Here is a 121,896-nt window from a genome sequence, read left to right on the forward strand (position 1 = left end):
TGGCTGTGCTCAAGGGACCATATGGGATGCTGGGAATTGAACCCGGTGCCGGCCGCGTGCAAGACAAACACTGTACCCTCTGTGCAATCACCCCAGCCCCCCCCTTTTTAGGATAAAACAAACTTTTAAAGTTTTGTAGGCCTACTCATATTTTCCCTTATTTTTTAAATTCTGCTCTCCTCACTCTTACTAAATTGTGTATGTGTATTATTTATTTACTTCATGTCAATTTTGAAATATATTAGAATAGAATTATTCTTACTATTAATTATCTAGTTCCACATAGCATATTCGATATACCAAAAATAGTAACAACAAGTCTCACAATGGAGACGTTACTGGTGTCCGCTCAAGCAAATCGATGAACAACAGGCGGACAGTGCAGACAGTGCATTAATTTTATCTACCAATGGACAATGATACAATTTGGGAAAAATCTTATCAAGTTATTATTGATTTACAATTTTGTCGAACTTCCAGGAGTTTAGCTTTATTCAGCTATATCTGTGTAGGTCTCACCAATTACCCAATAAATAAAAGTAAGACTCTTTCTCATATGTGTGATATAAAGAAACATAATAAGGGAAAAACAGATGTCAAAAGTTATCAGAGAAAATTTTGTCTATAGAACTTACATGGGAAGAAGGGTTGCTTAGAGGGGCCCTTGGCAAACTGGTGGAGGAAAATGAACCCTCTGGGGATGGGTGTGGCGTTGGAATAATGTATGCATAAATAGTATAGTTAACAGTATTGCAAATCCTAGTACCTCAATAAAGATGGCAAAATTAAATTTAAAAAGTAAAATAAAATGATCAACGCGAAATATAAAATTTGTAGTAAATTGTTTTTATTAGTGAAACACCATGAGGTACAAGTTGTAGACTTACATACTTTCGTGCTTGGGTTTCAGTTATACAATGATCAAGTACCCATCCCTCCACCAGTGCCCATTCACCACCAATGATCCCAGTAGCCCTCCCACCCCCCCACCCCATCCCCCCACCCCGCCCCGCCTCTGTGTCAGGGAATTCATTTTCCTCTCTCTTTGCTTTAGGGTGTTGTGGTTTGCAATAGAGGTATTGAGTGGCCATCGTGTTTAGTCTATAGTCTACTTGCAGCAAGCATCTCACATCCTGAGCGAATCTTCCAAACATCCTTTACTTGGTGTCACCGTCTCTATCTGAGCTGCTTTTCCCCCCACCCCCCCAGCATGTGCTGCTGGCTTCCAACCCGTGCAACAGACATCCTGGGATTTATCTCAACTATTCTTGGGTGTTCGTCTTCCATTCTGTTACTTTATATTCCCCAGATAAGTGCAGTCTTTTTATGTCTGTCCCTCTCTTTCTGGCTCATTTCACTTAGCATGGTATTTTCCATGTAGAACCACTTGTATCAGGGTCACGGTCCTCCCGTTGTTCATCGATTTGCTCGAACAGGCCCAGTAACATTGTGAGACTTGTTACTGTATTTGGCATATCGGATACATCACGGGGAGCTTGCCAGGCTTTGCCGTGGGGGCTAGATACTCTCGTAGCTTGCGGGGCTCTCTGAGAGGGGCGGAAGAATCGAACTCCAGTCAGCCACGTTAGCTGCGTGTAAGGCAAACGCCCTACCCACTGTGCTATCGCTCCAGCCCAGAACCACTTGTATGTAAATTTTATGAATTCATCTTTTCTAACAGCTGCATAATATTCCATGGTGTAGATGTACCAAATTTTCTTTAACCAGTCATCTGTTTTCGGGCACTCGGGTTTTTTCCAAATTTTGGCTATTTGTGAACAGTGCAGCAATGAACATAGAAGTGTAGATGTCATTTAGACTATACTTTTTTTGTCTCTCTGGGATATATTCCCAGGAGTGGTAGTGCTGGGTCAAATGGGAGCTCAATTTTTAATTTTTTGAGAATCGTCCATTCTGTTTTCCAAAAGGGCTGAGCCAGTTGACATTCCCACAAGCAATAAAATAGAAAAAAATACAAACATCAAATTTTAAATGTTTATATTATTTAAAGAATTATATGACAAAGACACTCTGGACATTTTAATTGTTCCTGTTGTCAGAGTTTGGTTTGATTTTTTTTGGTGTGTGGTATTATAGATAGAACCCAGGAAATCACACATGCATCAAAAGTGTTCAACCGATGAGCTATATATCTTACCTTCACAAACATTTTTATAGGACCAAATTTCAAGGACTTTTTGACATAAATAAAATGATTCAGTAGATATATTTGGATAGGACAAAATGAGTTCTAAGCATGTGCTATTGTACATGTCCTATTCTCATAATTTATAGTTTTGGAGACTAATGTAATCAATATCTGTCTCTTACATGTTAAAAGTATACCTTCCTAACCAGAATATATTGCCATTGTCTAATAGGGTTCCTGACAGTCAAATATGTATTGGAATTATAAACAAATAAGTATTTATTCACACAAGCTGCAAAAAATAATATCTCATCTTAACCTTGCAGTTTTTTTAATCCACGTGCATTGAAGAGACTCACACATACCTTTACCCCAAGTGAATCCCAAAGAAGATGAATTAGTGTGCTATAAATCTTGGGATCCTAGTACTTGCAATAGCGATTAGGCAAGAAAAATATATTAGGGTCATCCAGGTAGGAAAGGAAGAAATCAAGCTCTCACTATTCGCAGATGATATGATACTATACTTAGAGAATCCTAAAATCTCTACCAAGAAACTCCTAGAAACAATAGGCTTGTATAGTAAAGTGGCAGGCTATAAAATCAATACCCAAAAGTCCATGGCTTTCCTATATGCAAATAGTGAAAGAGAAGAAAGTGACATGAAGAAAACAATCCCATTCACAATTGTGTCCCTGAAAATCAAGTACCTAGGAATCAACTTAACTAAGGAAGTAAAGGACCTGTACAAAGAAAACTTAAAAACGCTACTTGAGGAAATAAAAGAGGACACGAGGAAATGGAAAAATATCCCCTGTTCATGGATCGGGAGAATTAACATTGTCAAAATGGCAATACTTCCCAAAGCACTGTATAAATTCAATGCAATCCCTATTAGGATACCCACGACATTCTTCAAAGAAGTGGAGCAAACACTCCTGAAATTTATATGGAGCAATAAGCCCCCACGAATAGCTAAAGCAATTCTTGGGAAAAAGAAAATGGTACAAATCAACCTCCCAAACTTCAAACTCTGCTACAAGGCAGTAATAATTAAAACAGCATGGTACTGGAACAAAGGCAGAGCTGTAGACCAATGGAACAGGGTTGAATATACTGACATCTCCTCCCAAGCATACGAGCATCTAATCTTCGATAAGGGGGCAAGAAAAGTGAAGTGGAGCAGGGAAAGCCTCTTTAACAAATTATGCTGGCAAAACTGGACGGCTACATACAAAAAAATGGGCTCAGATCTCTGCCTAACTCCATGTACAAAAGTAAGATCTAAGTGGATTAAAGACCTCAACATCAGACTGGAATCTATAAAGTACATTGAGGAAAAAGTTGGCAAAACCCTGCATGACATAGAAGCTAATGGTGTCTTCAAAGATGTCACACCACTGGCCAAGCAAGTGAAAACAGAGATAGACAAATGGGACTATCTTAAACTAAGAAGCTTCTGCACCTCAAAAGAAACAGTAACCAAAATACAAAGACAGTCTTCAGAATGGGAATGGATATTCACCAACTACACATCTGATAAGGGGTTAATTTCAAGGATATACAAAGCACTGGTTCAACTCCACAAAAAGAAAACATTCAACCCCATCAAAAAATGGGGAGATGAAATGAATAGAAACTTTCACAAAGAAGAAATCTGAATGGCTAAAAGGCACATGAGAAAATGTTCCACATCATTAATCATCAGGTAGATGCAGATCAAAACCACAATGAGATATCACTTCACACCACAGAGACTGGCCCATATCCACAAGAACAAAAGCAACCTGTGCTGGCACGGATGTGGCGAGGAAGGGACCCTACTTCACTGTTGGTGGGAATGCCGACTTGTTCAGCCCTTTTGGAAAACAATATGGATGATTCTCAAAAAATTAGAAATTGAGCTCCCATTTGATCCAGCAATACCACTCCTGGGAATATATCCCAGAGAGACAAAAAACAGTATAGTCGAAGTGACATCTGCAATTGCCTGTTTTTTTTTTGTTTTTTTTTTGTTTTTTGTTTTTTGTTTTTTTTTTTGCAGCACTCTTTACAATAGCCAGAATCTGGAAAAAACCTGAGTGCCCGAGAACAGATGACTGGTTAAAGAAACTTTGGTACATTTACACAATGGAGTACTATGTAGCTGTTAGAAAAGACGAAGTCATGAAATTTACATACAAGTGGTACTACATGGAAAGTATCATGTTAAGCGAAATGACTCAGAAAGAAAGGGATAGACATAGAAAGATTTCACTCATCTGGGGAATATAAAGTAACAAAATAGGAATCTAACACCCAAGAATGGCCGAGATTAGTACCAGGAATTTTACTCCATGACTTGGAGGCCAGCCACACATACTAGGGGAAAAGGGAGCTCAGATAAAGAGGGGAACACCAAATAAAGGTGTTGGGAGAATCCTCCCAGGATGGGAGAAGCATGCTGAAAGTAAACTATAGACCAAACACGATTGCCACTCAATGTTTCTTTTGCAAACCACAACACCCAAAAGGAGATAGAGAACAGAGGGGAATGCCCTGCCACAGAGACAGGGTGGGATGGGGGGATGGAGGGTGGGAGGGATACTGGGATCCGTGGTGGTGGGAAGTGGGCACTGGTGGAGGGATGGGTATTTGATCATTGTATAATTGAAACCCAAGCACAAAAATGTGTAAGTCTGCAACTGTACCTCATGATGTCTCACTATTAAAAATTTTTAATTTAAAAAAAAAGAAAAAATCTTGGGATCCTAGGAATAACAGAGGAATCTCTGTAGACTATATTCCACTCATCCTAACTTGCAGGATCCGTACTGATGGCATGAACACACTAATAGCAGATTAACTGTCAAGTCTCAGATTTAGAACCCCAGAAGAGAGGTAACAGCTGTTCTACACACAAATTAGACCCTCTAGAACATTTAAGGTAGCAGCTGGCCTACTCTATCCTTCCCTGCCCCACTGACAAAGCAACTGCTAATACCAGCACACACACACACACACACACACACACACACACACACACGAAAGCTAGCCGAAATTAAAATTAAGTGAAATTATAGCACCAGCTATTGGAAAACTAAAAGATAAGCAGCACAGCTCAGTTGCTGATCCACATTTTTTAAGCCAGGGAAACTTAAAGGAATAAAATGAGCATATAAGACATCACAACATAAGGACTTGATGCACTATTACAGGACAAGAGAATTACTTTAAAAATCCCTCAACGATGTGGAATATTACCTTTCCAATCATATAGTTCAAAAAATTTATCGTGAACAAATTCAAAGAGGGGCTGGAGCAATAGTTCAGTGAGTAGGACACTTACCCTGCACACAGTCAATCTTGGCTGGATCATACAGTTCCCTGAGCACCATCAGGAGTAATTCCTGAGTGTAAAGCCAGGAATAACCACTGAGTGTCTTTCTCTAGGTGTGGTCCCCAAAACAAAAACAAACAAGAATACCTCAAAGAGATATGAGAAAAAACAGAAAAGCAAATAAATGGGTTTAGGAAAAAATGAGCAAAAAGTAGCAATTTAAGACTTAAATAAGAAGCTAACATAGGGCCAGAGATATAGTACAGGCATAGTGGATACTGGGTCAATCTCCAGCATCACATATGGTCTCCACAGCATGCCAGGAGTGATCCCTGACTACAGATCCAGGAATAAGCCCTGTGCACAGCCAGATGTGCCTTCCACCCACTCCCTCCCCAAAAAGGATGAAATTTGGAATACCAAAACGTTAACAAGATCAGGAGCACTATGAAAATCTGGGAGCCGATGATACAGCAGTTGCCTTGCATGCAGCTAGCCCATGTTCACTCCCCAACATCCCATATGGTCCACAGAGCACTGCCAGGAATAATTCCTGAGTGAGGAGACAGGAGTAACCCCTGAACATCGCCTAGTGTGACAAAAAAAATCCAGAAAATAAAAGAAATCTGTGGAAACAGTTTGCATTCAGACCCTGTTCGGCTCCCATATAATGCAAACTTCTGACTAGGTGTGTACAAGTGAAAGCTTCCAATGCCCTTGCTTCAAAGACATTTTACCCCCTTTCCCAGACTCACATTACCACCACAACTATAGTCAACCAACTTCATAACTTCATACACCATCTGGGAAAAAAAGGGACTCAGCCTCCCCTAATAACTATTTCTTTTAAATCGTGAGACCCACCCCCATGCCCTTGTTTGTGCATATAATCCTACTGAGTCCTACTCCCTTCCATAGATCCTCATCCAGAAGCTGCACTCTTGAACCCAGAGTAGATATCAGCAGGTTGAACCTATTTCTTTGCCTGCAGATCTATAGCAGATCAGAGAGCTCCTCACCCATCTGCCTGGTCCAACCTATCTCAGGCTGAAGAAGCAATCAGTACTCATACCCCAAAAGCTTTTCTCCAGAACCATCACTACCACCCACGAAACACAAAGCAATGTCAATATCCAAGGAAATTAGCTCCTAAGGCACAAACAAGGAAGCAGAAGTCCTGGATTGTCATAAAGCAGATCAAAAACTTTGATACCATTTGAGGAGAACTCAGAGCAACGGTCTTAATGATGGTAGTGGAAATGAAGGAATCTCTATAAGAGAAATTCAACTAAATCAAAGTAAAACTCATACAAAGTATTAAAGAATACATTAAAATTGAATTGAAAGAGATAAAATAGAGTAGCAAGTCACGGCAACAGAATTCAGAATGCAGAAGACAAGGTCAGTAATCTTGAAGACAAAACACAAGCAAGCTTCACAAATGAAGAGGAACTATAAAAGAAACTTTAAAATGTAAGAAATTGCAAAAATGTTTAGTAGATAACAGCAAGAGGAACAATCCTCAATTCAAAGGATAATTATAAGTAGTAAGAAAGACAAGTGGAGGGGACAGAGAGATAGTACAACAGGTAGGAGTCTTGCCTTGCATGCAGCCAGTCATGGTTTGACCCCGGCACCCCATATGCCATCCACCAAGTCTTCCAAGAGTAATTCCTGAGTGTAGAGCTAAAAATTATCCCTAAGCACAACCAAAATATAAGCCTTGACTCCACAAAACAACAAAAGACTAGTGGAAGAGATAATAGCTGAGAACATCCCTAATCATTGGAAAGAGATTTCACAGATACAAGAGACCTAATGTGTACCCAAAAATACCCAAATGGAACACCAAGACACATTGTAATCAAAAGACAATAACCAAAGAGAGATAGAGAGAGAAATTACTTAAAACAATGAGAGAAGTAAAATCTGAAATCACCGTATCACTGTATCACTGTCATCCCATTGTTCATTAATTTACTCGAGCAGGCTCCAGTAATGTCTCCATGCGTCCCAGCCCTGAGATTTTAGTAGCCTCTTCTACCTTATCTTTCCCAACACTGCTGTATTGGAGCTCTTTCAGGGTCAGGGGAATGAGACCCATTATTGTTACTGTTTTTGGCATATAGAATACGCCACAGGTAGCTTGCCAGGCTCTGCTGTGCAGGCAGGATACTCTCAGTAGCTTGCTGGGCTCTCCTAGAGGCATGTATGTATGTATGTGTATATATTTCCCTCTATGATTTGTATAATAATAACAAATGAAGTTGCAGGCCAGGTAAAGTAGAACAATAGGTAAGACACTGCTGTGTAGGTGCTGACCCAGTTTAGTTCACAGCATCTCATGGATCCCTGAGCACAGCCAGGAGTGATCCTTCAGCACAGAGCCAGGAGGAATGTGGGCTGTGGCTCTGAATCAAAACCCAAAGTAAAACAAAAACAAACACAGTCTAGCGAAGGGTAGTTAGTATAAGAAGTAAATTCATTTGGCAATGGAAGGAACTATTTAGAGGAATCTGAGCGATAGTACAGCATGTGGGGTGCTTTGCCATGCTCATGACTAACCTGGGTAGATCCCCTGCATCCCAGGAGGAAGCCTGATAATTGTCAACTTTGGCCAAATAACAAATACAGAAAAAAGAAACGAACATCTGAAACAGTTCTCAGCACTGCTGTCAAAGATCCTAGCTCATAATCACGGCTCCTGGGGAATACACAGCCCAGCCCTACAACGTGTGCAAATGGAGATTTGTCCAGGAACAATCAACCCCATGAGCTCTCACCAACAGCCCGCAGGTGCTGGTAGGTCTCCAGCATTACATCCCAGTAGAGCTTTCTCTGAGTGGCATCCAGGCATGTCCACTCCTCTGGGGAGAAGAAGCTCACGGCCATGTCAGAGAAGGTAACTGTGTCCTGAGACAACACATAGTAGGGGCGGGAGTCAAGGCCCATCTCCACCCCATTCCCAGGCTGTGAGGATGGGACCCTTCAGGATCCTAACAGACTGGTCTCCTGGGTAGAAGAGGAAGTGGCGGCCCTCATGGTAGGGCGACTCTGAACGCCGATTTTGTGGCAGGACTCCAGTGGCCTCCCGTGTTCTCCCACGCCTCCTCATCTCCAAACTGTGAGCAGCTGGGCCGCGCCAGCTTGGAGGACACTTTCGCACCTGTTTTTCACTTGTTTCCTGATATCCATGCAGTTCCTGAGGTGAGGTGGAGGCTTTTGAGGGATGAGGAGTTTGGGAATTTCTGCTCTCTCACATCAAATTCAAAGCCTCCCACACTTCTCATCTCACCCTGATCAGGCTGCCCAGGCTATTGGGGGCTTTCTGGGGTGAAACCTGCAGTGATCCCCTAGCTAGAAGGAGGAGATTTAAGGTCAGGGAGGAGAGATGTGTGTTCAGAAAAAGAATTTCTGCTTCACCTGTCAATTTTCAGAGCATTCCCCTTTGTCGATTTCTCCAGGACCAGAGGCTCCCCTTTCTGTTCTGGTGTTTCCATGGAGCCTCCTGCTGATCCTCAGTAATTACAGAAGCTGAAGACGATGATGATGATGATGATGTGCCATCTGACACACTGTCCCCAGGTGGGAGGAGAGTGATATGGTGACATGATGCAGTGACAGGCATGCACAGGCTTCCAGGGCCTTCTGTATCTTGAAGGAGCCCTGTGATGTAGTTCCTGGCCTGAGTACCCAACTCTGCTATCTGAGGCCACTTTGTCCTTGTTTGTTTGTTTTGTTGTATTTGAGTTTAGCCATACCCAGTAGTACTCAATGAGTTCTCCCAACTCAGTACTCAAGGATCACTCCTGCAGGTCTCAGGAACCCTATCAGGTGCCATGTATTCAAGATTGACTTCAGTTTCTTTTGTTTTGTGAAGGGATGAGAGGGTCACACCTAGTGATTCTGGCTTCTGCACTTGACATTGCAGCTGGCAGTGCTTGGGGACCAGATGGGACAGTGGGGATTGACAGCCCTACCCTATGTTCCTGGACCCGCTGTACTGTAACTACATCTGCTGTTTTGTTTTCTATTGTATTTGTTGTTATCCCACAGTGGAGGTGCTCAGGGCTTCCTCTTGGGTCTGTGCTCTGGATTCACCTCTGTTGGGCATTGGGGCCCCAGAGCTTCATGGCCCCTTATGTGCCCTGGCAGCTACAGTGACTTTGGGCACCAGGATATGTATTTTCCCTATTTTTCCTTCCCGTTCTGGAGTGTCACATGCTCAATCACACAGTGTCATGCTGCTCTGTGTGCAGCTTCAGGCATTCGCTGGTCTCAGGGAGACCAAGCAGAGGATCTCCAGGACCACCAGAGATGTTGGAGATCAGGACATTTTTACAGGGGGCCAGAGAGCTAGTACAGCGGGTAGGACATTTGCCTCAAACCCGGCCAGTCCAGAGTCAATCACCTTCATCTCATATGGTTCCCCTAGCACTGCCAATTGTTAATTCCGGAGTGCAGAACCAGGAGTAACACTTGATCTTCATCAGGGGATAATCAAAGAAGCCAACCAAAAATATACTTTTCCTGGTTTGACAGGGATTGGGGCAGCCCTGGGATGTGATTTCTGAGTCCTATAGGTACATATGTTCTCACACAGCTTTGAGTCACTGTCTGCTCATCGAGTGTCCCCTTCTAATTCCCATAACCATGGGGGGGCAGGGCTGTTGGGTGTGTGTTTCTTCTTTGAGCCAAACTCAACTTTGCCTTTTGGGTCCGATTGCTTGTGCTGAGTTGTTACTCTGCAGTACTCACTGGACCAGTAGTTTGTGATTTGCCTTGGGCTGGTGGTATGAAGACTGGCACCTCCAGAAACCTTCCTGTATAGCATCCTCACATTTTTCCAGATTGGACTACCTTAAAGTGATGTCTGGAGTTATTTCTCCATGTCAGCCAGGAGCGCACATGGAGAGAAAGAAATCAAATCAAATCAAATCCCCCTGGTTCCTTCCGAAAGAGAGGCCCTGAAAAAAATCTGAAATATGAAAAAAAATCAAGCTCACAACATATATCTCATATGAAACTATACAACTAAAAATACCATGGAAAAGAGTTTTCAAAGTACTGCAGGAGAAAAATCTTCAACCTAGGTTCTATACCCTACAAATTCAGATTTGAGGGAGGAATAAGAACATTCTCAGATAAACAAGACCTTGGATCCTTCACTACATCTAATCCAGACCCGCATGAATACTGGAATATTTCTACAAAAAAACAAACATCTAAGGTAAAAATAATCAAAATTTTTATAGAAAAAAATGATGGGTAAACCATTGGTATTAATAAGTTATCTGAATGTCAATGGTCTAAATTTATCCATCCAAAGAAATAAAATGGCCGGGAAGATCAATAAACAAAATTCATCTACATGAAGCTATAAAGAAAGCACACTGTGGAAGAAATGCAGGCTCAGAGTGAAAGGATGGAAAACAATCATTCAAGCCAATGGTATTCAGAAAACTCACAAACATGGTCATACTTAAAGCAGACAAAATATTATTCACTCTAAAGAAGTTTACTAGAGGTAGATATAAGCATTATTAATTTATTAAGGGAACAGTAAATCAGTAAATACTTTTAACATACATATGCCAAATTAAAGAGAAGCAAAGTTTATAAAGCTTCTATTCATGAACTAAAGGGACACAATAGAACTGGGAGAATTCAACATCCTACTTTCACTTTTAGATCAACAGACAGAGTATCAGATGTAAAGATACAAGAGATCTAAATGAGAAATTTGAAGAACTGGGATTAATTTACATATACAGGACCTTCATCTGCAAAAAGCTGAATATACATTCTTCTCTACTGTACATGAAATATTTTCTAGGATAGATCACATACGAGGGCATAACTTAAACATACATAAGTTTACACACATAGAAATCATACCAAGCATCCTCTCAGACAACAATGCATGCGATGAAGATAGAAATTAGCCATTTAAATAAGATGGCAAAAAAGTCCAACACCTGGAAGCTTAGGAAAATGCTGCTCATATCGTTGGGAAAAAAAGAAGATGGGAGGCATCACTTTCCCTGACTTCAAACTGTCCTAAAACGTGTTAGTAATTATAACAGCATAGTATTGGAATAAAGACAGAACCCTCAGATCAGTGGAATACAGTTGAATATCCTGAAACACATCCTCAGGCATATGATCAGTTAATCTTTGAAAAAGAAGCAAAATTATGAGGTAGAGCAAGGAAAAACTCCTCAGCAAGTGGTGTTGGGAAAACTGGTCAGCTACGTGCAAAAATTAACTCAGACTTCTTTCTAACACCATGTACAAAAGTCAAATAAAATTGGATTAAATACCTCAATATCAGACCTGAATCCATGAGATCACTTGATCTTTTGATTACTTGACATCCCATTACTCATCGATTTTCATGAGCAGGCACCAATAACGTCTCCATTCGCATGCTAGTGTAGCCCAATAACGTCCCTGTCGCATGCTAGTGTAGCCCAATGGCATCTACTCGCTCCAGGAGCACAAAGAGCCTCAAACCGATCATTCAGGGTCTTTAAGAAGAGGTCTGACCATCTCGTAAGTGGGCGGCCATGCAATCTTTTGACATTCCATGGAATCCAGTCGGTAACAGCTCTAGTCCAGCGGTCATCCCCAAATCGCATTACGTGTCCAACCCATCTCATTTTTGACACCTTGACAAACAAGACAGCATCCCTGATTCTCGATCATCGAAGGAAGTCAGAACTCCGGATTCTTTCTCTCACTTGAGTGAAGCATGATACTCCAAGCATAGCTCTTTCAATTCCTCTTTGGAAGACCTGAAGAGAGTTCTTATTCTGTTTTTGTAGAGTCCAGGTTTCTGAGGCATATGTTAATGCAGGAAGAACAGTGAAACCAAAGAGTTGTGCCCCGGAGCTGGAGGTTCTTCATCCTCTTAAGTTCTTTGACGCTCTTGAAGGTATTCTAAGTTGCTCTCTTCCTCCTGCGCAACTCAGGTGCCAGGTCGTTCGTCATGTTGAGTTCTCGACCTAAGTATACATAATTGTTGCATTCGGAGATATTCATTCTGTTGAGAGCAAATGGAATGTCAGGAACAAGTCCGTTTCTCATAGACATTGTCTTCGTGAGATTCAATTGCAGTCCGACCTTTCCACACTAACGGTCAAAGTCAGTCAGCATTTGTGCCACTTGGTTAATGTTTGGTGTTATTAGAACAATATCATCAGCCAAGTGGAGGTGGTGTAGTTGCCAACCATCTATCTTCACTCCCATTCCTTCCAATTCTAGTCATTGCATGATGCTCTCGAAGGTGGCACTGAAGAGTTTCAGTGAAATGGTATCACCCTGCCGAACCTCTCTCGATGTCGATGATTACTTCCTTGTATAATGGTGAGATCCTGGTAGTGAATCCGTAATACAGCTCACGGAGGATCCTGATGTATTGAGTTTGAACACCCTGTTTGGCTAGGGCCTCGATGACTGCTTCAGTCTCAACAGAATCAAATGCCTTCTTTAAATCAATGAGCATTAGACAGAGTGGCATCTTGAACTCCCAAGAAACCTCAATGACAGAGAAATACATAGGAATACACAGAGGAAACATAGGGAGAACTCCCCAGGACACTAAAGACATCTTCAAGGATGAGGCATCAATAACCAAGAAAGTGGAAGCAAAGATAAACAAATGGGACTACATTGAATTAAGAAGCATATGTACCTGAAAGGAAATAATGAGGATACACAGACAGCCCAGAGAATGAGAAAAATTATTTATTCAACACCCATATGGTAAGGGATTAATATAAAATATATATGGCACTGGTAGAATTTTACAGGAAAATAACATCCAAGCTCACCAAAAATTTGGGTGATGAGATGAACAGAAACTTGCTCAATGAAGAAATTCAAATGGCCAAAAGGCAAATGAAAAATTGTTCTACATCACTAATCATCAGGGAGATGCAAATCAAAACAAAAATGAGATATCTTCTCATGTTGTGAGTTCAGGGGATTAAGGTACAACACTACCTTGTACCTTAATGTTAAGGAATACTTAGTGTTAAAGAATAGTAGAGTCAAATACCTAAACCACAAAGTCAATAACACTTAAATCATGAGATTCAAACTTTGGCAACCTAACTTAGAAAAGTGACTGTCAAGAGGGTAGGCTGGAGGGGAGGTAGATATGAGATGGGACCTGGAAACATTGATGATGGGAGGTTGGCACTGGCAGTGGGATCAGTGCTGCAATATTGTATAACTAAAATCGAACTATGAATAACTTGGTAAATCACAGTGCCTTAATAAAAATTTTTAAGAAAGAAATTATGATGGGACCAGAGAGATAGTACAGCCAGCAGGGCTCTTTAAATGCACAAGGCTGACCAGAGTTCAATCAAGTTTAGACCACTTCATCACTTGATCACTTGACTTCTCGTTAATCCTCGATTTGCTCGAGCTGGTGCCAGTAACGTCTCCATTTGTCCCTGTTGCATGCTAGTGTAGCCCAATGGTATCTGTTTGTTCTAGGAACACGAAGAGCCTCAAACCGATTGTTCATGATCTTGATGAAGAAGTCTGACCATCTGGTAGGTGGGCAGCCACGTGGTATTTTGATGTCCCGTGGAATCCAGTCGGTAATGGCTCTAGTCCAGCGGTCATCTCTAAATCTCATTACGTGTCCAGCCCATCTGATTTTTGACACCTTGGCAAATGAGACAGCGTCCCTGATTCTTGATCGTCGACGGAGGTCGAAACTCCGGATTCTTTCTCTCATTTTAGTGAAACGTGATACTGCAAGCAAAGCTCTTTCAATTCCTCTTTGGGAGACCCGAATAGCATTCTCATTCTGTTTGCTTAGGGCCCAGGTCTCTGAGGCGTATGTTAATGCAGGAGAAACAGTGGAATCAAAGAGATGTGCTCGGAGCCAGAGGTTCTTCGTCCTCTTAGCTATTTCTTCGACGCTCTTGAAGGTGTTCCAAGCTACTCTCTTCCTCCTGCGCAACTCAGGTGCCAGGTCATTTGTCATGTTGACTTCTCCACCTAGATACACATAACTGTTGCATTCAGAGATGGTTGTTCCGTTGAGAGTGAATAGAACGTCAGGAAAGAGGCTGTTTCTCATAAACATTGTCTTTGTAAGATTCAGCTCTAGTCTGACCTTTCCACACTCACGGTCGAAATTGGTTAGCATTTGTGCCACTTGGCTGATGTTTAGTGTTATTAGAATGATGTCATCAGCAAAGCGGAGGTGGTGTAGTTGCTGACAATCTATCTTCACTCCCATTCCTTCCCATTCTAGTCGTCACATGATGTTCTCGAGGGTGGCACTGAAGAGTTTCGGTGAAATGGTATCACCCTGCCGAACCCCTCTCTTGACATCAATGATTACTTCTTTGTAGAACGGTGAGATCCTGGTCGTGAATTCGTAATACAGCTCACAGAGGATCCTGATGTATTGAGTTTGAATGCCCTGATTGGCTAGGGCTTCAATGACTGCTTCCAGTTTAGACTAGGTACCCTTAATTCTCTCCCAAGCCCTGTCAGGAGTGATCCCTGAGCACAGAACCAGAAGGAAGGCTTGAGGACTACTGGATGTGGCCCCAACCCCCCCCAAAAAAAGATAGCATAAAATCTATGAGATACATTCAATGATTTGAATACTACTCTGCTTTAAGGAAAGATGAAATTATACAATTTGCTGCTATATGGATGGGTCATGAGACTATAGTGATGTATGTTGTTAGTACAGGAGAGACAGACAAAACAATCTCTCTCATTTGTGGGATATATAGAAACATCATAGGGAAATAACAAATGCCCAAAAGCAACAGAAACTGAAAACTGGACATCAGTAGAAAGCTTATCACAGTGAGTGAGAGGTATGGGGTGGGGGAACACTGGGACAATGATAGACAAAAGTAGACACTCTAGTGGAGGGTGTGAATCTGGAATGTTTTATATATGAAACACTACCAATAACAGTTTTGTAAACTACGGTGCCTAAATTAAAGTTATAAAAATAAAATATCGGGGCCGGAGCGATAGTACAGCGGGTAGGGCATTTGCCTTGCACACAGCCAACCCTGATTCAATCCCCAGCATCCCATATGGTTCCCCAAGCACCGCCAGGAGTAACTCCTGAGTGCAGAGCCAGAAGTAGCCCCTGAGCATAGCTGGGTGTGACCCAAAAATCAAAAGAATAAATTTTAATAAATAAATAAAAATAAAATCTTTCTACTATCTAATTCCCCGAAGTTTTAAAAATTGTACAAACACCAGTGGCATGATCTCATCTTTAGGCTTTGCAAATATTCTGAAACATACTTTTTGTGTGTTAAGAGATTCAAAATCATATAAAAAGCACCTTGACATTTTCCTCTAATTTTCTTACTAATGATCCTCAGTTCTCTTTTACTCGTGTCTACTTGACCCTCTCCAGTCTAATGGGCAAGGTTTAGATGGCGAGAAGACAAATTCAAAACAGGAATGAGAAATTTTATCTTTGCTGCCTAGCAACCTTAAAGCATTTTTTTATTTTCTACTCTGTGATAATAGCAAAATTCCTTTTTCCAAGTGCTGATATTATTTCTAAATCCCACTTAATTAAATTATAACATATTGGGGTCACGACGTGGCATGGTGGTAGAGCATGCTCCTCACATGTCTGAGACCCTGGGTTTTCTAACCAATACTGTAAAAAAATTAAAACATAGAGATGTCTAAATGTTTTTAAAATAGTATTTAAAAACATATTCTATTTTCCACAACTTGCACATTTTGAGGTCACTTTGATCTGTTTCTCTTTTATTTTGTTTAACTTTGTTTGGGGGCCCCACCTGGCTAAGTGGCTAGGGGTCACTCCTGGAGGTGCTCAAGGAATCATGCTATTATGGGGATCAAATCCAGGCTTCCTGCATGCAAATGATGTTCCCTGTCCCTTCTTGATATGTCTCTTGATGTCAGTAAAACTGAAAAGAGAGTCTTTTCTAGCACATTTGGTGTCAGGCCTTTCTGATATGAGTTTGACTGTTCCCTATATTTTGTATTCGTCCTAGGTCATATGCCTTTGTTTCTACCTTCTGGACTTGTCATTAAAGAACTTTATATAGTTTCATAATTTTTAGAGACATCCCTTATATGTTTTCATTAAAATACTTCACAAAGAGAGAGATAGTATAGCCACTAACACGAATTTGATCGCATATGGTCCCTGGAGCACCTTTGGAAGAGATTCCTGAGTGCAAAGCCAACAGTAACTCCTGAGCATTACTAGATGTGACCCTAAAACAAAATTTTACAATTATATGGTTAGATTTTGGTTTTTATGAGCCTTTCAGTACTTTGACTGATGAGTAAATAGAAGATGCTAGAAAACTAACAATTAGTGCACACTTAATAAGTACGAAGCACTTTACATGTACCTGCTCATGTAATTTTTCAAACCCCAGAAATATGCAGTGTTACTCTATTCTTGGGCTGGAGCGATAGCACAGTGGTAGGGTGTTTGCCTTGCACACAGCCAACATGGCCGACCCAAGTTCGATTCCTCTGCCCCTCTTGGAGAGCCCGGCAAGCTACCGAGAGTATCTCGCCCACACGGCAAAGTCTGGCAAGCTCCCCCGTGACGTATTCGATATGCCAAACACAGTAACAAGAAGTCTCGCGATGGAGACGTTACTGGGCCCACTCGAGCAAATCGATGAACAATGGGGTGACCGTGACCGTGATTCTATTCTTGCTTGTTTTGGTCTTCTTCCCTTTCCCTCCCTTGACATTCCTACAGGAAACTGAAGCTCATAAAGCTTAAGTAACTTAGATAAAGACATATAGAAAATAAATGGCAAAGTCATAATTTCAAACTGATCTTTTGGACCTCTGCATATCTCAATATCATAGCAGAATATCACGTTCCATTCCCAAGGGCTCCTTTGTTTCCTATCTTCATAACATTGTTTTCCTTCTCCTTTCAATTTCCTATTATAAGTTCATTATTCCATGTGTTGATACATACCTGTTAGGTGATATTATCTATAGATAAAATCTCCAGTTCACATCATAATATTAGGTTGAACCATATAAAGCTTCCAGTTTTAGAGGTCAAAATTGTGGAATATTGGCAATTTCATATGGTTTTTACAAAATGTATATGTTTGCTGTTAATGGATGCAAAAGCAGATTCAATCATAGTATTATTTATTTTTAATTTTAATTTTTAATTTTATTTTTATAAAGTAGTTCACAATAGCTCATTACAGGTAATATTCAAATACCAATCCCACCACCAAGCGTCTTCCCACCACAGTAAGAGGTAAGTGTGTGAGGGTTGTTGTATCTCATTCTGGAGCCATTTAAGCCCAAATATAAGAGAATACAAGCAAGTATGTAAGAAACCAAACAAATGTGTGATATTTTTGATAAGTGAGGTAGAGTACAAGAGGTCACGCAGCTGCATTTGTGGCTGTGCACTCCATGAAATTCTGTGGTGCTCTTTCTAGGAGCTTTAGTTTCTAGTCTCAGGGTCTTGGCCGTTGATGAGATTATATGGTGCCGGGGGCAGTTTGTGGGTGTGACTGACATGCTACTGGAAAACTTGGGAACTGGAAGGAGGAGGCCCAGTCCCGATCTGAGTTGGCTTGGAGATCTCAGTCACAGGTTTCCATGTACATGGGTTTTCCTGCTGCTCTGCTCTTGAGTGAGGTTCATCCTGTCTTGGGTGAGGCTCGTCCCCTCTTGGGTGAGGTCGTCTGAGCATGTGAAAGATGGCCTTGAGTATGGCGTTGGTTAGGTTCTGGAGGATTTCAGCTGCTGAGGTGCCCCGGTGAAGACAGCCTTCAGCCAGTTTTCTTATGATTCTTTTCTTAGATCTATTCTTCTGTAACTGAGTGAGCACCGCTTCCATTGATGTTATTGTTTCCATATCTGATATAATCCATAGTAAATGATTTTATAATATTGTCAGGGCATTTTTCTCTTTCCCCTCCATTTTCAATGTAAAATTCTCTTTATCAGATCAGCAAGCCTCTGAGTAAACACATTTTTCCCCATTATCACACAGAACTCAGTTCCTGGCCAAGAGCCCAGCAACAGAGTATTTTAAACTATATATCAAAACAAGTACTATTCTAACATTCCATCTTTATGGACAATCATTTCTTTTTACATATATTATTTTCTATTCCTAGGTACCAAGTATTTTCAAAAACCAGAAAATATTACCTGAACTCCAAAGTTCTTGAATTTTTCTGTCCATAACTTTATAGTCCTTTGAGCTGATCTCTCTGTTTCTGCTAATGGGTGTCACTCATTTCCTACTGGAGGTAAAGCTGTTAGATCGAAAGGTGAATGGGGCCATAGTGACAGTACAGAAGGTAGGGTATTTGCCTTGAAGACATCCAAACTAGGTTCAATCCTCTGTCCTCTATGTGTTTCCCCGAGTTCACCAGGAAGATTTGTTTAATAGCTTTTCTACAGCTCTCTGTTAAACCACAATTAAAATTCATGTTCAAAGAAAATATTCCTATTATGTCTGCCTACTTAGCTACTTCCTCCTCCATATTGTCAATCAGAATGCCATCAGCTATTTCACTCATTTAGTCATCTATTCGTTAATTTATTCACTCTTTAACTTGTTCACTTATTCATTCACATATTTATTCATTCATCTGTTCATTGGCCCATCAAGCCAATGGACAGGATATTTTAGTCCAAAATCATGCCCGCAATTAATTGATAGAGGAAGAAATTAGGCATACATTTATCATTTAAACTAAATATTATAATATTTAACACTGAACATGAAAGTTATAAAAATGAGTAAAGTACTGAGATTTATAAGGGAGGGATTGGGAAATGCTTTGTGGTGAAGGATAAACTGTATTTTAAAGATTTAAAGAATTTTAGGGGGTATGGTGCCGCCAGCAGGCCAATCTGTACCTGTGACGCGAGTGCATCAGGAGCATGATGGCATCTTCAGACTTCCAGATATCCCAAAATTGCTGTTGTGCCTTTAGCGAGACCTCAAAATCTTGGGAAAACGTTCACCAAGAAAGTAAATGGCCAAAATTTAGGTATGTGGGAGACACACCCACAAACCACCTCTGGCTCAGCTATATAATTGGAGGCATGGATTCTTTGGTTCCTGATCAAACTGCTTAATGTCCAAGATCCCAGAGACTCAGAAACAAATCTTTGAATTGAGCGGCTTTTGGCAGAAATGTGTCCAGTCCCTGAAGTAGGTTACTGGTGCCGAGCCACCACAGGTGGGCATGGGTTCCGTGCCTTGGCCTGTTCCCCCTGGCAGCCCAGTGGCTGCCATCCTCCAGAGGCCACTGGACAGTAAAGTTTGGGCTCGCAGTGACAAGACACGTGGGACCTCACGGGATGGAGGTGGAGCCGGCCTTTTCCTCTACAACCCAACGAGACCCTGAGTTGCAGCCCACAAACAACTTCTCTGGCTCCTGATCAACTGCTTAATGGCCATGATCCCAGGGACTCAGAAACAAATCTCGAAACCCAGCGGCTTTTGACAAATGCGTCCAGACTGCACAGTAGGTTACTGTCGCCGGGCCACACCAGGGGGAAAAGGGTACTGTCCCTCCACCTGCTCCCCCTTGACGGCTTGGTGGCCGCCATCCTCCAGAGGCCATTGGACAGTCAGGTTTGAGCCCTCAGTGACGAGACACGTGGAGCCTCACAGGATGGGGGTGGAGCAAGCCCTTTCCTCCCCACCCCAACTCTGGCTCCTTATCAAGCCGCTTAATGGCCATCATCCAAGAGACTCAGAAACAAATCTCAGAACCCAGCAGCTTTGAAAGAAATGCGTCTGGTCCCTGCAGTAGGTTACTGGCGCTGGACCACCCCAGGTGGGAATAGGTTTCATGCCTTGGCCTTTTCCCTTTGGCGGCCCTGTGGTTGCCATCCTCCAGAGGCCACTGGACAGCCAGGTTTGGGCCTGCATTGGTGAGACATGTGGGGCCTCATGGGATGGGGTGGAGCTGTCCCTTTCCTCCCTGCTCCAATGAGATTCCGAGTTGCCGCTCACGAACGGCCTTTCTGGCTCCTGATCAAGTGGCTTAATGGCCATGATCCCAGAGACTCAAGAACAAATCTCAGAACCCAGCAGGTTTTGGCAGAAATCCTTCCAGATTTATTTGTTAAAAGTTCGAATTTTCAAAATTACACAGTCACTACTGCAGCCACGCGACATCATATGTTATTCATAACCAGCAATAGAAAAAATTGTCTACTGTTGCTTTTTGGCAGATCTGATTGTTGGGGTAAAAACCCAAATAATAATGGTGGGTCTGGTGTCGAAATATTGAATGTAGTCAAAGTAGAGAGAGTGTAATGTGGAAATCATCTGCCCCACAGGTATGTGGAGGGTGTGGGATGGAGTTTACTGGGGATTTTGGTGGTGGAGAATGGGTACTGGTGAAGGTACGGGTGTTTCATTGTATAACTGAGACTTAAACCTGAAAGCTTTGTAACTGATCTCATGGTGATTCAATAAATAAAATTATAAAAAAATGAAAAAATTTAAGGTGGAGTTCATGCCCAATTCAATCAGCCTAATCAGTGACTGAATAAATAGCAGTACTCCTACATTAAAAAACTAAGTAAGTATTGAAAGAATTTATACAAGATATAAGAGTATTCGAGAGAGAATATTTACTTACTCTCCAACGTCCTGATGGATCTATCACATCATCCAGAAGGGCAATGGAAAAGGTTATCCACGGCTTCTACTCAGATCTCTTTGATAGCCATGTCCACCTGCGCAAATACCAAATTCTGCAGGATGGATATGTCGTTCCCAGTATTCTCCCTTCCGAAATCTGACATGCCGTTTCGTTGGCAAAGAAGCATACCAACGAAAGCACCTGGTTCAGACAAGGTCAGACCAGAACACTTGAAGAATCTGCCACCAATACTCGTAAATAGACTGGCTCAGCTTTTCACACACTACCTGTCTGAATGCAAGGTTCTGTCACATTGGAAAATCAGCAGTACCATCCTGTTGTACAAGAAGGGAGACATCCACAACACTGGCAACTATCGCCCAATCTGCCTGTTGTCCATCATCTATAAGTTATTCACTTGAGTCATCCTGAATAGGATTGGAAGAAAACTAGATGAAGGGCAACCATGCAAGCAAGCCAGGTTCCGAAAAGGATAGACGTTATTCACATGGTGACCAAGCTCTTTGAGGTTTCATGAGAGTTCAAGATGCTGCTCTGTCCAACATTCATTGATTTAAAGGCCTTCGATTCTGATGAGACTGAAGTGGGCATTGAAGCCCTAGCCAAACAGGGTGTTCAAAATCAGGGTCTCATTGGGTTGGGGAGGAAAAGGCCTGCTCCACCCCCATCCCATGCGGCCCCGTGTGTCTCGTCACTGTGAGCCCAAACCTGACTGTCCAGTGGCCTCTGGAGGATGGTGGCCACAAGACCGCCAGGGGGAACAGGCCAAGGCACGAAACCTATTCCCACCTGGGGTGGCCCAGCCTTGGTAACCTACTGCAGGGACTGGACACATTTCTGCCAAAAGCCACTGGGTTCCGAGATTTGTTTCTGATTTGATTTTATACAACATCAGGATCCTCGGTGAGCTGTAATATGGATTCACCACCAGGATCTCACCATTCTACGAGGAAGTGATCATCAACTTGAAGAGAGGAGTTCAGCAGGGCAATACCATTTCACCAAAACTCTTCAGTGCCACCCTCAAGAACATCACGTGACAACTGGATTGGGAGTGAAGATAGACGGTCGGCCACTACACCACCTCCGCTTCACTGATGACATCATTGTAATAACACCAAATATCAGCCAAGTGGCACAAATCATGGCCAACTTCAACCGTGAGTGTGGAAAGGTCGGACTGCATCTAAATCTCATGAAGACAATGTTCATGAGAAACGAACTAGTTCCTGACATTCCATTTGCCCTCAACAGAACAAACATCTCCGAGTGCAGCAGTTATTATGTGTACCTAGGTCAAAAACTCAACATGACAAATGACCTGGCACCTGAACTGCATAGGAGGAAGAGAGCAGCTTGGAAGGCCTTCAAGAGCGTTGAAGAACTTGTTAAGAGAACGAAAAACTTCCTCCTCCAGGCAATCTTTTCGACTCCACCATTCTTCCTGCACTAACATACACCTCAGAGACATGGGCCCTACAAAAACAGGATGAGAAGGTTATTTGGGTATCCCAAAGAGGAATCGAAAGAGCTGTGCTTGGAATATCACATTTCACTCAAGTGAGAGAAGGAATCCGGATTTCTGACCTCCGTCAACAATCAAGAATCAGGGATGCTGACTCATTTGCCAGGTGTCAAAAATCAGATAGGCTGAACACGTAATGCGATTTGGAGGCGACTACTGGACTACAGCTGTTATTAACTGGATTCCACGGGACGTCAAAAGAATGTATGGCTTCCCCCACCCCTACAAGATGGTCAGACTTCTTTGTCAGAACCCTGAGCAAATGATTTGAGGCTCTTCGTGTTCCTGGAGAGAGCGGACACCATTGGGCTACACTAGCATGCGACAGGGATGAATGGAGACGTTACTGAAGACTGCTAGAGCAAATAGATGATCAACGGGATGACCAATGATACAAGTGCTACAAGTGATAAGAGTATTACTGGTAAAGAAAACAGAATGGCAAAGTCATGTAGTCTTCCTGTATGAGGAGCAGTGACATTCTATTATTTGCAGCATAGAATGCTAAAAGGTGTAAGATGGAAAACCTTAGGAAGGTAGGCTGGAATCAAATCAGATTATGTAGGACCTCCAATACATGACTAAGAATTTTATATTTTATTCTGTAAGTCATTAAAGGGTTTTGAGCTAGGGGGTCAAAGATGGACTTCAGGAATATTAATTTGAGCAATAGTGGACAAACTGACATGGAAAAGGGGGAGTCTAGAGGAAGAAGGACTAGATAACTATTATAATTTCCCTTATCTGCCCTTTTAAAACTATACATAAAGAGTACACACAGCAATTCTCACCCAGTAGATCAAACTTGACCATTCATTGTTCACTGCTCTGGTTTTGCAGAGCTGTGCTCAAGCCCCAGTGGTATTCAAGGATCACTGGGGCTATACTCAGAGATACTGTGGGTAGATAATTACAGGGGATTGAATTTCAGGTCTCACACATGCTATACATAGGCTTTATTACACAAGTTGTATGCATTGTCCCTACTTCACACATTTATCAAGGTTCCATAATTTGTATTAGTAAAAGTTTCAGTTTACAATTATATATATATTCTTTGTACAGTTGTTTAATGCATTTCTGTATAGTAAGCTCTATAAGGACTGTTTCGTTCACCATTGTATCCCAAGGTGTTTTCTTATTGAAAATTGAAAACCATGAATAAATTGGGTTGAAAGCATACAAACAGCAAAGGTTAGTGTGAGGAATATTATAGAAAAATAATCAAAGATGTTCTAAAAGTTTCAAGTATGGGTGGAGAGAATGACATTTTAAGTGTCAAACATTGCAGAGAATTTGATGAAGGAGGTCAACAAAGGTTTAAATACTGTGACTTGAAGCATAGTGACATTTCAGAACATAATTTCTATGGAGTGCTAAAGGCAAAAGTGAGTCTGCTAGGCCAGAAGGATAGTACAGTGAGTAGGGCACTTGCCTTACATGCAGCCTCCCTGGGTTCAATCCCTGGCACCATATATGTTCCCCTGAGCCCTGCCAGGAGTGTTCCCTGAACACAGAGATAGGAGTAAGCTCTGAGAACTGCTGGGTATGGACCTAAATCAAAATAAAGCAAAACAAATGTAAGTCTGCTGATATCAAGATAGAATATCATGAAAATAGATGAGGTATATTAGCACCCTGGGAAAATTGCCTGGGTTCAAATTCTTATTTCCCACTTATTAGCCTTTAAAACCTTAGGTAGGTTACTTAACCTCTCTGCATCCCATTTCTTCATGTATAAATTATGTTGAATAATTGGGCCATACTGATCAGAGAAATTCTACATGGGTTAAAGAGCTTGCCTTGCACAGCTGAATCAGTTTGATCTCCATCACCACATTTGGTCCCTCAAGCATCATCAGTGATGATACCTAAAGTCAGCAGGTGATCCCTTCTTACAGAATCCATGAACATCATTAGGTGTAACCCCAAAACAAAACAAAATGTAAAACAAATGAGAGGAGGAGCCTGAAACAATGGTAGAGAGAAGCAGATGCTCTGGTTGAGTGTGTGGTGTCTACAGTAAACCCTATTATTAATAGCATTGTAAACCATAGTGCTTCGAATTATTATAAATTACTATGCATATAAATATATATATAAATTTGTGCCAGAGAGATAGAGCAGAGGCAGATAGTAAGCCACTGGCTTGCATGCAGCCAACCCTGGTTCAATCCTTGGCAATGCATATGGTGCTCTGAGCAACACCAGGAGTAACCTCTAAGTACCACTGAGTATTGCCCAACCCCTCCCTGAAAAAACAAAACAAAGCAAAAACCAGTCTGTGATAAAAGTCATAGATTGTTTTGTAGGAAGAAAATATATGCAAAGCTCTTGAGTGATACCAGCCAGATTCCTATGTGTTTCTGAATGTTTGTTTTTGTTTTGTTTAGTTTTGGGGACACAACTAGCTGTGCTCAGGGATAACTCCTGGCTCTGTGCTTATGAATCACTCTGAGTTTCTTTTTTTATTCTTCTCTCCCTCCTTCTGCCTAGGAAAACCTCAACCATTATTCCCTTGCATCATTTTAAGTAACTTGAATTCAACTACTGCTGCTGATGCCACCATCGCCACCACCTCTTCGTCCTCCTCCTCCTAATCTTCCTCCTCCTACTACTCCATCCCTCTCCTTCTTGTTGTTATTTAATTATGACACCGTAATTTGGCAAGTTTTCCATAATACAATTGTTTCAGGCATTAAATCCCACCACCAGTGTGATCTTCCCTCCACCAATGTCCCAAGGTTCCCATGCACCCTCACCCGAGCCTGCTCTCTTGCAGGCACAAACAAATTTACATCACCTTGTTTGGTACAACACAAAGGCAATGCAGTTATCAAAAATTAACCAGTAAAGGTCAATTTGTAATAATGGTTCTACCTCTAAATGATGTTACTAAAGTCATTTTCTGAGGATTTACTGAGCTGATTGGTTAGCAGACCCTTCTATAACAAAGTTTTCTACTTGTTTTGGGGGACATACCATTTGTACTTAGGGGACCATGAAGTGTGAGGGATAGAAAACAGTCTCCTGCATGCAGAATATGTGCTCTAGCCCTTTGGTCCTATCTCCCTGGGTCAAGTTTTTTTAATTTTTTGAGGAGGGTCATTGGTGGGTCACACCCAGCGGTGTTCAAAACTTATTCATGACTCTGCTCAAAGACCACTCCTGAAAGTGCTCAGAGTACCATATGGAGCTAACCTGGGTCAGCAATGTGCAAAGCAAGTGCCCTGCTCACCGTGCTATTTCTCTGACCCCAGTTTCCTATTTTTTAAGTTGACATGAAATCCTACCGCTCTGTAGAATAACAATTGGTTTGCCCTTCCTCCCTGGCTGCTGGAAGCTTGTATTTATTGATTGCCCCCAACCTGTCAATTACCTTTGTCTCCTGATCAGACTCTGACTTGCAAATACTGTCTTTCTCTTCTCCTTACTGTCCTTTGCATGGTTAGTTATTTCAGAGCAATTGCTTTTTGTATGGATTCAGGAAGACAGTTAAAAAGACAAGCCTGTGGCTTGGGAGTTGATTGACTCCAGATTATATACCTCCTGGACATCTGCTCTCTCAACTTAAGCTTCAGTTGCCCTTACTTCCTAGATCCCCAAAGCAGGGTCCCAACAAGGAACTGGATGGACCCAGGGCAAGCGGTAAGCTGTGAGCTCCCCTGGCATCAAAATGGGCCTGGCCAAACTGCCCTAATGCTTAACTATAGTTAAGAGCTTGGTCATGGACAAATTCTGTTATGATACAAAAATAATAACTAGATTTTGACCCTGCTGGGGTTAGGAATGATTGATTGGGCCTGAGCACTGTAGTCTGAGCCTGTGGTAAGATGTCCCCAGGAGAGTCACCCTACAAGCCTAAAAGTGTCTATTACTGTGTCCATACAGAATGGTAAATATTAGGAAAACTTACTGTATCACTGTCATCCCATTGTTCATCGATTTACTCGAGCAGGTGCCAGTAATGTCATCATTCATATCAGCCCTGAGATTTTAGCAGCCTCTCCTTACTCGTCTTTCCCAACACTGCCATATTTGAGGCTCTTTCAGAGTCAGGGGAATGAGACCCTTTATTGTTACTGTTTTTTGGCATATTGAACATGCCACGGGTAGCTTGTAAGGCTCTGCCATGCAGGCAGGATACTCTGGTAGCTTGCCAGGCTCTCCAAGATATATATATGGGCTGGATCGATAGCACAGCAGGTAGGGCGTTTGTCTTGCAAGCAGCCAACATGGCCGACCCGAGTTCGATTCCTCCACCCCTCTATGAGAGCCCGGCAAGCTACCGAGAGTATCTCGCCTGCACGGCAAAGCCTGGCAAGCTCCCCGTGACGTATTCGATATGCCAAACACAGTAACAAGTGTCACAATGGAGACGTCACTGGGCCCGCTCAAGCAAATCGATGAACAATGGGAGGACAGTGACAGTGACAGATATATTTATATTTATTATAAATTTATTTTATAATAAGTTATTATTATAAAATAATAATAAATTGGGCTGGAGTGATAGCACAGCAGTAGGGCGTTTGCCTTGCATGCAGCCAACATGGCCGACCCGAGTTCGATTCCTCTGCCCCTCTCGGAGAGCCCGGCAAGCTACCGAGAGTATCTTGCCCACACGGCAAAGCCTGGCAAGCTCCCCGTGACGTATTCAATATGCCAAACACAGTAACAAGAAGTCTCACGATGGAGACGTTACTAGGGCCGCTCGAGCAAATTGATGAACAATGGGAGGACCGTGACCGTGAATAATAAATTATTATTATTGCTGGGCTCTCCAAGAGATATATATATTTATATATATTTATTATATATATTTATATTTATTATAAATTTATTTTACAATATTTATTATAAATATACATATTTCTCTATAGTTTGTTGCCTACTGCCTTAATCCCATCAAATATGGTGTGGTAACTATGGAAAATGTTTCCAGAAATATGTTCACTCATATGTGAGGCTTGGCCTGAGCGTGTGGAAAGCAGCCTGGAGTTGCAGGTCTAAAGAGAGGAAAAACACACCTAAACCCTGTTTTTCTCTCATGGGATGCAGGTGGTCGAGAAGTCTGGAAAAACGTTTTTGATCATGCTTCCCGTGAGGAGGAGTGATTGGGGAGGCATGGTGAGAAGATAAAAAAGCGGCTCTGGGCAGAGGTTGGATTGGACTGGGGGGGGGGGGGGGTTTGACGATTGGAGAGGATTGGTGGTTGGAGGTTGTTGGATTGTTGGATGGATTGATTGATGGGTTGATTGAAGGAGAGACAGCAGAGAGAGATAGAGGAGACAGATACAGCGGAAAGAATTGTGGGGTTAGAGAGAGATAGACACAGAGAAAGAGATCGGGGAGAGATGAGAGATTGAATAGATGGCAACTAATCAGCAACCAGCTTGGCCCTCGTTCTTTGTTCTTTCTTCGTCTGTCCAAGGCAACAGCCTTCTCGGGTGGAGAACCGGTTTGAGAGCATAAAACGCAGGCGGGTGAGAGGGCCGCCTGGAGAGCCCACAAACATCCTTTCACGTGTAATCCATGCGCTCATGAGGGGCTTACACAGCCCTGCAGTGTGGGGAATTTCACAGCTCCTCATGAGCGTGGAATTTGTTTTTACAACCCTCTGCCCTAGTACATTTCCCATACTATTCCACACATCTCCTATGAATCCTTTGTTCTCCAACAGTAGGTACCTATCATCTGTGTGCAGTATTTGGTTGTGTATAAATCTAATGTGCTTGTGGACAAGTTCTTAGGACATGTATTTAAGCCATCTCTGTAGTCTGCATCACTGTGCATATGCTCTTTTAGAACTGAAATTAAAACAAAAGGCTGGCGCAGTATTTTCTTGCATAATTCAGCATCATGTGTGTTCTATATAATGCTGTTATCATCACCAACAGGAGAGGTACTAGAGATACATCATTGTGTCTTCCTCGTGTTTAAATGAAGATAGTGATATTAAGAAAGGGAATGTTCAAGAATGGGAGATTAACTCCCAGGGGTGGTAGAGATAAGGACCAGGAAGTCTGCTCCACGGCTTGAAAACAGGCCTCACATGCTGGGGGAAAAGGCAGCTCAGAGAGAGAAGGGAACGCCAAGTAAATGATGTTGGGAGGACCCATTTGGGTTGAAAGATGCATGCTGAAAGTAGACTATAGACCGAACATGATGGCCACTCAATACCTCTATTGCAAACTACAACACCCAAAAGGAGAGAGAACAAGAGGGAATTCCCTGCCACAGAGGTGGGGTGGGGGATAGGTTGGGGGTAATGGGAAGGATATTGGGAACATTAATGGAGGAGAATGGGCACTGGTGGAGGGATGGGTAAACGATTATTGTATGACTTAAATATGAAACTTTGTAAGTTTGTAACTACCTCACGGTGATTCACTACTGAAAAAATACTTAAAAAATTTCCAGATGCTTTAAAAAATAAAGGGAATTTTCATTCAGTGATTATTTTTTGAGTATCTAGAATGTGTTAACTGACATAACAGATATAAAGATAAACCAGATGCTATCTCAGCCATCTATTAAGTTTATTTCTAGTTGGAAAAGCACATTATGGATGAATAGCTCACATGAAAGGAAGAGCAGAGTAAGTTCAGTATAAATTCCTTAGCACGGTGTGAAGAAAGAAAGAGGAAAGTGCTTATCACTAATATCATCATAGAAAATCACATTTGATCTTAAACTTGAGGTGTTCCATCAAAATGGGAATTGGAAACAATCCAGACTTGCTCACATAAAATAGACAATTAGTCTTGACTGGTTTGTAGAAAATCATCAGAGGACAATTATGGAAAGGTGGATTTGGGACAGTTGAGGCTATTGAATGCTTTCTTCCCCCACATCCTATGCATCTTTTTTCCTCTGCCAATATTTTCTCATCATTCTTATAGGTCTTAACCTGTACATGACCTTCCCCATGCTTTCCCTGGATTGTTTTTCTAAGCATATACCCTCACTTCATTATTCACTATCAATATACCCCTTTTCCTTCCTAGAATTTAGTGTTATATTAATTTATAGTTATTTAAATGTTACCTTTGTGCCAGGAGACTAAGAAATTTCCTCCAGAACAAGGTTTGTCTTTGATTTGCTGTTTTTTCAACATGAAACACAATGTCTATGTACTTTTGTGAGGATAGGGGCATGATAACAAAAACAAAGAACTCAGTTAAACAGATAATGTGAAGAACCAACTTTGGTTAGGAGTTTGCTGTGCTAACTAAGGGAGAGAAATAAGATTGTATCCTTAGATCATTAGAGAAATGTTGGGACTTAAAAAGTCAAAGAGGAGCCAGTGAATGAGTGAGTTAAGGAAAAGTCAAAGTAGTCTGGAAAAATGAAATCGATGATGATAACAAGAACATGGCATTTTCATCTTCTTCTGGTATTAAAGCTGAGTATGCAGTGTCTGAATGTCATGCTTTGGAGCTTGTAGCCATTATTGAGAACTTTAAAGTACTCAGTAAGCAAGAATTAAATGAACAAAGTAAGCAAAGCAGGAAAACTATTTAGTCCTTATTGAGAAGACAGCAGAGTGAAGAGTAAGAAAATGAGATAAGCAAGCAGATGGAGATTTTAAAAAAAGAGTCAGAATCTGCACTTGTTTGTTCATTGCAGCACTCTTTACAATAGCCAGAATCTGGAAAAAACCTGAGTGCCCTAGAACAGATGACTGGTTAAAGAAACTTTGGTACATCTACACAATGGAGTACTATGTAGCTGTTAGAAAAGACGAAGTCATGAAATTTACATACAAGTGGTACTACATGGAAAGTATCATGCTAAGCGCGAAATGAGTCAGAAAGAGAGGGATAGACATAGAAAGATTGCATTCATCTGGGGAACATAAAGTAACAAAATAGGAGACTAACACCCAAGAGTGGCCGAGATTATTATCAGGAGGTTTGCTCCATGGCTTTGAGGCCAGCCACACATGATAGGGGAAAAGGCAGCTCAGATAGAGAAGGGAGCACCAAATAAAGGGTGTTGCGAGGATCCTCCCAGGATGGGAGAAGCATGCTGAAAGTGGACTATAGACCGAACATGACTGCCACTCAATACCTCTTTTGCAAACCACAACACCCAAAAGGAGAGAGAGAACAAAAGGGAATGCCCTGCCACAGAGGCAGGGTGGGATGGGGAGATGGGGGGGTGGAAGGAATACTGGGACCCGTGGTGGTGGAAAATGGGCACTGGTGGAGGGATGGGTATTCGATCATTGTATAATTGAAATCCAAGCACCAAAATTTGTAAGTCTACAACTGTACCTCATGGTGTTTCACTAATAAAAATTTAAAAATAAATAAAATAAATAAGAGTCAGAGTCCAAAATACAGAGAGAACCCACTGAATGGGAAAATATATTTACCCAATACCCATCAGATAAGGAGTGCATATCCAGGATATACAAGACATTAGTAGAAATGTACAAGAAAAATAACCTCCAGCCGCATCAAAAAATGGGGAGAAGAAAATGAATAGAAACTTCCTCGAAAAAGAAATAGAAATAGCTAAAAGGCACATGAAATAATGCTATTCATCACTAATCATCAGGGCTATGCAAATCAAAACAACAATGAGATATCATCTCACACCACAGAGACTGGAACACATCAAAAAGAACAAGAGCAATCAGTGCTGGTGTAGATGTGGGGAGAAAGGGACTCTCTTTCATTGTTGGTGGGAATGCAGACTGATCCAGCCTTTCTGGAAAACAATATGGCATTCCTCAAAAAACTAGAAATTGAGCTTCCATATGATAACAATAGCAATTCTGGGAATATATCCCAGAGATTCAAAAAAGCATAGTAGAAATGACATCTGTATGTGTGTGTTCAGTGCAGCACTGTTCACAATAGCCAAAATCTGGAAACAACCTAAGAACCTAAGTGCCCCAGAACAGATGACTGGTTAAAGAAAATTGATACATCTACAAAATGGGATACTATGCAGCTGTTAGAAAGATGAAGTCATGAAATTTGCTTGTAAGTGGATGGATATGTAGAGTATCATGCTAAGTGAAATGAGTCAGAAAGAGAGGGATCGACATAGAATGACTACACTCATTTGTGGAATATAAAATAACATAATATGAGACTAATCCCCAAGAACAGTAGAAAAAAGGGCGAGAAAGATTGCTCCATAATTGGAAGCCTGCCGCATGAGTTTAGGGAGAAGGCAGCTGGGATAGAAAAGGGATCACTAAGTCAATGATGGTTGGAGGAATCACTCGGGAAGGGAGAGGTGTGCTCAAAGTAGATAAAGGACTAAACATGATGGCCTTTCAGTATCTGTATTGCAAACCATAATGCCCAAAAGCAGAGAGAAAGTAAGAAAGAAATTGTTTGTCATAGAGGAAGGGGGTGAGGTCGGATGGGGGTGGCAGGAGGGATACTGGGGACATTGGTGGTGGAAAATGTACACTGGTGGAGGCATGGATATTCAATCATTGTATGATTGAAACTCAATCATGAAAGCTTTGTAACTGTATCTCACAGTGATTCAATTTTAAAAAAGAGATATAAGGGATCAAAATCCTGCAGGAAGTTTTAGGTTCTCTGTATTTAACACTCTCCAGGAAACAAACCACATTTATATTCACCACAGATTTGGGCCAATCAAATCTCTTTCCTCTGAGACTTGGCTGAAGACTAACCTATCTCTTTCATGGAGCACCTACTAAGTGACATATTTGGTGCTAGTAACTGGGAATATAAAGAGAAATCAGACATCATCTTTGCTCTCAAAGAGCCAAAGAAAGATACAATTAAAGAGGTAAAGCACCATAAAAATGTTCTAAATGTGGCAATAATAGGCAGCGTGAAGGGGTGCTTCAGAGCACAACTACTATAGCAAAACAGCCATCCTGGGTTTGATTCATGGCTATAATTTCGACACTATGTGACCTCCTTGTACCTTGGTTTCCTTGTCTGTAATTTAAGAATAAGAGCATTCACCTGAAAAGAAAAAAATAACAAACGGAACTACATCAAATTAAAAAGCTTTTGTACAACAAAAATCAAGCTATAGTAAAAAGACACCCTACTGAATTGGGAAAATTTGTGCACACTACAGCAGATAAAGGGCTAGTATCCAAAATCTGTAAAGTACACACTAAGCTCAATAACAAAAATCCAATGACTCCATTCAAAATTGGGGAGAGGAGTTAAATACAGTCCCAAAGAAGACATACGAATAGGCATGTGAAAAGGTGCTCATCATACATACAAGTGGTTCTACATGCAAGTATCATGCTAAGTGAAATGAGCCAGAAAGAGAGGGACAGACATAGAAAGACTGCACTCATCTGGGGAATATAAAGTAAAAGAATGGGAGACGAACACACAAGAATAATTGAGATAAGTACTAGGAGATCTGCTCCATGGCTTGGAAGCCAGCAGCACATGCTGGGGGAAAAGGCAGCTCAGATAGAGAAGGGAACACCAAGTAAAGGATGTTTGGAGGATTCGCTCGGGATGTGAGATGTGTGCTGAAAGTAGACTATAGGCCAAACACGATGGCCACTCAATACCTCTATTGCAAACCACAACACCCTAAAGGAAAGAGAGAGTAAAAGGAATGCCCTGCCACAGAGGCGGGGTGGGGAGATGGGGTGGGGGTTGGGAGGGCTACTGGGATCATTGGTGGTGGAGAATGGGCACTAGTGGAGGATGGGCACTTGATCATTGTATAACTGAAACCCAAGCGCGAAAGTTTGTAAGTCTACAACTTGTACCTCATGGTGTTCCATTAATAAAAAAGGTGTTCATCATTATTTATCACTTGATCACTTGATCACTTGATTTATTCATCGATTTACTCTAGTGGGTGCCAGTAATATCTCCATTCATCCCTGTTGCGTGCTAGCATAGCCCAATGGCATCTGTTCGTTCTAGGAACCACCATCTCCGAATGCAACAGTTATATATACCTACGTCGAGAAATCAACATGATGAATGACCTGGCACCTGAGTTACGCAGGAGGAAGAGAGCGGCTTGGAATGCCTTCAAGAGCGTTGAAGAAATAACTAAGAGGACAAAGAACTTCCAGCTTCTAGCACATCTCTTCGATTCCACTGTTCTTCCTGCATTAACATATGCCTCAGAGACCTGGGCCCTATGAAAACAGGATGAGAACGCTATTCGGGTCTCTCAAAGAGGAATTGAAAGAGCTATGCTTGGAATATCACGCTTCACTCAAATGAGAGATAGAATCCAGAGTTCTGATCTCCGTCAAAGCTCAAGAATGAGGGATGCTGTCTCATTTGCCAAGGCATCAAAAATCAGATGGACTGGACACGTAATGAGGTTTACAGACAACCGCTGGACTAGAGCCATTACTGACTGGATTCCACGGGACATCAAAAGATCGCATGGATGTCCACCTACAAGATGGTCAGACTTCTTCGTCAAGACCCTGAATGATCATTATTTATAATTAAGGAAATTTAAATCAAAATAACATTAATATTTCATCTCATACCAGTGAAAATGGCATATATCAAAATGTCTGGAAATACAATGATAGTTGGAAATGATCAATCTGGACAAGAACTCAGTGCTGAAAGTAAGTTAAGAGATACACATGAGAACCTTTAAGTTCCTGTATGCCAAACCACAACACCCAAAAGGAAATAGAGGGAGTGTGTGGGCACCTGCAAGTGAAGAAAAGTGTCTGTCTCAAACCCTCTCCATGACATAGAAGCTAAAGGCATCTTTAAAGATGAAACACCACTGACCAAGCAAGTGAAAGCAAAGAAAAACAAATGAGACTACATTAAGCTAAGAAGTTTCTGTACCTCAAAAGAAACAGTGACTAAGATACAGAGACAGGCCACCAAATGGGAAAAATATTTACCCAATACTCATCAGATAAGGAGCACTGGTAGAACTTTATAAGAAAAAACCTCCAACTGCATCAAAAAATGGGAAGAAGTAATGAACAGAAACTTTCTCAAAGAAAAAATTACAAATTGCAAAAACTCACACTAAAATGTTCTACATCACTAATCATCAGTGAGATACAAATCAAAACAAATATGTGATATCACCTTACACCACAGAGACTAGCACACATCAAAAAGAATAAGAAGAACTAGCGCTGGTGTGGATGTAGGAAGAAAGGAACTCACATTAATTGTAAGTGGGAATGCCAACTGGTACAGACTTTTTGGAAAACAATATGGGCATTCTACAAAAAACTAAAAATTGAGCTTCCATATTACCCAGAAATACCACTTCTGGGAATATATCACCAGGCTGCAAAATACGCATGGCAAAAATGACATCTGCACGTGTGTGTTCATTGCAGCACTGTTCACAATAGCCAGAATCTGGAAACAAATAGAGCCTAAGAACAGACGACTGGTGGTTAAAGAAACTATGGTACATCTATACAATGGAATAACAGACAGCTGTTAGAAAATAATGAAGCCGGGACTAGAGTGATAGTACAGTGGGTAGAGCATTTGCCTTGCACGTGGCCAACCTGGGTTTGAGTCCCAGCATCCCATATGGTCCCCTGAGCACCACCAGGAGTAATTCCTGAGTGCAAAAGCCAGGAGTAACCCCTGTGTATTGCCAGGTGTGACCCAAAAAGAAAAAAAAAGAAAAGAATGAAGCCTGCGGGTTTGGTGGTGCCAGCAGGACCAACCTGTACCTGCAGGGCGAGTGCATCAGCAACCTGATGGTGCCTTCAGGCTTCCTCATACCCCAAAATTGCTGTTGCGCCTATGGCCAGACCTCAACAACTTGGGATCAAGTTTACCTAGAAATTAAATGGCCAAAGGTTAGGTATGTGGGAGCCACACCCACAAACCACCAGCTCAGCTATACAAGCTCATTTATTGACCTTATTTCAGAGACCCATAGATAAATCTTGAAAGAAATCAAAAGCCACGGTTAATCTCAGACCCGCACATGGCTGAACAGACTGGTGTAAGTCAGAGGGGGGTGGGTTGGCCTGGTGGGTTGGCCTGGTGGCCTGCCCAAGCAGACTCCCAGCAGCTGCTTGCTTCCACAATCCAAAATTGCTGCTATATCCCTGGTCTGACTTCACTGTCTCAGGATGGACCCCACCAAGATATAATCTGCTGAATGTTTTATAATGTGGATCTTAATGCACCAACAGCCCTGACCCAGAGACACAGCAGCAAGTCCTAGAATAAACCACAGTACTGGAGATCTCTCCGGGCCCCATACCAGGCCAATGTCACTGGGGCACCCCACAAGGAGCAGGTGCAGTCTCCCCACCTACTCCAGATGGAACCCCAGTGACCAAGAGTTTCCAAAAGCAAGGTCCAGGTATGCAGGTTCCAGGACTGACTCTCCAGGTTGCCTGGCGGCAGAGAACCCGGGCTGTCCCTGTCCCTCCCCCAGGGTCCCGCCCACCCAGCAGACTGGCTGTCATGCCCACAATTTGCTTCTGGTCACCATTGTAGCACACCAACAGCCCTGGCCTAAGATTCCCAATTGAATCCCAAAATGGATTAGTGCCATATAGAGATGTCTCTGGAACCCAATCATTTACAATCTAGAAATTTACACTTACAATCGTGTCCATGTGAACTTTCATGATACTCAAAATAAGCCCTGGAAAATAAATTATCTAGCATCTGCTCCTGGCAGGTTGGCTTGAATGGTGGTGGGAAATTTTGAGAAAAACATAATGCCCAAAATTAGAGAAAGAGTATTGGGGAAATTGTCTGCCATAGAGGCAGGATGAGGACCAGGATGTAGGTGGTGGAAAATGTGCACTGGTGGAGGGATGGGTGTTTCATCATTGTATTGCTGAATCTCAAACATGAAAGCTTTGTAACTCTATATCATTGTGACACAATTAAAAAAATTAACGTTGAGTTCATGCCCAATTCAATCAGCTTAACAAATGGCTGAACAAATAGCAGTACTTCTACATTATTAAAAAAAGAAAATAATAAAGATATGAAATTCATTTATAAATGGATAGAAATATAGAGTATCATGCTAAGTGAAATAAATCAGAAGGAGAAGGAAAGACATAGAATGACTGCACTCATTTGTTGGGTATAAAAAAAAAGAAATAGGGTCGGAGTGATAGCACAGTGAGGAGGGTGTCTGCTTTGAACGCTGCCAGCCTGGGTTCAATCCCTGGCATACCATATGGTCCACCTGTGCACCACAAGAAGTTAATTTCTGAGCACAGAGCCAGGAGTAATCCCTGAGCATTGCCGGGTGTGACCCAAATATAAATTAATTAAATTAAATTCAGTTTGGATGTTTAAAAAATAATAATAAAAAAGAAATAAAACATAGTGATAGACTAACACCCAAGGACCATAGAAACAAGGGTCAGTATTAGAGGCACAAGGTTGAAAGCCTGCCTCAAGGGCTAGGGGAAAGAGCAGTTGAGACAGAGAAGGAACCATTATAACAATAATGATCAGAAGGGATTGCTCTGGATGCGAGATGAGTGCTGGAAGTGGGCAAACAGGCAAACATGATGGCATTTCAATATGTGTGTTGCAAATGATAATGCCCAAAAGTAGAGAGACAGAGAGAGAGAGAATAAAAGTGCCCGCCATGGAGTCAGGCCGAGGGCAGTGTGGCACAAGGGATATGGGGGTATATTGGTGGTGGAAAACGTACACTGGTGGAGGGATGGATGTTGAAACATTTTATGATTGACTCTCAATCATGAAAGCTTTATAACTGTATCTCATGGTGACACAGTGATTCAATTAAAAAATTTCAAAAAGAAAAGAAAAAAGAAAAATCGCTGTCTCAGGGGCAGGCTGCGGGGAGGTGTGGAATAAGGGAAACTGGGGATATTGGTGGTGGGAAATGTACACTGGTGAAGGGAACAGTATTGGAACATTGTATGACTGAAACACAGTCATGAATAAATAACATTGTTACTGTGTATCTCATGGAGATTAAATTTTTAAAAATTGTCTAAATATAGCCAGTGTTGGTGGGGTTGTGGTGAGAAAGGAACCCTTCTCCACTGTTGGTAGGAATGTTGGCTGATTTAGCCTCTGTGAGAATTGAAGATCTATTTAAAAATAAGAATAGAAGTCCCATATTACCCAGCAATACCCCTACTTTGCATGTACTCCCAAAACACAAAAATACTTACAAATTTGAAAGGATATATGCGCACCTGTGTTCATTGTAGTACTTAGTAAAATAGCAAAGATGAAAACAAACCAAACGGCCACTACAGATGAGTAGATCAAGAAGCCGTGTTGTATATATATATGTATATATATATATATATACATATATATATACACACACTGGAAAACTGTGCAGCTCTAATCTATAAAGAACATAACCATGCAGTTAGCCATGGCATGGACAGAATTATCATGCTGAGTGAAGTCAGTCAGAAGGAAAGGAATACAGAGCAATCTCTTTAATATGCAGTACTTTAAAATACATAGCAAGGTAGCAACAAAAGGCCAAAGGCAACAGAATGGAAGAACTGATCCACAGAATTGAATTGGGAAAGGGGCCCCTGAAACTTGGAAAAGGGAGGCAGGAACTCTGGTGATGGATGTGGTGCTGAAATTATGTACACATGAAACCATCATTTAGCAGCACTATAAATCACAGTACTTCAATCAATAGTTTTTTTTAAGAACTTCTAACTCATAGGGTTGTTCAGAGGCTATACATGAATTAAAATGAATTTAGTGAAATGTCTCTGGCACCACATAAGCTCATTAACTGACATGATCCAGAGACCCATAAATAAATCTTGGAAGATATCAACAAGCAGCCGAGATGCTTCCAGATCCCACGCCAGGCTAAACCTCATATCTGGGGCACCCTGGAGTGGGGCAGGTGAATCCCCCCCACCCACCCTAACAGAGCTCACAGCCAGAAACCTCCAGAACCCAGCTACTGCCATGCTCACAGCCGATTTACACACGTTCGGATGAGCCTCATCTATGAATGGATCTGTTGAAAAATGCAGGTATACAGGGTTTGTGACCAAAATCTCCAGGCTTTCATGGAGTTGGGGTTGGGCAATCTCCCCTCATATTCCGATTCTTTCAGTCATGCCTGACAGTCACGCCCACCTAACTGCCTCTGCACCATATAAGCTCATTAACCCGCCATGATACAGATACTCCCAAATAAATCTTGGAAGAGATCAACAGGCTGCGGAGATGCCTCAGACTCCGAAGTCACATCCAGTTAAAAATTTAACTCCAGCTACATCACCCAATTAAAAACTTTAGAATTCCTGGAGTGCATGAGACATCTCTTGCTCTATGCCACCAGGAGTAGCACACATTGGATATGATGTAAGGTAGAAGGCAACCAATCTCAATTAAAAAAAATATTAGTACACAAGGCTCAACCTGAAACATATTAGTAATCTCTTAATGAAGGGTTCAATGACTCCAGGGTGAAATAAAACAATCTTCACACACTTTCGTCTAAGAAAAACTTTTTTTGATCATTTTTAGAGAATTATTCATAATAATCAATACAAAATAACTTATTTAGGGGCTTCTATTGGGGCAGGGTTGGGTGATGGTTGGGAAAATTTAAAATAATGTTAGTGGGTAAGGTATAGTGGTGGTGGGATTGGTGTTGAACTATTGAATGTAATAAGTTATTGTGAACAAATTCATAAAAAATAAATAAAAATATTTTAGACTTTAAAATTTATTTAGTACACTTAGCATAAACTATTAACTGTTGTAAACATGATAAACATTCTGTGGGCATCTAATAGAGCAGAGGAGAGATCAGTCAGTTGTGACTTATGTGGTAGGAGGGAAGAAAAGGTGCTTCAGGAAAGGCAGGAAGAGTAAGGGAAGTCTTGAGTGGTGTGAACAGTAGTATTCCATGTAAGTAAGATGGGGTGGCAGCAAGAGCAGTTATAAGCCACAAAGCAGTGTGAGTAAAAACACAAAGTTGTGGCACATTCAGGTAAAGAGTCAGGGGCCAGAGAAATACCTCACAGGGCTGGAATGCTTTCCCTGTGGGATTTCTGGGGTCCATCTCTCATCCATTTTGTCCAAAACAAAACCAAATAATGACAAAACAAGAGCAGGAGTGAAAGAACAAGGTCTGATGGAAGAAGTTCCATTCTAAAGCAGTTTGGACCTCTTCCCTGTAAAACAGATCCTATGGGAGAAGCAGAGCACGTTACATGTCAAATTCTTCAGGTACACAGAGGATAACTGTGAGGACAAAGGAATCGTCAGAACATTTTCTAAAAGTTCTTCACTGAGAGCAAGTGACTCTGAATCCTCAAATCAACCATTTCCCATTCCTTTGTAGATTTTTGGTTTGTTTGCTTGTCCCTCACCAGGAAACCCAGACAGACAATGGGGCAGTGAGGATCACCTCAGTTAAGCATCAGGAATTAAACTCAGGCCTCAGGTCCTTTCTCGCTGGGAATCCCTAAAAACAGGGCTATCAGGAGAGCACCAGGTTTGAACTCCAACCTTGAATTTGCCAGGCAGGCACTTTAACACTTTGATGCCAGCACTGCAATGTGTGTTAATTAAGTCACATTTAAATGTAAGCCACTAGTGATACATCCTGGCATTGTATCTGGCATGTTAAGTCCTTATACCATCTTCCAGGTTCTTCCAGTCCTTTGGAGTACACTAATTACTCCAGGACAGTGTGTACATGGAACAGGAGAAGTGGATCCATGGATGGTTCCATGGGTCCAATGTGAAAATCACCAGCAGGTGTCCAACGGTGACAAAGGGACCATGTCTGTTGAGTCTAGTGTAGGGGGCAAGACACATTAAGGAAGAAACTTTTATTCTCAGCTGAGAAAAAAGTATCAACACCCTGATCATTGGGAAGAGACCAGTATTTTGGGGACCCAATTCTACAATTTCTACATGTTACAGGGGAAGAAAGTCTTTTGAAGAAATTGGTTTTGGTTTTTGAGGCCACACCCAGACGTGCTCAGGGATTACTCCTGCCTCTGTGCTCAGGGATAACTCTTTGCAGTGATTGAAGAACCATATCTGGTTCATTGAAGAACCATATCTGGATAGAACCTGAGCTGCCTGTGTACAAGGTGACAACCTCTGTACTATCTTTCTATTTTTTTAAAATTTTTATTGAATCACCGTGAGATAGTTGCAAGCTTTCATGTTTGGGTTATAATCACACAATGACCAAACACCCATCTCTCCACCAGTGCACATTCCCCACCACCAATATAGCCGGTATACCCCCCTTTGCCCACCCCCTGCCTCCATGGCAGACATGATTCCCCATAATTTCTCTACTTTTGGGCATATGGTCTGCAGTACACATACTGAGAGGTTATCATGTTTGGTCTTCTATCCACTTTCTACACATATCTCCCATCCCGACCGATTCCTCCAGCCATCATTTTCTTAGTGATCCCTTCTCTATTCCAGCTGCCTTCTCCCGTTTGCTCATGAGGCAGGCTTCCACCTATGGAGCAATCTATCTGCCCCGTGTATCTACTATCCTTAGGTGTCAGCCTCATGTTATGTTGTTTTATACTGCACAATTGAGTGCAGTCCTTCTATGTCTGTCCCTCTCTTTCTGACTCATTTCACTTAGCATGATACTCTCCATGTCTATCCATTTATAAGCAAAGTTCATGACTTCAACTATCCTGGCAGCTGCATAGTAGTCCATTGTGTAGATTTTCTTTAACCAGTCATCTGTTCTAGGGCACTTGGGTTGTTTCCAGATTCTGGCTATTGTGAACCCCTATACTATTTCTATAGCCCATTTTGAGGAAATTGGAATTGGAGCTTCAGAATTTATTTGCATAGATAATAAAATGTCCCAGAGGCACCAAATAATTGAATGGGCAAATGAATTTGGGGAATCAGAGGTCAAAGATATAGTACTTTAGATTCTTACGTTTGTCTTACATATAGTTGATTCAGGTTCATTATGATCCCTCAGACTCCTCCAGGGTTGATCCCTGAGCACTAAGCCAGGAGTACACCTCAAGCATATCATAAAGTCCTGGGTGGGAAAAGGAAGGTCAAAACTTGGAATTGTCCAGTGAAGCCATAAACATTCAGGTGGCATGTCTAAATTCAGTGTTAATTTGTTGGCTCACTTGATGAATCAAAGAGCTCTCTGAGCACCCACGATATAACAAGTTTTCTGACCCCTGGGCTTCCAGTGGGTATGACAAGTAACATCTCTTTGGAGAGGTCCCACTGTCCTGTAGGACCTTTTTGCTTGAGTTCCGCATTCTGCTCAGTCCCATACTTTTTGGCTTAACCTTGATCCACTTAAGACATTCCCCCTTGTGACATAGTGACAGAGGTGGGGGAGGGGGGGTGGGAGCACTTGATGATGGAGGTGTATTGTAAATTTGTAGTTAGTACCATTCAAACACTACTTACCTAAAAGAAAAATTTTAATAAGAAAGAACACGCCCACTCTTTCCTTAGTCTTTCAGTCCTGAATCTTAATTCCCATTTCCCTATTTGCTTTAGCCTTGAACACCAACTCCCACACTTGTGTGGAGATTTTGCTTTCAGACAAGATGGGGTACATTCAGGGCTGTATAGTCATATCCATGTTTCTTTCATCAGTTAATTTCTAGAAGCACTTTCGCCTTAAGCTACAGTTAGTCCTTGTATCTGTGTAAGCATTTTATAGTAGGTATGAGTAACAGGCCTATGAGTATTGTAATTTAAAGTCTCTTAGAAATGAAGAAATGGAGGTGTGGTTAGCTGTGCTGCCTGCAGCAGAGCTCAGGAGGATCCCAGTTTTCACTTCTGGGGACCTGGGGTTCTGGCAGGCCACAGCACTGTTCAAGGGTCTGGGATGTTGATGTTCAGTTTCAAAACTGCTCAGTGTCTGCCTATGTCATGGCTGGATTTTCTTCAGCTCTTCTAGGAGAAAATGCAATTATGAAGATAACTTTAGTTATTGACAGTCAGTCCTTCATTCACTTTGTTCTTAGGGACCTGATAGAAGATAGTACAGGAGAGCAGGTGCTCGCCTTGCATCAGGCCAACGCCAGTTCAATTCCCCAGAACATCACAGGGTTCCCAGAATTCTGCCATGAGTGATCCCTGAGCACAGAACGAGCTAGGAATAACCACTAACCACCATGGTTATAGCCCTCAAACAAAAACTTTCCCTTTGCACTTAGGATCTAGATATACTCCTCCACCCTGCCTTTGTTGGGCTCCTTTCTAGAAACTGAGAGAATGTGTGAGAAGGAAATACCCTGTAAGCCATTCGCTATCACCCACATGTAAGGCTATGCAGCCCACATACATCTGAGCTGTTAGTTTCTTTCATCTTTTCTCTTGACCTTGATTCTGGCCATTCTTCCGCAGGCTTCTCCAAACAATTGCAGCAATACCAATCATGAGCCTTGCTCTAAGCACACAGCCTCCTCTTTTCCCAAGGTTGAAGCAAGGAAGGCCACTGGGTTTTGCAAGTGAGGCCTTTCCCACTCTCATTTCCCCAGAGCATTTGCTGCTTGTTGGGGGAAATGAGGCGATGATAGCAGACAGGCCAGCTTCTCTCTTACCATTCATATTTTACAGTTATCTGCAGCTAGCTCAGTCACTCCTTTAGCAGACACCTTTGCTGCAGCAAGCAGGCACTTCCATCTTATGTATCTTGTGGGAAAATGTCAGTATTTCACCACCAATGATGTTGATCTCCTAACTTCACACACATAGATGGTGCTATGTGAGGCAGCACTGAGAGTTTGGGAGAGAAGACTGAGAAGACTGCTTTCACAAAGGAACTTTTCCATCAATAGGTGTCTAAAATCACCCAGGAGGCACACCAGATTCAGTCAATTGGCTGACATTTGATAGCCTTGGAACCCACCCCCAAAACAAAGGTTTGCAAGGTTTTTTCCCGCTGCTCCTGGACCCTGACCCTCCCTTCTGAACAAAAGTCCAAGAAAGTCTCTGAGGCACAGTTCATTGCAACTATCATTTATTAAAAAATATATGTCTCCTTGGAAGGAACACTGGTAAACCAACTAGTGTCATGCTTACTTGAAATCTTTGCTTTTCTTCACTGGGAGGGGGAGAGGGTGGAGCATCAGTCAGACATCATTTAGTTAAAATCTGAGAAATTTGCATTCCCTGCTTACCCCTCCTCACCAGGTTTATCATCAGCTATCACTGTACCCCTCTTTGCCTTCAATCCAGTGTACTGCCCAGGTAATACTATCATCCTCTCTTTACCCTCATTCTGGGCCCCACACTTCACAGTTAGCCTATTTGTGCTGGTAGGAGAACTGCTAAAACATTTCCTGAATTTGGCTGGTAGTGTTTTCCAAGCAACTTCCATATGGCATCTGCAATGGTCCTAACAAGTGGGCTAGGAATCATCAAACAATCATGGGGCCAAGCCTGTTCATGCTCTTCTCCCCGCTCATGCCTCTCCTGTGTTTTGGAGGCTGGGAAGGTATGGCGGCCTTGAAGGAACTGCCTGTATCTGCGCAGGGAGAAAAACTCCTCCAACCACAATCATTGCCATCGGACTCTGGGAAAAAGCAACAAGATTTCACATCTCACCAATAAGTGAATCTTACTTAGTTTTACAGTTCAAATTGACAGCATTAAAATCTACTTTCTTCTGAAGAAACAGGAAGCTAGCAGCTGGGGGTGAGGTGGCTTGGGTAGGGCATATGAAGCAGCTGTGAAAAAAAATCCGACTCAAACTCTGCACTGCTCAGTGGGCCAAGCCACCCTGTTGTCCTGCTGCTCCTGCAGAGCTAGGAGGCAGGTGATTCCCTGTCCCTTCTGTGGACAGGGCCCCAGGAAGGGTCCTCAGCTGTGTGCAGACCATCTGGCAGGTGAGTGAAGAAATATACTGTGATGCAGAGCGCCACTTCCTGCGCTCAGTCCTCACCGGCTCTCACACCCCTTAGGCTGGCTGCATGGCCAAGCCTGGGTCACCTACTCTATCACAAACAAGGCCCGGCACCTCTAGAACATGAGCCTCTAGAACACTGTCAAATTGAATTCTACGCATTCACTTAAATAGTAAAAGGAAAATTTGGAATCATGAAAAGGCTGACACAGTAGCACAACATGGTTTTGGTTTAACAGCAGCTTAAAAAATGAACAAAAAGGAAACCTCTCATGCAGACACATCAGGTGGCATGAAACAATAGGCAATTAATATGGAGCACTGTTAAACATTCTCTCTTGCCACACACAGGACTGACTGTACCTCAAAGGCAGCAGCTGCTTGAAGGTCAAGTCTCCCACCCTCTTGTCCCCTCCCCCCCAGACAAAAGTCCTTTTGTGAAGACCTCCTGTTAACCCCCCTTCAGAAAACACCAGCTCTCAAGAGAATGATGAAATGCAGTGCCCTTCATATATCTATAACACTTATTGTCATTTTCAATCCCTCCCCAACCAGTTGGATATGATGCCATCTGATTGGAATATGAAAATTAAAGCATTTCTCTAATTACACAGTACCATTGATGAAGTCTCCATAGATTTTCTAGTCCAAATGTGTGTGAATATATATATATTATATGAGAGTGTATAATATATATATATAATAATTTTTATATATTTTATATAAATTACATATATATATCTATATATAAATAAGATACTTTCTGCCGCCATTATGTTGCACCATTCAGAGCTGCAAGATAGCAGTATGGATAGGTAGAAATGCCCAGGAGTATCTCCTTGCATCTCACTTCTCAAACCATGCAGCTGTCCAGAGTCAGTCTTGCCATCAGTCCTCCTCTCTTCTCTTCGTTTCTCCTTGGATTGGATGAAAACAATGACTCAGATGGATTTGCACCTGTGCTAGCGCTTGGGAAAAGTCCATGCAGGAATGGGCACAGTCACATGATGAATGAGATGGCATCATCCCCAAAAGTAAAGTGAAACAAAACAAAAATTTAAAAAAACAGAACAGGACTAGAAAACTCAATTTTTTTGACATATCTAAAAAAGGGGACAGGAACAGTAGTCATTTGTTCTCCCCATGGGACAGGAATGAAGAGGGAGGAGGGAAGAGGGACTTGATTTCTTCTGTGAACAATAGAATGGTTGGAAGGGATTCTTCAGAGTTTTTCAGGGGATGGGACCCAAATGTAGTGCCCAGACTGGTCCTCAATGATTTGTTTGATTTTGTTATAAATCTCTTCCAGTGAGTCACCCTGTACAATGGCTAAAGTGAAAAGGAAAATAGAATTATTACTGTGATCCACTCTAAATCCCAATCCCCCAACAATCAGCATGTCCCAACAATCCTAGAGCTCAGCCTACATCAGTCTGTTTCACCATCAGCTGTCTGGGGGCCTAAGGTAGAAGGAAGCCTGGCAGGGGCTCCTAGCTAAGGACTTGAAGTCAATAAGGTGGCATAGGGAGACTAAGCAGCAGTGAATAGAAAAGTGTGCTGTTAAAAAGCTATTCACTGAGTACCCACCACTGTACGCCAGATCTGGCAGCTCATGTTGTTCTTGGCCACCATGAGGCCAGCAGCCTTAGCCTGACTAGAAAATTTGGAAAATCTCAGTCAAATAAAGCCACAGTTTCTGGGAAGGAAGAATACTCTTGGGGTTATTACATCTGTCATGCCAGCGGTCAGCCCAGCCAACAGGGACTTTACTCTTAGAGAGTAAAGGGAGCTCTGGAGTTCAAGTATGAATCCTTTCCTTGGAAAACCTGGCAGAACCACCAGCTAGTAGTGACCTCACATTTGTCACTGCATTTTAAAATATCAGGCAGAAATATTCCCAATCCTTTAGAAACTGACCTTCTAACATAGGTGACCACATAAATGCCTGTGCATACGCACACACTGACAGACAACCTGAGGATCACACCAGGGAATTATGGACAAATTCACTAACTAGAATGAGCAAGGCCAAGGACTGGATGGAGGCAGGTTGTTGGGAAAGAGGGGAACAAAGTAATTAAAAAGTATCTATAATCCCATGGGTACACAAAGACAAAATGAACAAACCTTCGAATTATCTAAGGTAGTGTTCAGTAATGGTGGGTTTTACTATAAACTCGCTAAACTACTCTGGCAGGAGAGAATTTGAGTACTGTGAGAAATACTCAAGCTCCAAAGCTCAAAATATCGAGGAACTCCAAGCAAAGAGATTAAACCTCTTTCAGAATCATAGACCCAGGTATCTGGCAGGTCTCTACAACATGGTAGGGCAGCAAGGATTTCTTACCTGTGAAATACTCCCCAAACTCCTGTTCCAGCTTCATGGCTTTGTCATAAATCTTATTTGCTTGTTCATATGTCTGTCGTCGGTTCATTTCCCTGCCAAAGTCATAGAAGAAAATAGTATAAAATTCAAGCCATATTTTGATTTTTCTAAAGAACTGTTCCAGTATACCTGAGAGCTTGCTAAGATGCCCTCTAAGGAATGCTGTGGCACAGGACTCAGATCCTTCCATCAGACCTACCAGGTTTACCAGCCCAACCACAATACAAGTACTGACCCTGAATCAGAAGGCATGTTCACCAACTTGAGCTCATAGGGCACAAACTTTCCTTTGAATTTTTGTTGGGACCTGCCTCTATCCACTTTATTCTCCATTTTCTTTCCTAGCTAGGAGTGCCTGAGTCTCTGTCAACACTTACATAAGCGCTTCAATGGATTTGGGCTTGATGAAAATGGCAATAGGGTAAAGTTGTGCTTGCTGCAGCCTCTTGATAGCATTGCCGGAAACATCTAAGATGCAGTGCTTTCCCTGAAAAAGCAGAGACTTGCATCAGCTCAGGCACCTGTAGACACAACCCGAAAAAGACACCAAGTGGCAACCCAAGCATTCACCTGGAGGTGGAGAACCCAGGCCATCAAAGAAGTTCTAGAATATTTTAACCCTCATCGGTTGTAGCTCAACATTTTGCACCTATAACTCAGAAAAGGTCAGGTCTATAGAGGGAAACCTATGCAGGTAGAATGGAATAATAATGGAATGTTACCCACTGGTCAGCAGCACCACCAAGCAGAACCAAGCCAGGGACATTCAGATAGAGCTATTTCACAGGACCATCTCATCCCATGTGCTTACCCTCTCAGCAACTGCCCGCACTGACTGGATGCTGGTTCCATAGAGATTATCATTGAACTGGCCAGCCTCAATGAATTTGTTGTCTTGAATATCCTTCTCCATCTGTTCCCGGGACACAACAAAGTGGTAGTCTTGTCCATCCACCTCATTATCACGTCGAGGTCTGGTAGTATCTATGTGAAGAAAGGAAGCACTATGTGGCCGAGGATGATGACCTATCCCAAGCCAAATGAGCTGACCTGTTTCTCTCCCACCTGGATCCCAGAAAGGACACTACCAATTTTTTCAGCTCAGTGGGGAAAACCAGGTGGGAAGAAGTCTGTCTTGCCTACTTCATTTCTACCAGGTTACACACCAGCTATTTGCTTTAGTTTAAACAGGACCAGGAAGGTGAGCGTTCCTGGGCCATAGCCTGATAGAAGATGCCAAATGTGGGATGGAGGCCAATGACCCTCACAAGCCATCCAGTTGGGCTTGTTAATACATCTGGGCCAAACCTCAATTTATTCACACATTTCAAACCCTGCCTAATCAAACTCATCTTGAAGGGAACCAGCAGGCTAAGCTGAGGTCTTATATCCTCATGACTCCAGCATCTTTGGAGGAATCTGGGGCGGACAACAACAACTCCCCTCCCAAAGCCTTCCCAGGATCTTACGTGGCACACAGGATCCAAATTTATGTGGGAACTCAGAGATGAGGTCATCATTGACTCGGTCTTTCATCGGGCCCAGGATGATGACAGGCCTTGCATAGTGAACTGCAGAGAGCATGAAACTAGTGAGCAAGGCCCCCACCAGACCACCTATCTTGCCTCCAACTCTGCACTGTACCCAGAAGCTCTGCATCTGCCATGCAGGCAGGTAAGAGCGGCCATGGTGATGTTCTTGGGCTTTGAACTACAAAGATACCAAATAGCTATTTATCTGAGAATATCTAAGTGTGGGCTATAATAAAAGCATAAGCAACCCTCCCACTTTTCCAACCAATTCAAGAGAAATTCTGGCATAGCCACTGAGAGTTCAGCAAGATTTGTTCAGCGCCTCCTCCAAGGAGAGGGGTGGTGGTGGTGGTGGTGAAGACCTCTCTTTTAGCAGCAACCCCACCCATGGAAATCCACATTTTCCATGCTGATAAATCTGTCTTAGTTTTTAGAAAGCAATCTGGCAGGAGGCAGAGGTGTACTAAAGAGCACACCCTGGGTGATGTCCATCCCTTTTCTATCCCACTGGGAAGAAGCAGAAGAGAAGTAGGTGCCCTCAGGCTGGCAGTGTGCCAACCCAGCCTTCCTGCTGCTCAGGCTCTGCTGCCACAGTCAAGTGCAGCTGTGCATTCCTTGTCACCACGAGACAGACCTAAAGGCAAGACCCTCGGAAGGGGGCTTACTTTCTTGCCGTGTCACTGGTTCATATGATAAAATAGCATCCTCTTGTCCCTCTGTAAAAAGAAAGGGAAACATGTTAGCACATGATAATCTGCTTGCCTATGTCCTCCTCTTCCCGCCATTAGCCCCAACTCTGCCAGAAAGTAGCCCTATCATAGAGAGACTTCCTAGCACTTTCCCCTTATGACCTTTCTGTTTTTGAGTAGCAAGAAAATGAGTGCACAAAGTCCTTGAGCACCCCTGAGGCAGTGGAGAGAGCTGAGAATCTTCAGAAAATGTGACCAAGCAGAGGGCTGAAACCCAGAAGCCATGAAACCACAACCCCTCATCTGGGTATCTCACACAGTTCCTAAAGAACTATTTTATCAGCAATACTCAACTGTACTCACTTTATCTACGAGGAATTGAAGGGAAGCCCCCACTGAGATACAATGCCTATGTCACATCATCTGTAGGCAATGCCAGTAAACAAGTTCCCAAAGCTGTAGCTTTTCTATTCTATCTTGTCTCTTTAAGGACGTACTTAGTCTTCCTTCAACAGAGGCTAAGTTCAACAGAGGCTAAATTCAACATTTGGACTAAGATGGACCTTATTCGAGAGCTAGACTAAGGTCCCAGGTCCCAGTGCCCATTTCAGAGCAACACATACTCTCACTCTCTCTCTCTCCCCCCTCTCTCTCTCCCCCCTCTCTCTCTCTTCTCTTTTTTCCTCCCACACTGTCTCCCCCCAGAGCACCACCACCTATCCCAGAAATTCTCAATCACCAAGTCTCTCAATTCTAGGGCTGTGGAGGGCCCAAAGTAGCTGTGAGGAAGCATCACTGGAGAAGACACCAGTATTTGCACTGTACCCCAAAATGCTTGCTTACTTGGAGACTTACGCACTTCTCACATGTTCTGTGATTTTTCCAGTTGGGTCCCAGATTCTCAGAAGGAAATATAGCAATTACCTGATTGCTTCCTAGCTAAATTTCAAGGACACTGAGTCTTAATAGCCAAGGTCCTGGCGACCTGACAAGGTAACACAGGACAATACCCCAGAGAGCCACTTTCCCCTTGGTCTCTGAGCAAATCCATCCAACTTTTTGTAACTATAGCCCACAGAGCCATGGCAGGAATGTCCTTGTCAGTAGCTTAGCATTCTCAGGGTCCCAGTGGTGCTATTAAGTCAAGGACCTTGTCCAAAGCTATAGGACTTATTGTTTCATCTAATTCACAAACTAGACATCCCCATGTCGCAAGAAGGACAAAATGGCCACAGCATTTCCAGGCTCTCCAAGTGTACATGGCTAAAAGAAGCACCAGTCTCTGAACAGAAATGGCAGCTGTGTGATGCTGGCATGAGCATGGCTGGAGGACATAGTGGAGCTACATAACATGGGGGCGAATGACACACACTTACTGGAACTGCTTTCGCTGTCACTGGTGTTGGATGTCACTCCCTCTGCAAGCCAACAAGAAAGAGACTCCAATTCAGAACAGACCACTGAGAGGTCACACATAACACACAACACAAACACTCCAGGAAGAAAAATGCTGAGCTGCCATTGAGTCAGACCCTGGAAGGGCTGCCAAATCCAGAGTACCAACTGGGAGGCAACATTCCAATCCTGAGGGCCTCGCCACCTAATACTTATTCCCAAAGCCCTCTAAGTCTGCCAGGTCCCTCCCTACATATTACAAGACTTCCAATTGTAGGCAGAATGCTCTCTGGGTGAAAAGAAATGGCTAGTTTCCAAATCCTAGCTCAAAATCTCCCAAGGCCAACAAGAGGAAAAGAAAGGTAGGGACAGTAGTAAAGTCCAGGGGCTAAGCTGCTATTGACCTTCCTCCCTAGATGAGGAACACAATCATATGTTGTTCCAGAATGAATAGACTAAAAGTACTAGGCAGTCAAGCAGTTTGTGTAGAATGATGCATTTGGGGGTCCAAAGCCTCCTGCTACCATTAAGTGAGCCAGTTCTCTCTGGTGAGGCTTCTCCATCCAGCAAAAGACAGACACACCAAAATACAGAGATGACAAACATGCACAGATAAAAGCAAACAAACAAGGACACTTGAGGGACAAAACTGTGGGGCCCTGTCTACTTCTGTGTGCAGGAGGAGCCACTGCACTTACAAGATGGCCCAAGGCACAGTCTGTCACTAACAAAGCATACTGCCCCCCAAATGACAAGCAGATGAAGATGAGATATGGGTAGCCATCTAAGGAGAAAGAAGCTGCTTGTTTCAGCCAAGACACCAATAATGCAGACCGTGATATGCTGTGGCCCCCTCCTTTCCCCCAGGAAGTACTGGCTGACAGGGCTACGTCCTGAGCAATCCATGAAAGAAGCCACTTCTCCCTTTACACCTTTAGCCCATACCTAAAGACGACCCAGTGACACCCCACCCAGAACCTCCACTTCTGCACATGTGCAGAGTCACCAAAGTCCTCAGACTTTTCTGCAGCTAAAGCTATATATATAATATATATACATCTATACATGTATATATTGTCCTAATATTACTGAGTTCTGCCCTTCCTCTCTCACCTTACCACCCCAGTGTAGCCCTAACAAGGCTCTGTAGGAAGCTAATAGGAAGCTAGCAGACAACTCTTTGCTAAGGTTCTTGGAGCTGCTGGGACTGCCAAGACACATGGTGGGCAAAATGCTTCAGGTACTCTTGTCCCTAACTAGTTAAATAGAATTAGCCCATTCTTAAACACAAGTTCTTTAGTACTTGGTCACTAAAAGGATCTAATCTCAACTCAACAATAGACTAGATATAAGGTGAGGATCACCCCTAGAATATTTCTTGTTCATCACTTCTAAGATGGGGTGTGAAGATGGTAACCCAATCCAACAAGGTATACAGGAAAACAGGTTTCAATGGGGTACTGGGATCCCAAAAAGAAACATTCATAAAACACTTAAAATTTCTCCTCCTGTGGTGTCTGAGTTCCCACCCATACTGCCCTCCCCTCACTCATTATCTTTACCCACATCCCCTACACCCATAACCCCAGCATCTCTACTCATGCCCAAAATACAGTGAATACAGTGAATGGTGTATATGTTTGACTTACTCAGGTTCTTTGCTCCATAATAATCGTCACTTAACCCAGGGAAGTCCTGGTTTCACAGACAGCAAGGGAAACGAGGGAGGGAGGGGAGAGGGAGGGAGAAAATTGGGGACCAGAGAGGAAAAAGGAGCAAAAAAGACAAGGGGAAGGAAGAATACAGAGCCAGGTAAGTATTAGTGACAGAAGTATGAAACCTATGAAGACCTAGAACTACAAACAAGGTTAAAAACACTGCTACAGAAAAAAAGTCCCAGGTCAGCTAAGCAACCTGGATTTGGTGCCGCCCAATCAGTTGCCAGAGGTCTCTGTAGGGGTCTACCTTTCTGGAATGCTCTAGTCTATTGTTTGATGGGACAGGAGCACCTGTTTTGGAGCAACTAATTTAAATATGTAGTGAGTTGTGATGTTAGGGTCTTTGCTTTGGCCTTGAAATCACTTTCCTCAGAAGGTGCAACAAAGAGTAAACATATCTGTGTGACAGGTCAGTAGACACAATTATTATCATCCCAAGGAGCTTTCACTTAGCACTGATTCACTCTCTCTTAACACTTCTGGGAGGGCTCTACGTGCACTGAGGTGTGGTTGTCAATGCGAACCCAAGTTGGGTAGATCACAGGTGTTCAACTGTTTTACATCTGCAGAACATACTGGCTCTGGTCATATATCAGACCATGGAGTAGCAGCTGGAACCAGTGTAGTAGACCAGTGGTTTTCAAGCATTGTACACTTGTAATCTGGCAGGGGTCTGCAGACCAGCAGTTGAAAAGTACTGGTAAACCACAGGGGATAAGCTGAGCATCTAGATAATAAGCACAGGGCACTTTCAACTTCCATCCAACAGGTACCCCCCCATTCTCCCTCCACACCCATCAGGGCTACCAAAAACAGAATCCTCCCCCAGCTAGACTGAGCATAAAGGTTCTAGAACTTGTCTGGTAAACAGTGGAGCTCTCACCTCAAGTTTCTGCCTCAGACTATGTCCTACTGCTGATGAGCAGAATCAACTGCATCTAGTTCTTCTTTCTGAGCTACACCAAGAGAGTGATCCTTAATTCCACGTATGTGTAGGCGCTTTTGTCTCTACTAGCTACTATCCCGGAGTACCATGGCCAGTTGATAAAAACATTCCCTATCTACACTAGTCATTCTCCTGCAAGTCCCAACAACCAAAGACACCTCTTGGTGAGAGGGACAGAAGAGAAGTTTCCAATTCATCATGAGCAGAGAGAAGAAATATTTCATCAATTGCCTGACCTGGTCTTTAATGTTAAGGTCAAAGTAGTAAACTTCAATTGCATACAGGAAAGTAAGACTATTTCTCAGAATTCAATTGATTCTTTAAAGTTTAATTGGTTCAACTTTAGAGCCTTTTCTATGAATCAGCTTTGTATTTCTCAGCAAGTCTTTATCTGAAAATGTTGAGTAACCCTCCCTACTTCCATGTCAATTCCCTTCAGCAGGAAGGATCTGATGTGGCAAGCTGGTTCTGCAATCACTTTCTGTGATGACAGTGGATCTGTAAAACCATGGCCATGCCCTGTATTCATATGTTGAGTATATGAATCCAGAATCAGGTGCAACTCCAAGTATCCTGAGAAGAATAGGCTTTTCTCTTTACATAGATGAGTGAAGGGAAAGAAAACACAAAAGGAAGGAGCCAGGAAAGCAACGCGAAGACCTTCAACATTTTTCTATTGAGAAATCATTCTTCTAAGCCACACACATTAGTTGAGAGCGATTTGGTACTATTAGAGTGAGGGGCCTCCAGAAGGGCTAGTCCTGGCACCACTTCAATTTCTGAGCCTTAAAAAACAATCTTTCAGAGTGAGGAGCTGGATAAAAAAGACCCAATGTTCTATTCTATGCAGACCAATTTCTACTCTGATTGTCCAGCTAAGCAGGTATGCATGCACTCACATGCACATGTGGAGACACACATACACACACACACTCACACACACACATTCCGCATCTTCTTATCAGTGGAGGCAAAAATGAGGAAGAGCGGGTGAAGATGTGGCTGGTCTGCTCTTTTAACCCTGCTGCTACTTACGTTCCTGTATGCTGCAATCCTGGGCCATGTTTTCTTTGCTCTTGTAAAATGGAAACTTTCGAGAAAGGCGGAAACTCTTTTTACGTTTCGTTTTGATCGACTGTGAAAGAACATGAAGATGGGGATGGACAGGAAAAAAACAGAACAATGGATTTTATAGCATGCAAGAAAAACAAAAATGGAGACCATGGTGTGCTAAATCAAAGAACATCTCTCACAAATGGAGTCTATGAGATTGAAGGTTGATGCAAGAGGGAAATTATGTTTACAGGAAAATGCAGGGATGTTAGAGATGTAAACCTACTACAGACTCACAGCACTCACTGGCAAAGGGCAAAAGTCATGGAGCTTCCTGGACACATGCCCTAAGATGCCATTGTCACATCTACTCCTTGTCTCTCTTACCTATACTGCTGCAGGAGTATGTTGGTCGATGAAGCTCATGGAAGAAAAGAGGAGATGAACAGAGCCTCATGCCTCATTTGGTCTGAAGGGAAGCTGAAGCTCAGAGGCTGGCTTTCCTGGTTGGACAGTGAGGCCAGGTTCTACCCAGTGCCCCTCTAGCTCCAACAGGGTTATGAGCAAGGAGACACTAAGAACTAGTTTTGTGGGATCTGACAAAATCAGCCTTCCAGAAGGTCCAACACATTTTCAGGAGCCAGTTACCAGGAGGCAAGAAGTACAGACTGGCCATAAAGTTTGAGTGTCCTACCTATGCCTTTCTACTATGACAGAGTCAGACCCCTGAAAAAGAGACATCCTGTGTGTTTCCCAGTTCTATTATCCATCAGACAAAGCCCAAGTTCCTTATTTCTCTACACATATTGGCTGACTTTCTTAGGGATCCCCACTTACCCTATTAGACTCAATCATCCCCGTCCTGGCATGGAACTTCACCGTTTTCAATCGAGCTCTCTCTTTCTTTTCCACCCTGTTTTAGAGTCAGAAAGAAGTCCTGTTACTGCCAATACATGGTCTCAGCCTTGGAGTGCAGCAGGCACAGCAGACACTTTGGGCATCATTGACTCAAAACCATGTCCTGAGCACCTACTCTCTATCCAAAAGGAATCAATTCCAGGAAGAGGATAGAAAAAAACTTTTTCAGGATTGTAACAACTCACCTCTTCTTACTGGGGATCACACCAATTTGCTCACTTTCTCCATGTGGGGTCACCAGTCTTGCCTGCCACCATTCATCATCAGAGGCATTAATGACATGCAAGATGTCACCATAGGAGAAGCTGAGTCCCTGGCTTGGCAGACAGCTGTCCCGAGTGCGATCATAATCAAACAGAGCCCTGAAATACACAGTGAGAAATTAAGCGATTGTTCCACCCACCCCTAAATGACAGGGGAATGATATTTGGAAAAAGATGGCAGAAGGCTAACCCAAGTAGTAGAGATCCAGTGACCTCACAGCAGATCAGAAGCAATTCCCCAAATTTTCCTTCTCTAGGTTCTGATCTAAATATATGACGCCTTAACCAATAAACATCTATCAGAGATGGGGAAATGGCTCAAATGGCTAGAGAATACTCTTCACATGCAGGAGTCCCAGGTTTGAGCATGGTCCCCAAGCACCCAGCAAGGAGTTAAGAAGTTAAGTTTAAAATTTAAATAAGTTAAATTTAAAATTTAAAGTTAAATTTAAAGTTCTTTAAGATGGTGCCCCTGAGCACCACCAGGTATGGCCTTAAAAACAGAAAAAAAGAATGAAAAAACTCATTCTCCCAATAAGAAATAATAGGGACAAATTTGCATGAATTACTTTTCCTCCCAGCTCCTGGATGCAAAGTGGAAGGGCCAAAGCAGAACAGTTCATTTTCCCCAAACCCCAAGTTTGTGAAAAAAGTGAAAAAAGTTCATTCTATTGATTGGCTTTGTCAATTTATACACTCTTCAAAAATGGCTAAAGACTGCACATAAATATGTTGGAACTGGAGAGATAGTATAGTGGACACCTTGCTTCACATGCAGATGACCTGGGTTCGATCTCCTTCACCATATATGGTTCCCTGTGCCCTACCAAATGTGATCCCTAAGTGAAGAGTCAGGGGTAAGCCCTAAGCACAGCTGTGTGTGGATCAAAGACAATTTTTTTTGTTCAAGGGCAACACTCAGAAATCACTCCTACAGTCTTTTCAGAGGACCTGGCTTCTGGCAGGGCTCAGAGAACCATATGGGATGCCAGGGATTGAACCTGTGTTGGCCATATACAACGCCTATCCCCTGTACTATCTCTTCTGCTCAAATGTTAACAACCCTAAATTATAAATGGTGAGTGCTGTAGATATACAAAAGTAGCTATTATAGCAAACAAAAATGAAGCATTTTATTGGGGGGCAGAACAAAGAGGGGTTGGTGCACACCCCACAGTGCTCCAGGGATCAAACCCAGGTCAGTCATGTGCAAGGCAACTACTTTAACCAATACTATTTCTCCAGTCCCTAAAGAAAAGACTAGGGCTAGTATTGATACATTCAATAATCAAGTGGAAGGGACCCTATAAAATGATATCTCCTAGTTCAGTAACTTCCTCCCTGTATATGGGGAGGAAGGGGTTCAGAGAAGAATACTTTGACTTGGGTTATATGCCAAGATGAGTCAGAAACCAGGTGCTCTGAAGGACCTCCTTGCAAAATAAGAGAAAAAGCAGAAGAAAAATGTGGGGTAATACCATTCAGGATTGTGGAGTAGAGACAAACTTGATTATAACTGGGAGTAATATGAAGTATAGGTGAAAATAAAGGTCTGGAGCAAATTTTAGAAGTCCATGAAGATTTGAGAGTAAGGAAATAACATTTTAATCCAACGTCATATATAATGGAATAGTGTGTGTAGCGGGAACATCTGAAGGTAAATTTAAACCAAACTACAATTTTTTTCCATTTAAAATCACAGGGACACTGGAGTCAGAGCCAGCTGCCACCAAAAGGAAGGTGGCTCCACATCTGTCAAATGGGGATAACAATAGTGCCAACTTACAAAGTGAGTATGAGGAATATGTAGGCTAGAGAACATGATAAGGTGCTATAAATATCAGCCATCAGTCTTTAGTATTAAATGTATATCAAACTACAATTTTTGAGAATCCACTAGTGAGGCTGGAAAGATAGTGCAGTGGATATGGTACTCACCCTGCATTCAGCCAACCCCAGTTCAAACCCCAGCACCGTACACAGCCCCCCAGAGCACTGTCAGGAATGACCCCTGAGCACTGTTGGGTATAGCCTCAAAAGAGAACAAACAAAAAACTGAATCCATGGTTGACTCTGACTCTGGTGAAGCTGGCTCTTTAAACAAGTGCTCCCTTCTTGGGGAACAAACTCACCTGCATTAAGGTGTCTATTTTTCTCATCCACTGGATCTTTACTTAGTAAAAAGTTTATAGTCATTTTTTACTTCCAATTTAGATTCAAACTGCCTTCATATTTTCTGTATACACCTTTACACACACAGCCCAGTGGATTTCCCAGAACCAGCTCCAAGACTTAAACTTCTACCTGTAAGATGGTAGTTTGTGGCTCAGCTGTAAGCTACACAGTAAAACAAAGTATTTCCCCACATTATCAAATGAAACAAAGAATACAGAAGGTGTGGCAAGTGAAATATTCATCTACTTTTAAGCTTCTTGAAATAGAATCCTTAAGTAATCAGTGCCAGGATATTTAAAAATTAAAATACCCAAACTCTGACAAAAATCCCTTTTTTCCTCCAATTTGGACAATTAAAACAGTACAGAGAGAAGCAGAGACCAGGAGATTCAGGAGTAAGTCTGCTAACAAGGTGCATTTCCAGCTCTGTACAACAGAATCAAATCTGAATCTGTTTGCACTGCATTTAAAAAAAACACTGTTTCCAAAAGCAAGCAAGGCATTTTTCTCCCAAAACACACAGCAAAGATCTTAATCTAAGTGGTAATGAGAAACACTAAATATTATTATGTAATTCAAAGATGAAAACAAATGTAGCAAGAAAATCAAGAGAACATGGATTAAACACAAATTAGTTTGGGGAAGGAAGATGTTAAAATGGATTAAGAGATTAGGATAAGGTCACAGAGGATTAGAAGGAAGAGTTCACTTATTAAGTTTTAAAATACGAAAGGGGAAATCCAATATACATTTTCACACCAAAGTATCATACTTGGCCTCTAGTAACAGCAATAGACGCTTAAAGTACATATGAAAAAGTTGTTGCAAACATACCTTTTGTACATTAGGAATCCAATTATTAACAGTATTTTAAACATATAAGAGCTGTTCTACTTTGGTGCTGGGGCTAATCCCAGCCCAGTGCTAAAGGACCATGAGATATTGGGGATGCAACAGGGGCCTCATGCATGCAGAATATGCACTCAGCCCATTGAACTTAAGCCCAAGACCCAGCATTTAAGATTTAAAACTAATATACTGGGCCAGCTACATAGTACATGGGTTAAAGTGCTTGCCTTGCGTATGACTGATCACAATTCAATCCTTAGCAGCGTTTCCATTCTCCAAGAACCACTGGATATTGCTCAATGCCTTCCCCCACCAAGAAAAGATTTGAAAAAAATACATTTTTCTAGTTTACCTCTGAGGTCGGGCCAGCCCGATAGCACAGCGAGTAGGGCCGTTGCCTTGCACGTGGCTCATCTGGGTCCGATTCCTCCATCCCTCTCAGAGAGCCCGGCAAGCTACCAAGAGTATCCCGCCGGCACGGCAGAGCTTGGCAAGCTCCCTGTGGCATATCTGATATGCCAAAAACAGTAACAACTAGTCTCACAATGGAGACGTTACTGGTGCCCGTTCGAGAAAATCGATGGACAGGAGGACAGTGCTACAGTGCTCTGAGGTGAGTTTGATACCTTACAATACTAAAACGCATGAAAGACAAACTGAATAAAAACAAAATAAACCCAAATAAAGGTAAAAAAGAATGCCAACAATTATCACTGCAGGTTAAGAATGACAAATGCGGGGCTGGAGCAATAGCACAGCGGGTAGGGCATTTGCTTTGCACGCGGCCAACCCGGGTTCGATTTCCAGCATCCCATATGGTCTCCTGAGCACCGCCAGGGGTGATTCCTGAGTACAGAGCCAGGAATAACCCCTGTACATCGTTGGGTGTGACCCAAAAAGCAAAAAAAAATAATATTTAAAGAATGACAAATGCTTCATTTCTTCGTTTTTAAACCATATAACCACACATTCCTCACAACTTCCAAAATTGTAAGTTAATTTAAAAAGAAAGTGGGGAAATTTATATAGAAAACACCTAGTTTGAGTCATTTACTTCAGATGAGGAATAGGTTTGGTTCCGAGTTACCTGAAAAACAAGGCAATTTCCCAATAATTTCCAAGACTATCTAAATTTTGTCTGATGAATATGGATCAAAAAATAGATGTTTAACTATCATTTAGCTATAGACAGCAGTATGATATTTGTTTTTATTATAATTCATTTTTAATTAAGGCAACATGATTTACAATAATGTAAAGTTTATATGATTTAAGGGTACAATGCCACCACATCACACCCACCACCAAAAAGCAAATATTCCTCTACCACTGTCCACAGGAACTTCCAGCAAATTCCCTGCCCCCTTGAAAAACTCAATTATGTGCTTAGCCTTTGTTTTCATTGACCATTGTCTACTCCCTGGCTTTGTTTCTTTATATACCACATGTGAGGTAGAAAAGCTGGTATTTGTCTTTCTTCTCCTGACATTTCACCTAACACAACACCCTCTAGTTCTATTGATGTTGTCGAAAAACATAAATTCATCTTATAACTGAGAGAGCATTGCATGTGTGTATGTGTCTGTGTGTATACACACATATACCACAAAATCTTTATATACTCATTTGCAAGTGGAAAAAAAGGCAAAGAGGCTTTAAGAACACTGGAGCTGAAGAAGAAATCTCATCCCTCTTCACATATAATAAAGACAACTCCAGCACCAATATTTGGTGAGTATGGGTCTTCCCTTGATCTTTTATACCAGACTAAACATTCCAAATTACTTTAAGATTTTTCTGTGTTCCAAATTCATGATGATGGATTATTTTTTTCTAAATAAATTTTACTTTTTGTCCAATTGAAATTTTGTTGAACTAGCAGCTACAAATCGTCCCCATGGTTGATAAAAAAAATCATGCTCAACAATGCCCAGTATGTCATCAAGAGTTGTAGAGTGGGCAACTCTCAGATCGGGACTCTTAAATCTCAGGTAAACTTCATGAAGTCAAAGTCTTATTAATTTTAAAAACAGAGAAAGAAACAGAGAGTGAGGATCAGAGTGCAAGTACAGCTGGTAGGGAATTTACCTTGCAAACAGCAGACCCGGGTTGATTCCTCCCTGGCACCCCATATGGGCCCGAGCCTGCTGGGAGTGATTCCTGAGAACAGAGCTAGAAGTTGGCCCTGAGCACAGTCAGGTGTTACAAGAGAAACAGAGAGAGAGAGAGAGAGAGAGAGAGAGAGAGAGAGAGGAGTTTGACTGGTCAAGTTGGAGGGAAATGTTCAGTCAGGATAGAACAAAGCTCTATGGATCTATGTCCATCCACTGCATAAAATCACAGTGAATGGTCTACATGAAAAATATTGGTAAGACAGCACTCAAAAGGAGAGAGATAACAAAAGGGAATGCCCTACCACAGAGGTAGGGTGGGATGAGGGGCATGGGGGGTGGGAGGGATACTGGGATCAGTGGTGGTGGAGAATGGGCACTGATGGAGGGATGGGTATTCGATCATTGTATAACTGAAACCCAAGCACAAAAATTTCTAAGTCTACAACTGTACCTCATGGTGTTTCACTAATAAAAAAATTTTTTTAAATAAAAAATATTGGTGGGCTGGAGTGATAGCACAGCGGGTAGGGCGTCTGCCTTGCACGCAGCCAACATGGCCGACCCGAGTTTGATTCCTCCGCCCCTCTCGGAGAGCCCGGCAAGCTACCGAGAGTATTCGATATGCCAGACACAGTAACAACAAAGTCTCCAATGGAGACGTTACTGGGCCCGCTCGAGCAAATCGATGATCAACGGGAGGGCCTTTTACTTTACTTTTACTTTAAAAAATATTGGTAAGGATGGGAATGGAGCTCAGCTTGCCTTATCCTGGGTTTGATTCCAGCACTGGCAATAAAAAAATTGTCAACCTTTAATGTGTTCTCTTTGGTTATGGCCCTCTGTGAAGCAAAAGAGAGCAAAATACTGGGTTTTACTTCAACTTTTCTAACCTTATGGCCAATCCAGAGAAATAATGATTTACTGAAGCAGGACAAGTCACACAGCACAAAAAGCAGTTACTCGCTTCCTAGTGTCTGCAGGCTGGAATTCCTATATATGTGTTTCATTCAGCTCAGCAGCTTAGCTTTTCATCTTTACATTATTTATTTTCAGCTCAACAGCTTTAAATGCCACTACTGTCTGTCTTCCTAAGCAGCAGCATTGCTTGGCATCTTAAAAGATCATGGGTAAGTGGTAACCTTACAAATAGCGCCCTCTAAAAGGGGCACACAATGTTCACAGGGATGATTGATACAAGTGCTTTTGGAGATTTCGCCTAATCTTCCTTTTAGCTGGGACCTCATTGCCAGCTATGAAAGCAGGAATATATTCAGCTCAAAGAAAACAGATCACCAGGAAAAAGTCTTTGCTGTTCAAGGGCCAAAAAGACAGTCCAACAGGTAGGGCACAATAAGCAGGACACTTGCCTTGCATGAAGCCAACCGAAGTTGGATCCCCAGTATTGCTTTGGTCTCCTTGAGCCCTGCCAGGAATGATCCCTGAGCACGGAGCCAGAAGTAAATCCTGAGCACTGTCTGATGTGTCCAAAAAAAGTCTTTACAGTTCAGATCCTAAATTGTGATGTTTGGGTTTCAAAGATCAAAAGTATTCATTAACAATCTGTATCACAGCCAAACTCCACAGGCTGGAATGAGCCTTACCCATGAGGAAATCTGCTGAAAAACCCAAGTATCCGGGATTTGTGACCGAAATCCTCAGGCTCGCATGGAGTCGGGTATAGGTGACCTCCCCTCATCTCCCTGAACTTCAGTAGCTGGAAGTCATACCCACGAACTGCTTCTGGTGCCATTTAATCTCATTAGCGGCCATGATCCAGAGACTCACAAATAAACCTCGGAAGAGGAAGAGAGCAACACACTGCAGACATGCTATGGCCCCCAGTAGTCATTATCCAGTTAAAATTTAATTCTAGCTGCATCACCCTATTTAAAGTCTTAGAATTCCTGAAGGGTGCAGCTACAAATGAGGTAGCAAGCCAACTCATACAAGGGCTTAATGTCTCCAGGGTAATACAACAATTTTCACATACTTTCCTCTAAGGAAACTTCTTTGGATCACCTTTAGCAGATTATTCATAACAAGCAATACAAAATAAATTATTATGTTCTGCTTTGAGGGCAGGCTTGGGGGATCAGGGTAGAATAATTCGAAATACGGTGGTGGGAAGGTGTAATGGTTGTGGGACTGGTGTTGGAATATTGAATGTAATCAATTATTGTGAACATCTTTATAAAAATAAAATTAAACTTTAAAAAATCCTCAAAAGGGAAAAATAATCTGGCCCAGCTACCGTAGCCTCCTGGTAAACAGGAATGCAAAGAAACAGCAAGGAGTTAGGAAACTGGTCAGGTAAGTTTAGAAAAAGGAAAGTAAATAAGAGCACTTCAGTACTACCGCCTCAAAGGCAAGTGCCTGCTTCCGCTGAATTCAACCAGCTTGCACTAATCTACCTAGTGTGCTGTGGCCCTGACCATCTGTCTACTGGGAGGCTTTGACTGTCCCCTGTGTGCCCAGAAGCTCCTCTGAAACCCATCCCGTGTCACCCATGTCTGTAAACCTGGCACTCTCCCAACTTCCTTATTCCAAATTCCTATGTATCTAGCTGTGCTCTTTCATATATGGTCTATTTCTTGCTATTTAACTCTTTCCTACTGCATCACTCTCTGAAGACTGAGGCCATGTAGTATGATTGGGAAAGGTTAAAGATATCAACCAGGCTGGGTTGGGGGCTGGGTGTACACAAGACACCATCTCAGTTACACTCAAATGACTGTCCCTCACAGTCTTCAAGTAGTTAGGGTCTGAGACACAGCGTTCAGACCAGAGAGACAGAATAGTAGGCAAGCATTTGCCTTGCATGTGGCCAGCTCCATTTCAAATCCCTGGTACCATATATGACTCCCACAAGCACTGCCAGGAGTAAGCCCTGAGCATTGCTGGTGTGACCCAAAAAACCCAAAGCAAAAAAATCCCAAACAGTAAGATACAGTGCTCTTCCTTTAGTTAGTTCAATAGGTTGAATGTATATGTATGACTCCTACCCAAATTAATAAATTAAAGCCCTAATCCCTAATGTGATGGAATGTGGAAGCAGGCCTTCAGAGAGACTTAGGTTTAGATGAGGTCCTGCTGAGAGGAGCCCTCATTCAAGAAAAAGAAAGAACAGATCTTTTGCCTTTACCTCTACCTCCATCTCCTTTCTCTCTCCTGCGGTACCTGAAAAGACCACATAACATAGCAAGAAGGCAGCTGTAAGGGATCCCTCACCAGAACCTAAATCTACCAGCACCTACATTTTCAATTTCTCAGTCTCCAGCAGTGTGAAAAATAAATGTCTGTTGGGGGCCTGATCTGCGATGATTTGTTATAGCAGCCCAAGTTGAGACAGTCATAAAATATCACTTAAAGGACACAAATTATTTGAAAAACTAAGCAGCAACCTCCTTATCTGGTTCATCTAGAGCCTGAAAAAAAGCAATAAAGCAGCAGTCACAAATCAGCCATGAATTAGTAAGGTTGTTAAAATTTTCCATCAGTTTCTTAAGAGTTTTCTAAAAGCTGAAAGTTGAGTCCTCAATTCGACACAAGATGGTCAGCGCAAGAGAAACAAGAGTAGCCGGCAGTGAGTCAGGCTGCCCTGGCACACCTTAAAGAAAAGAATAGGGAAACAAGCTAGCTATTCTTCTTAGTTCACTTCAAAGTCATGGGCTTGAGAGGGAAACTATGAAGCTAGAGAAGCATTCAAGCACCAACCAGCCCCATGAACATCACCCCCAGCCTCCCACAACTGTGCCCAAATTGCTAGCACTGTGCTTCAGTGCTTTCTACATGGCACTGGCTTAAGTAAGAATAAGGTTTAGTTGTTCAAGTGAAACTTTAAATGTCTATTGTGACACCCAAAAGATTATTCCTAAGCATTCTGATGGCTTGTTAAATACATTTCCCCAAAACCTGTTGAGTCCAAATCAATAGAAGAGTCTGGAAATCTGTATTTTACTAGTATACCAGCCGGTTTCTTTAGTTTTGAGGTCACACCCTATGGTGGTTCAGAGACAACTTCCAGTGGTACTTGGGAGACCATGTGGTGCTGGGAATCAAGTCTGGACCTTCCACATGCAAAACACAGTCTCCAGTCCTTCAAGTCATCTCACCAGCCATGCCAGCTGATTTTTATCAGCAACTCTGGAAAATATTGAAAGAGCCGTTCATCAACCAAGTTGAAATTCTACTTGTAGAATTTCTTGGTGTCTACTAGAACCTCAACTTTCTCATTGAAGAAATGAGAACAATAGTGTATACATCATAGCTTCATTGAAAGTATTTTAAAGCAACTTTGACAAAGGTCTTGGTGTTCTCTAAAAATCCATTCTGCTTGATCCTGACAACACTGTGGGAACTACTGAATATCTCTAGGCAGGTCATGCCAAGATTGTTTCTTTTAGGGGGGGAGGGCTAGGGTTCTCCTGGAAGCACTAAGAGGCTATTCCTGGCTCTGTTCTCAGGAGTTACTCCTGGTGGTTCTTGGGGAACCATATGTGATGCTGGGATTCAACCCAAGGTAAGTGATATGCAACACAAATGCCTTATGCATGTACTTTCTCTCTGGTCCTCCAGATTTTTTCTTTAGTCTCAATCCCCCTGCAGTAAATATCCCAGGCAAACAGTTGACCAGCCACTTCTGTAACACTTTCAGTGACAGAAGATGAAATTCAGTCTCTGGAAGCAGTCCATTCCATTTTCAGACAATTTAATCATTAGCTCTTTCTTCCTTATATTTCAGCTAAAATCTGCCTTGGGTGGCAGAACAAATATAATCCCTCTTCCACATGAAATGGTGATGTAATTAACTTAGATTTAAAAAGTGAGGGGGGAAGGTTGGGGGAGTCCATTTTGAATACACTACTTGTTCAAGGTCCTGGCAAAACAGATTCATGTCCAGCAAGTCAGGTCTGGATCTCAAAAAAGAGATCAGCAATGTTATTTCTACCAGTGTTTCTCAAAATTTTCCTGATTCTAGCCTCCTTCTGACCTTGTTTCCTTCCTGTGTCTATCTCCCGCCCCTGTTCTGTGGTAACAGTTGGCTCTAGTCTCAGGTCATGACCTCCAATTTATGAAAGTTATATCTGTGTCCCCCCAATAATATCCTGGGGGATGATAGGAAGCCAAATAGTATCTAGTAGAGAAATAGTAATCTGTACAACAACAGGATTTAAATTTGTGAAAATAAATGGCATTGACACTTTTGGATGCAGAGCTGATGAATTATACTGAGGAATAATCAATAGAAAAAAATAGACTAGAGAGAGTTCAGGGAGTCAGGCACTAACCTTACATACAGCTGACCCAGGTTCAACCTCTGGCATCCCATATTATCCTCAGAGGCCAACAGGAGTGATCCCTGAGTGCAGAGTCAGAAGGAAACCCCAAACACCACTAGGTGTAGCCCAAAACAAAACAATCCAAAAAAGTCTATTTTAAAATGTGGGCAATTCATGAAAACAAATGGATGAAGAGGTGAGACCAATGACAAATCATCGGTGAACCTATCATTGAATTTCATGATGGATCCCTAAGATTGCTGGGCTTCTGCTCCTCATTTGCTTAGAATCAAACCACTGCACTAAAAAGCAGATTTACACTTCCTTTCCTACTGCAAGAAAAGTGATTTAAGAAATATCAGCATAGGGTTGGAATGACAGTACAGCGGGGAGGGCATTTGCCTTGCACATGGCCAACCCAGGTTCAGTCCCTAAGATCCAATATAGTCCCTTATGCACCTCCAGGAGTAATTCTTGAGTGCAGAGCCAGGAATAACCTATGCCATTGCTGGGTGTGACCCAAAAAAGCAAAAAGAAGTAGCAGCATGGAGCCAGACAGATAATACAGAGGTTAACACACTTGCCTTGCATACAGCTAACCTGGGTTCATTCTCCAGTACCTCATATGGTTCCTCAAGTCTTGTCAGAAATGATGAATGATCCCTGAGCACAGACCCAGGATTAAGCCCTGAGCACCACAGACTGTGGTCCAAAAAACAAAGCAGCAGCTGGACAATGAGATATGGCACTCATATGACAAGGGTTATGGCACTTACCTCGTTTGATAACTAGCACAGCACACCCTGCTTGAGCTTAGAGCCAGGAATAGCCTGAGCACAGCGAAGACTGGTCCCTGAATCAATCAATTAATAATAAGCAGCAGCAGAAAATTCAGATAACTACAACCTAGATGAAACCTACAACAGGTTTCTCCAAATAAGCTCCCCCACATTAGTCTACTCCAGGAGAGTAACCACAGTAAATTACGTTCTCTTTTGGGCCTGAGAGTGAGTACAGCAGGGAGGGTGTTAACCTAGCAGGGGACCAACTTGGGTTCGATCCCCAGCATCCCATATGGTCCCCCAAGCACCGACAGGTATAATTCCTGAGTTCAGATCCAGGAGTAACCCCTGAGCATCACTGGGTGTGACCCCAAAAGCAAAAAAAAAAACAGTTTAAGGGATATGGCTATCAAAAAAATCTATATGTGATCTTGATTAAGGTTAAGAGCGGATTATATAAACTGAGGCTTCTTCCTCCTTTAGGTGAAATTGTAGACCCTCCCACCTTGTCATTCTTTTTCAGGACCAGGAAGGGTGTTCAGTCTTTCAGCCGAGGAGTTAATGCCCCACTCCCCCTGCCCAGCGAGGGATCTAGCACAGGATAGGCGGAGTGGGGAAATCTAAAAATAAAGCTCTCCAAAGAAACTGTCTTGCTTAAAGAGCAGCTTCCCACGCACACTGGAGCACCACATCTGCGGGGGCTGGAAAGCACAGAACGGAACAAACCTGACCAAGTCACATTAGTATTACCCCTTTTATGAGGGGTAATAAAGCACATTTCAGATTTCCCCCACCAGCACCCCAAGAGTCTAGAATGTAGATCTGGGGCAAGAGCTTACTGATACAAAACAGGAGATGGAGGGGCTAGAGTGATAGCACAGCAGTTAGGGTGTTTGCCTTGCACAGGGCCAACCCAGGTTCGATTCCCAGCATCCCATATGGTCCCCTGAGTACCACCAGGAGTAATTCCTGAGTGCATGAGCCAGGAGTAAACCCTGTGCATCGCAAGGTGTGACTCAAAAAGCAAAAAGAAAAAAATAGGAGATGGGAAAAAATCACTGGGCAGAAACTAGTCCAGGCTTTCTTCCATGCCTGACCTTTCACAGGTGGAGATGAGCAGAAAACTGAAGAGAGTTGCTCCCAACACACAAGAAGTGAAGTTCAGTGTTCATTTTAGAAAAGACCACAAGGGGCTCTAGGGGACTTCAGCCCAATGCTGGGCTTCTGGGGCCAGAGAGACAATATAGGAGATAAAGATTTGCCTTGCATGCAACCCACCTGGATTTAAAAATGGCCTCCACATATGGTTCCCCAAGCACCACCAGGGGTCACTTCTGAGCAGAGCCACGAATAGTCCCAGAGCACTGCTATGCAAGGCCCGTCAAAAAAAAAAAAAAACCCGAAAAAAGAGGCTGGGCTCCCATTGTTCTACTCCCGGCTGTTGGGTCAGAAACTGCCTACACAGGAAAAAAGGAAAGCTAGCACCAGAAGAAAAATGGCAATTCACAAGTACATGAGTTGGTGAACTCATCATCATCATCTCAAATTGAAAAAACAGCAGTTCTCCCTTGGCCAAGCTAGAAAAATGCAGACCCTGTCACCCCAAACAGGTGTCCAAGGCCATTAGAAAAAGTTTAACCCATGAGTTTGACACTACACTATACCTAAGCTAACACACAAAGGAGCTACCTCTGGCTCTGGGGAGTAATCCAAACTGCCTGTTTATCTGAGGATACCAACTGTGTATCTCGTACAATATCTTTGAAGCAGACTATTGCTTCTTCAAGAAGCCCAGGCAGGAAAATATACCAAAATTCTATCAGGAGTCCATAGTGCACATTTAGCAGTATAAAAAAGTTTATACTTTGACCTAACAAAGGATTATAGCATGCCTCAAGGTTCAGAAGCTCACCCTTGGACACTAACTCTATATAGCTTTCACAGCAATATAGTATATATCATCCACCCTTCCTGAGGAAGGTCCACCATCCTGTCCCATGATTCAGATAGAACAGACCAGTGCAGTGGTGAGTAATTCAACACAGTAATAGAACAAATGACCATAATGTAGCGACCTGTCATTCCTTGGTCTCTTTGGGAAAAAAAGACCCTTGTTGGGTTGGAGACAGTTCAATGGGACGAGTAAATGCTCCACATGAGGGAACCCCACACTCAATCTTTGGGCTGCTCCACAGTCCCCAGCACTGCTGGGTGTGGGAAAAAACAGGAGAACAGGCAGGAGAAAGAGAAGACTGGATAATAGGACAACAGGTAGAGCACTTGCCTTGCACATGGTCAACCTAAATTTAATCCCCAGCATCCCATATGGTCCCTCGAGCTCACCAGGAGTGATCCCTGAGCACAGAGCTGGGAGTCAGCCTTGAGAACCACCAGGTGTGGCCCAATAACAAAAGAATGAAATGAAAAGAGAGAGAAAAGACAAGCAGATAGACAGACAGAGACCCTTGTACCAGAACATAATGATAGCTGATCTGCTTGGATCCAAATCCTGGTATCTATTATGCATATGTCGAAGATAGATTGCCAATTTTTTCCGTCAAATCACAGATTGCAACCAAAGTACTTTGAACACTTGAGTGCTATTTGAATGCTGACTAGCAACAATCACACAACAGTCTTTTACAATTAGAGCAAACTGAAATTTTCCCATACTGAGTCATTCATGAGCGAAAAGGAAGAAGCCAGCTCATAAAAGGGAGGAGATGCTGACCATAAAGTACACAACCGATAAGTGTTGCTTTAGCACTGGGAGTACACACTCCCTACCCCACTAGTTAAACAAGAAGGGCTGGGTTAGCACAGAGCTCCACCCCCTACTCCCCACAGCACAAGATCTGGAGCTTAAAGTATAACTTACCGGACATACAAGGACCTCTTCTCACTTGTTCGGAGGGACCCAGACCCAGAGCTCATACTGCTGTTCATCATTTGTTCTCGCAAGTCATGTATCTTTGATTCAAAGCGACTATACTCTGTCAGGGAGACAAGAACAAGGACAAGGAAAATGAACTCAAGGAGCCACACCAAGTCAGCAGATCAGTGGCCAAGAAGCCAAGAGGACACTTGGCTCCCAACAATTTAGTTAACCTTTGCTTTGATAAGCAGAGTCCCTCCTCCTTGTATAGAAAAACAGATTTCTCTCCACCCCCACGTCCTCACCAACAGAAGGAAAGATTACACATTGAAAAAGGAGTTGCTTGGACATAATAAAATGGGAAATGGATTTTATCTGCCTTGAAGTCTCATTGAGCCTTAAAAAAACAACTGTAAATGCATTCAACTGCAGCTTTCATAAATCTCTGGGGCAGGCACTAAGGCCCAAGGAGAGCAGATGGCAAAGGAGACTTTCCCAAAATGTAGATAGCGCAGAACAGATGGCTCAGAAATGCGGGATGGGGTGGGGGCTGGGGGGAGGCAGAAAGGACCTGCGGCCATTATATCAGCTTAAGCAAGAAAGACTATTTGTTTCTAGAAGGGTTTTTTGTTGTTGTTGGGACTGGGGGCAACTAAAATAGGTACAAAAGTAAAAACCAACCAAATCTCGCAGATGAGCTAACAAAGTTATTGTGAGTTACTTCTCTTTTAACAGCTTTTATTCACTTCAGTAAGAACTAAGTAGTAAAACATAAATTTGCCCAGACCTAGAAGCCTTGCAGACACCACTCACCATAATCATGTCATCACTGGGCTTCTAAATCCATGCCCAACTTCTGGAAAAGTGGCTACAGACTTAAAAATCAATTTAAGAAAACCTGACGTTTGGTGAGGATGGGGGAGGTACCTAATATGACAACAGAATTCCTCTAAAACATTTAATATTTGCATTCCTATAAACTACTGTTCCCTCAATTAATTAAAAATACATATACAAAAGAGAAAACAAAATCAAGTGTAATAAAAAAAATAACTCTAGGCATGCAATTATAAAAAAAACTTAGTCCTAGGGCTGATTTGCTGTAATTGAAACATGGTATTCACATTTAATACATACACATTTATACACCATTTTCAGGTCTATAATTGCCTCATAAAAATGAGTGATATCTGAGGCAAGACTGGGGAAATGGCGGACAGGTATTCCTCACTCTAACAAGCTGATTTTTAAGGAAGCCAAAATTTATACCAAAGTTTGAAGGTTGGAGAACTGCTTTTAAAAATAAACACATTTTCGGGAGAAAAGAATTCCACAAAAGCACTTCCATGAGCCACTCAGGGCTGGCATGAAGCAACCCCATCTAGTGTATACAACTCTACAGGAAGAAAACAAAACACCTGTTCCAACACCTGACACTCCCCTCCCCCTTCTCTCAGCAAAGCAACCTGACCTTCAGCTGGATATAAAGGGAAATGCTAAAAAAACTAAAGGAGTTCTAACTCAGCAAATAAATTCTTCTCAACAATTTTTTGTTCACTCCAGTACCAATGAAGCCAACTGGTTAAATTCAAGTGCTCTTTCATTCATAGTGCACTGGTATTATAGTGATTTGCTCTCATTACCTACTCCAGTGCCTGAAATTCAACAGGAAGCAGTTAAGTTCATGACTCACCCATTAAATAACGCCGGGGGAGAGGGGAAGACAGCAGCTGGACAATGTCCCTTTTCTGAGTTAGAAGACAACACATCAGTATCAATGAGGCATCCCAGTCTAAAGGCGGAGGGAAGTGCCCAGTGTCATAGAAACCCTGCACTTACCGAGACAAAACCAATGGGTCTGCTGCTCACCTCGAGTCACAGCAGGGCTCAGCCCTCCACTGTGGCCCTCTCTAGCTGGTTCCTTCATGATCCAACTCCACACTCATAGGCTAACTTAACTCGGTGAGACAAAGATTTCTAACCATGAAATCCTTACTTGGGAAGATTAGGTTTAAGGAGAAAGGAGCACTGAACCAAGGGGGAAAATACACCGAATCAAACCTTAAGCCATGTTCTCTCTTACAATTTGTTTATATTCCTTCCTTGGAACTGACTTGCCCACTGTCCACTGAACTTCAACCTAGCAGCAGGTCAGGGAAGTTTCTTAGTAACTATGTTTCTTAAAAAATCCTTCAAAGAGGCTGGAGTAATGGTACAGAGGGTAGGGTGTTTGCCTCGCACACAGTCGACCTGTGTTTGATCTCTGGCATCCCAGAGCACACAACTAGGAGTGATTTCTGAGTGCAGAGCCAGGAGTTAACACCTGAGTATTGCCAGGTATGACCCAAAAAGCAAAAAAATAAAATAAAATGAAAATAAAAATCCTTTAGAAAAAACAAACATGGCGGGATGGGGTTGTTGGGGCAGGGATGCGGGAGTGGGTGAATCAGAGGGGGACCCTGTGGCAATGGTGAAAGAAAGGATAAGGACACTATGGTGGGAGGGAAGTGACATCAGGGAATGTTGTATTCAAGAAAACCTATCATTGACAGTATTGTAAAATCATAAATTGCAGTGGCTGAAATTAATTTTTTTTAAAACCACCAAATCACCTTTTTCCCCTCACAGCTACTAATCCAAGGTTGAAAATGCTGAGCCAAAGGGACCAGCAAAGGACTGGAGTTGTGGTTTGCTGACTGATGACCAAAGCTGCATGTGGAGGACCTGTGTTTGGTTCCTGGCATGGTCCATGCATGCACACACGGGAAACAGAGTTTTAGCTTTAAGGATTCCACTTTATTTTTAGTGCCACAAAGACTGCAAATCTATTAAACTCTGTTTTCCTCATTTTCCCCTAGAGTCCAGGTCTCTGTTTTATATTTGTAGAGTTATCTAATGTCCAAGAGGCAGAGTTGCCTCTAAGAAAATGAATGTTGAGTAAATGAAGAGCACATTAGAAACTGGGCCCAAGTCAATGCTTCTGCTCTCAAACCAATAAACCAAATGGTTTATAAAAGTAAATGCTGCCAGCTTCACTGAGGGCATAGAAAGGTTAAGATGGAGGATTTTCTTTCGTTTTAGGTTTTTGTTTTGTTTTGGGGCCACATCTGGCAATACTCAGAGGTTACTCCTGGCTCCAATGGAGACGTTACTGGGCCCGCTCGAGCAAATCGATGAACAACGGGAGGACAGTGACAGTGACAGTGACTCCTGGCTCTACACTCAGGAATTACTCCTGAGTGCTTGTGGGACCAAATGGGATACTGGGGATTGAACCCGGGTCAGCAGAATGCAAGGCAAAGATCCTACAGGTAGTACTACTGGCCTGAGGTAGTCAAGATGTATTCCATTTACCTTCTTTGTCCACAATGTTAAACTTTAGAGCAGAGGGGGGTTACATAGTTTTTAAACACCCTTTTGAAATGTTAATCACCCACAGTGGGCATCTGGTTAACAGACTTTGTGTGTAACAAACAAAATAAATTCTAACAATTTAGAATAGTCTTTAAAAAGATAGCACTGCAATCTGAATATGAGATTTTCTTTTTTAAATTGAATCATCATGAGACAGAGCATTACAAAATTGTTCATGATTGTGTTTGTCATACAATGTTCCAACACCCATCCCTTCACCAGTGTAATTTTCCAACACCAGTGTACCTAGTTCCCCCCACACACACCCCTTCAAGCCACCCCCTCCAGCCTGCCTCGATGGCAGGCACATCTCTTCTCTTTCTCTTCTTCTCTATCATTTTAGGCATTATGGTTTGTAACACAGATGCTGAAGGTTATCATGTATATCCCTTTACCTGCTTTCAACACTCAGTTCTTGTCCAAAGTGATTATTTCCCACTAGTATTATCATAATTGGGGCTGGAGCGATAGCACAGTGGTAGGGCATTTGCCTTGCATGAGGCCGACCGGTCAACCCGGGTTTGCTTCCTCCACCCATCTCGGAGAGCCCAGCAAGCTACCGAGAGTATCTCGCCCGCACGGCAAAGCCTGGCAAGCTACCCATGATATATTCAATGCCAAACACAGTAACAGTAAGTCTCACAATGATGACATTACTGGGCCCGCTCGAGCAAATTATCATAATGGACCCTCCTCTCACTTAACTACCAACCATCTCCCACACCAATGACCAGTCCTCCTGGCCCATTTTCCCTGGCATTGGATATCAGTGCCATACTGTTCTTTTATATACCACAAATAAATGCAGTCATTCTATATCTGTCCCTAAAGACTCCATTTTCTCAGGACAAAAGCTTCACTTAAAGACTCATGGCTGTGGCCTAGTGGTAAAGATACTGTCTTGCATGTAAGACCTTGCAAGTTCTATCTCCCTAAACTGCCTCATAGCAACCAGTGGTCACACAACAAATACCTCTGCTGTACTACAGCTAAGCGTATGTGAGCATCACAACCAAGAACATAACAGAAGGGCCCGGAGAGATAATAGAAAGCAAGGCAAGCACCCTACTAATCCCCAGCCTTCCATATGGTCCACCAAGCACCACCAAGAGTGACTCCTGAGTGCAGAGCTAGGAGTCATCCCTGAGCATTGCTGGTTGTGGGCCTACACCCCCACAAAGATAACACAACAGAATAGAAGGAAGAGAGGAAGGGAAAGTGGAAGGGGAAGGAAAAATGAAGTGAAGGGAAAGGAAGGGAAGGGAAGCAGGTAGGGGGAAGGGTCTTTGCTTTGCATGTAGCCAATCCGGGTTCAATCCCCAGCACCCATATGATCCCCTGAATCCACCAGGAGTGATCCCTGAGCACAAAGCCAGGATTAACTCCTGAGAACATACCCAGGGCACCTCTAGGTGTGGCCTCCAAATCAAATAGAGAGCAAAGAGAGGGAGCAAAATTACTCATTCGCACCTACTATTGAAATCCTCACTAATTACAGAGGAAAGATCGTGGATCTTGGAAAGATCATGATGTTACTTTTTGTTTTTGGGTTTGGGGGCCACACTGGTAGTGTTCATAAGTGATGCCAGAGATCAAACCCAATTGGCCATGTGCAAAGCAAGTGTCTTGATCCCCTTTACTAACTCTCTGGCCTGGAAAGATCAGAATTTTGGATCTTATCCCAGACACAATGACTTCTAGTAGGCACAGGAATCAGCACTTTGAATAAACATCAAGGTGAGTCTAATGCTCAATAAAATTGGAAACGGATGGTCTTCACTTGCAAAACTGAGTTTTTGATTTTACTTTGTAGTTGCAGGTAAAAGATAAAGTATACTGCAAAGTATCTCAAAAGGAAGGTAGGACAAGAGTGTTGGAAAGCTCTTCCTGCCCTCCTCCCCCAAAAAAGAAAAATTTGACAATACCACTACAGCTGCAACTGCAAACTGCTGGAGAAATTAAAGTGCTACAGAGGGCTCTGTTCGATGTGCCTACCCAGAAGAGTTTACATGTCTTTGATGTTTAGTCCCTACCCAGCACTCGTAGGGGCAACTCCAGACTCCATGCCTGGGAAGGTCTCCACTGGCATTGCTCAGGGAACCCTGAGGAGCCAGGATCAAAACCAGTGTTCTCATATGCCAAGCATACATGGGACACCTTTGTGCTTTCTCTCCAGTCCCTAGTTTATACTAATATTATTATAAAAGTAGCATATAATTTTTAATCCTATATCTGAGGCATTCCTCTATTGTTTCCCCAGCCACTCTCTTAGGTAACTAATGCTTTCCATTACACAAATTCATAACACATAGATTCACAGGTATCTCCTTTGTTCACTCTGGTATGTCATGGAAAACCTATCCATATCCATGTGTAGAGTTTGACCTTATTCTATTTAGTAGTAGTATAATATTCCATATTATGAACACACCATAATTTATTCAGTCATATTCCAAATTGAGGTCAAAAAGATAGTACAGTTAAGGCACAGTGCCATTCCAACACCACATCTGCCACTAGAGTGTCCATTTTCCTCCACCAATGTCCCAAGCACTCGTATCCAGCCCCCCTCCCAAAGTTAAGCTCAGTTCTGCAGACTCTCCAATTCTATTCCTTCTAGCCATTTCTTGTTCCCTTACTACATTTCCCACACGAGAGGTCATTCAGTAACTGTCCTTCTCCTTCTAACTGACCACTCAATATAATAACCTCTAGTTTAATCTAATCCCAGACTTTATGTGAAAAATTTTGCAAAAAAATTGGAGTGAAACCATTATGTGAAGTTCCCCCCCAACTGTTCTATCATTTAAAAGCAGGGTACAATTATGCAGTGAGAAAACACAGTTTCCCTCTCAAAGAACTGGGCATGCCCTACATGAGTGACATTTAAATGACCACTTGGCCTCCTTGCATTTGATAACTTCATTACAAACTATCCTGTTACTCTAAACAACATCACTTTTCCCTGCACACAACAGTGATTCCTCAATTTTGGCTCCTGTCTCTTCCTCTCTTCCTCTCTTCCACCCTTCTTCCCTTCCTCCCTTCCTTCTCTCCCTCCTTTCCTTCTTTCCTTTGCTCCCTCCCTCCCTCCCTCCCTCTATTCGTTCTTTTATTGCCTTACTGATGATTTTGTCTCCTCATTTTCTCCTATTGCGTCTTGCCTTCATTCACATCTCTTCTCTCTGGACCACTGCTATCCTATCCTAACTGATTTTTTCCTCCTAGGCTCTCCAAATGCTATTTCAGTTTAGATGCTTTTTTGTTTGTTTTTGGGGCACAGCCAGTGGCGCCCACGGTTTCTCCTGGCTCTGTGCTCAGGGGTCATTCACGGTGGGTCATTCACCTAGGTTGGCTTCATGCAAGGCCAGTGCCCTACTCACTAAAACAAGCCCCTCAATTTATATTCTTATTTGGAAGGCCATCCTAAAAATTCCATTTGTATCCTCCACTCCAATAATCCACAATTTAAGAGTGGCAAAGGAAATACAATACCACAAATAAATTTTCAAAAACTGCAACAATTATCCTACTGTCATTTCCAATCTATCCCATCTCATGTGAAGTATCTTTTGAAGTAACTTGTCTGGAGCCCCAGTATACAGTTAGATCCTTTCAGACCCTTATGTAATTTCCTACCCTACTTATCACTAGACATCATTTATACTGTTTGCCACCTTTCTTTTCTCATTCCAGATATTTTATTCATTCAATTATTTATTCCAATATTTACCCAATGCCTACTATCACATCTTCCAGAAGGGCAATGGAGAAGATTATTCATGACTTCTACTTAGATCTCTTTAATAGCCACGTCCACTTGCCCACATACCACATACCACATGATGGATATGTCGTTCCCAAAGTTCTCCCTTCCGAAATCCAACATGCCATCTCGTTGGTAAAGAAACAAAGAGCACCTGGCCCAGACAAGATCAGACCTGAACACCTGAAGAACTTACCATCAGTACTCATCAATACATTGGCTCGGTTCTTCACACGCTACCTGTCTGAATTCAAGGTTCCATCCCAATGGAAAACCAGCAGGACTGTACTACTATACAAGGAGACATCCACGACATTGGCAACTATCGCCCAATCTGCCTATTGTCTGTCATCTACAAACTATTCACTCGAGTCATCCTGAATAGGATTAACAGAACACTAGATGAAGGACAACCATGTGAACAAGCTGGATTCCAAAAAGGATTCAGTACCATCGACCATATCCACACGATTACTAAGCTCATTGAGGTTTCTCGGGAGTTCAAGATGCCACTCTGTCTAACGTTCATTGATTTAAAGAAGGCCTTTGGTTCTGTTGAGACGGAAGCGGTCATGGAAGCCCTAGCCAATCAGGGCGTACAAACTCAATACATCAGGATCCTTCGTGAGCTCTATTGCGGATTCACTACCAAGATCTCACCATTCTACAAAGAAGTAATCATCCATATCAAGAGAGGGGTTCAGCAGGGTGATACCATTTCACCAAAACACTTCAGTGCCACCCTCGAGAACATCATGCAACGACTGGAATGGGAAAGCATGGGAGTGAAGATAGATGGTCGGCAACTACACCACCTCCGCTTTGCTGATGACATCGTTCTAATAACACCAAACATCAGCCAAGCGGCACAAATGCTGAACGACTTTGATCGTGAATGTGGAAAGGTCGGACTACAGCTGAATCTTACGAAGACAATGTTTATGAGAAACAGCCTTGTTCCTGACGCTCCATTTGCTCTCAACGGAACCACCATCTCCGAATGCAACAGTTATATATACCTAGGTCGAGAAATCAACATGATGAATGACCTGGCACCTGAGTTGTGCAGGAGGAAGAGAGCGGCTTGGAATGCCTTCAAGAGCATTGAAGAAATAACTAAAACGACAAAGAACCTCCAGCTACGAGCACATCTCTTTGATTCCACTGTTCTTCCTGCATTAACATATGCCTCAGAGACCTGGTCCCTACGAAAACGGGATGAGAACGCTATTCGGGTCTCTCAAAGAGGAATCGAAAGAACTATGCTTGGAATATCACGATTCACTCAAATGAGAGATAGAATCCGGAGTTCTGATCTTCGTCAACGCTCAAGAATCGGGGACGCTGTCTCATTTGCCAAGACATCAAAAATCAGATGGGCTGGACATGTAATGAGGTTTACAGACAACCACTGGACTAGAGCCATTACTGATTGGATTCCACAGGACATCAAAAGATCACGTGGACGCCCACCTACAAGATGGTCAGACTTCTTTGTCAAGACCCTAAATGATCGGTTTGAGGCTCTGCATGTTCCTAGAACGAACAGATACCATTGGGCTACGCTAGCACACAACCGGGATGAATGGAGACATTACTGGCACCTGCTCGAATAAACCGATGAATAACGGGGATTATGTGATTAAGTGATTAAGTGACTACTGTGTGTCAGGCACTGTGAGACCTGTTGGAGATGTAAAGTCAATAAAAACAATTCCTAGGACCAGAAAGAGCTCAGCTGAGTGAATGCATGCTTTGAATGTAGAAACCCCAGATTTGATCCCAACACTTCATGATCCTCTGAGCATCACTGAGCGTGATCCCAAGAACAGAATCAGAAATAGCCCCCCAGTTCTGCCAGGTAAACCCACCAAAATAACAAAAGAATCCTAGAAATTACAATTGAGAAACAAACAACTATTTCATTACAATTTTAATTACAATTGGGACAGATTCTATGAAGAAATTTCTGAGAAAAACTTATAGAATGATCTCACCTACTGGCATTTTTTCACGCTGGGGAGTTATTAACAAAGGTTCCCCAGAGAAGAGAGTACTTTAAGCTGAGCCTTTAAGAATTAAGCTAATTTAGATGACTAAAAGAAAGTATTCCAAACAGAAGAAACAAGCACAAGAAAGGATGTAAAATGTGTTGATCACAAGAAATGGGATATGGGCAGGCAAAACTTGGGAGGCAGTCAGGTGTTATATCACACAAGACTTCAAGCACTATAAGGATTTTTGCTCTCATATTGAGAGTAATGGGAAGAAGTAACTGAAAGATTTGAAGTAAATGATGTTTTCAGGTGTGTGCGTGTATATAAACTTAGCTACTATGAGGAGAATAAATGTGGTATCTCATGTGTATTCATGTTTCTTGATAACAGAAAACCAATCTTTCTTTTTGTTTAGGCCCTTCAAGACTCTATTATACGTAGTCCCCGTTTCTGTTGCATCCAAACCAGGTAACACTCTAGTACCACTCAAAACATGTCCAAAGCCATGAAGCTTCCTAATGATTATTAGACATAATGGATCAGATATGAGCAGAAGTTGAGAGCCATCTCTTTTGCCAGCTAGTTCTAACTTTGGTGTCTAAAACAGCATAAAATATAATGGGTTCTTTTCCATTTAAAGAAGTTACAGAAGGGCTAGAGTGATAGTACAGCAAGTAGGGTGCTTGCCTAGCACATGGCTGACCCAAGTTTGATTGCTGGCACCCCATATGGTCCTCTAGCATAAACAGTAACCTCAGGGGCCTGACTAGCCTTGAAGGCTTGAGCACAAAGCCAAGAGTAAGCCCTGTGTACCACTGCTTGGTGTGGCCCAGAAAACAAAAGAAAACAAAGAAGTGAAAGAGCTGGAAATATCTGGAGCAGTTTCTAGTCTACTAATAATAGAAGGGGGTCTGGAGCAAAAGTACTGTGGGTAATAAAATTGCTCTGCTCATCAAGGTTCAATTTCCCAGCACCCCATATGGGTTCCCCAAGCCCTCCACCATAAGTGATACCTGAGTACAGAACCAGGACCAAGCCCTAAGCAACACCATTATATGGCCCCAAAACAAGCTAACAAAAAAATCAGTGAAGGGGATGTTACAGAAGGGTTGAGAGCCAGATTATAAGATTTTGAGAGAGAATCAGAAAGACATCATAGTGAGTAGAATGCTTGCCTTGCAGGTGAATAACCCCAGTTAGATCCATGGCACTGCATATGGTCTCCCAAGCACCGCCTGGAGTGATCCCTGAGCACAGTCAAGAGTAATCCCTGAACACAGCTGGGTGTGTGTGTGTCCCCATGCCAAAACAATAAAATAAATCAAAAAAGAACTTGAGGGAAAATTTTTTCTTGGCAGACTATGGGAACCCTTGTAAGGTGTTTAAATAGTGAAGTGTAATAAATCATACTGGAGGGCTGCGATGTGGCTGTCTCAGAGTTACAGCACTTGATTTTAATGTGTGAGGCCCTGGATTCAATTCCTGGCACTGAAAAAAAAGTAGAAAATAAAACAAATGAACAAAAACTAGGTTGGAGGTAGAGATTATTCTGAGAGTATAGAATGGATGACACAGAAAAAAAGATAACAAAGACTAGGAAGCTATTCTACTAGACAGTAACCTCAGTGGCCTGACATATTATGAGGCAATGGAGAACAGAAGGAAGAGATAAGAAACAAGAAATACATTGGAGGTAGAATAGATATCATTTTTAATTCAAAGCACAATCATTTACAATACTGCTAATGATAGGGTTTCATACAATCAACTCTCCAACACCACACCCTCCATCAGTGTCCACTTCCCTCACCATTGTCTCAGAATTCCCTCCCAACCATGCCCTGTTCTCCACCCAGACTTTGTAAGCTCAGTTCTGTAAACCAGCTCTCATGTTCTGATGGTTTTTTTCCATTTGTTATTCCCATTCTGTTTCTTTATATACCACATATGTAGAAAGAAGACATTTTCATTTATTACTTTTGGGCCACATGCAGTGATGTTTAGGGGCTACTCCTGGCTCTACAATCAGCACTCACTCGTGAAGGGCCGGAGTGGGGAAGTGCTGGAGATCAAACCCAGGTCAGCAGTGTGCAAGGCTAGTATGCTGCTCACTGTACTATCATCCCAGGGATACATTTATACATCTAATTTCCCCCTGTGTATTAGCCATAGTAGAGAATGTTCACCATATCCTCAATTTAAGTTCTCTCTTCTGAAGTCTAAATATTGTTACTTCCTTAACCATTCTTCATCTAACATGTTTTCCAGAACCAACATTATCTTTTCCCTTTTAAGATCTATTGCCCTAAATTTGTGATGATGTCATTATCTTTACAAAACTGTAAGTGTGCCGTGTTTCCTTTTCAAAGTTAGCATGGTAAACTGCACCCTTGTTGAATCAGCAGCATTTTATTTTGTATATAAATTTCTATAGAGATCTCTAAAAGAACATGCCTCAACTCTGAAATTCTCAAGTTCTGAGTCCTCAAAAGTAATGTAACAAAAAAAGAATATAAACTTTCTCCAGGTCCAGAGACATATTACAGCTGGTAAGTCCAAGTGTTAGAGAAGGGCAAGTGCTGAAATCTCAATCCCATATAGCTCTCACTTGCCATTTCTGAGCTGCCATTTCTGAACTTGGAGTTCAAAATAATCACCCACCCACCATGAAAATGTATGTAACTCAAGTGAAAATGAAGTTACAACCTCATGAGACAGATTTTAGTGAAAGATAATATAAAATAAAGTCTCCAATGGAGACGTTACTGGGCCTGCTCGAACAAATCGATGTTAACATATAAGACTACAATTTATACTGCTAAGTCAATACTATTTTAATAATGAAACTAAGTGAGTAAATTTTAAAAACACAAAAATTTGATTATATGGTTAACAAAAGCAATGCAAACTAAATACTAACTAACATTTTTATCTATCAAATTCACAGAAATTTGGAAAAACTATTAGAAACAATGGGCAAAGTGGAAGGATACAAAAATCAATACACAGGCAACACATAGTACAGCAAATAGGACATTTTCTTGCACCCCATCTGACCTGGGTTCAATTCCCAGCACCCTATATGGTGCTTTGACCACCTCCAGGAGTGATCCCTGAGTGAGTTTAGTGGCAGGAGTAAGTCCTGAGTACTGTCAGATGGGGCCCAAATACCCCCAAAATATCAACATATGAAAATGTGTTACTTCTCCTTTTGCAGGGGAGGGTTGAGCCATACATGTTGGTATTCAGGCTTACTCCTAGTTCTGTGGTTAGGTAGTGCACAGAAGATGATATACAATACTAGAGATAGAACCAGGGTTGAAAGTGTGCAAGTCAAACACCTTAGCTCCAATATCTTCAGCCTTGTTTTATTTATATATGCAAATATTAACTAGAAGAATGACAAATCAAGAAAATCCCACTTAACAACAAAGAGAATCACACACCCAAGAACAAGCGAAAGAGATGAAATTATAAGACAGTTTCTTCTGTACACTGGAAACTCTAAGATATTGATCAAAGAAATGCACAATACAAGGGAAATGGAAAGATATGTGATATGCATAAATTAGAAGAGTGAACATAGCAACAGATTTTGTAGACTTACAAATTTTTGTTCTTGGGTTTTAGTTATACAATGATCGAGTACCCATCCCTCCACCAGTGCCCGTTCACCATCACTGATCCCAGTATACCTCCTACCCCCAAACCCCCCCATCCCAGCCTGCCTCTGTGGCAGGGCATTCCCTTTTGTTCTCTCTCTCCTTTTGGGTGCTGTGGTTTGCAAGAGAGACATTGATTGGCAATCATGTTCGGTCTGTAGTCTACTTCAGCATGCATCTCCCATCCTGGGAGGATCCTCCCAACACCCTTTATTTGGTGCTCCCTTCTCTATCTGAGCTGCCTTTTCCCCTAGCGAAAGCTACATACAAATTCAATGCAATTTGTATAGCCCCCTAAGCACTGTCAAAATGATTCCTGACCATAAAGCAAGAAGTAAGCCTTGAGCACTACTGGGTATAGCCCCAAACCAAAAGAAAATAAAATGAAAAATTAATTAATTTTAAATGGTCCTAGGAACACCACCTGCAAGAAAATCAAACTACACCACTGCCTTATACCATATACAAAAACTAATTCAAAAGATTTGGATCTGAAACCTTAAAATATGTATAAGAATAAGTAGGTAATATGCTCACTAACATTAGCTTTAGAGTTGTCTTTGGGGATTCGGACTACAGTGGCAAGGAAAACAAAGGCAAAAGTAAACAAATGGGCCTACACTAAATTAAAAAAAAACTTCTGCACAGCCAAAGAAACTATCATCAAAATGAAAAATCTTTGGGGCCAGAGTGATAGTACAGTGGGTACAGTATTTGCCTTCCACTCAGATGATCCAGGTTCAATCCTTGGCATCCCACATAGTACCCCACACCGGCCAGAAGTGATCCTTAAGCACAGAGCCAGGAGTAAGTCCTGAAGATCACCAGGTGAGACCCCAAAAGTTACAAAATGAAAAAAGTTTCTTAATGAATGGAGAGGTATATCATATATCCATCAGAAATCAATATTCGAGAACTCATACAATTCAACAACTAAAAAATCTGGGACCAGAGAAATTATATTGAGTAAAGCACATGCCCTGTGTGTGGCTGACCCGGGTTAAATCTTCAACATCCCGTGATTCCCTGAGCCTCATCAGGAGTGATCCCTGAGCACAGAGGCAGGAGTATTTCCTGAGCACCAAAAGTGTTGAAAAACGTACAGAGGATCTTAATTGATCTGGTTGAAAAACGTACAGAGGATCTTAATAGACGCTTGTCCTAAAAGGATATACATCTGTCCAACAAGCATATGCAAATATTCATCATCACTTATTATTAGGGAAATATAAATCCAAACCACAATAAGATATCATCTCATGACTGCAGGAATGGCTATTATCCAAAAGACAGGAAACATGAAGTGTTGGCAAGGGTGCAGAGGAAACAGAAGCCTCAGACTGTTAGTGGCAATGTACACTGGTGCAAGCCACAACGGAAAATAGTATGAAGCTCCTTAAAACATAAAAAATCGAATTATGATATGATCCAGAAATTTTGCTTTCAGGTATCTATCTAAAGGATATCATAACATAAATTCAAAAGGATATACAACATTAAACACAATAGCCCAGAAATAGAAACTACACAATTGTCCGCTAACAGATGAATGAAGATGTTGTGGCAGGTCAGAGAAATAGTACAGTGAGTAAGACATTTTCCTTGTATACACTCAGGCCAGGTCTGACTCCCAGAACTCCAAAGGGTGGGTCTAGGGCTAGTGTTACCCAATAGGCCTGACTCCCTGAGCACAGTCAGCTGTGCCCCACCCCAAAAGAAAATTAGAAACTTGGTAGAAATGGAGACTAATTTTACAAAACATTCTTAAAGACATATGTTACCCTTTAGCCCAATAGCTGCATTTCAAAAAATCAATTTTGAATAATTATAGATTCACAGGAAGTCTTATATAAGCATATTTGATCAAAGTATTATTCATAAGATTAAAAAATGGAGATTTACAATAGTAAAATACAGAACAATTTAAATTCCTATCAGCATTAGACTGGATAAAGAAGTTGTGGTCCATGTACTACTGTGCCATTTAGCACAGCGGGTAGGGCGTTTGCCTTGCCCGAGACCCACCCGGGTTCAATTCCTAGCATCGCATATGGTCCCCTGAACACCGCCAGGAGTAACTCCTGAGTGCAGAGCCAGGAGTAACCCCTGTGCATTGCCAGGTGTGACCCAAAAAGCAAAATAAATAAATAAATAAATAAAAGATGAGAGTCTGGGCAAGAGCATTGCAGGTAATCTTGCCTTGCTAACAGCTAACATGGGTTTGATTCCCAGCACCCCATATGGTCACCCACACACACTGAGCACAGAGCCAAAAGTAAGTCTGAGCACTGCCTGGTGTAGCCTGAATACCCACACCCTGCCCCACAAATAAGAAAAAGATCATGGCCAGAGAGATAGATCAAAGGGCTAGAGTGCATGTCATGCCTGCCATAGATACAGGTTCAATCCCTGACAAGAGCACGGTCTCCTGAGCATCAACAGGAGCAACCCCAAGCATTGAGCTGGGAGTAACCTTTAAGTACCTCTTGGTATAGCTCAATCACTGTCACTGTCACTGTCCTCCAGTTCTTCATCGATTTGCTCAAGCGGGTCCAGTAACATTGTGAAACTTGTTACTGTGTTTGGCATATCGAATACGTCACGGGTATCTTGCTAGGTTTTGCCGTGCGGGCAAGATACTCTCAGTAGCTTGCCAGGCTCTCCAAGAGGGGCGGAGTAATCGAACTCGGGTCGGCATGTCAGCTGCAAGGCAAACGCCCTACCCGCTGTGCGACCGCTCCAACCCATTGCTCAATAACAAACAAAAAAAGATGAAACTGTCTCCTCTGGGGGAAAATACATAGAAACTGAGATGACTGTGCTAAGTAAATAAAGGAAGTGAAAAACAATTACTAGATGGTTTTACTCAAAATGTGACATATAAATTAGTAAGAAAGAAAATAAAACTATCTCCTAGACTCAGCAAAAACTATTGTAGTTACTAGAGGGAGAGGGGAGGGGACAGTTGGGAGGCAATGTAGAAGTCTTCTTCACAATGGAATGACACTGGAACTTTAGTTGTGGGAGTGAAGACAAATACACAAATACACAGGTAAGAAGCCAAATCATGAAATTAAAATAAAATGAAATAATGGCAATGTAAAGAAAAACAAAAATTTAAATTAGAAGGAAACCTAAGTATCCACCAATAGGGAAATGGCTACACGAATTTTAATACACGTAACGGCCTATTGTCTGGGTGTTAAACAGCATTTTAAAAATATTTATAACATAGTAACAAAAGATATAAGGGCCAGAGAGATAGTATAGGAGATAAATCACTTGCCTTACATGCAGTTGAACCCAGTTCCATCCCTGGCACCACATATATCCCTCTGAGCACTGCCCAGGGTCATTCCTGAGCCATAAATATCCACTGGGCTTTGCCAAGTGTAGCCCAATCCCCCTACCCAAAAAGAAAATATATAAAACTATTTAAATAGTTTTCTTTACAAGAGAAACATACCTATCATATATAATAGTTTGGGTGACATACACTAATAATGGTTAGGTCAGATATAGTTTAAGAATTTATTTGAATTTTTACTTTGTATTTTTCTGCATTTCCCAATTATTATCTTAATGTTATATATTAATACCCAGGTAAATATATATACCTTAAGCTGGGTAGGGAGACTGACTGAACAAGATAGGCCCAAGAACAAAGCCACGAAGTACACTAGAATTACCCTCCACAATGCTCCTGGCTCATTCATTTTCCTTTGGGACTGAGTTTTCAATCACTTATAGACAACTCCATTTAAATTTATTATCACCTTGTCATCTTAGCTTGCCAAGGCTCTGCTGAAATCTCGATATACCACATCAAACATATTCCCCTTATCTACCAGTGCAGTACTCCTGTCCATCAAGACAATTTAGTTAGTCTAACATGAAGTCTCTGAACTTGGTTAACCAAACCAGATTCTTAGGCTCACCACTTTTTTTCTGAGTATTTACAAAACAATAGTCTAGTCTGGAATTTAATCCACGATTTGCAAAATTCTTTTAAAAATTACAAGGACATATACCTAGATCCCCAATGTACATATTTATACAAAATATTTTCTTCTTTTGTTCTCCTAATTTTGAGGTCATACCTTATGATGCCCCAGGATTATTCCTCACTCTGTACTTGGGAGTTACTCCTGGTAGTGTTTGAGAGACCATGTGGCACCAAGATTCCTGCATGCAAAGCACTGAGCTATGGAGCTATCTTTCTGGTTCTGCTCACATTTTTTTTCTTTTTCATGTCAGGGGGTTTTATGCTACATCAGGTGATGTTCAGGGATTACTCCTGATAGTGCTTGGAGGAATATATGTGGGTGCTGGTAGTGAACAAGTGCACTACACACTGAACTATCTCTCAGTCGCTGCTCACATTTTTTTCAATTACTTAATTTTGTCAAGTGGAAAAATCCCTAAATCTCTGAAGATATCTAAATTCAGGGGGAAGTAAAAAAAATCCATTTCAAAAGGACAAAAGTTTTATCACCAAAAAGTAGAGAAAGGACCTTTATTACACTATGACTGTTAATCTGTGTTGCAAATCATAATTCCCAAAAGGAAAAGAGAGAGAAGTTGAGAGAGAAAGGGAGAAAGAGAGAGGGAGAAAGAGAAAGAGAAGTGCCTGCCACAAAGGCAAGCAGGGTTGGGGGTGGGAGGGAAACTGGGGAAAGTGGTTGTGGGAAATGTACACTAGTAAAGGGATTGGTGTTGGAACATTATATAACTGAAACCCAACATGAACAACCTTGTAACTGTGTATCTCACATGATTCAATAAAAAAATTTAAACTATGACTCTTATTAGCTCAAGACTTTGATTCAGTAAGTTTAGTACAAATAGAAATCTGCAAAGAAATTCATTTCCACGTATCTAATACAAAATTTGAGTTACAAGAACATTAGAGGTCATTTGGCCTAGTCTTCTCATTTAACCTATCTGAAAACTGAGGGTTGGTGGTACAACAGGTAAGGTGCTGATCTTGTACACAGCTGACTGGGACTCAATCCCCAGCATCAGATATGGTCCTCCAAGTGTCCCCCAGGAATGACCCCTAAGTGAAAACAAGGAATAAGCCCTAAAAACAGCTGAGTTTGCCTTCCACCACAAAACAAAGAAGAAAAAAAAACTGAGGCATTGGCAGGAGATGTGGTTCAGTGGTAGAACACATGCGTTCATGTGTAAGGCCCTGGGTTTGATTAAAAAAAAAGTAGACTAGAATTAGATTATTTAGCTAAAGATTAAAGTCAGAACTAAAATGCAGGGGCCTAGGTACCTAGTCAAAAATAATTCCCAAAGAATTTAGCTTATGGTGGGAATGCCGGCTGGTCCAACCCTTTTGGAAAACAGTATGGACGATTCTCAAAAAATTAGAATTTGATCTCCCATTTGACCCAGTTATAGCACTCCTGGGAATATATCCCAGAGAGGCAAAAATGCAGAGTCGAAGTGACATCTGCAATTGTTTGTTCATTGCAGCACTCAATAGCCAGAATCTGGAAAAAACCTGAGTGCCCGAGAACATATGACTGGTGAAAGAAACTTTGGTACATTTACACAATGGAGTACTATGCAGCTGTTAGAAAAGATGAAGTTATGAAATTTACATACAAGTGGTACTACATGGAAAGGATTATGTTAAACGAAATGACTCAGAAAGAAAGGGATAGACACAGAAAGATTGCATTCATCTGGGGAACATAAAGCAACAAAACGGGAGACTAACACCCAGGAATGGCTGAGATTAGTACCAGGAATTTTGCTCCATGACTTGAAGGCCAGCCACATGTGCTAGGTGAAAAGGAAGCTCAGATAGAGAAGAGAGCACCAAATAAAGGGTGTTGTGAAGACCCTCCCAGGGTGGGAGAGACATGCTAAAAGTAGTCTATAGACCAAACATGATTGCCACTCAATGCCTCTCTTGCAAAACACAGTACCCAAAAGAAGAGAGAGAGAACAAGGGGGAATGCCCTGCCACAGCGGCAGGGTGGGACGGCGGGGGGGATGGGGGGTGGGAGGGATGCTGCAACCTGTGGTGGGGGAGGATGGGCACTGGTGGAGGGATGGGTACTTGATCATTGTATAACTGAAACCCAAGCACAAAAATGTATAAGTCTATAACTGTACCTCATGGTGTTTCACTAATAAAAAAATGATTAAAAAAAAAGAATTTAGCTTATACACAACACACACACAAGAAATATATTGAAAAACACAAATTTTCTTTTTCTCTTAAGGGTTACCTCAGCAAAGTTCAAGAGTGTCAGTGCCACTCCTGTCAATGATAAGCATGGTGGTACAATGATGCTCAGCCCAGTGTGCTGAGCAGGGCCACACCCAAAAGTGCTAGAGTGCCAGGATTGGGAGGTGGGGAAAGCAGGCAGTACTTGAGATGGGATCAAACTCAAGGCCTCGTGAATGCCAGGCATGTGCTCTACCACCTGAGCTATCTTTCTGGATATATATATATATATATATATATATAGAGAGAGAGAGAGAGAGAGAGAGAGAGAGAGAGAGCGCGCAATAGCACACCGGGTAGGGCATTTGCCTTGCATGCAGATGACTCAGGTTCGATTCTTCCATCCTTCTCAGAAAGTCTGGCAAGCTACCGAGACTATCTTGCCTGCACGGCAGAGCCTGGCAAGTTCCCCATGGCGTATTCAATAGGCCAAAAACAGTATAAGTCTCATAATGGAGACATTACTAGTGCCCGCTCGAGCAAATCAACGAACAATGGGAGGACAGTGCTATTATAGTGCTATATATATTTATTTGCTTTTTGGCTCACAGCAGTGCTCAGGTGTTACTCCTGGCTCTGCACTCAGGATTTACCTCTGGCAGTGTTCACAGGGCTATATGGGATGCCAGGGATCGAACCCAGGTTGGCTTTGTGCAAGGCAAATGGCCTACCCACTGTTCTATCACTCTGGCCCCTCATAAAGGGAGCAAAAGCAGTATTCTTTGAACCTCAGTGACAATTATTATTCTTGCCCTATTTCTCTAAAACAATTTCACTATTGTGAACTATAAGCTCAAAGCTTTAAACCAAAACAATAGTGTAAATATCACATAAGTAAGTAAGTAAAGGCCCTCCCGTTGATCTTCGATTTGCTCGAGCCGGCCCAGTAACGTCTCCATTGGAGACTTTGTTGTTACTGTGTCTGGCATATCAAACACTCTCGGTAGCTTGCCGGGCTCTCCGAGAGGGGCGGAGGAATCGAACTCGGGTCGGCCATGTTGGCCGCTTGTAAGGCGAACGCCCTACCCGCTGTGCTATAAGCAAAACATATTTTTAAAAATCATAAAACGCTATGGCTAAATAAAAATAATTTATTTTCATTGTGATATATTATTCCAAATCATTCTACCCTATCAGGATAACTGACTTATTATAAATACCAATGTTCCACATAATAAAGATAAGAAAATATCTGTCTAGCTAGGTCCAAAATACTTTGCAAACTCTTTATCCTTGGACTACATAGAAAACAGAAATACCACATCCTTGGGTTACATGAAAGACAGAAAAGTCCAGTACAAACATATACACATATGAAATTCAGTCTCAGAAAGTAAAACTGAAAAAAAAAAACTAAAATCTTTGTTCCTATACGCTTACAAAACAGGGTAGCTCTATAAGAGTGCATGAGCCAGAGAATATAGTAGGTAACAGCCAATCCAAGTTTGATCCCTGGTGCCACATATGGTCTCCCAAGCCTCTCTAGGAGTGATCCCTGAGCACAGCCAGGTATGACCCCAAAATCATAAAATGAAACAAAATAAGGGGCTGGAAAGACAGTCACGGGGTAAGGTGCTTGTCTTACAAGTGGCCTACTATAGTTAAATTCTCCACACCACATATGGTCCCCTGAAAACTGCCAGAAGTGATCCCCGGGCACAGAACCAGAAGTAAGCACTGAGTACCACAGGTTGTAGCCAATAAAAAATGAATAAAGAGTGCAGTCACCTGGATGTTTCTCAAAAAATATTCAATTACCTTATGACCTGGCAATTCCATTCCCAGATACGTGTATGTATGTGTTATTCTAAAGGACTAAAAACATATAACCAAGGGCTGCAGAGACAACAACCAGGAAGAGAGTTCTTGCCCTGCACACAGCACATAAATTCATCCCCAGCACCCTACGTGGTTCCCCCAATAACCACCAGAAATGATTCCTGAGTGCAGAGCCAGGAGTAAATCCTGAGCACAGCAAGCTATGGCTCAAAAACAAAAAAAAAGAACACGACCAAATCAAAATACAAAACTCATTTACAAATGTTCACAATAACCTATTTCTAATAGTCAAAAGATATAAATAATTCAAATGTCCAATCAACTGAAGAATGGACAAATAAAATGTGGTATAATCATGGGATAGAATATTACTCAGTCTTAAATACATGCTTTGAGTAAATCTTGGAAACATTATGCTAGAGGTATAAGCAAGATACCAAAAGGGACAGGATGCATGACTCCATTTCATATGAACCTGTCATAAAAGATTACTTCATGGAAACAAAGAAGATTTGTGTTGTTGTGTTGTCTACGCAAACTACTAGGGGGCAAAGAGTGGCAATGATAAGGAGACAGTTTTTTTCTGGAGTGAGGAAGATGTTCTCAGTTGATTGTGGTGACATATGTACTACTCTAAACATTTCAAAAACCATGGAATTGTTCAATGTAAATGGGCTAACTGTATATGTGAAAAAGCTGTTTTAAAATAGTGTGGGCCCCATCCACAAGAACAAAAGCAACAGGTGCTGGCGCGGATGTGGCGAGAAAGGGACCCTCCTTCACTGCTGGTGGGAATGCAGGCTGGTCCAACCCTTTTGGAAAACAGTATGGACGATTCTCAAAAAATTAGAATTCGATCTCCCATTTGACCCAGCTATAGCACTCCTGGGAATATATCCCAGAGAGGCAAAAATGTATAGTCGAAGTGACATCTGCAATTGTTTGTTCATTGCAGCACTCTTTATAATAGCCAAAATCTGGAAAAAACCTGAGTGCCCGAGAACAGATGACTGGTTAAAGAAGCTTTGGTACATTTACACAATGGAGTACTATGTAGCTGTTAGAAAAGATGAAGTTATGAAATTTACATACAAGTGGTACTACATGGAAAGTATCATGTTAAGCGAAATGAGTCAGAAAGAGCGGGATAGACACAGAAAGATTGCATTCATCTGGGGAACATAAAGCAACAAAACGGGAGACTAACACCCAGGAAGGGCTGAGATTAGTACCAGGAATTTTGCTCCATGACTTGAAGGCCAGCCACATGTGCTAGGTGAAAAGGAAGCTCAGATAGAGAAGAGAGCACCAAATAAAGGGTGTTGTGAAGACCCTCCCAGGGTGGGAGAGACATGCTAAAAGTGGTCTATAGACCAAACATGACTGCCACTCAATGCCTCTCTGGCAAAACACAGTACCCAAAAGAAGAGAGAGAGAACAGGGAGGAATGCCCTGCCACAGCGGCAGGGTGGGACGGGGGGGGGGAGGATGGGGGGTCGGAGGGATGCTAGGACCCGTGGTGGGGGAGGATGGGCACTGGTGGAGGGATGGGTACTTGATCATTGTATAACTGAAACCCAAGCACAAAAATTTGTGAGTCTATAAGTGTACTTCATGGTGTTTCACTAATAAAAAAAATTTTTAATAAAAATAAATAAATAAATAAAATAGTGTGGGCCCTATGATTTGTATCAAGTCAGCATTCTTAGCACAAACTACCTGCACTCAGTTCTCAGCCCCCCCTCCCCCCCAAGCACACAGTCCTGCTTCCCTTTAATCACCTGAATTAACAGTATAGTAGGCTTGCTCTCTCAGGTCTCAAGTCAATTTGCAAAAGAGCAGGTAAGGCATTAAGGAAACAATGGAAGAAAAACAAAATGAAACACTGCAAACACACAAAAACAGATACACAACATCATTAGACATCAGAGAGATGTAAATAAAACCCACAGTGACATAGCATTTCAATTCTATCAGTACAGGTGGAACAAAAAAAAAGCTAACATCTGGTCAAGGAAGTAGTACAAAGGGCTGGAGTGCATGTTTTACAAACTGAGATCCAGGTATGATCCCCAACCCATATGGTTCCGCATGGATACCACTGGGAGCAACTGCTGAATACAGCAGAGTATACACCAACTTCCCATATCTACTGGACCAACCTGAACCCTTAGGTTGGGTTCTACTCTAAAAATAAAAGGGTGGGCCAGAATTATAGTACAGCAGGTAAGGCACTTGCCTTGCAGACAGCCAACCCAGGTTCAATCCTCAGAATCCCATATGGTACCCCTAACACCGCCAGGACTAATTCCTGGGTGCAGAGCCAGGAGTAAATCCTGAACATCACTGAATATGATCCAAAAAGTAAGAAGTAAAAAATAAAAATAAACAAAAGGGTTTTCCAGAAAAACACTAGTTGAGTTTACAGAGACCGACACAACTCCTCCCTACACCACCAAAAAAAATTTATGAGTCTTGTCCAGCCTATGAAGAAAATGAAACCCTCACACATCTGGTGGGAATGGGCAATAGTGCCTTCATTATGAAAGACAACCTGGTTATTCGTCAAAAGGTTAAATATAAAGTCACCATATGATCCAGTAGGTATAGCACTGTAGCACTGTCCTCCTATTGTTCATCGATTTGCTCGAGCAGGCACCAGTAACATCTCCATTGTGAGATTTGTTGTTATGGTTTTTGGCATAAAAAATACGTCACGGGTAGCTTGCCAAGCTTTGCCATGCAGGCAGAATACTCTCGGTAGCTTGTCATGAAAACCTATGTCCATGCAAAATTTTCATACATATATTCATAGAATATTATTCCACTAAGTAGAAGCAGCCCAAATTTACATCAAGTAATGAATAGGTAAACAAAATATGGTATTTATAATTAATAGAATATTATCCAGTCATAAAATGAAGCATTGACACATGCTATAACACAGTGAAACTTGAAAACACTATGTTAAGTGAAAATAGCAGATCAAAAAAAGACCAAATATATAAAATCATGTATGCAAACTGTCCAAAATTGGGAGATCCATAGAGAGAGACAAGTAGATTAGTGTTTGCTTAGCATTGAGGGGGGGTTGAGGAGGTTGAGAGGTGACAGCTAAAGGCTGTGTAGTTTCTTTGGGGGATGGTGAAAATGTTCTAAAATTAATTGCTGGGTACAGATGTATCTAGATAGGGAAAAGTGGCTAAGACTTTCTCAGCTATGGCAGGGGGGTAGTTTTAGTCTAGTGCTAAGATCCTTATGTCCCTAATTCTTAGAAAATCTGACGTTTGGGATAAGTAACCTTATGTCATTCAACTTCTCTGTAACTTCACTTTTTTATTTGTTAAACAGAGATAACACCACCTCTCCACAGTGATATCCTGAGGATTGTTTACAAAGTAATCAGAAACAGAAAGATACTCAATAATTCAATTCAAGGAACCTGTGCAAACCAGGTGCTAGAACACAACAATCAACGTGTCTTCAAATTATTCAGTATAGAATGCTGTTAGCAAGAACTCATTTTTTTGCATCCCTATGTTAGCCTTCTCTTAGGGCGGCATAAGAATTTCAGGACTTTGATTCTCTGCCTTGATAAGCTTTCACCTCTGTAAGAGAGATCATGCTGATACGGTAGCAGCTATGTTTACATCCTTCATTCTTGAACAGGAGGAGACAAGATGAACCATTTAAATGTTATGAGGGAAATGGATGCTTTTTGTGTTTTCAAATTATTATCAACCCTGATTCTTAACTCTTCTGAGATTTACCTAAGGTACGGCATGGTGAAAGTGCTTTTTCAACACATTAAAATGAGTATGGAAACATGCTTAAGCTTTCTCAATTCCTGGTCTGTCTAGATTCACACTACAGTTGAACAAAACTGGTCACAAAGGATCAGTTCCCACTTTAAGTCCTTTTATCAAATTCTGGCTGATTCCCTGACTGGGGGTTCAGGTTATACTCTAAAAACAAAAGGCTTTTCCAGAAAAAAACTAGCTGAGTTTATAAACAGACTGATACAAAGCAACTAGTGGGGAAAAGTAGAAGAAAGGTTTCTAAATCAGAATTTTATAAGAAGAAGCCCACCCTTCTCTTGGTAGAGCAATTTCTAAGTCACAGAAAATTATTTTTCATTTTAGAATAGATTGGAAAAGAGCTTTTGCCAAAAGCTTGCTGTTTAAATTTTTTAATTTGAATTTTAAGCAGGATTATACATGCCCAAGAACATCATGCTATTTTTAGCTAATAGGTAGGACTGCTTTGTCCACAAACAATTTTGGAGAAATCATAAGTGAAACTATTAAACAGCATCTTTCACTGTAGTACCTTATTATTTAGCACTTCTATATCTGCTTTAATATTTTCCAAAGCTTCACCACAAAATACTTGTAAAGTACCCAGGCTAGCCACAATACAAAGTTCAAATAGAAAAAAATACAATTTTAATACATCATCATGGCAAAGGACAGATATGAAAGCATCTTGACATTAGAACATTCCCACCAAGCAGCCATTCATTCCTTGAGTGTTCAAGGGAGAGTCACTTAGGAAGCAACAGTTCTCAGTGTAGCACCTTTTAAATGTTTATATCCTCTTTCTATGTATTGAAAGGGATATTTAAAATGTAAAATTGACTGTGATGACAGAGGCAAAATGCTGGGAATAAATTAAAAGTCATCGGTTTTTACACTGAAATGGTTGAACGGTTTGGTATTGTGAATAATTTCTAAGTTAAGTTGTTTTAAACTGAAAATGGAGTAAAATCGTTTATTCTGCTCTAATTAGTCAAAGCTGTTTTTCAAGCTCTCACACCAAAGGATATCTAGCTTTCTACACTGGCTTTGCAAAGGTGCTGGTGGCCATCATGATTATCATGCTAACTGCATGATACATACATTTTACACATAATAAATATACATACAATCTTCCATATACATTTTAGCTTGTCATTCTATGGCTTTCCCAGTTCCTTTTCAGTTTTTCCTCTGCTCTAACTAGGTCTTAGGTATCCTTGGTATTCCCAAGCACGATTTGTCCCAACTCAATGACCTCAGGATTAAACTGATTGGCTGACCCTCAGCTACATTCCTATCATGACCTTAAGTAAGTCATGCCCTTGCTATCCTGTTGCTTTTTTGATCTACACAATGAAGGGTTGAAGAACCATGTGATATTTCTAGCTCTTACATTCTGTGCTGAAAAAAATCCAATAATGAACATTCATTTGGCCAGTAACATGTGCAGTCTTTGCCATTTAGCCAACAGACATATATTTGGATTATTCATTTTGTAAATATCCACATGATGCAATCTTCCAAAGCACAGTATTTCAGATATTTATAAAATGAGCAATATGGAGTCCTTATTTTGAAAAACTGGCCATTTATTAAAGAAAATTAGAGCGCAACACAGAATGCTTTAGAGTCCCTCTGGATCTGTTTCTAAGGGCCTGTTTTTTTGAACGAGAGAAAAATAAAAGCTTTTTCAGTTGGTCCCTTGATGGACTTACCAAAGCAAAGAAAAAAGATGGGGGTGTAAAGACGGAGAACCTTTACAATAAAGGCGCAAGTAGATCCTAAACCCGTGTATAGCAAATGGTATAAAGATCTCATATAATGGAGAACTTCCACAAACCTTATAAGCTCTCAGTAATATGCTCAGAGCCACGAACACTGCAAGATCTCTTCAAGCTATACAATCTGGAGCTTTTTATTAAACCGCTACATTCCCCCCAACAAAACTCACAGAAGTATGTAGTCAACAGTTTCTACCGAATTCACAGTATTGTTTCTATGTGCACATCAGAACAAAACCGAAAGAACAGATCATTTTCTCCTACACACACAAATATGCAAGAGAAACCATTTTCTTTGCAGAGCCTATATTTCAGCTGCTTGCTTGACGGAGAAGCAAACAGAGCAACGCACGCAGACCTCATAAAAGCAATAACCCTAAGGTGCATTTCTTGGCATTGATCTCAACTCCAAACATGGAGCTAAATTACTCCAAGTGTCCATTTACATCGCTCTCTCCCATTCATTTCCTGGGACCAAAAAGCTCTCTGGTAAGGTACCGTCCCACACTTCTCTCCCTCTTAAAGGAGTCGACTGCAAAAAGGGGCACCCGGTCCCTCTTCTAGATCTTCAGCCTCTTGGCCTGAGTCATGAATAAGAGTTGGGGCTGGGAAGCGCGCAAAGGACCGAGCTAGGTGCTTTCCGTCCCTTACCGCTTTGCAACAAGCTCCCCGATTTTCCTTCCGGTCGGGAAATCCGAGCACCTGCCCGGGAAGGGTCCATTGCCCCGAGGGACAAAGGCCTACGCGGCTTGCAAACAGGCAGACCGCAAAAACCGTCGAAGAGCCCCAAAGCGCTGGCAGACAAAAGCGGGGGTGAGGGGCTCGAGAAAGCCCGATCCGTGGCGGTGTTCCTGGAGGTTGCGGGTAACTGTGAGCGTGCTGGGGACGGAGGGGGGCGGATTTCGAAAATTACCCTGAGGTTAGGGATTAGAAAGCTGCTGGGGCGCCGCTGCGGACAAGAAGGAGGCTGAAGGACTGAGGCCCTGGGCTGTAAAAGTGGCACGGTTCCTGGTTGGGAAGAGGTGATGGCCAGACGGGGTCCCCGAGGAGAGAACAGAGGCGCGGGGGACCAGCCTTCAGCAGGGGCTTCCAAACGGAATGCCGCGCGGGCTGGGGGCACGCGGCGCGGGGGCTTGCGGGCTAGCTAGAGCAGAATGAGGGGCACAGTGTTGGAAGAGACAGTCCGAGAACAGAACTAGAGAGAGGCCGTGGGGGGGGGACTACGAGGGGACCTGAACCCCGGTCCAACCCACCTCACCTGGCGCCCGGTCGGAGTCCAGGTCTGGGGCTGAGCAGCGCCAACTCCCGCCAGCCCCTCAGTTCCGTGCGGGAGACCGGGGACACAAAGCGGGGGAGCGCGGGAGGAGGGAGAAGGAGGGAGCGAGCAGGGGAGGAGACGCCTGAGGCGCGGGAGGTAGGGGGAGGAGGGGCGCCCGCAGCCCTCCGCCGGGGTCAGGGGGCGGGGCGCCACGCTCGGCCAGCCAAGGGCCTCCGGCTGGCCGGTTGGCTGGGGAGCGCCTTCCCCGTGCGCGGCTCACCTCGGCACCTGGACCCGGCAGACTCCAGCCAATCAACAGTCTCTATTTGCATACCAGCCCCGCCTAGGCCAGCCCATTCCCAGACCGGTCCCGGAGAACACAAAGAAAACGCCCCTCCAAAACACACCGAGGGGAGAAGATGTAGTCTCGAGACCCTTCCTCTAACGCATAGCATCACCTTTTCAGCGTGCTTGTGACTCTTTCACTGTCACCCTGATAAGGGGAGGGGAGAGGAGATCATAAAGGTTTGATCCAAGCTCATGCGCTCTGATTTCTTCTCCCGGAGGTTTATCTAACGTAGTCTCCGGTTCAGAGGCACACGGTTCTTGGTCGGCCCTGAGCCCTCCACCACAGCCAAGGCCTCCGCCTCCGCCCCCTCCCCTTTTTCCATTCGCTCCAATCTCTTAGGCAGCTGCCTCTTCCCGTAAGCTGCTGCCCACTACTGGGCCTATGCTGCACTGCAGCTCTAGTAGTCTGGCTCTAAAAGGCCTTGACTACTCCCAGGCTGTCCACACCTACCCCAGCTCAGAAGACGAGGGGGCTGAGAAAAGAAATTACCTCCTTAAGGCTGGCAAAGTGACTTTGTTAGTGGCAAAAAGAACCATTCTGCACAACTCTAAGCCCCCCAAATCATCTCTCGTACCTTCAGGTCTGTACTGGGCCACGATGGTGACTGACTGTCCAGCGCGTTTCAGAGCAGCTGCAGCCTGCTCGTGAGTTGCGTTCCTCAGGTTAACTCCATTCACCTGTCCAAAGATAGGCACCATGAGCCACCCCCCAAAGCAATAAAGGCGGGTAGCAATTAGGAGAGGGAGGTGGGTGGCCCATCCTCAGGCGTGTTCTCATGCCTTTCTCTGTATTCCATTCTTGCCCCTTCCAAAGGATAGAACTTCCATATAATATTTATGTCTGTAGATAGGGGTCAAATGCCAAGAGGGGCTAAAATCCAAGAGGCATTCATTTTCTCCTTAAGGTTCACTGGCCTGGTCTGGCCCGCTCTCCCTCACTAAGGATATAGTGAATTCCATTTTTTTAAATTCTTAGCCCTTGCCCCATCACAAAAATCATTCCTTTGAAGAAGCAAAATTTGCCTCTCTCCCCTTTGGATTGCCATCACTTCCATCCTCCCACCTCGCATTTGTCTCCTCACCGATAAGATCCGGTCTCCCCTGCGTAGCTCCCCACTCAGGTCAGCTGGGCCTCCTGCCAAAATGAAGGAGACAAAAATGCCTTCTCCATCTTCTCCTCCTACGATGTTGAAGCCTAGGCCTGTGGAGCCTTTGTGTAGGATGATCTTGCGAGGCTCTCTGGTGGGAAAAGAATGGTAGAATAATGACAAGATAGGTATAATCTGTTGTGCCTGTGAGGGCCAACAGAAAAACGCCCATATTGCTTTAGAATAGAGGTTCCTAAACTTGTTTTCCTTACTGACTCCTTTTCAGAAAAGTTAATTGCTCAGTTTCCCCTGGGTAGCTACCTTCTTTCATTAAACAAAGCACTCCCCAAATTGTACCTGAGGAATACCACATGCACCCCCACTCATTCCAGAACCTCCAGAGGGGCAGGATCAATCTCTTTGGGAAACTTCTTTACAAGAAACTGAGCCCCAGTGCTGGATATCTTTCATGAAAGCTGTTTAGCTGCTACTTCCTGCCAGGTGCCAAATTTCTGTTCTTCTTCCCTCCCTTTTTCCTGAGTCAACTTCCCATGGTCCCCTTTTCTCTCAGTTCACCTAGTCCATAGAGTCTAGGGCTCTAGAGACCAGGCCTCAGAATCCACTCACTGGTCCTCTTTCTCTGCACCTTCTATCCTTCCAGTTAGTGTGACGGACACTGGGCCATAAGAAGGGGAAATATTTCGGGGAAGTGGAATCACCCTGGATTTGAGTTCTCTCACCATCTACAAAAATAAGTGTAGTATCTAGAGATACTACAGCATATAATGCTGTTGCTTTGCACGTGACCACCTTGGGTTCAATCCCAAGTACTGCCAGGAGTGATCCCTGAGCACAGAACTAAGAATTAGGCCTGAGCACTGCTGAGTGTGTCTTCAAACCCAAAAATAAACAAAAACGGGCATATTTACTTTATTCATGCTTCTCTGAAGCCAAAATATCACCCACCAAACTCTGACCCCTCCTCCTCTCTTCCTCCACAACAGATTTAGTCACCAACTACCACTGTGATGTGGGCGACAACCAGGATAAAGAGATCTCAGGAACCTCAAAGGAGCTTTGGGGTCAAAGAAGAGGAAAAACGTCCAAGAAATCTCTGACTACAACTAACCACATCTGAAAACCCATCTAAAAACAGCCACAGTGTCAGTGGAGAAGAGGAGCAGTCATTTATTTATGTTCGTACAACCTACTCCCAGCACACTTCCCCAGCTGACTGTGCTCCCTTTCAGCATCTTCATTTACAAAAGGCCAAAGTCCAAGTGCCCTCCTTACTTCCTGATAATTCCAGGTATGTGGAGTCCTCCCTGAATTTCCGACGTTTTGGCTGGCAGCCCTCCTTATCCTCCTACCTGGCATCCCCTCCAGGACGCAGGGAGCGGAGCGGCCAGGCCCACCGCTGTGAAGCTCTTCTCCAGGCCGAAGCCGAGGCTGAACCCAAGCCCAGGGCCAAGCCAGAGCCTGAGAACTTGCGTGCTCTCTCCATGGCTCCTCAAGCTCTCCCCCTACCGCCTACCCTTCCGGCTCCACTACAGCAAGCATACTGGGCCCCACCCCACAAGCCTGTCCCCCAGAACTCAGGCCGGCCCAACCAGTTCCACTGCTGCTGCTGCCACCACAATGAGGTGGGGCGGATTCCTATGAAGCCAGCCTGTCAGCTTCCCACCAACCACACAGCAGCTGAACGGCTTTTTGCTATAATACATGGGGTGATGACAGCAGCGGAGGTTGGGGGCAGCCATATCTCAGGGCAAGAAAACCCTGCATCCTCCACTGCTCCTCCCTGGCCTTTGTTTACTTTCACATAGCACCACATACTTGGCACTCCCCACTTGATGTTGGAACTTGCCTCTGCACTCACCTTGGCATCTCCCTAGAGCTCCAAGTACTAGGAGTATGAAGTATCATTCTCTTTGCTATACCTCACGGAGGCCTGTAGTCACCCAAAACCAGATTCCCTTCTGCCCCATCGGTAGAAAAGCTAAAGAAGGGGGGAATCTTTTTTTTAATTTATTAAAAATTTTTTAATAGTGAGACATCATGAGGTACAGTTGCAGACTTACATATTTTTGTGCTTGGGTTTCAATTATACAATGATCAAATATCCATCCCTCCACCAGTGCCCATTTCCCACCACCACGGATCCCAGTATCCCTCCCACCCCCCATCCCCCCCATGCCACCCTGTCTCTGTGGCAGGGCATTCCCCTCTGTTCTCTCTCTCCTTTTGGGTGTTGTGGTTTGCAAAAGAAACACTGAGTGGCAATCATGTTTGGTCTATAGTCTACTTTCAGCATGCTTCTCCCATCCTGGGAGGATCCTCCCAACACCTTTATTTGGTGTTCAGAAGGGGGGAATCTTACCTGGTAAAGTCCTCCTCAGCCAGCATGTGCCGGGGGATAGGAGAGTAGCGTGCTGGGGGAACTTGAGGAGGAGCAGGGTAGCTGACCTTGCTCTCCATGGCCCCCAGATAACCCATGTTGGAATTATGGCTTATGTGGTTGTCAGCCAAGGCAGTGAAAGCTAGAAGAAAAGGAAAGTTTGGAGAGAATTCCATGCAGAAGCGACTACCCCTTCCCCGATGACCCCCCCCCACTCCATTTCATACAAAAAGACCAAGTGATGCTGATTCCTCAGGCCTCTCTTCCCCACTCTACCCCCAGGGTTCCTCCTGCACAGTCTCTTCTAAGTCCTGAGCTCACTCCTGTGAATCTTAGAAAGAGCTGAAGTCAAACAGTCTACAAAGAAAGGCATGATTAGAGGTGTGACTAAATAATAATCCCTTCACGTCTTTGTAGCCTAACACAGTTTTCCAAGGGTTTCTCATCCATGATCTCTTTTGATCCTGCAGTCGTTCTATGAGGAAGGCAACACATATATCATTAGGTACTTTTTCCAGATGAAACCAAAGAAAGTGTTATGTCCAAGAGTACGCCATTGTAAGGGACAGAGCTGGGATTCATACTCAGATCTCCTGAGCACTAGTTATCTAATCTCTCTCTTTCTTGCTAGCTTACTTGCTCTCTCACTTGCTCTCTTGCTCTCTCTCTCTCTCTCTTCTTTGTGTCTAATCTCTATTTCTTTCTTTCTCCTCTCTGTCTTCTGTCTATCTGCCTCCCTCCATGAAGAGTATGAGCTTGTCCCCTGTCCAAAAAACCAGGGGTAAAAGGCTTCAAGCTAGGGGAGGTGAGTAAAGATCTGGATACATACTGCTGGAGTAATCAGGAGGTGCATACATGTCGTTGAGATTGAGGCTGCCTGGCTTAGCCACCTTCAGATAGACCATATCAGATGTATTCTTCAGTGAGGCCACCGCTTCCTCATGTCTCACATCCTGCAGGTTGGTGTTGTTTACCTAGAAGAACAGAAGCCTTGGGACTAGTAGATCAGCAGACTTCTCCATGGTATTCTTGAGAGTTTTCCTTTCAGAAAAATTCAGCCATTTTTTAATGGAGGTCCAAGATTACTTCAGCAAGGATCAGGAGTAGGCCAGGTAAGGGCTTCCAGCCATGAAAAGAGCTAGTGTCTTGGTGTATAGGGACATGCAACTTAGATGATGCCCTCAACGTGCCCTGAGATGCCTAGTTCCTGGGTGCAGGTCAGATGGAGTGAGAGACTGCCAGAGCTCCACCTCCCCACCCTACCATTTGGGCCAGCTTACCGCCAGCAGTCGGTCCCCAATCTGTAGGCGTCCATCCTTTTGAGCAGCGCCCCCTTCGATGATCTTAGTGATATAGATGCTATTGTCTCCTGGGATGTGTTGGTTGCCAATGCCCCCAGCAATGCTGAACCCCAGGCCTAGGCAGGAGTTGGCAAGCAGAACATGAGAACCATAAGGAGGAATCAGTGCACTCAGCCCATCCCAAGACCATGCAACCCATCCCTGTCATCCCCCAGGTTCTCCTCCTAAGGATTCAAAATTACTAGGTTGTCAGCTCCAGATGAGTAAAGGTGAAGCCATGAAGCCAAGAAAGAAAGCTGAAGTGGGAATGGGGGATGCCGTTTGCTAGGAGGTCAGCCAGGGGACTCCAGCCAGAGCACAGGAACCCAAAGGGCCGCACCTTTGGGTCCTTTGAGCAGGTTGACTTCCATGATGGTCTCAGGTGGGGGCTGTCGCCTCCGCACCACCAACCGCACCACTGGGCCTGCCTCCTTCAGTGCCTCCACAGCCCGGCTGTGTACCACCTCCGACACGTCCACTTCATTCACCCGTAGCACACAGTCATTCACCCTGTGGGATAAGCCCGAGAGGCATGACAGAGCCTACAGCAACCCTCTGCTTCCTCCCCTTCCCCTCAACATCCCCTCCTCTCTTCCTCCTCCCTCCTTTCCACAGAATGGAAGGGTCCCCTTTGCCAGGCGAACTTCCTCCCTTCATCACCCTACTCTAACCACTTGGCCCAAACTTGGTTCCCACGGTGCTTTCAAGACGTCTTACCCCAGTCTTCCATCCATGGCAGCAGCTCCACCAGGGATGATCTTGGTAATAAAGATGCCAGGATCATCAGGGACATGGGGGTTGTCAATGCCACCTGCGATGCTGAAGCCCAGGCCAGAATTTCCCTGGAGAAGGGGGTGGTAGGTCACTCAGAGGACACAAGGGAGGAAGGTTCTAGACACCCCTTCCTCCCCCAATTACCAAGAGCAAGTACACCAGCGGAGACAAAGTGATCAAAAGCCAGTCAACTTCTCACACTAGGCTAACCATTGTGCTTGGCAGGACTCACCAAAGATATCCACTCTCCAACTCCCCAGGCTCCAGTGAGCAAGGTCAATTAATATTTGTGAGTCCCTTGATTGATTGATGTTATTCTGCAGCCTTGGAGGGCCGCTATTTCCCCATGCTTTCAAGGCAGGATTCCAACACCACCACCATGAGTCTGAGATAGAGATTCAGGGTTCCTGCCCTCCTGTGGTTCAAACCCTTAATTGCCCACAGGATCACTTACCCGTTCAAGTACTATCTCCTCATACTTGAACATGCCGTCGCTGCCATTCACCTAGAGAAAGACACAATCAGTTTTCTAACTGTCTGCTATCCTCCCGACTGTCTATTTAACCTAGTCCTCCCTGCGCCCAGCTAAGAGTCCCCAAATTAACTAAGAATAGTTCTTGGTCTCTCAGAAAGGGTTAGATTGACTCTGACCACATTCCCCCCACTTATTTCCACTTTATCAGGCCAAACCCAGCTGCTCATGGAGGCAAAATCGATTGTCCAAACTGAATTGGCTAGTGTAGCACTCATGGAGAGATTGAACTCCATGGACTTGGGGTTCACTAAAAGGAGCACATGGTTGACATGAAGGGCATGACCAAAATGGAATTTGGTGGTCAATTCATCCCCACACCCAGGATCTGGATCATTCTGTCGCTGGATTGAGAATTACACTATCAGAGCTGGAAAAACAGCAGACATCAGCTCTGATTGGTTAGAACATCATCTTAACCAATCCCTCTTTCCTGTGTCAGATTGTGACACTCAGGTACAGGAAAGACAAAGATTGCACCTAAGAGCAAAATGAAAGCTAGTGGCAGAGTAAAAAGAAGAGCCAGGAAATATAGGGACAATTTTGTGTGTGTGGTGCCATGGGATGAACCAAGGTGCTCACATATGCAATGCAAGTGCTCTACAACTGAGCTTCATCCCTGGGCCCTCCAGGTGCTCTTCTGATGAACACAGTCTACTAACATTTGGGCCACTCATCCTCTTTCCCAGCAGAACTCATGGCAAAAAGGCAAGTTATCTACTTCAGAAGCACCCCTGAAGTCTCATTCTATATTTCCTTCTCTGTCCCATGAACCCATTTTCTCATATAGGCAGAAGGAGCTAAAGTCCAAATCCATTTTTTTTCTTTCTTCCATTTTTTGCTTTTTTTCCATTTAAGCATTATGCCTGGAAATGCTCTGTGGACCAGACAGTGTTGGGGTACAAACTGGGTTTCCAACATGCATAGTACACACTCCAACCTTTTAAGCTATTTCCCCACACAGTCCCCCACCCCACTGCCCCGTCAGCAAATTCGTTTTCTTCCAGGGTGCCTTTGATTACGAGCTTTTCATGTACCCAGTAAAAGAGCCAGGTAAATATGGTTAGGAGTCCAAGGAAAGCCAGGAAAAGGACAGGGACAGAGTGGACAATATTTCTGAAAAGAGGGAAATGATGGATGGTGCAAGGATTGACTGCCAACAGTCTGACATTCTTCCCTTCCTTCCTTCCTTCCTTCCTTCCTTCCTTCCTTCCTTCCTCCCTTCCTTCTTTCCTCACTTTCTCCCTTCCTTCCTACTTTCCTTCCTTCCTTCCCTCCTGTTTTACCTTTTGGTTTTGGGATCAAACCCAGCAGTACCCAGGATTTACTCCTAGTGGGTCAAACACAGGTTGGTTACATGCAAGGTAAGTGCCCCACCTGCTATACTCTCTCTAGCTCCCCAGTCTGGCCTTCCCATGTCCTGTAGGACCCTAGAGCAAGGAAAGTGGGTGGAAACAGTGTTGGTCTGAGCAACTCACAGAGATGGCTTCTCAGGCAGGATCCAGTTATGGTCACTGACAAGTAAAACTGATTCCAGAGTGCCAGCTAACTAGAATGGGGAACCCCCTGGTCTCTTTCTCCACACATTCTATGCCCTTCACCCCCATATTGCTCTGGCTGTGTTGCTCTTTTCCTGACCCCAGGCCACTTGCTGGGAAGAGGCGAGCTGGAAATGCAGTGTAGAGACTCATATGCAGACCCTGCTCTGCTTCTCTCTTCCACCTCTATCCCATGTAGCTTGAGAACTGAAGAATGAGGAAACGGGGAGAAAATTAGATGGTGGGGGTGAGGAATGACAATCCCCTTTCTGGACCTACTATAGAACTCTCCCCCTCTAAGGTTCTAGGAGTTAGTGGGAGGATGCTCTCTGTAACCACACTCTGCTACCTGGTCTCAGGAGAAAAAAGCAATGGCTCTTTAGAGCCCCTAAATCAACACAGTTTCATGAAGTAGCATGCAACAGACACAGAGACAGAAAGACAGAATGTGAGGCATAAAGACAGCATGTGACCCCTCAGTGCATCTGCTGTACCGGGGTTATCCACATGTGATAAGTCAGTTTTTAAGCCCAGCTCCAGTAAGATTCAGAGACTTCCAGCTCCTACAGTCCATCCTCCAGTCTCTCACTGTCACCCTTTTTCAAGGACTGAGCTCCCATGGCCAGGAGCTATCCACAAATCAGCATGAGCAAAGAAACCTTGATCAACTGGCCCAGCCTTGGGACTAGCATTTGTCTTCCAGCTGAGCAAGACAAGCCTAAGAGAGTGTTTGCAAAGGTAGTGCCTCCAGGATGGGGGGGGGGGGGGGAGGAAGGAAACTCACTGGTGAGGACAGGGGTCAAGGCAAGGGACATGGGAAGCAATAAGTTTGGCAAACAGAAGGCTAGCACTCCTCTTGCCAGGAAGTCCCCACCTTTGCTTCTGAGAGGGAGTGCATCCTATCCCCAGAGGACAGAGGCGCCAGTACTGTCCGTCACCAGCTTAGGGCATTTAACACCTGCCCTCAACAGCAAAGCCTTCTTGTCCTCTCTCCCTACCCTGGGGGCTGCAGAGCCAAAGAAGAGAATGGGCCCTCTGCTATGCGTGCCAGGAACCTGGCTCTGCTGGCCCAGCCTCCATTTTGCTGCTTCTCCCACAGATGCTCCTTCCATTTTCTAAGCTGGCAGTTTAGGCTGGGAGTGGAAGCCGGAGTTTTGCCCAGCACCCAGGGGTTTCCAATCTGTGCCAAGTCAGGTCTGGGGTGGGGGAAAGTTCTCACACAGGAGGGGGGGACCCAAGGGTGACATGCCCCAATAGGGCCAGTTCCCGCACCAAGGCAGCTGCCCTTTGCTTCGCTCCAGGCACTCTGTCTGCTCCTGATCAAGAAAGCTTGCTTTGGTCCACCCACACATACACACACACACACACACACACACACCCCTCAGTGCACACAGACACAGACACACACACACACACACACACACACACACTTTCAGAGCTGCTTGGACAAAAGAGTCCATCCTTCTCAGCAGCCTCTCAGCCCTTGCTTGGGATGTGTCTCTTACCTCTTCTCCTTTCCCTCCCTTGCCTGTCAAGCGCTTCTCAACAGGGACCCCACAATCACACACACATACACAAACACACACAGGCACAGGCACACACTTGCAGCCACATGCTCACATACATACATACATGTAGCCACATACACAGCAAAACGCAGTCATTCCTGCAGCCTCGTCTACAGATACACCTCCACATTCAGAGATACATCCCCACATGTCCATGTGCACATTCACACAAAGGGACTGGGACAGGAGAGGGGCTCATGGCAGCGAGCTTCATTGAAGCTCAGCAAGCTGGGTGCCTGGGCTACTCCACATAGATGAAAAAGAGCTCCATTGCCTTTCTTCACACACCTCAACATACATACACATGTCCCCCCTACGCAGAGCACCAGTCCCCCTCCTCCCCTCCTGTGGAGACACACACCACACACAGCCCCCGCAAAACCTCCCGCCCTCTGCCAGACAGAGATACAGTTAAACCCCTGCACTGAGACAAACCCAATTCTCCCCCTACAGAAAAATGTGCCCCTCCACCATACTTCACCCCCTGACACACACAGATTCTCCCAAACCCTTCCAAATGAAGATCCCCCACCCCACCTCAAAGAGACATATAGAGAAGCACAAATTTCCAACCACCAACCATCTTGGCCCTACTGCAATGCTAGGACTCAGGGTCCACGGGGTAGTAGCCCCAGGAAACCCTTGTCTATACCACAAACCTCTCGCCCCCAACCCAGGCCCTGTGGGTTACCCCACAGCCCCCACCACTCCGCTGTTCCATACCTGCTCATACCAGTCCCGGTTGGTACAGGTGCACTCGGGCCACCAGCCGGGGCCGCTGCCGTTGAGTTTGGGGTTGCTCTTGCCCGGGACTGGCTTGGGGGGCACTGGCCCCACATCCCGGCAGGTGGGGATGAGCTTGGCCTTGGTCCGGGGGGTCGGGGTGGCACCCGCCTGCGAGGGCAAGGTCTGCGAGCTGTAGCCCCCATAACCTGCGCTGGCTCCATTGCCTCCACTTGGCCCATAGGGATCAGGCACCTGCCAATCCCCATAGCCAGGAGGCTCTAGGCGCCGCAGGGCGGCCAGGCGGGTCACCTCATAGCACTCAGGGCACTTACAGCAGTGCTGGTGCTTATGCATAGCACTGCTCCCCACGGCCCGAACCCCCCAGCCCACGCCGGCTTCCGCGCCACCGCCACCGCTGGGCTCCCGGGCACACTCGCACTGCTCGGACCAAGAAGCAGGGGGCACCCGTGGAGGCGCCCTGGCAGAGCGGGGCCTGGGACCAGGCGGGCGTCCCGGGGCCTCTGCCCCCACACTGCCCCGCACCCATGGCTCCCCTTCCAGCACTGGCGGCTCCGTGTCGCCCGTCTTGGCTCCTGGGCCAAGGCCCAGCGGCAAAGGAAAAGGGGGAACCTGGGCAGAGACTGAGCGCTGCGAGGACCGCTCCTACACTGGTCCCCAGGATGGATCTGAGTGGAGTCAAGAGCATCTCTCCCTGGCTCCCGTCTCAGTTGATTCCAGCCAATCAGCGCGCAGCATTAAGCAGCGGCAGCAGCAGCGGCAGGAATGCTAAACAGCGGCTCCTTAAAGGAACAGAGGCAGTGGCGCCCCCAAACTCATCTCCAGCTCCCCAGATTTCCGGACTACCGTTGACATTTAGGTATGGGCAGGGGACTTGGGTCACAAAAGCGCCCAAGCTCAGATCTCTTGCCCCACCCTCCAGCCGCCTCCACAATCTCTGTCTTCCACTTCACCCCGCCCCACTTCCAAGGAGTTACGGGGAGAGGCTCATTGCATACGCGGGGGTTGCTCTGAGCTGGGACCACCAGAAGTAAAAGACTTGAGGGAGCAGAAAGGACTGAAGGGACACTGGAGCAGGGCAAGGGAGGTATTCGTCCTAACTGGGGATCACAAAAGGGGGCAGCTTAGGAAGCTGCACTCCTGGAAGGGCCTTCCTCAAGACTAACAGCCTCTAGGCTAGGAGATGACCACGACCTCACCCTTGGCCATATTTTTGCACCGGTGAGGGGCGCATGTGGGCGGAGAAGGAAGCCCTAAGCCCTTTTCCAGGCTTCCAGCCTCCTGTCTCCTCCACCCTCACTCCATCTCCTCCATGGTTGCCTTAGGGAAATAAATGCAAGATACCAAGAGGGAAAACAGTCCGGGAATGGAGGGAAGGCAAGAAGAGATCTGAAAGTATAAGCAACAGTTTGTGAGTCTGAGAAAGAATTTAGAAAACCAATCTAAGGTATTCCCAATATAACCTGTTAGGGGATAGAGAAAGGGTGACATGCTGGGAAGATGATCTCTATTCTGTTCTGATTTTATCTTTAGTCATTTTATCACCAGTCATTTCTTTTCAAAGTACTAACATTTTACTTGCAAACCTGACTATAGTGATACTAGTATTATTTTGCTTTTACCAACAAAAAAGTGAGGCTCAGGGATGTTAATACAGCTACTTGACTCAGCTAGAAATGTCATTGGCATCAGCTGCTGCAACTGATAATCTGACCCCAGAGTCCCTGCTGTGAGCCACTCTAGCTCAATTACTACTGACTCTTAGAAGTTTTCTCACAGAACTCAGATCTCAGTTCAAGTCAGCACATATACCATATACATTATGCAAGTACTCCTAACCATCATTGGGTGTGACCGAAAAACTAAAAAAAAAAAATAGAACTGAGGACAGACAAGAAAAAATAGCTCAAGTACGTGAATTCTAGACGCTCTATGGTTATAATAAACACTGGGAGAAACAAGAAAACAAAAGAGAAAAGAGGATTGGGGGACTGCAAGAAGGGATGGGGGGTCACTGGTTTGTGGCCAGTATTCTTCAGATTCTCTACCTCTATATTTTCATACAAAAAATTAAAGGTATAGAAAACCTGAGTTTTATAGGGATCAAACACTCAATTGCCACCAAGATTCTCATTAGCATTTTATTATATTGCTCTATCACACATAATTTCTCAAATAGTCTCTTCAGGACTGGGAAGATGGCTTAAAGGGCTGGAGCCCACATTTTGTATGCTGGAGGTCTGGGTTTGATCCCAGCCCCATATAGTGTCCCAAGCACTACCAGTGCAGCACAAAACAGATTCTTCCCATCTGTTTTTTTTATGTAGGAGTACTGCTATTTATTGAGCTACTGATTAGCTGATTGAATTGGGCATGAACTCCACCTTACTTTTTTTTCTTTTTTTTATAATTTTATTTATTGAATCATCGTGAAAGCAGTTAGTCTCGGTCATACAATGAAACACCCGTACCTTCACCAGTGCCCATTCTCCACCACCAAAACCCCCAATATACCCCCATCGTACACCCTCCCCCTACCTGTGGGGTAGATGATTTCCACATTACTCTCTCTCTCTCTCTCTACTTTGATTACATTCAATATTTTCACACCAGACCTACCATTATTAATTTGGGATTTTACCCCAAAACTCAGATCTGCTGAAAAGGCAACAGCAGACAATTTTTTTCTATTGCTGGTTATGAATAACATGATGTCACATGGATGCAGTAGTGGCCGCGTGATTTTGAAATTTAAAATTTTAACACTTAAATCTAGAGGGAGGATTTCTGCCAAAACCTGATGTGTTCTGAGATTTGTTCCTGAGTCTCTGGAATCATGGCTGTTAAGCAGCTTGATCAGGAGCCAGAATGGCCATTCATGGGTGGCGACTCAGGGCCTCGTTGGGATGGGGAGGAAAGGGCCGGCTCCACCCCTATCCTGTGAGGCCCCGTGAGTCTCGTCACTGAGGGTCCAAACCTGACTGCCCAATGATCTCTGGAGGACGATGGCCACCGAACCGCCTAGAGGGAGCAGGCGGAGGGACAACATCCTTCACCCCCTGGGGTGGCCCGGCGATAGTAACTTACTGCAGGTCGGATGCATTTCTGCCAAAAGCCACTGGATTCTGAGATTTGTTTCTAAATCTCTGGGATCATGGCCGTTAAGCAGCTTGGTCAGGAGCCAGAGAGGCCGCTCTTGGGTGGTGACTCGGGGTCTCGTTGGAGCGGAGAGGAAAGGGCCGGATCCACTCCCATTCTATGAGGCCCCATGTATCCCGTCACTGCAGGCCCAAACCAGATTGTCCAGTGGCCTCTGGAGGATGGCGGCTACCGGGCCACCAGGAGGAACAGGCCAAGGCACAAAACCTATTCCCACCTGGGATGGCCCAGCACCGGTAACCTACTGCAGGGACCGAACGCATTTCTGCCAAAAGCCACTGGGTTTCAAGATTTGTTTCTGAGTCTCTGGGATCATGGCCATTAAGTAGCTTGATCAGGAGCCAGAGAGACCATTGTGGGCAGCGACTCGGGGTCTCGTTGGGATGGGGAGGAAAGGGCCAGCTCCACCCCCATCCCCTGAGGCCCCGTGTGTCTCGTCAATGTGGGCCCAAACCTAACTGTCCAATGGCGTCTGGAAGAGGGCAGCCACCGAGTCACCTAGGGGGAGCAGGCAGAGGGACAACACCCTTTCCTCCCTGGGGTGGCCCGGCAACAGTAACCTACTGTGCAGTCCACATGCATTTCTGCCAAAAGTCGCTGGGTTTCGAGATTTGTTTCTCAGTCTCTGGGATCATGGTCATTAAGCAGCTTTATCAGGAGCCAGAGAGGCTGTTTGTGGGTGGCGACTCAGGGCCTTTTGGGGATGGGGAGGAAAGGGCCGGCTCCACCCCCATCCCGTGAGGTCCCACGTGTCTTGTCACTGTGGGCCCAAACCTGACTGTCCAGTGGCCTCTGGAGGATGATGGCCAAGGCACAAACCCTATTCGCTCCTGGGGTGGCCTGACGCCGGTAACATACTGCAGGTACTGGACGCATTTCTGCCAAAAGCTGTTGGGTTTCGAGATTCGAGATTTGTTTCTGAGTCTCTGGGATCATGGTCGTTAAGCAGTTCGATCAGGAACCAGAGAGGCCATGCCTCCAATTATATAGCTGAACCGGAGGTGGATTGTGGGTGTGTCTCCCACATACCTAAATTTTGGCCGTTTACTTTCTTGCTAAACTTTACCCCAAGTTTTTGGGTTCTGGCCAAAGGCACGGCAGCAATTTTGGGGTATCTGGAAATCTGAAGGCGCCATCAGGCTGCTGATGCACTTGCCTCACAGGTACAGATTGACCTGCTGGCGGCACCATACCCCTTTTCCATCTGTTTTAAGCTAAAAATTTGCAAATATAAAGAAGTATTTAGACCAGAGAGATAGTATAGTGGATTGGGTGCTTGCCTTTCATGCAGCTAATCTAGGTTCAATCCCACATACCACATATAGTCTCCCGAGCACAACCAAGAGTGATCCTTGAACACAGACCCAGGAGTAAACTCTGTGCACTGCCAGTGTGGTCCAAAAAACAATGGAAAAAAGAATACAACAAGCAAATATATATCTTCTTCATATAGCCAGCAACTAGTAATGTTCTGTTTGCTTTATCCATCTATCTATACTGTTTTCTGAACAAGACACATGTAAGTTACACAGTTAATTATCTCCTACCTTAGATTGTAAGCATGTATCTTGTAGGAATAAAAACATTCTCCCATGAGCCAGAGAAATAGTACAGAGGTAAATAAAGGTACTGGCTTTGCATTAGGCTGATCCAAATTTGATCCCTAGCACCACATCTGCCAGGAGTGATCTCTGAGCAAACAGCCAGGAATAATCCCTGAGGACTGCCAGGTGTGGCCCAAAAAACAAGCAAACAAAAAACATGCTCTCATATGAACACAATATTATGACATGTAAGAAAATCAATAATTTTGGGGCTGCAGCAATAGTATAGTGGGTAAGGTGCTTGCCTTGCATGCAGGCTATCCATGTTTGATCCCCAGTATCCCATATGGTCCTCGAAGTACTGCCAAGAGTTAATTCCTGAGTACAAAACCAGGAGTAACTCCTGAGCCTTACTGGGTGTGGTCAAAAAACAAAAAGGGAAATTAATAATTTCACATCATTTAATGCCAAGCTTATATTTGAATTTCTCCAAACTTGTATTAAACATTTTTAAAATAAAAGGTTTCACATTACATTTTTATCATTTTTTCTTTCCTTCATTCCTTCTTTCTTCTGCTTTTTCTTTCTTTCTTTGTTTGCTGTGCTTGAAACAGAACCCAGTTCATTTTTGTCTTCAGCCGCTTTTAATCAAGAACATCAGCATAGATCTTTTTAAAAATCATTTTGTAACACTGCTTCAAGAGATAAAAGAAGACATAAGGAAATGGAGACATATCCCCTGCTCATGGATTGGGAAAATTAACATAGTCAAAATGACAATACTCCCCAAAACACTATACATATTCAATGCAGTCCCTATAAGGATACCAGTGACATTTCAAAGAATTGATCAAACACTCCTAAAATTCATACGGAACAATAAACCCTCATGAATAGCTTAAAGGAATATTTGGGGAAAAGAAAATGTGAGGCATCAACTTCCTCAACTTCAAACTGTACTACAAAGTGGTAGTAATTAAAACAGCACGGTATTGGAATAAAAACAGATCTGCAGACCTATGGAATAGGGTTGAATATCCTAAAACATACCCTCAAATATATAATCGCTTCATCTTTGATAAGGGAGTAAGAAATGTGAAATGGAGCGAGGAAAGCCTCTTTAACAAGTGGTGCTAGCAAAACCTGATAGCTACATGCAAAAATATGAACTCAGATCTCTAATACCATACACAAAAGTCAGATCAAAATGGATTAAAAACCTCACCATCAGACCCTAATCCATATGTACATGGAAGAAAATGTAGACAAAACCCTCCATGATATTTAAGTTAAAGGTATCTTCAAAGATGAAACATCACTGACCAAGCAAGTGGAAAGAAAGATAAAGAAATGGGACTACCTTAGAATAAGAAGCTTCTGCACCTGAAAAGAAACAGTGACCAAGATACAAAGATAGCCTATGGAATAGTAAATGTTATTTACCCCAAGCCCTTCTGATAAGGGGTTAATATCAAATATATACAAGGCACTGGTTGAATTTTACAAGAAAAAAAATCCAACCACATCAGAAAATGGGCAGAAGAAATGAATAAAAATTTTCTCAAAGAAGAGATTCAAATGGCCAAAAGACAAATGAGAAAATTCTCTTCATCACTAATCATCAGGTATATGCAAATCAAAACGATGATGAGATATCATCTCACACCAGAGACTGGCACTCATCCAGAAAAATAATAATAAACAGTACTGTTGTGGATGTAGAGAGAAAGGGACTCTCCTTCATTGTTGGTGGGAATGCCAAATTGTCCAGCCTTTTTGGAAAACAATATTGACATTCCTCAAAAACCTAGAAATTGAGTTCACATTTGTCCCAGCAATACCTACAAAAACTTTTAGAACAGAGCCATGAGCATATCCTAAGTGTTCTGAGTGTGGCCCATAAACTAAAACAAAAAAAGAACAAAAATAGGGTGTACAAGCACCATGGCCAGGAAGTGTGACCTCAAATGAGCACCAGAATTTTCACTCATGTGCCTCAACCAGGAGTGCTCACACATACCTGAGTCTCTTTTTGATTCATTTTGTGTGTGTGCTCTCTTTTTAATTGAATCACCATGAGCTACAGTTACAAAGCTGACAGGTTTGTGTTTCAGTCATACAATGATCAAACACCCAACCCTCCACCAGTGTATATTTTCTACCATCAATGTCCCTGGTATCCCTCCCTCCCCCTATCCAACCCCTCCCTCTACCTCTATGGCAGACAATTTCCCTCTTACTCTCTCTCTCTCTACTTATAGGCATTTGTTTTGCAATACAGATACTGAGAGGTCATCATGTTTGGTCCTTTATCTACTTTCAGCACACATCTCTCATCCCAAGCAATCTCTTCAATCATCTTAAACTTAGTGATCCCTTCTCTATCTTAGCAGCCTTCTCCTCCCAGCTCATAAGCTCCAACTGTCAAGCAATCTTCCTGGCCCTTTTTTCTACTGTCCTTGGGTGTTAGTCTCATATTACGAAATTTTATATTCCAGAAATGAGTGCAGTCATTCTATGTCTGTCCTTCTGTTTCTGACTCATTTCACTTAGCATGATACTCAACATGACCAGCCACTTATAAGCAAATTTCATGACTTTATCTTTTCTAACAGCTGCATAGTATACCATTGTGTAGATGTACCAAAGTTTCTTTAACCAGTTGTCTGTTCTTGGGCACTCAGGATATTTCCAGATTCTGTCTATTGTGAACAGTGCTGAAATGAACATACAGGTGCAGATGTCATTTCTACTGTGCTTTTTTTGCACCCTAGGGATATACTCTCAGAAGTGGTATTGCTGGGCCATATGAAAGCTTGATATCTAGTTATTTTTTGAGGAATGCCTATATTGTTTTCCAAAAAGGCTGAACCAGTCAGCATTCCTACCAACTATCAGAGAGTCCCTTTTTCCCCACATCCACACCAGCACAGGTTTTTTTGGTTGTTTTTGTATGTGCTTTTGTTCTTTTGGATGTGGGGCAGTCTCTGTGGTGTGAGATGATATATCATTGTTGTTTTGATTTGTGTCTTCCTGATGATTAGTGATGCAGAGCATTTTTTCATGTGTCTTTTGGACACTTAAAATAAAGTTGTATGGAACCCTGGCAGCCAAAAACCTCCAGAACTCAACCGCAGCCATATTCAAGGCCACTCTCCACAGGCTCAGACGAGCCTCACTCATGAGAGAACCTGCAGAAAAAGCCAGGTATGTGGTATCCGTGACTGAGATCTCCAAGCTTGCTTGGAACGGGACTGGGCCTCTCCCCCAGGTCCCTAGTTTTCCAGTACCTTGGCAGTCATACCCACAAACTGCCCCTGATGACATATAATCTCATCAACGGCCAAGAAGAGAGTGGCATATGTTTTACCCATAAGTGAATCTACTATATAATCATATTCTAAATTTCAGAATTTCTGGAGTGTGTGACTTCTTATATTCTAGCCCACCGATTTACCAAAAGTAGCACAAATTTGTTTGGGTTTTACATACATGCTTGTTATCTTTCATACACAAGGGCTTAAAATGGCTCCAGGGTGAGATACAACAATCTTCACACACTTTTCTCTTATGGTGGTGGGAAGGTGCATGGTGGTGGGATTGGTGTTTGAATACTAAATGTAACAAATGACTGTGAACAACTTTATAAAAATAAAATTTAATTTAACTAAAAAATAAAAAATCATGGTACTGAACTAGAAATAGAGCCACAGACCAATGGAACAGAGTTGAATATTCTGTCAGACTTTCGAATATATGATCACTTAATCTTTTTTAAAAATATTTTTTATTAGTGAAACACCATGAGGTACGGTTGTAGACTTACAAATTTCGTGCTTGGGTTTCAGTTATACAGTGATCAAGTACCCATCCCTCCACCAGTGCCCATTCTCCACCACCAATGATCCCAGTAGCCCTCCCACTCCCCACGCCATCCCCTCCACCCTGCCTCTGTGGCAGGGCATTCCCTTTTGCTCTCTCTTTCCTTTAGGGTGTTGTAGTTTGAAATGGAGGTATTGAGTAGCCATCGTGTTCGGTCTATAGTCTACTTTCAGCATGGAACTCGCATCCCGAGCGAGTCCTCCAAATATTCTTTACTTGGTGTTCCCTTCTCTATCTGAGCTGCCTTTTTCCCCAGCATGTGCTGCTGGCTTCCAAGCAGTGGAGCAGACCTCCTGGTTAAAGAAACTTTGGTACATCTATACAATGAAATACTATGCAGTTGTTAGAAAAGATGAAGTAATGAAATTTACATACAAGTGATCACTTAATCTTTGATAAAGGAGCTAGAAATGAGAAGTAGAACAAGTAATGCCTCTTCAACAAGTGGTGCTGGGCTACCTGCAAAAAAAATGAACTCTGACCTCTGTCTAACGCCAGGCGCAAAGGTCAGATCAAAGTGCATTAAAGACCTCAATATCAGACATGAATCCATAAGGTCCATGGAAGAAAATGTATGCAGAACCCTCCATGACATTAAAGCTAAAGGCATCTTTAAGGATGAAAATACAAACTGACCAAGCAAGTGAAAACAGATATAAACATATGGAACTAAAATTTGATTTTTGATGCCACAGATCAAACACAAGACTTCACTAATGTTCACATGCAAGTTAAGTACTCTACTACTGGGCTACATACTTAACCTGAAGCATCTTTGTAATGTTGGCCATTTCCTTTAACTATCTCTTGAGTCCCAGTGTTGGCCATTTTAGAATCTTTGTCAGGTCATTGAACATGTTATGTAATCTCAGCATTTGCATCTGTTTATTGCCATTTTCAAGTGGGGTTATTCAGATTCCTGGTATGAGTGACTTTTAAATTTTCATCCTATACATTTTGGAATATTATTTTGTTATAAGACTGTGGATCTGATTTAAATCTTTATGTCTTGGTAGGCCCTTGTGGATACCTTTGTCTTCATAGAAAGTTAACACTACATACACTTATGCAGGGACTGGTAGAAGCTCAACTTCTTGCCTTGGCCTAAAGTGATACTCAAAGTCAGGTCAGGGGGAAGTTTCCCCCTTACTGCTGTGCTAGAGCAGAAGTTCTAGATCATCACTTGTCCTCTACTAACACCGACTTGATTGAGAATGGTTGAAGTGCCTCCTTCCTGCTCTGCATGGGTGCAGGTGGAGTGAGAGTGGAAAATCTTCCCTTAACAAAAACCCCAAGGTCAGGATAGTCCCCTGTTTTAAAAAAGTTTAGATCTTTTAGATAAGAGGTCAGCAAACTACACCCAGGAAGGAATAGACTAGGCAAGAATAGAACAGGAAGTAGTCCTGACTTTATACTTTAAGGGTTATCTGCTCTTTGGCTATGTGAAATATCCCAACCTCTGCTCTTAATGTACCAGTTAAATTCTGATTTGTTTATTAATCACCCTTAATGTGTCTGTCAACTTAAACAATGACTCAAATGTTGGGAACAAGGGTTGGGAAGCAATATTGAATGAATAAATGGCCACCTTATGAGCTCTTCCATAGCTTCCCAGGCAATCCTAAAGCTTGGACAGTTCTTGTCTCTTTGTCTGTCTCATCCACTGCAACCGACCCTGCTGGAGAGGGGTCAACGTTGCAAAACCAACTAATTTATTGTGGTAAATCATGGGAGCTGAGAGTTCTAGACAAGTGGAGTGTTAAAGGAAGGAGAAAGAGAACATCAAAAGTCTTCTCCACTAGACTTCCTCTGCCACTCTGCCATCATCTATGGAGGTAAGGAAGGCCTTGCTTTCCAGCTCTCTCTGAAACCATGGTAGCACCTGAAGCTTTTTTCTATTTGTACCCTCTGCCGTGGATGGGATTGCAGTATTTTTTGTGACATTTGGCTGTAGTAGAGCAGATATTGTCTAAGAATTTTCTGTCTAAATTTCCAATAACTTGTCTTCTGTTTAATCCAATAGGCTTTTCTTGAGATACTTTATTTGTTTCTGTTTGGGGGCTATACCCAGCAGTGTTCAGGGTTTACTCCTGGATTTATGCCTAGGGAACTTTCCTGGTGTTTTTTAGGGGACCCTATATGGAGTCCAGGATTTAAATAAGGTCAGCCACATGAAAGACAAGCCCCTTAACCCTTGTACTATCTCATCAGCCCCTCTGTGAGGATTTTTCTTTTGTGCCTGTTGGCATTTTTAGGACTGGTTCTCTAGCACCCAGTCTGAGATATACAAAACAAGAAAACCCAGATAATTCACTCCCCCTCCATACAGGTCACTAGAGTTCCTGGCCAGTAGCTGCTCTTTTTCTCCTCCATGTAGTATTCTGATGTTTCCTAAAATATGATGTCCAGGGGCCTGAGAGAGGATACAGGGTCAAGATATTTGTCTCGGATACAGCAGAGTACAATTTGATTTGTCCCTATGTGGTACCCCAGTACTGTCACAACAAATAAGTAGCCCATTAGCACTGCCAGCGTGGCCCCCAAATACAAATAATGATAGTAATATCACTGTAGCACTGTCCTCCCATTGTTCATCGATTTGCTCAAGCAGGCACCAGTAACATCTACATTGTGAGACTTGTTGTTACTGTTTTTGGCATATCAAATATGTCATGGGGAGCTTACCAGGCTTTTCTGTGAAGGCACGATACTCTCAGTAGCTTGCCAGGCACTCTGAGAGGGGTGGAGGAATCAAACGCTGGGGCCCGGGTAGGCCACATGCAAGGTAAATGCCTACCTGCTGTGCTATCACTCCAGCCCAATAATAGTAATAAATAGATAAAATATGATATGCACAGTTTTAGCTCTCCTTAGTGGAAAAAAATACAAAGAAGTCTATTCTGAGTCCAAAACTGAAAGTCTCTCATCACTTTTTTTATTGCTTTTTGGGTCACACCTGGTGATGCTCAGGGGATTTCCTGGCTCTACACTCAGGAATTATTTCTGGCGGTGCTCCAGGGACCACATGGGATGCTGGAAATCGAACCTGGGTTAGCCACGTGCAAGGCAAATGTCCTACCCACTGTGCTATCACTCCAGCCCCATCTCTCATCACTTATATAAATTATTGGGAGAGATAATTTAGTGAGTAATGTACACCATGTATGGTCCCCTGAGCCCCATTAGGAGTGATCCCTAAACACAGAGCCAGGCATCAGCCCTGAACACGGCCGGGTGTGACCCCCAAACTAAAACTAATAATAGTCGTATTGGTTCTTTGAAGAGTACAAGTTAGTTGATTGGTAGAATATCCTACATTTTGGATTCATCTGTTGTTTCCCTCATGGTATGGTCACGATCATGATCACGACCATTCTGTTATTCGTCGATTGCCTCGAGCAGGCCCCAGTAACATCTCCTTCATCCTAGCCCTGAGATTATATTCAAGGCTCTTTAGGAGAATGAGACCCATCATTGTTACTGGTATTTGGCATATTGGGTACGCCACGGGGAGTTTGCCAGACTCTGCCGTGTAGGCAGGCTACATTCGGTAGCCAGCCAGTTTGTCCAAAGTAGGAATGAGATAATAAGATGTCATAATAAGATGTTGTGCGGCCGCGAACGTGGCCGTGCGGTTCCGGGAGCTGGTTTTTATAGTCTCTGAGTCTTGGCCATTGATGGGATTACACGGCATCAGGGGGCCAGTTGGTGGGTGTGACCCCTGCCTACTGGAATTTGGAGGATCTGGGTGGAGGATGCTCGGCCCCAATCCGAGTAGGCTTGGAGATCTCGGCCCCGGAACCCGTGTGGCTTTGTCCCTCTGCCAGTACCTTCATGTGTGCGGAGAGTGGTCTCAGCATGATGGTGGCTGGTCCTGGAGGTCTTCAGCTGCCGGAACCCTGGTCGGGGCGGGGAGGAAAACTCAACCCGCTCCCTTCCAAGGGGCCCCGGCGAGCACATGGTATGGTGTTCTTTATCTATTTCCTCTAGATGCTTTACTATAAATTGGAAGGTTTTATATGTAAATCTATATAACAGATTGCCTTAAATAGGCTGGCCAGGGTGAATGAAATGTATTAGAGCAAAGACTTGGAGGAAGTTTTAAAAAAAGTGAGCCAAAGGGCTGAGAAGATGATCCTACAGACTGGGGTACATGTTTTATGTGAGTGAGGGAGTGGCTTTGATCTCCAGTACCTCATGGTCCCTCAAACACCATGAGCACACAGCTCGGAGTAGACCTCAAGCATTGCTGGATGTAGCCCCCAAACTACACCCCCTCAAAAAAAGTGAACTATGCCGAAGAATATACCCAGCAAGGAAAGATCCAATATAAAGACCCCAGGTAAGAAATACTTTGTTTAATGAACAGCAAGGAGGACCAATTGGCAGTAACAACAGAGTGATGGGGAGAGTATTAGGAGGTGAGACAAGAGATTTAGTAGGGGACCACATATAGGACCTTATAGGCCATTATATAGGATTTTTGCTTTCCCCCAAGAGATATGGGAGTCATCTGAGGGTTTTATGCAGAGAATTGACAAAATATGACTTGAGATTGGCAGGTTCACTCTGACTTCTCCCTGTGTGTGAATAAGCCTCACAGCACAAGAATGAAAGCAGCGAAACTAATCAGGAGGCTACTCCAGTAATCTAGGCAAAATGTGATGGTGGTTTGTTTAGTTTTATTGTTTAATTTGTTTGTATTTAGGATCACATCGAGCTGTGCATAGGGCTTACTCCTGCTTCTGTGCTCAGAGATTACTCCTGCAGGAGTTTGGGGACCCATATGCAGGGCCAGGGATGGCATCAGGTTGGCTACATGAAAGGCAAGTGTTTTACCCACTGTATATTCTCTCTGGTCCTGTTGGTTTGCCTTTTTCTGGGGGTGGGGGTGCTCCATCCTGCGGTGTTCAGGGCTTACTCATGGCTCTGTGCTCAGGAATCACTCCTGGTGGTTCTTGGAGTACCAATGAGGTCGTGCCTGGGATGAAACCCAAGTGTGCAAGGAAAATACCCTACCTGTTGTACTATGACTCTAATCTCTTGATTTGTTTTCAATAGAGGACTCACCAGAAGGTGCTTCTGGACCCATAGGTTCTGACAGCAAACAGAAGGGGTGGTACAAACATGATGGTGCTCAGCTTGGAGCTCTGTGGTGCTGCAAAGCCACGAGGGCTATATGCAAGAGTGCTTGGGGGACATGCCATGCCAATGATCAAATTTAGGGCCTGGAACCTGCCCAACATGTGCCCCACTTCTTTGAGCACTCTCCCCCAGGGCAGCTGGTGGTTTGGAGAAGGGTGGTAGGGTTGCAAAGGTGAAAGAAGTGATTGGATTCTTGGATATTCTTGAAGTGAGAAGCAACAGTACTTGCTGAGGGATTGGATAGGAAGTGTGACTCTGAGATTTTCTGTCTAGTCAGAACTGTAAAGATGAAAATGCCGTTGACTGATATGAGGATGCCTTTTGGAGGGGTCCTTTAGGGGGTGAGAGACCAGGTGTTCATATTTGGATATGTGGACATTTGACATCCAAATGGAGATGAATGATAAATGACAAACAGGTAGGTCCTCTACAAAGATTCTCAATTAGAGAAATGAGAACATGAAAGTGGATCATTACAACCACTGTCACTGTCACTGTCCTCCCGTTGTTTATCGATTTGCTCGAATGGGCCCAGTAAAGTCTCCATTGTGAGACTTATTGTTACTGTGCTTGGCATACCGAATATGTCATGGGTAGCTTACCAGGCTTTGCCGTGCGGGCGAGATACTCTCGGTAGCTTGCTGGACTCTCCGAGAGGGG

The 121,896-nt window shown here is 43.2% G+C and overlaps 1 protein-coding gene across 4 annotated transcripts; it reads right to left on the bottom strand.

The window, feature by feature from the left end:
* Positions 1-43,599: 43,599 nt before the first annotated feature.
* On the bottom strand, positions 43,600-108,215 carry DLG3 (discs large MAGUK scaffold protein 3). 4 transcript variants are annotated; one of them, XM_056129999.1, is made up of 20 exons: positions 107,486-108,215; positions 103,579-103,629; positions 103,068-103,192; positions 102,691-102,860; positions 102,291-102,427; positions 101,840-101,984; positions 100,993-101,152; positions 98,607-98,763; positions 98,100-98,202; positions 69,479-69,593; positions 55,324-55,500; positions 55,058-55,133; positions 54,203-54,302; positions 50,485-50,526; positions 49,085-49,135; positions 48,357-48,458; positions 47,699-47,871; positions 47,265-47,374; positions 46,849-46,940; positions 43,600-45,830 (listed from the first exon to the last, which is right to left on the bottom strand). In XM_056129999.1, the coding sequence occupies exons 1-20, from the start codon at positions 107,840-107,842 to the stop codon at positions 45,724-45,726; spliced, it is 2,550 nt and encodes an 849-aa protein (XP_055985974.1). In that variant the 5' UTR covers positions 107,843-108,215; the 3' UTR covers positions 43,600-45,723. The 4 variants fall into 4 exon arrangements, with proteins under 4 accessions (XP_055985974.1, XP_055985972.1, XP_055985973.1 ...); XM_056129997.1 differs by lacking the exon at positions 54,203-54,302 and adding an exon at positions 52,153-52,198 and having other exon boundaries at positions 107,486-108,213; XM_056129998.1 differs by lacking the exons at positions 50,485-50,526; positions 54,203-54,302 and adding an exon at positions 52,153-52,198 and having other exon boundaries at positions 107,486-108,212.
* Positions 108,216-121,896: the final 13,681 nt, after the last annotated feature.

The sequence above is a fragment of the Sorex fumeus genome, unplaced genomic scaffold (genome assembly GCF_029834395.1).
Source record: "Sorex fumeus unplaced genomic scaffold, SorFum_2.1 ptg000073l, whole genome shotgun sequence".
In the NCBI taxonomy this organism is placed as follows: Eukaryota; Metazoa; Chordata; class Mammalia; order Eulipotyphla; family Soricidae; genus Sorex; species Sorex fumeus.

Excerpts from the sequence above, each read along its gene's own strand:
- DLG3 (XM_056129999.1), bottom strand. The coding sequence starts at position 107,842 with ATGCATAAGCACCAGCACTGCTGTAAGTGCCCTGAGTGCTATGAGGTG. Across the intron at positions 54,303-55,057 it reads GGATGATTGAGTCTAATAGG|TCGATCAAAACGAAACGTAA; the intron begins GTAAGTGGGGAT and ends GTTCTTTCACAG. Across the intron at positions 45,831-46,848 it reads GTTTGGGGAGTATTTCACAG|CCATTGTACAGGGTGACTCA; the intron begins GTAAGAAATCCT and ends TTTTCACTTTAG.